Source organism: Cyprinus carpio, chromosome A3, assembly GCF_018340385.1.
Source record: "Cyprinus carpio isolate SPL01 chromosome A3, ASM1834038v1, whole genome shotgun sequence".
NCBI lineage: Eukaryota > Metazoa > Chordata > Actinopteri > Cypriniformes > Cyprinidae > Cyprinus > Cyprinus carpio.
This window is the reverse complement of record NC_056574.1, coordinates 18,325,825-18,432,528: the sequence shown is the minus strand read 5'-3', so window position 1 is coordinate 18,432,528 and position 106,704 is coordinate 18,325,825. Positions and strand designations below refer to the sequence as shown.

The following is a 106,704-nucleotide window of genomic DNA, read 5'->3' as shown; positions in this document are numbered from 1 at the left end:
TATTGCATTAGACAACAGTAAGTGGCTTTACTCATTTCTACAAAGAGTAATACCTTGTAATTACATCTCAGTGCAATTAGATACAAGTCTACAAATGGAAAATATCTGAAAATTGAAATATCAAAACCTTGAAAAACATCCAGATGTTTGTATTTCTAAATCTCTCAATAACATGCAACTGATTTTCCCTCTCCATCTTTTGAGGAGAATCATAAATGGAGAAATAAGCTATTTTAAATCTCACATGATACATTGTTGATGCTGGATATGTTGTGTGAGTTATATAATTTAAAGAGCAGGATTCGCAGGTCATCGTTTACCTGTGATTTGCCAAAAACATCATGGCTTGGTTTAACTATACATAAATCACATTGATCACTTCTAAAAAAAATTAGTTCAAAACAACTTTGTGTTCCTTTCATTAACAGTTATCTCATTGTTTCACAAGGGCACAAACAAGAGGTGCTGTTTCAAAGCAGAAAAGATAAAAAAAAAATAGATCAGACATTTACTGATATAAACTATCTTAAGCCTGGAATACACTACACGATTATTGCCCCGATTTTCCGCCGATTTACAGTCTGGAGAAGTTGACGCTAGTTGGCAAAAGTCAGAGCCAATCTGCAGATTTGAGTTGACAGATTTCATAGAAAATCTTAGATTTTTTAGCTTCAGTCTATGGCCCCCATTTACACTAGTGTGTTTTTAAGAAACAATCTCCATTTACACTACACAACCTAAAACTCATGTCACGTGACCATTCATGCAGCCATAGATATGTATAGGTAGATTCCCTATTATTTAGATCGCGGACGTGTCTACGTGTTTGGAGCGATCGAATGGGGAATCTACCTATACATCTATGGGTACAACAATGCGCATGATGTTATGTTTACACGGTCGTCAAGGATACGCAGAGCCATGCCATAGTTTTCAAAAGTCTTCGTTTTGGTCCGTTTGCACTGAAACACAACCCCAGAGTTTTCAAACTAAAACTGGGTCTGCAGTGTTTTCAAAAGTCTCAGTTTTCAAGGGGTCGAAAATGCCAGATTAATGTAAACGATAGCCGTAACCGTAGCAAAAGTTATGCGTTTTAAAAACGAAAATGCACTAGTGGAAACGGGGCCTATGATTTATCCAGTCGGAGGAGATAGAACATGTTTGATATTTTCAGCCGAGTTTAGAACACATGCATCTGTAAAGTGTTTCCTAGCAATAAGATGCACGTTTCTGCGTGAGTTTGTTGTGATCGGAAAACAACTTGAAAGTCATGTAGCAATTCATCATCATACATTTACCCTATTATGCACATTTTTTCTTTTCACTATTTAAGAAGTCGGTAAGTGTTTGATACCTACTGTTTTAAAAATCTGTTCAGATTTTAAAAGTCATGTAGTGTATTCCAGCCTTTAGTCTTTGACAGTTATAAAGTTTGAACATCAGGAGAAACAGAACAAGGTCACATTTACACTTGAATCACTCTGTCCTTCACATGCAACTTGTGCCACAGCCAAGGGCCATAAAATGTTAAAATAGGTTCTGTTGTGGTTAAATTAGGTTATAATGTAGAGTGTAGCAGAAATCTTAATATACATTTTGAGATGAACCTGAGTATGGTAAAGGGTTGTGTATGTGAGATGCACGTTACTGGCTATGCTTGTTTAAAAAGTGAGTAACCTAACTGGGTAAACTTACAGAAACATTTATAGTGTATTGCACTCGGGCTACAGATCATTTGTAGTTTGGTTCTCATTGGATCTATATAATACGACACACCCCATACTCCCAATAGAAAAATAAAAATCATCTCAATATCAGTAGGCCTAAACAGACTAGAATTGATCCCACAGCTATTTGATTAAAAAATGTACATTCACAAGAAGACAACAGAAGACAATTCATATTGATATGTGCAAAAACATTATAGATCTCTATAAAAAATATTGCATATGAATAGAGCTTGTTTCTCCACTAATACAATATGTTCTCTATTTACACATTACGAGTCAATAAAGTACAGTTCTTATTAGTTCTTTTAATCTGTATACTCTGTCTCTACAGAAAACATTACCAATGCTCATGACAAAGAGAGGAAAGACTGACAAATATGATACAGATGATACATAACACTACACATCCTGAACTCAAATCAATGTGATTGAGCACTGGGATTAAAATTAGAACCAGAGTTCCATTTGGAAACCTGAAATTGCATATCCCATGTTCAACACCTTGCCCGATCACAGTCTGATCAAATGCTGTTCCCTGCTAGGATCGGCTGCCATTCCTGGCTGGCTTTCATGATGATATTACATTTGAAAAGAAACAAAGAAAACTTTGGCTACATAAAGAGGTCGACGTCCCCCCTCAACTAGTTGCTCAACTAGTTGCCGCACACCCTTGAGTGTGGATGGTGAAATTTGGCTAAAGTCCCTCATTGGGCTGTCCTGTTTACAGAGCTGAAGTCCGTGGATTCTTCAAATCGGTTATCAAAAGGGGACGGCTGTGTGCTTTCACACAAAATGCCTGCCAGACCGCCCATTGGGGTGGGGTGAGGCAGGGACAGATACTCGGCACAGTGAGAGGGGTGCCGCTCTACTTTGATGAGCGGCTGGGTAGACAGCTGGTTCTCAAGCAAATCCAGAGAGTCCCGCTGCAGGGCCAGGTCATAGGATGGCGTCCTCCTCCGTAGTAACATGCTGCTCTCCGAAAGCTTTTTCATGGATGCAAGAGAAGCGGGAACCTCCGTTTCAAATGGGGGCTCGATGGAGATACAGGGAGGGCTCATCTTTTTCTTACGGGGAATGTGCAACGACTGTCCACGCATCGGAATATGCCTCTTCTCACTGAGTTCTTGACCAAACAGCCCATCATCTACTGAAGAGCAAATCTCAATCGAGTGCCTACGATGGTCATCGGTACGGCTTTTTTCCAGAAAACCTTCAGTGTCCACGCTGAAGCACTTCTTCGGGTCTTTGATGCTTAAGTTGGCAGCACTGCTGCAGTTCTTCACAGGGACGGGAAGCAGCATCCCTGAGGTGGTATAAGGAGACAGGGAGTGACTTCGGGATTCTACCTGAACCCCTACCCACAGCCGTGCTGTACTGTTGATGTGGCGGACCTCCTCATCCGTCAGATCAGCGGAATCAAACAAGGAGCCACTGGGGCTGGTACTTCTGCTGCTGCAGGCCAGGCTGGGAGGTCGAGAAAGGATACTGTGCTGGCTATGGGGCTGTTGGAAGGTGCAGACACTGGGGGTATGTCCATGTTGGGGCATCCGAGGAACATGCAGCTTGAAGCTGCCTGTTGTTATCCCTGCCTGTCTGTCGGGATTGTCTTTGGAGTCAAAACTTTGCAAGTTGATGGAGTCATTTTTAATTGCCTCCTGAAAGAATAAACATAGGACAATGTGAACATGTGGCCTGCAAGCACTGAACAACAGTGAAGCACTTAATATGGATGGGACGAGCGAGAGTATACCTGTCTGCGTAAAGTCCTGCCTATGCTGTGGGTTGGAGAGGGTATGGGAGGGGGAACCTTGGGGAGGTAGTTGAACTGGGAATGGGGAGGAAGACCGGGGACCTGGAGCAGGGAATGGCTTTCACATGGCTGGGAATGGACTGAGGTGATAGAGCCTACGGGAAAGGTTAATGAAGACTTTTCATAAGTTTTTTTCCCCCCCTTTTGAGATCAGTACTTATTAATATAGAAAGTCATGTACTCTGATTCTTTATACCTAATTCAAGATACCCTTGACTGGTTTCCACTTCTTCTAGTGGATAAGGAGCACTGGCTGGCCTCACAGGGCGAAACATGTAGCTGTCATTGGGCAAAGAGTGCATCCTTGACACTGACTTCCGTGGAGAGAGCAAATTCTCCTGTGTTCTTTGCATCCCCCTTATCCTGCGGAAGAGAAATGTATTCTTCTGCTTTTGTGCTTTTGCTCTCACACATAAATTCACAAACCTATAAACACCTAGAGCCAAGCTTGCCAGGTTTATTCAACAGCTCACTGCAGCTGACAAAGCAAATACACTCCTTGCCTGAGCAGCCCATGAGGGGTAACAAATGTTCCTGGCCTCCCCGCAGAGCCTCACTTCTCACTGTCCACATCCCCTCAGCATATTTTCTTTGTATTGTGACAACTCAGCGCCCAATAAAACACAAATGCAATTCTGTTGCCCTCAGCTAACTCAGGTTGCTCTTTATAGAGTTAATGGTGCTCAATAAGTACAAAACTAAACTGAGAACAAATTGTATAATGTTTCGTACACTATGACCAGTTCATAACACCACCTTCTGTTGTCAAGGACCCACAAATATGATGATCCCCTAATAAAAGAACTATAATATTTTCTTGTGTAAAGAAAAAATATTAAGTGTTACAGTATACCCTAGCACTCTGTTGCAGCCCCCTGGAGTTCCCCAAATCACAGTTTGAAAACCCTTCATTATTTTATTACCATAAATGCATGGCTTAACCAAAAACATTCTTTCTTTTCGACACTGTTTATTAATGACTTCTGAGATATACCTGTCCAGGTGAATCTGGGTGTGCTCCTACATAAGTTGCCCTTCCTTCTGGCCCTGAAGAGCTCCCTGCTGAAACGTTGGCTGTGTGACGCCGAGCCATTTCCATCTCCATCTCAATCTCAGCGTCCATTTCAGCATCTTCTTTAGCCTCCTTATTGCTCTCCTCCAGGTGTTTCATCAGTACGGCCACCACCACGTTAACCAGCACAAACTGAGCCATTAGCACAAAGGTGACAAAGTAGATGGGGGAGACCATGGGCAGATAAGTGAGGACAGTGCTTGTCTTCTGGAAGGCACTATCGCAGAGTGTCCTGCACATATGCAATGCATTAATGACTAAACTGCACCAATAATACACTCTAAATGCAATTAAGTAAAAGAACAATGAAAAAGTCTGCACTGTAGGTACCTTCATTATGCCATTCCAGTTGTCCCCCCGTCGATACTCTGAATAATGTTTAAAAGGCCATTCCAAAGTTCTCAAACGTAGCATGTCTGCTTAAGCCTTCGCAAGGGTTGTTGTCAGTGCATTCTAGATGAAAATATAGGTAGATAATAGTTTGACAACAGTCAAATACTTTTTATACACAAAAAAACGTAGCTAGACTACCACTGAATGTGTTGCTAAAAGTGGAGATAACCTGACAGAGTTCCTTGTATTACCATTAAAGGAGCAAATGAGCTGTTAGCCCAAGACACGTCTGACACAATAATTAGCACTGATTTTAAAGTTGAAGGCTAATGAAAGTAATTAGAGTGCTTGCCCTTTAAGAGAAAGCATAATCCTGTCATTTGTGTTCCAGAGGCCTCTCACAGGGATATAAGTAGCATAGAAATGTCTTTTTGAGCCTAGAGGCTATCCTACAAAAATGCTGCCATTGCAAGAGCAAGCTTCACGAAGCGTTTGGGGACCAAATTTAAGCATTTCTGACCCAAAAATGAGAGTGGCAGCAAGGGTAGAGCAAAGCCGCTAGAACTGTGAAATGGAGCGCTCAGTATGAACACTGAGCAGGATTGCAGCACTGACCTAGTTTCCCAAAAAGCTCCACACCAAGTGCAGCATAAATGAAGAAGAGGAGCATAAACAGCAAGCCCAGAGATTTCCCACCTAAAGAGAGGAAGTGCATTATCACAGTATGTTATTAAACAATCAATCATGGGGAGAAGAATTGTGTTATAGATACTTTATCTCCAACTTTTTCTCTTTCCTCCCCCATGTCTTACATATCCACACAAAGGCAAAAACAAATGCAACTGTGCAGTACATCTATATCTCTTTAAAGCAAAATAACACATACACAGCATACTGAATACACTGTAGAAATGTTTTGTCAGATAATGTTTTGTCTCTAATATACTGTACAGTATATATTAGAGTTACTTTAGCTGTTATAATATTATTCTCTGTAACACTTAAGTTTAGGGACTAAATTCTCCTTATTAACGAGTTGCTTATTTGCATGCATATCACTAGCATATTATAGCTGTTTATTAGTACTTATTAAGCACATATTCTGCAAAAGCATATTCTACATCCTTAATCCTACCCAATACTTAACAACTACCCGTACTAACTCTTAAAACCCTTAACCTGTGACCATTATTTGTCATGTTCATTAGAATTAATATTTCTAATGTACGACTTAACTTAAAACCCTTAAAAGTTTGATCTAAATATTTGTATAAAAATATATATTTATTATTAAATAAATGCATAAATGAATGAATGTAAAAACACAACATTAGTTACCTGTGGTAAAGCTTGCATAACTGTGTCTAGCAGGGCTCTCATGCCTGTAGCCATCTTCAAAAGCTTCAGTACTGTGGGCAAAAGCACAAAGAGGCACAAATCAAATCCCAGGCTATTTGTAATAGAACATGCAAATAACTTTTTTGTTAACTAGCTAGAAAACTAAAGTACCTCTGGCTATTCTCAGCACCCTCATAATGCGGATGATGGTGGGGTTGATTGGCAGCGCTGCATTCATCTTGATCTCCTCCAGAGTGATACCCATGATAGAGAGCAGGACTATGGCTAGATCCAGCTGATTCCATCTGCCAGCACATTACAACATTATACAGGTAAAATACAGCATCCAGCAACGAGCGTCGTTTAGCTAATCGACATTTTTGAACATTAGGGAAGCTGAGCAAATAAACCATACACAGATTTATGAGCATATTGCAAACAGAACAACATACTTACTATTGATTGCACCTGTACATGTGCTAATGTGGGATTAATGATAAACAACAGGGATCATGCCGTCCTTTAAATTTAGCTGCATTCATTGAACTGAACAATGATTCATCCTGTTCCCTACGCATGACATGACACCAGATGCCACATATTAAAACATGACTTAATCACACTGTCACGCTTAATTACAAAAGTGTTTTACAATGTGTTGGAGAGGTTAGTGAAATTGCCCTGCAATAATATATATAATCCATTTAAGGATTCAAATGCTTGATTACGTCCTAAACAAATGCAATGCAATAAGATTCAAGTGACAAGCAATTTTTCTGTCCACACCAGATGAAACCTGGCTATGTGATTCAACAAAATCATTCAATCAATCACTGCCAATCAGAAGAGCATTATATTTATAATATTGAACAAAAGAACAAATAGAAGTTAAGCATAAGAGTAAGTTAGATTTACATAATCCTCCTTTTAAACACTCACACCCTCTTTTATCCCTTACGTGTACATATTTTTGATGTACATTCTTCTTTAATTAGTGCAAATGATTTTTCAGTCTGATCTAAGTAACAGCCAGTCACGCTTTGATCTCATGTCTTTGTTGGCTGGCTTGAATAATCAATATAATCAGTGCACACCATCTCTGAATGAAGATAAAAAATATATTTTGCTGTACACAAAGCTGATGGGGTCTTTAATTAACTTTATCGGGTTAAGCACTTGCAAATTACCGCAAGACTACAGATATCTAAGAACACAAGTCACTGAGGGGTTGGAGACCGACAAGACTCCCCACAGACCTTCTTAGAGAGACTTTAGTATCAGGATTAGAACTAGAATAAGAAGGCTAATTTAAAAATAAATTGGTAATGAGAATTGTAATGAGAACTGTTTTGCAAGAGAATATGTAATCTCATATCAATATAAAATGGATTTTATTTCCAGAAACTTCTTCAGTGCTGTATAGGTTTGCATAAATATACTGTTAATCTTATTTACAGTGTATTTACATTTACATTATACATAGCCATAGTCCCAATACCTGTCTTTGAAGAATCTCCGAAAACCAAATGCCACAAGCTTGAGTAAAGCCTCAATTATGAAGATGATGGTAAAGACATAGTTGCAGTATTTCAGTGACTCTTCAAGGTACTGTGTGAGATAGAAACAATGATTTCATCAGTTTCAATGCTGTACAATTTATAGTAAAGTAGTATTTTGACAATTACAGTTAATCACATTAAATAATGCATGAATGTCTTTCATTATATTAAAATATCAAACTATGGGCCAGATTCATTAAAATCTTAAAAAAAGGTTTGTAAGGTAATGTAACATTGGTTTTGGATGTTGGTTTATGTTCATGGTTTCATGTCTTTTAATTATTTTTTTCCCCATAGTCATGGTTCCTGTCATGTCATGTGTTTCCCTTGCCCTCATGTGATCTTGCTATTGTTTCCTTTGTTCTATGTGTTTTTAACTTTATTCTGAAGAGTTTTATTCTTAAGAATGTTTTGTGAATCCGGCCCCAGGTGTCATTTATTTTGAAGAAAGAGCATAAACAATTTTCAAGTTGAATGTTTCACAAAAAAAGTTTGTTACTGTAGGTTTCAAATGATGAAATGCAACTTTATGCAACTGTAGGCCACTAGATCAAACAAAACAAGATTCAAAGGGTTCATAGACTCACGGGAGGCTGATTGAAATGCTCAATAGACATAGTGACCACATTGATGCCAATGATGCAGGTGATGAAGAGATCCAGGTAGTGGTTGGTACACAGTGTGTGGATGTAGAGCCGGGCTGGAGAGTAATCTGCATAGTACGGTCTCTGCTGGGCCTCTGTTGATACAGTCATACAGACAGACAGCACAGAAGAGTCAGTGCAGGGTAAACACAGATAAGCCAAACACTGATGCAGAGGAAAAAGGCACTGGGTGTGAAGGGACGACTGCTGCAGAGAGGACCAGTACTTTATCTCACCAGCATTGTAATATTATTATTGCAACACTATTCATTCAAAGTCCTCTCATGCAGCACCTGGGCCTTCATGGGTTTCAAGCATGCTGCTTTGGTGAACATGCTGTTGTAAACATGGCAGTATGTGGGAGAACATATGAAAGGACTTCTGTGAGTAGCACAAGTTACAGGGACGTATTATTGAGTGTTTCTCAAGGAGAGATTAGAGGTGACTGTTCACTGATTAGTTGTACTGTGTGTGATATATTGGACATGACACCAACCATAAAATTTATTTGAGTTTGAATCCATCTTTCTGAGTCTGCCATAAAAGCATGTTTACAGGTAAATACCATATGCCAAGAGAGAAGCCTTTGAGCTACTGAATATCTGAGCATGCAGGTACAGCATAACCATTTAATAGAACATCTCTCCCCTAGCAGACACCACACTCATGGCCAGCATAAAAGTCTTATACAGTTGCACACAGAAACAGTCTATCTTTCAATATGATGGGATAACGGCAGGCCCAGATGAAATCTATTGACGTTTTCAACATTTTCTGATCTGAATTTGGGGAAAATCTGAAGAATTCTGCAGGATCTAAAAAGAGTTAATTTGTATCATAGTGACAGTTGAAAGCTTTATTAGCAAAAAAGTCCAAATATTTCATAAATGAGCTCAAGAGTAGAGCATGTTTAAAACTTGGATCATTTTCATTTTGAGGAAATCTGCTGAGCTATCTGTGCAGATTCCATGTGGGTCTGAATAATGAACAGATCCACAGATCGGTGTATATAGAAATGTTTCTTCAACTTCAGATACCTTTGTGTTCAAAGGTGTTTATGTTTCTTTATGTCCCAACTAAGATCAATCTAATCAAATGTGAAATTAACAATTGTGATATTTATTGCGTAAAAATTATTTATTAATTGATTCATTTTTGTTTTAAAATGATGTCCCTCAGTTATGGTGTCATTTTCACCACACCAAACATTTATGTTAATTGAGTGATGTTTGAAGAAAAATTAAGGTAAATCTCTGTTGTAAGCATAATAATTTTCATCACAATTTTGACTAATTGTGCAAAAAATTTAAAAATATTCATTGTACGTAGGATGCATAAAATGCAAGCCATTAAATTAGCCTGAATAAATCCATTTTATTTCAACCATAAAGGTGTCTTTTCCATCATAGAATACTATTGAACACAATACACAATCTGAAATGTCATGTGAATTTTCATAACAATTCTCCTTTGATGTACGATAAATGTGTTCTACGAGACTATTTTCTTAAAGTCCACATGGCCACAGTTGAAGAAATATCTATTTATACGCCTCCTTTTTTTCCCCTGTCCTGCTAAATGCACTCTGTGTTGAGGACTGTTTTGTAAGACGTCCCTCGATCTATCCCAGATGAATGCATTGAGGGGCTCTTTGAATAGATCCAGGGAAATAAAACTCAACTGCTATGGACTCAGTTATGAGTACTATAAGTCACAGTCACATACACGATTAATCCCTTGACTGCAGTTAAGGCTGGAGGAGTCAAGTGTGGCAAACGCAGATAAAACTGTCAGCTTTTATGCTAAAGATCATTTATCAGAAAGATTTGCCCTGGCAAGGCGTGGTGCTTAAACAAAGAACAAACTTCTTCACATTATTCATTTAGTCACGTAAAATCATGGCTGGCATTCTTAGATTCCTTAATGCTCAAAACCAGACAACCCTAATAGTGCAGTGTACTAAACTGATTTAGACAGACAGCCAGACCACAGGCAACTAATATTCAGTCTCTCAAATGGATAATATGATGTAACTGCACTCTGAATTAATATCATACACACATCCCCCCAACCCATCTTAAAAACTGTCACAGAGCAACTCTGCCTCCTCTCACGTCATTGTTCTCCAGCATCGTGAGGACACCACACACTCTTTGAATTTCTTACTACCTATTTGGATGTACAGTAGGTATAGAAAACATTCACCCACTTTTAAAATAATCACATTTTGTTGCTTTGCAGCCTGAAATGAAGACAGACACAGTTTTTTTTTATCCAGCTGTATTTACTTCAGAAAAAAAAAACAGAATCATTGAGTTGGAAAAAGAATCACCCCCTCCTAAAAATGACTTGTAAACTCAATCAAGTGTAGCTAATCACCTTCTCAATGGCTGACAAAGCCATTTGACTTTCACCTGTGATCAGCTGTGGTCATGTTGATCAGCTCAGCATGAAAAGAGCTTTTCTGGAGCATTTCAGTCCTTGGTAGTGCAGCTGAAGCAAACAATCAACTATGAGTGGCAAGGCACTGTCAAAAGATCTATGGGATAGATCCAATAGAAGTTGTGGACAGGCACAAGTCAGAAAAAAAAAAAGATTCAAAGGATTTACTAGTGCCTAGAAGCACATGAAGTCTATTATTAAGAAGTGGAAGGTATTTGGTACACAGACCCTCCCTGGATCAGGATGTCGCTCCAAACTGGATGAAAGAGCAGGAGGAAACTGGTCAGAGAGGCGACCAAGAGGCCTACAGCAACTCTGAACCAATCACAAAAAGCGGTCATTGTGTGTGTGTGTGTGTGTGACAACAATATCACAAATTCTCCACAAATGTGGCTTGTATGGGAGGGTTGCAAAAAAAGCCACTGAACAAAGGCCACATGCAGTCATGACTGAGCTTTGCCAAAACACACCTTGAAGATTCTGAAGCAGATGAGACTAAAAATTAATTATTTGGCCTCAACTGGCGGAAATCCAATACAGCTCGTCATCCAGATAACAGCATTCCTACAGTAAAGCTTGTAGGTGGTAATATCCTGTTATGAGCTGTTTCTCTGCAGCAGGGACTGGAGCACTTGTCAGGATAGAAGGAGAAATGGATGGGGCAAAAATACCGTCAAGTTCTTGAGGAAAATCTGCTGCCCTCTGCCAGAAAGATGTCAATGGGAAGAAGGTTTACCTTCCAATATTATAATGACCCAAAGCACACAGCAAAACAACTGAGCACACAGTGGTTGAAGAAGAAAAAGCTGAATGTCCTTGCATGGTCTAGTCAGAGCCCAGACTTAAATCCCACTGAAAATCTGTGGAATGACTTGAAGACTGTAGTCCACAAACAGTCACTATCAAATTTATCTGAACTTGAACAGTTCTGCAAAGAAAAGTGGGCAAATATTTCAAAGTCTTGATGTGCAATGTTAGTAGAGACAGAGACGTATCCCAACAGACTAAAGACTAAAGCAAAAGGTGGTTCAAAAAATACCGACACAAGGGGGTGATCCTTTTTCCAACTCAGTGATTCTGGTTTACATTTTTTTAAATTTATATTTATATTTATAATAATATTTTTATGACATGTTGGTGTCATATGTTTCACTTGGATGTTATAAGTTACACTGAGTAAATACAGCTTCATAAAACAAAAACTGTGTTTGTATCCATTTCAGGCTGCAAAGCAACAAAATGTGATTATTTTAAAGGGGGGTGATTCTTTTCTATATGCACTTTATGACTACTGGGGTTTTCAATTGATTAAAATTGCAATGTAATAATTTAAATTATGTGAGATGAACTAAATGCATTTAGTGATATTTGCTTAGCAAATCCCCAAATGAAGAAAAATTAAAGACATGATGTGATTGTGACAGAGTGAATCCTTCAATATAAAAAGTGTCTTTAAAAGTCAGTACATTATTGATTTCATTTCAGTGCCACTGATCATAAGCCTATCACTGGCCCGTGGTCCACAGCAATCCATTTTGAATGGATTTGTATCTGGGTTTGTATCTAAAGAAACTTTATACATTTATTCCCCAAGGATGCATTAAAGTGAACAAGTCACAGTAAAAACATTAATGCTACAAAAGACTCCTGTTTCAAATACATGCTGCCCTTTTTAACTTTGTATTCACCAAGAAATGAGGAGAAAATAATTTATCATTCCACAAAAATATTGACAATAAGAAATATTCCTTAAGTAGCAAATCGGCATATTGTGCCATGATCATAACATATTAAAATCAACTTTTCAAGTTTAAAAGTCTTTGAAAACCATTTTTACTTGCAAGGATGAGCTTTTTGCTGCCTGTTATCAGTAAATGTGTTTGGTTAGGTGTGTTGACTCTACTGACTCTTCTCAAGCTTGGTACTTCAACCTTGAATTGCTAAGATGGTAGAAAAACACATTAAATAACCAGTCCTAATTAGTACTAATTCAAACTTCTTTTAACGGACCACCCTATACACAGTATTCATTGCAGGATGCTCTGCTGCTTTGGCCATGATGCTGACCCAATATATGTACTGTGCAAACTTCCCCTATTGGCTTGTCATGCAGGACTTTGTTGCGGGGATCTCATGCAGGAACATGCTGCAGTCCATCACAATCCAAGGCTGACATCAGATCGGTGCCAAATTGTGCATGGTTTTTGAATCTCTTCAGCCTTTTGACTGCTTCTGTCTTTTTAAAAATCTTTCTCTAGCTTTCTCTCTCAGGCTCTGGAAGCAGGCAGTGCTCAGAAAAATAGACTACCGACCAGACCCGCAATTCGCCTTACTCCTGCGCTTTTTCTCCAGCAGTCTCTGCCTCTTCTCCTCACGCAGACGTGCCTCCTCTTCCTCCTGGTCCTGACGACACTTGTGGAAGTTCTCCACCACCACTCCCACAAACATGTTCAGCACAAAGAAGCTGACGATCAACAGGAAAGAGATGAAGTAGAGGAGCATCCAGGGGTTGTGATTGCGCTCAGGCTGTGGGGGTGAAGGACAGGAAGATAGAGGACACATCCATCATATGACAAATTAGGAAAGTCATGTGCCAGAATGAGCAAAGCAGATCCAAACCTGCATGTCCACCCCGACAGCGTCCAACCCGTCATACATTATATTGACCCATCCGTCCTTACAGGAAAGCACGAACAGCGACATGAGAGCCTGCAGAAGAGAGACACATGCCGGCAAAACCATCATTCATTCAGTGCAGTTACAGGGCTCTTATTGACAATCTGGGAATCATTTCAACCATATTACAGCAGAAAATGGATTCTTGAAGTCTTATAAAAATGAAAAGGCAACATGACCTTACTTTTTCACTCAAACGATCGCTTTATAATGCTTCAGTGTGTCCAATTCAGTGAATAATGTCAAGTGAATAACACTTACCTGTCCCAAGTTGTCAAAGTTGTACTTTCTCCGAATCCATTTGTAGTTTGCTTGAATACAATCAAGCTTATTGGTGATGTTTTTGGTGTCGCCACCTTCACAATGGTAAAACTTTCCTTTGAAGAGCTGCAATTCATAAAATCGCTACTGCGTTATCTGAAAATCCCTCACATTTCTGTTAAAAAAAACTTGTAAAATCTGAAGCAATTACCTGAACTCCAAGAATGCCAAAAACAATAAAGAAGGCACAGCAGATAAGCACAATGTTCCCTATGGGCCTCAGGGATGTTATTAGCGTTTCCACCACCAGTTTCAGTCCAGGAGCGCGACTAATTACTCTATTTATGTGAAAAATAAAACAAAGACACAACCTATTTCAACCTGTTTGGATTCCAGGAGCATATATGTAATGGTACAATTGTCTGAGTGACATTTAAGAAAATAATTCAAGGATAACACTTCATTTCGCAAAGCTTTAGTTTAGTACGTGTAGACTTGGGAGATTATGCAACCACATAATTAACCTTCAGTTTATTCCTTAACTGGAGCAATGACCATGTAGCAGATTTCATTGATTGCCTGAGCCTCAGACAGGCACGTTGTGACCATTCGCTGGCTCACCTCAGCGGCCGCAGAGTTCTCAGCAGACGAAGAACCCTCAGGATGCCAAGGATTCGGTTTCCACCGGTGGAGGCCAGGGAGACCAGAATATCAATGAGAGAGACAGAGACCAGCACCCCATCCAGAACATTCCAGGTGCTCTGCAGATAACTGTGCTTCCCGGCACAGAAGCCGAGGGCCACCACCTTTAACACAAGCCATATCGTGTGTGTGAGAGGGTTTTGTGGAAAGAATATTCCTTATATAGAGAGAAAAAGCCTAAATCATACCTTCACAGTCATTTCAGCAACAAAAATCACAGTGAAAACATAATTGGAGATACTGAGGAACATTCGCTCCTGAAAAAAAACAAAAACATGAAAGGATATGCTGTATCGTACATCCAGTAAGCATGGCATCAGCAAATATTAGATGCAAATGGCCTTGATTACACTTAAGCAAACTTACAGACGGCTGAATAGTGGGTCTTTCCAGAGCAATGGTAATGCAGTTTAGGAAGATGAATACCAAGACTATATGATCAAACATCTTGTGAGAAATTAACCTCTGACACATCATCCGAAACCTAGGACAGAATTGAATAACAAAATTGCAGTACAAAAGTGAATGTGAAACTTAAAAAAAGGAAAGGAGTAATTGGTCAATAGTAAGAGCAAATACTTACCTGTTCTGAGGAGAGAACAGATAAAGGGACCAGTCTTCATGATCTTTACACCACTTAGGTTTATATGCTTCAAACGTCCTCTTGAGACGGAAACAGAAGCTCTATAACACACAAGAGAGAGGAAATACAGATAATTACTACAGCACTAAACACTAACTACAGCATCGTCAGGAGTTTAAAGTGTTTAGGGTAGATAAGATCCTCTGCTTATAAACATCACGCTAATGCTTTCGATTCAGTATATCAATAAAAAAGGATTTGAATGGATGCTTGTTTAAATTTGATGAATTACCATTTTGTAAACCTAACAGCTTATTTTGCAAATGTGTTTTCTGCAATATATATTTTGCACAATTTGAAATCCTTTAGTCTAAATGTCTAATTGATTTGCCAGGTACTTGGTTAGAAAGATGGATTAACATGAAGAAATAACACCATGAAGCAGAGCTGTAATTATGTGGATGGTAATACACTTGTGGGAAATCATTATAAAAAAACATGTTAATATGAAGCACTGACACTTTTTATGCAGCTTCTATGGACATTTTTATGTACTCTATGCAGTTTCAGTTAACACCATGCAGCACCTTTCAAACAACTGAAAGTTTTTTTTTTGTTTTTTTTTAACAGCTCAGTAGTGACTCCATGATGCATGTCCTCAAATTTCCTTTGCAAAAAATATAATATTAATAATAATAATTTATTTTTGATTTTCTTTTTCATTTAGCAGATGCTTTATGTAGCGACTAATTGTTCATAAGTTTGGAGTTGTTAAGAATTTTTATGTTTTTAAAATAAGTCTCTCATGCTCTCACCAAGGATGTATTTATTTGATCGAAAATCAAACAGTAAAAACAGTAATATTGTGAAATATTATTACAATTTAAAATAAAAAATCTATTTTCTATATTACTTTTCTATTTTAATATATTTTAAAATTTTTTTTTTTTCTTGTGATGTATAGCTGACTTTCTAAAGCAGCCATTACTATGCATTTTTTATTATCAAAGTTGAAAAAATTTGTAAAAACCATGATAAATTATTTTTCAGGATTCTTTGATGAAAGATCAAAAGTTTTTTTTGTTTTTGTCTTTCAAAAAAAAAAAAAAATCATATGTTTTGAAGTTTACTATTTTCTAAAATGAGTTACAAAAATAATAATAAAGACTGAGTGGTTGTGCATGTCCAGATGTAGGTTGTGTATGTTGTTTGTATGTAGGCCTGTACTGTAGCCCTGTTGTTTCTGTTTAACAGCATTTGAAACTCAATTTCAAGACAAGGCCTCTTGAGTGAGCAGATATCATCACACTGACACCAATAAAGGTCACTTTTCACCCACCAAGAAAAACAATTACTGTGCTGAATCAATTACAGCATGACAATTAGTATCCTCACAAGACAAACCCCTGGGAAGACATGTTTGAAAAACGAACAACACAGCATTGAGCCATGACTTACATCATCCATGTCCTCCTCTGCAATGGAGTCTTGTTTGCTGAGGTTGGTGGACAGGTCAGTGGGCAGGTGCAGGCTTCTTCCATTGCAGTCGTGGTAGTCTCCCAGTGAGCTGAAGCTGGGGGTTTGGGGCAGTTCAGGGATATCTAGAGAGCTGGGATGCTGTAGTGAGCCCCCACTGATACTGGCCAGCTTCTCACCCTCCAAGTCCTCGCCCTCAAAGCTGCCCCTGCCCTCCCCAGACAGCAGAGACTCCCTCTCCCCAGACGTGTCCTTCCTTTTCAAACTCGGCGCCCTTCCTAAGCTGTTCCAGCTTGACCTGCGGCTGCCCCAGTTACTTCCTGAGCTACGGGGGTGGCATGGAGATCTTCTTGGGCTAGTCTGGGATAGTAAAGAAAAATAAATCATCCTAGTAAGATGTTGCAGTGTCTAGGTTACACATATTGCTTGTTACTGCAACTAAGTACTACAGTCAGGGGCATTTCTAGCCTTTCATTAGTACTGGGGCACAACGAAAAGTGTCCCTATTATTTTCATAATGTTTAGCATATAAAGGTACAGAGTTGTTTACAAGCTGAACAAAAAAAGCTGCTTTGTCACTGACAAACAATATTAGACATTTGCAAGTTTTGTTTACTATAGAGGATTTTAATCCACTTCATCCATTTTTTTGTCTTATAAAGTAATCCCTTACTATTTTGGAGAAAGAAACCACTGCCCACTGTGTCTAGCGATGCCCCTGACTACAGTTAAATAAATAGCAAATGAACACTAAAAGAATACAAAATGACACTGATGCATTTTCATTCATGCATTTCACAGACACTTTTAAAAAGACATTAAATTCAAGGTTGGAGTCAGTGACAAACAAGAGTGCCATGTTTGCAAAAATGTCTTCTTTGTATTTATGCTGGTTTCATATTGCTTTGAAAAAGCATACCACTTTCAGGAAAGGTTTACATTTAATGAATATAAAAATATAATGTGGTGCAACTATCAAGCAGAAAGTGATATCATGTTGTCTTTACACCTTGAATATGTTGTATTAAGTGTACACAATAATCATGTTTTAAAATATGTTTAAAATATATTCTATAAGACTTTGTCGAGGTAAAAATATTGTAGAAAGTAAAATATCATGAATTTTTAATGAATAAATATCGTACAACATGACATTTCACAACCTGGGCTAACCTTGAAATGACAAAAGATGACTTCACTTCCTGTTTTATGTTTTTTTTTTCAACTACTGTAAGCTCAAGCAATCTATAATACTCTGACAGCTTATTTTTTTTCTTACCAGGGATTTTTGATCAAAAGCATTTGGATCTATTGAGATCCCACTGCCTCGCCTGGACTCGGTCAAACCAAACACTGACTCGGGGCTGAGCGAGCTCTTCGGAGTGGGCATGGGGGTGGCAGCAGTGCGCATGATGATTGGAGGGGGCAAAGTGCCTCGAGGATCCACATGCCCATTCGCTGACATCATCAGAGAGTACATCTTCAACTCTGTTGGTGGAAGTAAAAGTGGTTATTCAAAGAAAGTCATCACCATCCAGTAAATAAAATAAAAATGATTACCCATGAATGACAAAGTAGTAAATGTTAATTGAAGAAGGACACATAAAAAGGGCATTTTTCCCAGTAGATTCATATATGTGAAATGGATTCGGGATGACTATAATGTGGCTCTAGAGGACCACTGCCCTCTTTAATGGGGTCTGCAATGAACTTAACTATATGCCTGAATGAACGGGCTAAGAATAGGAGAAATCTATATAGTGTAAAAAGTGTGCATGAAAGTCATTTTACGTACATGTTACCTGGCAATAACATTTTATGTGTTAAAGGAAGTAACCTGTAGCTCGTAATTCCCCCATCTTCTCCTCCTCTTCCAAGTTCACCGACCGCTTTTCCTCATCTGCATCTGACTTGTTAGCATCTCCCTGCAAAACACAAGAGCTATCTGTGGACAGTGCACAGTATTTCAGTAACCGCTCAGCACACTAAAGTGTTATTCAGGGTGCAGTGAAGTCAAACAGGAGCAGTTCTCTGAGGACATCGGCCTCTGGCATCAACCTCACTCAGTCACAGCCTGCAGTGCATACAGACAGCTGTGGTGCTCTTATCAGTACTCTGCTACCCTGTTAGACCTCGACTGCGGTTAAAGTTGGTGTTTGTTTTAGTCTTTGCAGGTTTACACCTACTAATAACAAGTTCACAATTCACAGAGTTCCCAGCATGACAGATGGGCCAAACACTGCAGCACTGTATCAGCAATGTTTCCTCTATCTGGAGGAAACAGTTACTTTGTTTATGCACAAACCTGCATCCTTAATTAGTCAAAATCTTTAAATGCCTGTAGCACAAGTTCCACTTGTGTAGCACAGGGTTACCCTCTTCAAGGGTGACTGATTTACATATTACATACTACAGATTTAGATTTTGAATTAAAATATAATTTACTGTATGTTAGATTGAATTCTTATTCAGTATTTATTAAATTTCTATTTTGTACATAATATAAAGTTGTGAGGGCTGTGAAAAAATGGCACAAGCTTATTTGTTGCCTGTTAAGCTAAATTTGAAGTAATAAACACTAAGACTTTCGATTGTAAAATAAATCTTAATTTTTAGCTGTAGATTTAGGCATGGAGTTGATTTATTAGTTCATAAGATATACATGTTATTTTATTAAAACAATTGAATTTTATTATTAGATGATTTTTAAAACTTTTTTTTAAGCGATTATTAATTGCAGTGCATTCTTTATTATTATTATTTTTTATTTATTTTTTACATTTGAAAGCTTTATTATTAATTTATTTAAAGTGTTCCAATATTTTAACACTCATTTTGATAATATTTTGGATATTTGGATATACATCGGCACCTGCAGTGCTGTATGTGCAATAAAAACGGTCACAAACAAACAATAGAAGTTGTTTCCTACAGTGGATTTAAGCAATAAAGTTTAACTCCCCAGACTATCTGGAGAAAGCAACTACTTTGTGCACAGATCTTTAGAAAATAAACAGCTGAAATAGAAGTTTTTTTTTTGTTACCTCTGCCTGAAATCCCTCCACTAAGATGGCCACCAGTAGGTTAAAGAGCACATAATTTCCAAAAGTCATCAGAGCCACAAAGTAAAGAGCAGCCCATGGGGTAGTGGAAGCCATTCCATTATAGAGAACCACGTTCCAGTCTTCCTGAGTCAGAATCTGAAATATAAACACAAGCAGAAGAGGACAGAGAATGACTGAGTAGAGAAAAATCTATTAATGTGTTATAAATAATGTACTAATGAAATGTGCAACAGAGTATTGTTTTGTGCATGTATTTTCCAGCATCTGAATTACATAGTAGGGAAACGAATACAGAATTTAATGCCAGAGGTCCAGTTTGAGTGGTGTTTTGTGATGATGCTGTAAAACTATTCAAAGCTCTAGTTCTTACTGAAGTGAAAGTAATTATGTGTCCCAGTTTAGCAATTAAGTCTTTTTTTTTTAAACCCCAAAATAATGTTGTGATAATCTAGTGAGAATAGCTGCAGTACAGCATACAGATAAAGTGTAGGTTCAGCAACTCAGCTTTATCACAGGAAATTGTGATAATGCAAAAAATAATGCAGAAATAAGGCTTTCCATCACAATGAGCTTCACAGTAGCTCATACTATTTAATTCAGTGTGTTCAGAAATTTACAAACAATTTCTTAGTGAAAATTGTTTCTACACCATTTTTTTCTTTTTTTTCAGTGTATGCAGTCTCTGTTCTGACCTGAAACACAGTGACAATGGCCCACAGCAGAGAATCAAAGTTTTTCCTGTCTGGAATGGTGTCTCCATTCTCCATTTTCAGGCTGAATTTGCATCCAAAGAGATGCATTCCAAGAATGCTGTATTGAGGGTAAAAGAAAAATTAAATGTTTAAACATTTAAGTGCATAACTATAGAATTATGTTGATGATAAGGCAACACATTTTCAGCACATTACTACTCACAAACTAGAATTAATGTTGCACAGTGTTTTCTAGAGTCAAGATTACAGTCTTGGTGACACTGTGCATGGTTTTAATTGGTTGAATGAGTTTTAGGTGTGAACTACACCTGAATGTGAAGATGAAAAGCATTAGCAGCATGCAGAATGTTGCCACGTTGTCCATGGTCTTCATCAGGACCACAAGCTGTCTGCGCAGTGCAGGGAGGAACCGCACCAGTTTGAGCACACGCAGGAGACGAAACGTCCGCAGCACTGAAAGACCCCCATCTGCCTGTCCAATGATCTCCCACACACTGTCACAGAAACACATGGTTATAATGTATTAATGTATTTTTATATTTAACAGTTCACATAAAAATCACTACCTCAAAATAGCTAATAATATTTTATTATAATAATATATCATTAATATATTTTATATTCACTTAAAGCCAATATGTATTTTAAAAAGAAGCCCTGCTAATGGTATAATAATATTTAAAAATATTACTGTTTTTACTCTATTATTAACCAAATAAATGGAGCTTTGGTTAGCACAACAGATTTCTTTCAAACACATTTTGAAATGCATTTAGTAAATTTAGTATTTTAATAAGTATTATATAAGATATAGGTCTATAGACACACATAGATAAATAACAGATCTCACCTTATAACTACAATAATCCCATCAAAGATGTTGTAGGGGTTCTTGATATAGCCGAAGATGCCAAAGGCCAGCAGTTTGAAGAGCATTTCGAGGACAAACATGCTAGTGAAGACGATGTTGCTAATCTCCAGAATGTTTGTCAGCTCCTCAGGCTGTGAGAGGAAACAGAGCCACACCTCATTACCTTCTGCAGGCCAAAGTCATGCCAAGATACTGCTGAGAATACAACAACATGAGTGACCTTAATCACTGACCCTCATAATGGCACCTTCACACCCCTTTACTCTCACAACGTCACATGAAACACCTGAGGGTGGGAGTCAGACTACTATATATAAATACAGAGAATTGCGAAACTCTAGACCAAATACTAAAGATATTTTTGAAGCAATTATAATTGTTCATTTTTCACACAAACAGCTCCAGAGCTGAGATTAAACAAGCAAAATAAAACCCGAAGCATTATAAGCTCTTTTATTGAGAGCAAAGCAATGCAGATCAATCAGACGGACAGTATGTTACCACTAAAATCTGTCCATCTTATGCAGTTTCAGGGCCAGATTTGCTGACGCAGACTATACCAGCTGAAGAACTTAAGAATTACTACTGCACTCTTCCGTTCTTTAGCACAATGCAAATCAATAAACACATTCTATAGGAAGCATAAATGATATGAGCCTCTTGGTTCTGCTGGCCATTATAAGATCAGCCACACTCACCTGGATACTGCTCACAATTATTTCAATTCGCCAAACTGTTAGACAATCACCATAAGGGCAAGCTTAAAGTCACTGTTAAACATTTCCATTTAGAAAGATAAAGCCTGCGTACATTTGAGCCTATAGGGTTTCACTGCTTGTGATATCACTCTCTTATTTCTTAAAGACACATAAAACTGCATTAATGCATTAGATATCATTAAGTAACTTGAACAATTCTTTTACAGCATTTATTAATGTAATTTAGTAATTTCTAAATATACTAAGTTGTATAAATTAACATTAATGTATTTTTAACAAACATGAAGAACGTTTTACCAATTAAATATGTTTATATTAAAATAGAGGTTATCTGTAATTATCTCATAATTGAAATAAACCTTGCAAGTTTAAACCCATATCCAACAGACTGCGCTGACAGGTCACCACCAGGGGGCTCCACAGCCTCTGCTGCCTGCATTGATCTACATACATTAATCAATATACTTCATGAATATTCATATGCCACTTCCCCAGACTGCTTGTTACACAGGAACAACAGATTAGTAATGGATTAGTAAAAGAATAATGAAAACCCTTCATTATACCCTCTTCGACTGCAATGTTAGATTAGACAAGCATTTTCAGCATTACAGGCATCAGTCTTCGGTTCTAAACAATTTTAGCATCATCAATTTAGTAGGCTATTTGTACACTGATATTGAAGGAAACAAAAATAAACTAAACCAGAAAAACATGCCAGCAGTGTCAACATAAAACAGATGGTAATCACATTTTCAGTGGGCAAACTTCCTTATAAAGCTTACAATTTATGCAACATATATACATAAACAGATGTGCTTGTGTGTCGAGTCCAACAGGTTGCTTTGTGAATCATTATTCCAGAAGCGAACACCACCTCAAGTGCCAAGATAGCTAAAGTATGAACTCTAATATGGTTTGAAATAAAAATATGATGCTAATTTGCCAAAACAACTCTGAAGCAACAGACCATGGGGCAAAAACATTGTTTAAGTGTAATTTTCTTCATAAAGTGAGAGGCATGCCATTATGCAGTGCCATAGCCTGAGCTCAGTCATGATGAGTTCTAAATGCAGTCTTCCATCCTGTGCATAATCTTTTCCAACAAAATGGTGTATTTTTCTCCAGTGACAGAGAAGATCAGTGCATTTCTGTTTTAAAATATTATAGAATTACAGAATGTTATGTCTATGATACATCCGAACCAGACCCTCTAGCTTATCCCCTCTCCAACAAACCATATAGGGAGAGTTCACAAACTAACACACACACACACACACACACACACACACACACACACACACACACACACACACACACACACACACACACACACACACACACACACACAAATAATTATTCCCTTCAAAAGCTAAATCTGAACACTGTTCTGACCACTCTTCAATACACTGTTAAAAATAATGGTTCTTAACTGGCATTGATGGTTTCATGAGGAACCTTTGACTTTCATGAAACCTTTCCATTCCACAAAAGCTTCATACTGGAAAAAGTTTTTTTTTGATTATTTAAATATTTTCACGCTAAGAAATTTTTTTTTTTGTTTGTTTCTTATTAGAGCTTTTCACTGAAATTTTCTTTGGGGAACACCTACATGAGGAAATGATCAGTAAATATGTAAATATCTATATGTTTCCAACATAAATTGAGTACAGAAGAGTTGGAATATAGTGTATGGACTATTTTTTTTATCACACATTTATGGTGCTTTAGTTTTTTTTAAACACTTTTCATGTCCTTTCAACAAGAGGGTGAGTAAACAATGACATTTTTTTTTTTTTATCTTCAGCTGAGCCATTTACATTATACACAAATCGAATATCCATCCCAACTTTCCTGAGCATGGTCTGTCTGAGTGCAAAGCTACAGATTCCCACTGCTGCTGCATCGAGCACTTTTGCTGGACAGAGCAATGGAAAAGCAACGACAGTGAAAATGCATGTTGGGACACTGGGCTTTTAGTGGCTGAAACAGGGCAGACTAAAGGAGAGTGATGTTAGCAGAGGACAGACACACTTCTCCAGAGGGAGTCGGCCACTGCTCCTCTTATTGCCCCCTTCCTCCATCATATCCCATGATCCCCCCACATCTTTATGAACCTCTGAAGGCAGAACAGAATGATAAAAAGGAATGACAAACAACAACCCTCTGTGACTTTTCCAGGATATTTGAGATAATGCTTATCATTTTACAGCTCTAATCCATTCAATGACAATCTGAAGATAAACACAGCATGATGTGTTTGATTGATACACGTATGATTTTGATGAGAATCTGGGTGAAGATAAGATGCAGAAGTGCTTTGTAAATGTGTATTTGGTGTATAACATATAAATGTCTATCTTACATCCTGTAATCAGTCAACACTTTTTTACAGCGTTTAATTTTTAGTGCCTCTATAGTGACATCAAGTTCATCAATTGCAATTTGTTTGAGTAGCCCGACTGGTCTGGAATCAAGTCAAGATATAGTGCTTCATACAATATACATGGTTTCAAACTAGCTTCACCGTAATAAACAGGAAAATAACAGTGTTGATGCAAAATTAGTCAATTATGAAACAAACTTAATTTCAACTTTAAAGCAGCGCTACAGAAAACATTATTCAGCTGAATTCCGTTTATTATTCAGCTAAATTCATTAGACATAATAAGACTTGCTCAACCAATAGTCTAAGTACTGGGCGGGGCTAAGGGTTTAGCCAACCAATGAAAAGTGGGGAGAGCTTCTGGAAGCTTTTTGTTGATACACACATTTTTGCTGACACTAATTTTCTGTACTGTGTGAAATTAAATTTTAAATGCATAAATATTTTGTGAAGTCTTTCAATTAATACAATAATATAATGGTTGTATGCAAACAGGAAATACCAAAAACTCTGCCATTGGTCGCAGAAACTGATAGCCCCGCCCGAAAGTCATGCGATTGGTTGAGCCACTGTTACTATGTTGTTGTGCTAGTCAGGATGTTCAAACAAACAGAGGAATGTTTTGATAAACCCACGGAGTCACTGTGTTTACACTTTCTGGAGAATGGAAATGGCTTTAAAATACTTTCTGAAGGAGAACAGCACATCACACAGACTCAGAGGTAATGAACATGTCTATCATTTATCAAAGTGAAATAAGTATGTGCAGTGGAGACATGCGTGATGGGGTGAACAGTGGCATAGGCTCTGTGAAGTGACTTTGACTGATGCAGAAATGAAGACTGTCAGTGGCCCCATGTAAATCCAATTAGGTGGCTTATTGACTCAAGAGTTGCTGATCTTTCTTCTGCTAAGCTAAGAGCATTCAGTACATAGATCAATGCAGCCAGCCTTATCTCATCACTGTAATCCTCCCTCAATAACTACTATGGCGACAATGTATTCCAATAGCTGGCAGTACTGAACAAACACCTATATAGATAAGCCTTGAACCATTTGATTTTAAGTAAATAGCAATTACTCTGTAAACAACCTTTCTATCACATTGTGCAGAGTATTAACTGCAGTCAACCTCTTGCAGTTACATTTTTTTGATTTATGCCATATGGCTTGTTTCCACCGAGCAGTACGGTTTAGTTCAGTAAGATATGTTATGCAGTCATTTCTGTTTCCATTGTTAGAATTTGTGAAACACAAAAAAATATAACACTGTATTTTATAATTTTATATTTTCACACACATGCACACATACAATGTAACTTTCCGGGATACACCACACCTATAAAGTACGGATACTATTGGCAGTAGGATCAGGGTGTACTGTCCCGAAATGTACCGTGCTGTACTGTACTGAAACGTAGCACTTGGTGGAAACCGGCCATTAGCATGTGGACATTGAAAGCCTGTCTCCACCTCAGAGGAAACAATGAAAAAAGTAACTGTGAGAAACAAAGTCACAAAACTTAAATTAATATTGTGAGATATAAAGTCACATTTTGAGAAAAGTTATATTGTGAGATATAAAGCTATACTGGGATTTTTTTTTTTTTTGCAATAACAAGAAATAAAGTAAAAATGAGAATAAATAAAGTTTCAGTTGTGATATATAAAGTTGCAATATCCTTTTTGTTTTACTCTGAAATGGACACAGCTTTCCATAAAGGACCGTATTTGTGACATGCTGACAACAGTTTCAAATGGGAAACACATTTACAGTAAATAAACATATAACGAAACACTCGCCAACAAGCAAGCAACATCATGAGTAGATGCTTAAAACCATCAGACATGCTTAAAAGTATAACCATAACTCAAAAACACTGTTTACAGGAGTTCTGCAAACCTCACCCACAGAACTGACAGTGCTAACACAATCACAAGCTCTTCCACCTAGAAAAGTAATTTCACCTCAAAAGGCACTGCAAAGAGGTCTCCAAATCCCAAAATCACCATAACAAATGTCTGCTAGCTATTTTCACCGCTTCTGCTTCTGAAATAAGGATTAAAAGATCCCTATTATGTGTCTTGGCTTAATTAGACAACGTGAACTGCTCTTTAAAGTAACATGACGATTAAAGATTTTACTTCAGAAGCAGATGTGCTATCTAGGCCCCACATTGGTATTCAACAAGCTATGCTTTAGTCAAAGAGCAACCAATCAATCATATATAATAGCATAATTACATGTAGGATAAAATGTCTAGTGTAATTTAACTTGAGTCAACTGGCTGAAACCCTGGAAGTAAGCCATCGGGCCATTCTTACTATTAATCCAAGAATGAGTATTTATTATACAACAATGTCAGTACATGTTTAATTTCCCCTCATAAAAGGTATTCAGTTTATACACAAGACTCAGTTCTTTAATATTATCCTCTACATAATACCAGCTGTAACCACTTGATATGATATCAAACAAACACACACACACACACACACACACACACAAACACACACACACACACACACACACACACACACACACACACACACACACACAAACACACACACACACACAAACACAAACACACACACACACCCACACACACATACATTCCTTACAGTGAGACCTCAATCAGATTGGCTAAATGTCAAACCATAGGATTAGGTTATGAAACCAAGAGTGGTAACATCGCAACATAAAACAACACGGCCATGAGAGATGGAAGTGCAGTCCGAGGCACTGTAGCACATCACAGTTATATAACCAGGAGATCTGTTCGCCAAAAAATGCTATGAATTCTCATCACTGTTTATGAATGAAAAAGAAATAGCAAGCTAATCCCAGCGCATGCCACCAATGAAATTCTAATGAGGAATATGTTATAATATAGTCAGTTTTATTGCCAGTGAGCTTTGTTTCCTTACAAACAGTGATTATAACAACCATCCTTTTGTTTTTCCTGACCACCAATCAATATTAAAGTAACTGAAGTCTTGTCTGACAGTAGCAGATGAAAAACACATGGATTGTTTTGAAAAAATCAGGCTATTCATGCACTCACCTGCTCATGGTATTCAATCCCCATACTCAAGGTGTTGATGAGGATGGCAATCATAATTCCTCGATTAAAGTATTTGCTATCCACTATGCGTATCAATCTGTCCCGGAAGTCATCCCAGCACTGAGCCAGGCGGTTACGCTCCTCCAGGATTTTATTATGGGATGCACGGCAGGGTTTGAACTCTGCTCCATGGGAGAATTCATACACCACGTCCCCTTCTGATCTGGAGTAGTCTGAATCACCATGCTCCATATCCATGGTCTCCAGGGCCCTTGCACAATTTGGGCAGTTCAGGAGCTCAAGAAGCAACGGACTGGGCACCACACCAGCCATCTGCAGCAGCACACGACTGTGGCCTACATGGGAAAAGCGCAGTCAGTCAATAATTGCATTTAATGTTTTTCAATGCATTTAGGAAACACAAATGAAGTATTGCATTCGTTTTAAGTAAATAAGATGAACAAGGGTCATATCTTACACTGATTGATTTTTAATCAAAATGTTAATGAAGCATTTTCCAAATGGTACTTTTGTATAAAAAAGTAACAATGTAACATAATTAGTAATCATTTTGCTTTTAAAAGTAACATTCTCCAACAATGATCACTGATCTGCCTGTTTCTCTTGCACACTGCTTCCTTCTGGATTGAGGACATCTCTCTGAATGATGTGTAAATCATTCACGTGATTTATTCTACCTAGCGTCTAACTCAAACATCAGTAGACCCCACAATCAACTTAATGTTTATTTGAATTATTACACACCTAATTAGTTCAATTTTATCATTCAAGCCAATAAAACCAGCTACTTCGATAGTTTATTAGTCTATTATTTTAATTCTCTAGCCATGGTCATGAAAAATAGGCAGAGCTCTATGTATTCTGTTCAAGTGCTTCGCCCTCTCTAGGTCTTATGATCTCACAATCTTAAATAAAACTAATCGGTCTAATCAGAGGACGTCTGGGGCTGTACTCTTATACTAATGTGTTGCCTGAGGACGTAATCATACACAGTGGCCCACTTTAGCCTGTGGTAATGTGCTGAAGTGGAGGTGACTCAAGCTGCAATCAAAAATTACTGTTGGCAGAGGCAGTGAATTTGAAGTAAACATGCAGTACATATTCTTGTTGACAGAAATCCACAAATAGTCATTCTGCAACAGACTGATATAGAAATGAAAATTGGCTTGAATATGTAAGAGATGCCTTGGTTATCTGGGGCTGAACAAACAATATAACGCAAAACCAAATGTACTAAATTTTACTCATTCATTCCAAACAAATACAGTACTGGGACACTGCAGTAAATTTGTCACTGTAACTTCTTGAAGTGTTACACATTTAAAGGGATAATTCACCAAAAATGAATATTCTATCATCTATCTTTCATGACTTCTGAAGCCTTTATGTGAAGAACAGGCCATAATTTAAAGAGATAGTTTAAATTCTCTCATCATTTACTCACCATGTCATTCTAAACCTTTATGACTTTTGTTCTTTTGCAAAACACAAAAGAAGAGATTTTGAATTATACTGGAAACTAAATGGTTACCACTGACTTATTTTTTTTTTTCTTTTTACAAAATATCTAATTTTATGTCCCACAGAAGAAAGTAAGTCATATAGACTTTGAACATGAGGGTGAGTAATTGAATAGAATTTTTTTCTGTGTAAACCATCCTTTAAATCATTATTGAATGAAAATCTACACTTCTGCATTCTAAATTTGTCACGTCACAATTAGTTACAAAATGCACAAGCACCAGTTGCTGTGTCTACATCCAAATCTTAAGCATTTTAAAAGTGTATTTCTAAAAATTTGCTTGGAGAATGAGTAAAACAGCTCACATAATGAATGCCACCAGCTGCCATATAACTTCTGATCTTCTTTCTTGGAGTAATAAGAAAACGGACAACTCCTCATTGGTCCATGCCCACCATCTTGCCTCCTATTCTGTGCCCAAATTGTCAAAACCCACCATTTTTTATACAAAAAATTAAATAAATATAAATAAATAAATAAATAAATAAACACCTTTAATGTGCATTTTGACTTGCTTTAGTCTCAAGAAAATTCAGTCTAATGCAAAACATTATATTTACATTCAAGTTTTCAAACTTAACATTTTAACTTTAAATAGTTGTACAGATATCCAGCAAGTGAATTTTGGTATCACTGATGTCCTACGACTGCATAACTGAATGTATGTGAATGTGAATTAAAAGAGAGCTGTGGTAAAAATGAAGTTAAATAGGTTTAGAAAGAGTATTCTTATATTTGGTTTACTGGTTACTGCTTAACTAGAAACCCCAGCAGACTAAATCACTGAAAACCAACCGGTCTTTTCCCTCTCATGGCTTACCGCCTATCCGTCCGACAAGAGGAATCAACTGTTGGCATAACATTTCAAAGGTCTTGATAGCCACAGTTGCTAGTGGAGTGCTGGCAGTCACCTCACTCCTTTAAAAGTTGTGTTAATGACTTTAACATTTGAAGTATTGATTTTCTGTCACATTGGTAAGGGGCTGCCTAACAATCCCTTCTCAGAACACTTTTCATTATCCTAAAACAGGCTATGTGAGGTGACTACAACTGGACCTGATTCAAAATGGAAACAATGGCTATGAAAAACTCACTATGTTCTCCCATGAGCTGGTGCAGCTTCTCAAAGGGATCAATCGCATCACATCCTGTATTTGCATCAGACTCTCTTCTTCCTTTTCCTGCAGAACAGCTGCCTGTATAGCTGCAAATAAGGGAGGGCAAGATGGTCGGATAATTCATCCCCCCGTTTAGTCGCCCAAGTGCTGGCACGGCCACCGCAGTGCTTGTTCGCCCTTGCGGGGCCTCCTGAAAGTCACCTTGATAAATGCTGTGCACTGACTGAGTCCTGGAAGAAAGATTGTGCATGGCGGTTGGCTGTGAGGACACGGTCAGTTGTGACCCCGTTGCGATGGACCTCATTTCCAGAGCCTCGCCGGGCCCCGTAGCGGTCACAGGACTGGGGCTGCCATTGCTAAGGTGACAGTGCTGTCGTTGGTGCTGCTGGATGAGGCTGTGGATGGACCGAAGCCAGTGTCCGCCACCCCTGTGCCTGCTGTGACCATTGACCCCCCCGCCGCAGCATCCTCCTCCCCCCCCACTCAGCCCGCTGTTGGGGTTCACCTTCTTTCTGCGTTTGCTCTGCCAGCCGGTGTATATGCGGGAAGCGCGGCGCTTCACCTTGCGGTACAGGTGGCTGATGTACCTGAGCATCTCCTCGTAGCAGCTCCCCGGCTCAGAGTAGCTGGCGAGGGTGCTGTCGGTGGAGAGGTAACGTGCTCGCTGCTCCTGCATCAGCTGGTTCTCCCGCTGCTTTGTTTCTGAGAACTGGGTTGCTATTACAACCAGGCACAGGTTGATCATGAAGAAGGAACCCACCTGAGATACACAAAATTCACATTAGTTTACCATCATGAGAAGTCTTTGAAGAATATCTTTAATGCCTGTTTTACACCGAACATGTAAGTGACACATACTGTATACAGTACACTACCGTTTAAATGTTGGGGTCACTAAGATATATATATAAGTCTCTTATGTTCACCAGGGCTGCATACAAATACAACAAAAACAGTAATACTGTTTAACATTATTACAATATTAATTTTCTATTTTAATACATTTTAAAATGTTATTTATTCCTGTGATGAAAAAAAAGCAGAATTTTCAGCATCATTACTCCAGTATTCATTGTCACATGATCCTTGAGAAATCACTCTTAATTTGCTGATTTGCTGCTCAAGAAACATTTCTTATTATCATCAATGGTAAAAACTGCTGTTCTGCTTAATATTTTTGTGAAAACCATGTGTTTTTCATGATTCTTTAATGAATAGAAGGTTCAAAAGAACAGCATTAATTTATTCTTTTGCAGCAATTTAAATGTCTTTACTGTCAGTTTTAATCAATTTAATACATCCTTGTTGAATAAAATATTAATTAAAAAACATACCTACCCTAAACTTTCAGTTTTTAATTCTTGTAGTGTATATTTTGATATATTCTGCTCAATTCAAATTCAGAAACCGAATTGTAATTTAAAAGGCATTCTCAATTTAAATTACTGAATTTTATATAATATGGCACACTGACATACAAACCTATTTGTAATGTCACCTACATACATTTGTACTTCATTTATACTTCTTTATATTTTACAAATGTAAAATAACATTTAATTTCCTTGAATGCCACAACTGTCTGAATTGTAATTCAGTAAATTCCTCTTCCTGTAATTCCAATTTAAATTCAGCTTCCTGAGGGATGTAGCACTTCATTTCAAACTCATGAACTGAATTAAATAGGGAATTATGCCTAAACCTGAAAGCCTGCAGTTGCCTGCTGTTACAGTTATGCTGCTGCTTTGCTCTACTCATGTATGTGGTGTGGTTTCAATTAAGAGTATACTTACTATAATAAGCAATATAAAATATATAAAATTGTAAAAGGAGTGGGCATCCATAACGTAATACATGATGTCCACCCATCCTTCCAAAGTAATAACCTGCAAAAACAGAAGAGAAATTGAGATCAAATGAAGATGAAATGTCTGGGGAATGAAACACCTCACAAGTTTAGCCTATTGTTTTTCTGCATGTTTTTGAATAATAAATGATAAATGAGTTAAACACATTCAAATGTAGTGCACTGCTAATTCACCCTGACCTGAGATAAAGTTTCAATGAATTACCTTAGTTTAGACACTCAGGTCAAAGACGTCTCTAATTTTTATCTTGAATAAAAAGTGTTAGACACTAAAGCTCTTGTAACTGTACTGCTTCTTCCCATCATCTAGGGATTCATTTCGAATTGTTTTTTGGAGATAAAGACTCTCCCGTGAACACAAAGTACTAAGGACATGTAAATTAGACAGAAATACAGCAAAGTCTTACAGTTCATGGCACAGAGTAATGCCAGAGGTCTGATTGTTAGTTTGATCGCAGTAAAAGTAGTAGTGCAGGGTTAAGTCTATTAGCATGGAGTCATTTGTTTTGGAAGTTCTGCGCCTGCAGCAATGCATTTCATTTTCATCCAGCTGTATCATTTAGAACTTTTTAAGACCTTATGTTTAAACCCTAGTTCTTTCTATGCTGTCTACTAGATTCATTGTCTGGTTCTAGAAAAATGGACATTTTGGTATTAAAAGAGACACATTTCAGTTGTTCACATAAAAACAAAAACATGAATCTTCTTTTTTGATCTCCACAGTGCATCCAAACAGTTGGCTTTAAAACAGCTGATTCAAAGCTTAGCCACATTTACATTATGTAAATGCAACTACTTCTAGACACACATTTATACATAATTTATTATGGACTCATTTTACATAGTGTATACAGCCATACCAAGCATAATTTTAAAATATTCCATAAGAGTCCAGTTGGGTTCAGTTTTTAATGGATGTCAGACTAACAAAGACTTGTGAGCTGGAATGTTTTCAGCTGGTTACAGCACTAATATTCTTGAATATGTCCTTATTTGGGTGTTTCTTCAACTACTAGCACTTTTGGAATTTTAGAAAGCTCTCTTAAAACATTTTTCACACTCTCACTAGTTTAACTCATCCACTAACAATGTCCAACAAACCAGCATCACTGGAGAATTCTGTCATTTTTGTCATGTTTTCTGAAAGTCATGAACATGCCCATCACAGTGCCATTTCCACCACACCTCAATTAATGCATTACAGTATGTTTAATATTATTCTATGATGGAAATGACAATTTTAACATTTTGAGAACAACCAGTTCCTGGCTAAGGTTAATGTCATAGCTTGCACTTCATGCATCTGAAATACACACAATTACCTAAAAATTTTAAAACTTTTAACAATTAAAAAAAATTACCTAGTCTGAAATGATTCACAAAAATATTCTGCTTAGAATTTACCTTGATTTTACTATCTTTTCTAAACATGCAATGTCTCATATTTCATTTCAAACATGCTTCTCACCAAGTACATTAACTTTACCAGTTGCGCAATGCTAATAATTTGTGTAGAAAGTAATTTTTCAGTTTTCACACAATAATTGTATAATTATTAAAGACTCAAATATTAGTATTTGTTTTCAAATTTAAAGGCTATATTTTTTGTAATGGATTTTCATTTTTTAAGACAGAAAGTCTGGATCTGGAACAACTTTAAAACAAATATACCAAAGGTATATTTAAAAAGGAATTAAAAATAATGATGGCATTGTATAAAGTTTCCATTTTATAGTATAGTATACCACTATATTAAAAAAAATGTTTATCAGGCCACAAAAGTGCCAATAGGTGAAGAAACCTGTTCCCAGAGGTGTCATCTTATGAGTACAATCCAGCTCCTATTAAGATCTTATGTTGACACAGGTGAAAACCCTTCAGGCCCTCTTTTATAAATGCATATCCTGTACTGTCATTATAGCCCAGCCAAAAGGGACACCACGTGACTGACCCACTTGTAACGATCGGACAAATGAGACCGACATTCATTTCAAGTAGAATGGAGCACAGGTCTCATTGTGTGTCTGTATGATGGGCCCAATGCGCCCCTTCAACAAGGACATGACTGCACACATTAAAAACTCTTAAACAGGGTCTGTGCCGCCAGTCCGTCTGTGGTGATTCAACTCTGCTGATGAGGATGGATTGAAAGTTAATATGCGACGGGAAGCTTTTTCTTTTCTGTTTTTTTAATTTCCACAGGCTGAGATATAAGATATCACATTCCCATCGAAAAATCTCATCACTTTCCCCGACCAAGCGGCAGAAATGACTAAAACAGACATTTGCTCAGAGGAGATTCATTATTTGGTGTGGTTGGAGCGTGCTTAACAAGACTTTTCCTTTCAAGATGAAAATAGAGTAATAAAAGTTGTAAAAAGCCTCATGTATCTTTGGAATAACTAGGGTCTTTGACTTTAGGGAAAAGAACAATGACGCTTACTAGTGCATTTCCATTCTCACAGCACTCAACAAAAACACCATTAGTGATGTGGAAATGATCTGGATTACAAAACACCATTCCAAGAGGAATTTACCTGGAATATTGCAATCCAGGCATATCCAATATTATCGAAGTTCACTGCCCCTTTGTGAGGGTTGAGCTCCCCGGGCTCACACACATTGTAATACTGGTTCCAGTTTACACAGCTGTTGTTGCCTGTCCCATCCAGGCCAGAGTAGGCATGTCCTGGTGGAGATGCACTTAAAGTGCACTCGACACCCTCCTTGAGGGGGGGCACCTGACTACAGCGCAGCATGCCATTCTCCTTATTGGTGGAGCAGATGAAGGGGTTGTCCTCACCTTCTTCATTCATGTAGTACGGACTCATGTGTGACAGATTATAAAGGCTGTGGAAACACATGGAAAACAATGTGGAATATATGACATTTACTTACTAAAACACAATATAAATGACACATTATATGCTCAGAGGCCACATAGCAGCTTCCTTTTCTTAACATTTGTACATGTACATACCCCTTGTAACTGTGTGTCAAGGTCAGTCAATTCTCTTAAAAAATCAGATAAATTCACCTTTTAATGACAAGGCAAGGTTGGTGCAGGTTGTAAAATGTCAAGTGGTGCCACTCCATTGACACTGAATTAATAATTAATTATATTTGTAATATCTTTTTATATTTGTATATCTTTTTTTTTTTAATTATGTTGTAAACACTCACATGTACTCAAGACAGTTTATTACGGTTACACCACATGACATTTTTTGAGTCATTCAATTTAAACTTAAAAATGGTATAAACATTTTTCAAAACCATGAAACCAACAGGAATATAAATAGTGCATTTCTTCAAGCTTGGCAAATATGTTTTAAACTAGTTTGCAAAAGTTTCTTTTTCTTTATCATGGAAACTCTTACCCATCATTGAACCATATGTTTAACAGGTTAGAATCAGGTCAGAGTAATGTTTTAAAGGAGGGTTAAACATTTTTTTAAAACAACCAAAAACTCTGAAGCCACAAAAAGTTTGGGAATAAAGTCACAAATGGTACTGCTAAGTGACACAAAAAATAAAATCTACTGTATGTATGTAAAGGCTCATGTTTCTAAATAAGAACTGGCAAGTGAAAATGTTGTTGCTTTAGCATGTTTGAATCACATTCACATGCATTTAGAGAGTAGTAATTTGTCCCATTACATCAAAATATATGACTTATAATTCAACTCATCATGAAGAATGCAGTCTGTAATCATCAAAGCCTCTCCAGACTTTTAATATTCTTTTACCCATATACCTTTGTTGGAGGTGTGTGTACCTTCAGTGCTCGGGGACTGATGCTCAGCACTGATTTTACGCCAGGGTGCAATGTTCAGTTTACAAGACTGTCAGCGGCTGAAATGCCATTGCTTCTGGCAACAGTTGGCTGCTACTTTGGATCGTATCGGTAGTGCTGACAGAAGAAAGCTGGTGGTTAGATAAGAGCAGGACTGTACTTACGCTTTCACGTTATCTGGCATGAAACACCGATTCCTAAGAAGTCCAGCCCACAGCTGCACCCCGACAATGCCGAATATAAAGAAGACGAAAAAGCACAGCAGGAGGACGTTGCCTAACATAGGCAGAGTATCAAGAAGCAGAGTCACCAGTATCCTCATACCTGGAATACAGAAACGAAAGAGAAACAGAGGCAACACTAATTGTTTAATTGTTGTGTGCTTATTCGATATAGCTTTTACATTGGTTTTACAGGTTTGCATAACATGCTTAATTTTTTGCCAGTATAAATAGCTGACAGACCAGTATATGAATTAATGAGACAATATTTTGAGATTATCAACCTCAACTGATCATTGTTGACCAATAACAGTCTTGTATTTGTTTCATAATCTACCAACTGCCATAACATAGACATTTTTTCATAATATTTTTGAAGGAATTTTCAGTAAATGTTGTGAAAAATAAATGCGCATTTGATTTAATCAATTTTTTAATTAAATTATATCTTATTGCCATATGAACACATTTATGTTTTTATAACTAAAGGAGCACTAAACTACATTATTAAAAAAACAACTACATATTTTCCAGTTATGTGAGACGAATACAGAAATGTGAATTACTTATAACTACATTAAAAAACATATTAGATCAACAGAATTCCCCAAACTAGTCAAACATAGAAATAATATCAAACTGATCAATACTGCTGAAATGTTAAGTGTTTGCAAGTTCCCAGCATGCACTGCAGCATAAATAATGTTGTTGCTGGTTATTTATTATTATTATTATTATTATTTTTAAGTTTTGTCATTTTTTGTCATTATTTTTAGTTATTTGTTGTGTTGTGAAGAGCTCATCTTTTTACATTTGTTGATTGTCATTGTGATTGAGGTTTGTGTTGAGGTCTAAATTACAGTATATCTCCTTCTAAAACTATATCTCAGATATTTTGCTTTGTAAGGTGATTATGCCTTCCTAAACAAAGAAAGCATAGTTCACTTCACATATTAAGTGTCCTGTGGCTACCAAAACTAAATATACATTTATTTTGTTCCTAAATGAAAATTTGTTAAACAAAAATCTGTAATTGCCTTGATGAATTTATTGTCTGAAAGAGTCATTTTGCATTTAGCGAATGAACTAATTAAAATTGACAAAACAAACAAACATTACTTAGGACAATTTTTAAGACAATAGATGAGAAAACCCCAAAAATCTGAATGCATCAGATTGTATTGAGTCTTTATGTTTTCTTAATAATTCCTTTTTACAATGTATATGGGGGAATGGCAAACCTTAGGTTGTAGAACGACACCTTTAACCCAAAATTGGTCCCACTTGTAATAATGCTTGACAGAGTACAGAAATTGCATTTTTTAAATGGACTGCTGAGGGACCACAGGAACTGACTGAGTCAGAATTTAATGGAAAATTAAGACTTAAACCACTGAACAAATACCCATTCCATTATCTCTCACTGCAGGTGAGCTAACCACCACTCAGAACTCCACAGCAACCATACAGCAAGATCCTATCAACCACAAAAAAAAAAAAAAAAAAAAAAAAATCAATCCCTGGCAACACCCTACAGTAGCATTGTGGTGGTGCGTTTTGCACAAGAAACCCTCACATTTTGAGTGGATGCAGAATTCTAGTTGTAGCTCTGAGAACTACCATAACAGGAAAAAGCTTAAGAAATGTATTTCACATGCTAATATAAACTCACATCAGAACTTTTAGGCAGTTAAAAATGATACTGTTCTATAGAACACAAACAAGGCTGTCAAAGATATCACATTAATGAATGCAATTCAGTGAATTTGTCTAATGCTGTTAATTTTTTTTAACACAGTTAACACATTAAATGCTTTATCCTTTTCTGTGGGGTTGCTAAAACAACAGGGGTGTTTAACAAAACTATCTGCACTCTTTTATGTTGGAATTGATTAACATTGATTTAAAAATTATTATCATGAATTGATATGAACTGATATCATTTATACTTATTTTTATGTGTATTGATGTATGTGAAAAATATTCCCGGCTGTAGAAGTGAAATGTCATTTGGACAAACATTAATGAGATGGCCATCAGACGCAACTCAGGCTCACTGCAAAAACATGCCTGTGGCAACATTTGTGCAAAATGATATTTCATTGCTTCTTGGATGTTTTTCGAAACTCAAAGTAAAACGTCTAGTCAGCACTGGTAAAGCACACTGAGTTTTATCTGAAAGAGATGAACATCAATAAGGCAATGTTGTTTGTTGTACATATCATGGCAATTTAGAAAGGTAATGTCCAGTGAGTGGCGCTAAAAGGTTAATGCTTTATCAGGTTTGAATATAACTTAATAATGTACACTAAACCTACCCTAAACCAGTAGTGTTTACAAAATCAAAAGTGAGATAAAACCACATTTGCTGAGGCAACCATGACATTTAAGCTTTCTTCAACAAGTCTTTGAGCTCTTTTATCAAGTGTCTTGACTCGTGTTTCACAGGACTTGTACCTGAATGCACCACACTGCAAGTGCAATGCTGTACCAGGTGGGCTACTGAGCAAGTTTACATCAGCAATGCCACTATTTAAATTCTGGGTTTTATATTTGCTGCTTATTTTGAATCAATTTGAGGAAAACAGAATCTGTTATAGAATCGCTATGCAGTCAGATTACATGAAATGAATTACAAAAATATTTGAATCAATAAACAGCCCCCCCCCCCCCCCCAAAAAAAAAAAAAACAAATAGCAAAAGATCAGTCGTGGATGCATATGTGAATCAGCTGTGTCACTGTCATATGGCCCATTGATCAAGACTGACCAGTGTGAACTGTGTTCAATGACACACTCAGAATGGATAAGCCCGAGAGCATCAGCATTCAGGATATCTCAAGCAGAATGAATGCCCTATTACCTACAGATACTCATACTTATTTCAGATGAATCAGTATGTCTATCACTCTACTTTCTTGAGACAACAAAACAATGGTGAAAAGCAGCAAAAAGACACTCAGTGCAAAAGCATGAAAACATCAGCAAACATCATTGTGAGAAGTGCCCCTGGAAAGGAGTGATGCATCCGGTGGATCCGAGTGACTAATATGCTTGAGGTGGGTGTGTGCAGCTGATGTAATTTAAGTGTATGATATGGGAAGGAGAGGGCCTTAAATGGGCTTGTCTGAGTATATGTATATCCTCTTGATGGCCTGTATCCCTCCCACCAAAGACAGCGTGGAGCCACAGTGTCGCTCGGACACTTTAATGAGCCCCCTAAAGATACGTGTGATCACATAGTGGAAGAGGATGAACATGCTAACTCACTCTTATGTAAACAGATAGATGAGAGATAGAGAATTGCTCTGCCAAATGCCAAATGTCTAGCTTGGTATTTGAATTACAGCTTTAGGTGTGAAATGGCACGTCGGCACTAACAAAATAATATGGACGCACACATGCACTCCAACTAACATCCACAATTCACTCCAGAGAATCATAATATCTTTCCATACTAAAAGCACTTCTGCTGGCGGCAACACTCTACCGAGACAAATAAATCACGGTATCTCGTCCTCCATCTGGGCAACAGCAGAGTCATTAAAGCTGATGTGGTAGAGCAGACTTACTCATAGTTTAAATCTACAGCTCACTCCAGGGTTGTGTCTCAATCCATCTCCTAGTTTAGTAGTAAGTCCACTGCCCAGGGAATCTGCCATTTCTATGGCTGTCAAAATTCAAGTGCACTAAAATGTAACGCAAATGTAAAAAATAAAGGGGAAATTCACTACATACATGTCTATATACACTACCTACATACATCTACAAGTCTATATACATATGTTTTCAAGAAATTAGTATTTTGATTCAGCAAAGATTCATTAATTTGAACATACAGTAAGTGACAGTAAAGACATTTCTAATGTTATAAAACATTTATATTTTAAATATCAGGGAATTCTTTTCTTTTGAAGTTTCTATTCAATGTAAATGTATTATGGTTTCCACAAAAATATTAAGCAGCACAAATGTTTACACATTGATACTAATAAGAAATGTTTCTTGATGAGCAAATCAGTATGATTTGATTCGAATGATTTCTGAAGGATCATGTGACACTGAAGACTGAAGTAATGGCCATCACAGGAATAAATTAATATTTAAAATATATTGCAATATATATATATATTATTTTTAATTGTAATATTTTACAATATTATTGTATTGTTAATCAAATAAATGCAGAATTAGTGAGTGCAAAATTCAAAATTTGTGTTCTGTAAGATGTCATTCCTGCATACCGGCTCATCACGTGATTAGCTGAGATGATCTCTGCTTCACAAGTCATAGATCAGGCAGCTGTTTTCTCCTTTCATCACAGATGAAAGGACACATAACAATGCCTTTGAGTTTTTGACCGGGAAGTATGACTTTGTTCCACTTTGCACAAGATAAAAGCATTTGGTAACACTTTAGCATGGGGACCAATTCTTACTATTAACTAGTTGCTTATGCTTATTCTTATTAGCATTCCTATTATTAAAATATTGGCTGTTTATTAATACTTATAAAGCCCATATTCTGCATGACCATATTCTACATCCCTAATCCTACCCAATACCTAGTAAAAAAGTAAAAAAAAACTTGGACCTTAAAGGGATAGTTCACCCAAAAATGAAAATTAGCCCATGATTTACTCACCCTCAGGGCATTTTAGGCATAACTGACATTCCCCTTTCAGACGAATCCAATCAGAGTTATATTAAAAATTGTCTTGGCTCTTCCAAGCTGTATAATGGCAGTGAAAAAAACCCCATCCATCCAACATAAAAAAACTCAACAAGGCCACGGGGATACAACAAAAAAAACCTAGTTGTGAACACGCCTGCTTGAGCGACGGGAAGCTGGAGATTACAGTTTAAACATTTTTAAAAATCTATATTTTTCTTACACTAACGCATCGTTTCGCTTCAGAAGGCCTTTATTAACACCCTTGAGCCATGTGGAGTAGTTTTATGATGTATGGACAAACTTTTTTTGGCTTAAAAAACAGGGGAACCATTCACTGCCATTATACAACTTGGAAGTGCCAGGACATTTTTAAATATAACTGTGATTGTGTTCGTCTGAAAGAGGAATGTCAGATACGCCTAGGATGCACTGAGGGTGAGTAAATCATAGGCTAATTTTCATTTTTGAAATAAAGTGTGACCAAGCATTTAAAAAATGTACTTCCTATTCAAAGAGGACACTAGTGTGATAAACAGTGCATTTTTTTCAAATTATATTGAATATTGACAAAAATATACAAAAATAACACTTTTAATCACCTTAAATACCCCCATTTTATCTGATTTTCCAGCATGACAGACACTTACTAGGCACTCTGTTGATGGCTCGGAGGGGCCTGAGCACTCGCACAGTCCGGATGGCTGACAGGCTCCCATTATGACCGTCCAGTGAATACTCCATCATCCTGAAGAAAGCAGAGCAGAGGGAACATACCGCAAGCGTCAGACAGTAAAGGTCAATATCTATAACCTTTCTTTCTGTCGATCTTACATGAGGACAATGAAAGAAAAGAGGTTTTAAAAGAGAAGTCTTGATGCGTTCATCACTCTTGTCAATTTAAAGGTCACTTTAAATAACAAGGGGATCAGAGCACTGGGAAATCTCTATTTCCCAATTGACGGCCTGTAAATCGAGTGGCAAGTCCCTTTTGACCAGCTTTACCATGGTGATAATGGTTCAATGCATGAGTGACAAGTGAGAAAAAAGGCGGGATTACTCACCCTGCCATGACAATGAAGAAGTCCAGGCGATTCCATGTGTCGCCAAGGTAACACTTTGATCCAAAAATCCCCAGGGCTATCATTTTGATGACCATCTCCACAGCAAAGAAGGCGAAGATGCAGTCATCAAATGCCTGTGGACACAGATCACATTCATTTCTATTATACAGAATGACAAAACATGTTTTCTTACAAAAGTATTGTATCCCCCTCAAGAAACTTTGGGGTTACACTTTAGTTTAGGGACCAAGTCTCATTATTAACTAGTTGCTTATCAGCATGCATATTACTAGCTTATTGGCTGTATATTAGTACTTAGTACAGAACAAAGCACATATTAATGCCTTATTCTGCACTCTGCAGGACCATATTTTAGATCCTTAATCCTGGCCCATACCTAAACTTAACAACTACCTTACTAACTATTAATAAGCAGCAAATTAGGAGTTTATTGAGGCAAAATATAGAGAATGCAACAGCACTGAAGCATAATTTTTCCTCCCATCTAATTTTTTCCCATCACTATAACCTTTTATGGTCTCTGTACAGATTCCTGTTTCTGTCGCTGGAAAAATGAAAAATGGACATAGAACTTTAAATTTGGGCACCATTTGAGTGGTTTACAGGGAGAGAGTGAGAAGATCAGCTGTGATTCATTTTGTGTAGTATTTTCAGCTCTGGCCTCAGCTGACCTGATCTCCTAAATCATGCTGATGCTGATGTCAGGCTATTCTGGACATAAAAATTTCCCACAGTACCATATATTAAACCCAGGTTGCTTTGGTGGGAGCGTGGGCAGGATTACACAGAATTACAAACTACAGAAATAAATGCCTGAGTCTCTGATATCTGGCAAAGGTTCCAGTGACCCCTAAACCTCTGTGTGCCACAAAACATGGCGAAGTGCCATCTGTGTGGAGACGGTGCTAAAAACAGACATTGAACACAAAAATAATAAAATAAACAAATAAAATAAAGGTTAAGATATTATTTTAGGACCAATGGAGATTGTGTGAATTCTGATGTACAGTGGGCCCAGAAAGCACTTTAAGATTTAATCCACACCAGTTTTATTTTATTATTACTGAGATACTATTAGAGTTTTTATTAATATTTTTAATTCATTTTGAATAATTTTTTATTTAAAAATGTAATCAATTACTTTTATATTTTCCATTTATATCTTATTTTTTTTTATTTTTCATCTGTATAGCTTTTGTCCCCCAAATTAATTTTAGTACATTTACTTTTCAGTAAACATTTAATTCATTTCAATTAACAAAAATGTTTTACTTAACTATAACAACCTTGATCCACTCAAGTGATGTTAATCCTGTGATAAGGTCTAGCAACATTTGGTGGTTTTATGTTATTTAATGCAATGAAATACCTACAGTTTTTAGTGTTCAAATGCTTTTATGGAATACTTTATCTTAATGTGATGTTTGAAGGAACTTTATCATATTACAAGCTTTCTCTCACTGCATAATGGAACGAGACTTACCTGTAGGACGATACACCACTCAGACTGGCACTTGAGGTCCTCACATGGCTGGAACATGCCCAGAGTCACACAGTTCAACAGAATCACCAGCATGCTCACATGCTCAAACCATGTGCACAAGAGTCAAGGGAATATCACAGAGATCATAAAGTCATGGCAAAGCACTGTTACTCCACAAAACATAATGGTACATAGATAATAAATACAAATATTGATTTTGCTGATCCCTTACTTAGCTTAGAGCAAATGAGTTTAACAACTGGAGCAAACAACACTATGGATTTGCAAAAAATAATAAATAAATAAATAATCAAGGACATTATTTGCAAAACGTTCCTTCCTTCTGACTGAATTCTAATTAAACTTTTAAAGCATGATTAAGAAGTGCAAAGCCTATTATTCACAATAAATAAATCAATAAATGAAATAAATTAAGTTTAAAATTTTCTCTTTTCATTTTAGTTGTTTGGTTTCCTCAAGGTCAAAATAAGTAAAAAAAAAAAAAATTGTTAAAAAAAATAAATAAATAAAAATAGTTCTTAAACGTTTCACAAACCACAGCACGGGTAAAAGCTAAGACATGTTTCAAGAAAACAAACAAAAAAAATGCTTATTTTGAAAATTTTGGAGTCTGTAAGATTTTTTAAAGTTTTTGAAAGAAGATTCTCATGCTCACCAAGGCTGAATTTATTTGATCAAAAAAATCATTAAAATATTAATATTGTGAAATATTATTACAATCTTATTTAAAAACAGTTTTCTATTTTAATACTTACTTCTTTTAAATCATTTATAAAATGAGTAATTTATGAAGTAATTTATTCCTGTGATGGTAAAGCTGATTTGCTGCTCATTATCAATATTAAAAAGTTTTGCTGCTTAATATTCATGTGAAACCTGTGGTGCATTTTTTCAGAATTCTTTAATAAATAGAAAGTTTAATAACAGCAATTATAACATTATAAATATCTTTACTGATATAATAAATTCAATGCATCCTTGCTAAATTAAAGCATAAATTAAAGTATATAAGGGGCTCATCTGCAAATAGTAACAGTAAAAATTTTCCATCGTTTTATCACCAGTGGAAGACTAATGCTTAAGACATCAATAAACTATACGGCCATAGCAGCCATGTCAAGCATCTAAGCAGGCATAAAATGCTCTTCTCACTGCTTAACTGCTGAAATATTTAGAGAGTACAACAGGAACAGGGTTATGTGTGTATAAGCAGCACAACTATTGGTTCCACTGCTGTCTGAGATGTCAGATGGCATAAGAGCTGTCGGCAACGAGGCCGAAACCAGCCGCTGCTGCTGTTGCTGTCACTAAGCATGACCTATTAGCACCTCCATTGTCACTGTCCGTTATACTGAAGATCACGACCAATGTGTCCATCATGACCAGTGCCTGTCACACATCACGCATACCACAAATCAGCACCAACAACACCCACAAGCCCTTATGGATGCCATGTTCTCGAGATCATCTCTAATCATCTGGCACAACTTGTACACAATCTTTAAAACATCTGAGCTTAAACCCTCCAAGGCCCCAAAAGATTTCTTAGGGTTCAAATGACAGCCTTGTTACACCAAGGGCTTCGAAACTCATGTTTTATGCAGGTCTGCTCATCTAAATGGGGCAAATGACGGGCACTTTCTATGCTACACACAAATGAGAAATCTGAATAACTCTCATTTCCATAAACCATCACAGAGCTTCGGACTGTGGGCGTCGTAATGTTGTGTTCCCTCACAATGGAGAGGTGACTGAAATCAGGTGCTGATGATGAACCCTGAGGATTTTTAAGTCATTGTGCCTCTGTCACGGTTTTACAAACAACAGAAAAGGTGGAAAGAAGAAAGAACGGAAGGAAAAAAAACTATTTTTTTTAGAGTGTTAAGGATTTCTATTCAACTAGCACACAATGGAGAAAATTAGGCTTGGGCATGATTTCCCAAGATGGACAATGTCCACCCAGGGGTCCATGGTAAATCAAGATTTGGAATGCTTTGATCAGTGTTTTTTTAGATGCTGGACCATAGATCAAGTCTCAGCAGTGCTTCCAAGCAGATCCGGGTCCCAAATCCCATTTCGTAGGCTTTTCTGAGTTGCTCAAAGATGGTTACGCTCTCCACAGAAAGGCGAGAAATGGAGTGGACTTTAATAAGTTATCCCAGAGGTTAAGAGACCTGAAGGGCACCCAGAGCAGTTAGGGTAACTCATGGTGAAAGACACGCCACAGTTCCCACTTACGGTCAACAGTCTGAGCGGCTTAAATTGATAATCTGTCACTTTATAAAAAATGGTCTATTCATGAAAGGAACTGGCCAGTTTTCCGGTTCCATGGTCTATCCATCCCCTTAAAAGGTAAATGGAAATGCATTACTACTAAAATAAGATTTTTTCCAACCACCAGTCGAGCCAACTCAAGGGAGGGGGCAAAATGTCATGGAAACCCAACCATTGTAAAGGCTGAAACGATTGTTTTCCTTCCATCAGTCTACTCCTTCAATATTCTTCAAAAATCTTTTCTGCTACATTCTTAAGTCTTCCAAAATCAAGCCCCGACAAGATGCTACAGTGAATACATTGCTTCAAAATACTGTGCACTTGATGTGTGAAATTTGAGATGAGTTTTTAAACTAGCTCATAGACATAGGATTGTAAAAACATAGCAAACTGATTTTTTTTGAAAGAAGTCTGTTGTGCTCACCAATGCTGAATTTGAAAAAAAAAAAAAAAAACACACACACACATGTGGTGGGGTGCACTATGATGTATTTGTCTCCCTGAAATATTCCAGGAAAGGGCACCAAACTCTCAGAAAGAGATTATGCTTCTGTCTCATTGCAAATCTGATCTTTTCCATTTTAAGAGCATGTTAAAAGTAAAAAACCCATTGGTGATAAGTAGAGGGAGAATGAGTCGCCCAGCCAATAAAGTCGCCAAAGCTACACTATCAGCCTGCAGTGTGGTCAGCTTGACAGATTCTGGTAAAACACCAAATACTATTGTTAAGGGGTTAGGGTTCATTGTTAAAGAAAATATATCAGAGAAACACCTAAACACACTCCCCCAGAACCCAGACAGTTTTGGACACAACCAAAAAGAGTGTAGTAAAGTTGCCGGTTCAGTTGCGCAACGAAGGTAGGTTGGGTCTAAATCAGGAAATATTTTGTTAAGCTATTTCTGGACCAATGAGTTCTGTGCACTACCTTGAACTGAATGTGGGTATGCCTAGCATTAACTGATGATGAGTGTATCACTTTTGATCAATTTAAAATGTCCTTGCTGATTAAAATATGCATTTTTTTTAATTTACAAAAAAGTTAAGTTTAAAGGTAAAGGTTAATTTTAGAAATTTACATAATGTTATTTTTGAGTGATTACACTCTTCTATATAATTGGTATCTGCCCACATACAGCAATAAGATGTAATTGTCTGTATTCTAATTAAATTTGATTCATTTATTGATAATCATTCATCTTGTTCATGATATGATGCATTACTCACTGCCATATACTGTACAAACACTTTTCCTGAATTGTAGCAGCAAGAACTGATTCCTTGTCAAAACTGAGCTTATTTTTTACCATCAACGGATCTCCTACTTCCAAAAGCTATGGGTATTAGGTCATCCAGAAGCATGAACGCCTACTAGTGACCAACAATACAGCGACCTGGTGACCTGCAGTGATAAAATGCTATCGCTGTGAACGGGGCATTACATAATTTTTTACTCATTCTCTATACAGCAACAACACAGAAAACTTGGCTTGTCTGAGTGTTTTTTCACCCGAAGCCTCCAGTTATTGTTTTCAGATCAACTCTAGTAGTGGAGCTTATGGCAGTAATTTACTGAGGATTCTGTAACATCACAGAAAAGTTGCACGACTTTGATGGCTAGATGGAATGGTGTTTGTGAAAGAGATTGTCTGTCCTTGAAGTACTCATCCTGCAAACTAAGTGGGACACAGTCACGGCAGACTGGCACTTTTATCATGTTCTCTTGTGAACATCTGCCATATGGCTGATGTGTCTGTGTGTTAGAACAGACCTTCAGCATCGCTTTTCTGTGGAAGCTGCAGCTACTGCCCTGATTGAAACCCACTAACATGCAAATGCATGACTCACTGGAAAACTATTGAGTTTGGAAATCACAGTTTGAGCATGAATCTTTGTTATTCTAGCAGTTGGCATCGTGTCACTGAATAAATAAGGCATTTAGTTGGCAATTAAAGCAATAGTAATAAGACATAATTAACAGAGGTGTCCATTTACACATTCTAGGTGCTAATGTGGGTTTTTGGCACTGCTGTTCAGATTATTAGCAGCAGTTCCTTTATTTCTTTTCTCTGATAGCTGCTGAAATTATAGCATGACAGTTTGGTAAAAATAAAGAAAAGATTGTTCTGGGTTTTTAAAAGCTGAAGTGTGTAATGTTTGCTTCACTTTTGATTTCTCCAAGTGAATCAAATCTTCTGAATTGGTTCTGATTCATTCACTGATTCATTCCATGAACTTTTTCTGCATATTACATCATTGCACCAATAGGTGGCAAGAAGCAAGACTCAAGAATCTGAATACATTACTTTCAATATACAGTGGGTATAGAAAGAATCACCCCCTTTAAATACGTTCACGTTTTGTTGCTTTGCAGCCTGAAATGAAGACGGACACAGTTTTTGTTTTATGCAGCTGTATTTACTCAACTTATAACATCCAAGTGAAAGATATAACACCAACATTCATCTTTTTCTCCTTCAACCACGGAGTGCTCAGTTTTGCTGTGTGCTTTGGGTCATTGTAATATTGGAAGGCAAACCTTCTTCCCATTGACAACTTTCTGGCAGAGGGCAGCAGATTTTCCTCAAGAATTTGAAGGTATTTTGCCCCATCCATTTCTCCTTCTATCCTGACAAGTGCTCCAGTCCCTGCTGCAGAGAAACAGCTCATAACAGGATATTACCACCTACAAGCTTTACTGTAGGAATGCTGTTATCTGGATGGTGAGCTGTATTGGATTTTCGCCAGTTGAGGCCAAATAATTCAATTTTAGTCTCATCTGCATCAGAATCTTCAAGGTGTGTTTTGGGAAAGCTCAGTCGTGACTGCATGTGGCTTTTTTCTTGCTCCCCCTCCCATACAAGCCACATTTTTGATATTGTGATATTGTTTTGAATTTGTGATATTGTTGTCATTTGGTTGCCTCTCTGACCAGTTTCCTCCTGCTCTTTCATTCAGTTTAGAGCGACATCCTGATCCAGAGAGGGTCTGTGTTGTACCAAATACCAAATTCCACTTCTTAATAATTGACTTCAATAGGAAAATCATAAAGCCTTTGAAATGTTTTTTTATCCATCTCCTGACATGTGCCTGTCCATAACTTTATCCCGGAGATCTTTTGACATTGCCTTGCCACTCATAGTTGATTGTTTGCTTCAGCTGCATTATCAAGGACTGAAATGCTCCAGAAAAGCTCTTTTCATGCTGAGCTGATCAACATGACCACAACTAATCATAAGTGAAAGTCAAATGGCTTTCTCTGCCATTGAGGAGGTGATAAGCTACACCTGATTGAGTTTACAAGTCATTTTCAGGAGGGGGTGATCCTTTTTCCAAGGTTTTTTTTTTTTTTTTTTTTTTTTTTTTTTCTGACATGTTGGTGTTATATCTTTCACTTGGATGCTATAAGTTGCACTGACTAAATACAGCTGGATAAAACAAAAACTGTGTCCATCATCGTTTCAGGCTGAAAAGCAACAAAATGTGATTATTTTAAAGGGGGCAATTTTTTTCTATACCCACTGTACAAAGAATGATAGTATTCTAAATCAGTCTTTTTGTTGCGCATGTTTCAAAAGTGACGGTTTAAGTAACATGTTTAAGTATATGTTTGAATATTTGGTTTGTTAATTTTGTCAAGTAAAATTAGATACATTTTCAGTCAATTTAAAATTGACAAATGAATATGAAAACTGAAAAACCTTTGTCTCAAACAAAAAGATTAATGCTTTCATAATGCCACAGTAGAAAGAAATCAACCAATGCAGAAAAACTTCCCTTTTTATTAATACAAATATCCTGTTATGTTAAAACTTGAAGTGAGGTTTCCTTTTTCTGTGAAACCCTTCAAAATGACAAATGGACATCCTCTGGGCGCTGCTTTCACCTTTACTTGGCAGCATCATGACAAAGTCAAAAAAAAAAAAAAAGGACTCTGAGCAACAAAAACTGGAAGTCTCCCTATTGACTGTCACTGCTAACAATTGGATTATTTGCTTGTTGCTAGCTTAGGAGAAAAGGATTAATGAAGCCATCACACTGATTAAGCCAAGAGGACCGTCACAGCCTGCCAGCTAGACTAATGGGCCCCACTGACACAAGGTTGACCGGGTTCTTCTGATTCAGCCAACTCATCACAATGCAAGTGGAGACGCAGCTCCCCCCTCTGCTGTGCGTTCATTAGCAGAGAGCAAATTCAATCAAGGCAGTCTGTAATAACATTCCCCAGTAGGGTCTGAGGGTCTAAACCCCAGAGACAGTCATGCACAATATTGTTGCATTCTTACTGTTATGCAGTACCTTTTGAACTATGTCACTTACAATATATGAATACAAAGACTATGCTTGTGTTGTAATTCTGAGAAGCATATTTATAAAAAAATGTACCAGACTTACCAGACAGAATTATACTCTGATCAAACTCAGGCACTTAAGGCTTATTAATTATTGAGTATAACTTGATTTACACAATGGCAAAAACATTGACAGTGTGCCAAACAGGATGTAAATAATGACCTGAAGTTAAAGAGACAGAGTTACAGTAACTCACATTAGGGTGACAATTTGAAATTAATGTTGATATTTTTGAACCATTTTTGTAATATTTTTTGTCTAAAAGGATTACCACAAACATACCGCAGAATACATTACAATCCATTGCTAAATATTTACTCATGTATGAGCTGTTGTTTTTCCACTAAACAAGGTAATTTCCTGCAATGATGTCATTATGATCCTGGATTTTTAAGTCATTACAAAGGACAGGATGGAATATATATGTCTATTACCTTTTACCTACCAATAGCTACCAATAGGGGTGTAACAGTACACATATTCAGGTCTTTCGGTTTGGTACACATGGGTACTAAACAAATACAGTGTTGGTTTAACCACTACACCAGAGGAACTTCAATGGAAACTTCCAGTCTTATACATTGTTACTTCTGTTAAGAAACAAAGTCTCATCTTTTAAATTATGTACTTTTTTTTAGGAAATTCAAACAATAAATGCAACAAAAAAAAAAGGGTTTTGACACCCTTTGATGTGGTGTTACCGATCGCTATATTAGCGTAATCTTCCCTTCCTGTTTACTACTAGTTTTAATGTGAAATAAACATGAATGAACATCTCATGCCTCATGTAATCACTCAATCAGTGTTTCAATGTCTATAAAACAACTTACGTACTCATTATATTTTACTTTAACTGTTAGAATGTCTTAATTATTTAATGTTTGTTTAATTAATCTGTTACGATACAAGTTGCCAATGTAAATTATTCCATTTCAACAACAAATGGACATTTTATAATTAGATTTATAAGTTAATTTAAAAACTGCATTATGTGAAATTTTCATGTTTGCATACTTTTTTTTTTATTTGAGAACTGATTTATATTCAAAAATACATACTAATTTAATTTAAAGGGTTAGTTCGCCCAAAAATAAAAATTAGCCCATAAATTACTCACCCTCAAGTCATCCTAGGTGTATATGAGTTATATTAAAAACTGTATTTGATCTTTCAAGCTGTTTAATGCCGGGTGTTGCATGCATCAGTCCAAAAGAAGTTAAATAAAAAGCGCCCATCTTTAATAAAAAACTCCGGGGAGGTGAACAAAGGCCTTCTGTAGTGAATCAATGCATTTTTGTAAGTAAAATATCCATATTCAAAAAGTAATAATCACTTTAATGTAACTTGCACACACTGTTGTACACGGAAGCAGTTCCGGGCAGATGACGTATGAGGTCGGCTTTGTGCATGCGCAGCTCAGAAGTGACTAACGCGGAAGAGCAGCTGAGAAATCAAAACAAAACAACAGTCACTAATTAGAAGTAAAAAATGAGGATTTGTAAAGAAGAATGTCGGAGGATTTCGATATAATCCAAGAGGAGACTGGTTTTCCTTTGCTAAAGTAAGGAAACTTTGCTGCCTTTAACAAACGCTGGTTTTCATGAGACTCACCGGCGCTTGCGCAACTCTGACCTCGTACGTCATCCGCCTGGAGCTACTTCTGTGTACAACTGCTGGTGCAACCTACATTAAAGTGATTATTACGTTTTGATTATGGATATTTTTCTTACAAAAATGCATTGATTCACCACAGGAGGCCTTTGTTCACCCCCCGGAGCCATGTGAGATTTTTTGATTCACCACAGGAGGCCTTTGTTCACCCCCCGGAGCCATGTGAGATTTTTTTTATGCATGGGCACTTTTTATTTAACTTCTTTTGGACTGATGCATGCAACACCATTTGGCATTAAACAGCTTGAAAGATCAAAGAAAATTTTTAATATAACTCTGACTGGATTCATCTGAAAGAAGAAACACCTATCATATACACCTAGGATGACTTGAGGGTGAGTAATTTATGGGCTAATTTTCATTTTTGGGTGAACTAACCCTTTAAGTTTGGGCCCTGTTGTTCATTGTAACCATAGTAATGTAAAAGGGCTCGAGAGCATAAGCTGAGGTAGATTTTTATTCATACATTTTTTTTAACTATAAATTTATTTAAAGAAAGAATAATTTGTTCAGTAAACCACTGTTTAATTAAAAAAATTTATATATGTTTATTTTTTCCCCCCTGCTTTACCGAAACCATACTGAACCGTGACGTCAAAACCAAGGTACTATACGTACCGAACCGTCATGTTTGTGTACCGTTAAACCATTCATAAACTATGACACTATGACGGACTCATTCTCATTCTCATTCTCATTCTCATTCCCTGTGCTCTCCATTCACCAACACTTAACGTCATTAATCCTTTACATTAAATACTGCTGAATGTCTGACCTCTCTTATTATCCATTTCCCCAGCGGTGGAATTAGCCAACTGCCAGATGTCAGCAGTAGCCAGTAAAAGCCATCACAAACCAGCATAAACTAGAACAGAAACTACCTCTAAGCTGGCCCTTTCAGCAAAGAATGATAAAGTACTAGATTGCACAAGCTGAGTGGTTTTTAATGATCATAGACCTGGATAAGTAAAAGGTTTACAGAATGCAGTTGCAAGAGAAGAGGAATTTATCATTGTCAGGTGGCTGAATTCCCACGACAGATCCAGCAGATCTGAGAACAGCACCAGACCAGCTGTACTGCATGAAAACCTGCTGATAAAATCCAAACCATCATCACTCCTCTTAGTCTCCACAACATGTTGCTAAATACTTTCATTCACAGGTCATTTTGTACATAAGGTGAAATGGTCCCGGGAGCAAAGACAAACTCAAATTATCAGTCACTGCTGAACCAGAATCTGTGAATGCTTTTGTGGGCATAAAATAGAGGTCACTGTGTTTGATTGAAAGGCAAAGTCACTCCTAATATAGTAAAGTGACACAAAAACTCAAGTTTCTTAACAAATTGCACTGAAACAGCTTGTATAGTACAGCATGCGCTAAGGGCATTACGTCAGTTCATGCAATATTCCAAGTGCTTGCCATTTTTTCAAGTCTGCTTGTTTTACACTTTAAAAAATAGATTTATTAGCAACAAATTGATTATTGTGTGGTAAAAACAAAATATCTCCTAAATGAGGACACATGAGCTTTGCATTTCCATGCAGAGATCTTTAAAACCTTTATAGGAACCACTGCAAATTTTAGCCAGTGCTACATCTGTCCACAGGGTTTATAAATGACAAAACCTGGCAACTCTTTTGAAAACGTCTTCAACTAAATAAGATTCTTTGCTATAAGGACAAAAACAGATCAATTACCACAGTGCCCATGATTCTTGGAATAACATTTTCAGCCTTTAAAAATAAATTATCGTGGCTCCTATCCAGCATAACAATATCAGATTACAAAAATCATGTTATACTCAAAGGTTGCGCAAAAAGGTCCAGACCATCATTCCCTGAAGGAAGTGCTTTTATTCGACCAAGGAGGACAATTAGCACCTTGTTGTTTCCCAGGAGAAGGATGACATTTCTTTTAGCTCAAACATTTATCTCATAGCAGATGACGAGCGCTCACATCTTTCATGGTAAAACGTTCAGCTGAATGCAGCGTACATCTGAGAATCAGGGAATATTATTCACAAAAGGTTCACATTTCTAAGTTTTCCAATACAGAACTGAAATCGTTATGTGCAGTGCTGAAGCTATCATGATATTCCCTTTGGGCATGTGCTGCTCTACACCTATATACATCATGTGTAGATTCACATCAGTGAGAATGATCTAGAGACGAGGCCAAGGTGAAAGTCAGAGCATTCAATGCACATGTGTGACGTGTGCGAGAACCCTGGGCTATCCAGGAATAGTGCAGCATTTGGAATTACAGCAGACCCCGAGTCGAACGCTGTCTTCACTACCAGACGTCCTCTCTGCTAAAGCAAAAGTCTGTTTACAGATGACATACAGCAGCAATTAAACAAGTCCTGTGTACCACCCCACCAACTTCCAGCTATGTGCCTAGTAATCTGGATTATTACTAACCATCACAACAACTGACAACAAACAGACAAAAAATCTACATTAAATAAAACCCAATACAAATGGGAGAAGAAACAGACACAACGGTGACGTTAAATAAAAGGTTATTGAGTTTTTCCAATGTTCAAACTTGATAGAGACTGCAAGTGGACAGTAGCTGGTATTTAGCACACAAGTACACTTCTAAGATAAGAAATCAAGTACACAGTGTGGCAAAATACTTGCATATCCAATTTCTAAAAATATATATTTTTTAATCTTTAATATTGTATTAAATTATATAAAACAAACTTGTATATACGCTACTAGTCATAAGTTTAGATTTTTTATTTTATTTTAAGTTTTTGTGAGAAGTTTCTTATGCTTACCAAGGCTGCATATTTAAAAATACAGTAAAAACAGTAATATTGTGAAATATTATTACAATTTAAAACAACTGTTCTATTTTAATATATTTTAAAATGCAATTTATTCCTGTGGTGGCAAAGCTGAATTTTCAACATTTCTCCAGTCTTCAGCGTCACATGATCCTTCAAAAATCATTCTAATATGCTGCTTTGCTGCTCAAGAAACATTTCTTCTTATTATCAATGTTGAAAACAGTTGAGCTGCCTAATATTTTTTTGTGGGAACAGTGATACATTTTTTTTAGGATTCTTTGAATCTAAAGAAAGAATAACATTTACCTAAAATAGTCTTTTTTTTTTCATTGTTTTATGTAAAAGTCTTTACATATTTCAAAATGTAAAATATATACAAAATGTAAAATATATACAAAAACCCCCCGACATATATTTTACTAACATGTACACACACACACACACACACACACACACACAATAACTCATTAAAAAAAGATTTCACACACACACACACACACACAAACCCTTTTCACACTAAATAAAATGTGTATCACTATATTGTGTATTACACTTCTGTAAATCAGTACTAAAGGTTTTTTCTCATTTGGACATGACTTATCTTCAGGACTACTGCTGAATTAAATTAAAAGGCCATCAGGAACAGAGACAACAGAGAGAGCCAACATACTTCGTGTTGATTGCACTTATTACATTGCTTATGAAAAACGCTCTCCGATGACACCGTTTTATAGTTTTCTGGTTGCTTGGTAACAGCAGAAACAGCCGTTGACTGGGACAGGCCATCTGCGGTGTGACATACCAGCAGAGAAATGATTTATACAGGAACAGATAGTGGAATCACAGACTGACACTTTATCATTAAAGTCCTAGATTGGCATCTGAGATCCAGCCCACCGAGACTACTACCACTAGAGAGATCGAGAAGCTGCAATGCTGTTGTTTTATGTCTTCTGCACAATATGACTTTATTGCATAAATGAATACCACTGACACTGACTGACAAGAGATATATGAAATAAAAACTCTAAGCAGTAAGCAGCAGATGGGTGTGAGGCACAAAAAACTACTAGCACTATTAACATTTTAAAACAAGGAAATCCCAGGAAATTCTTAATTATTATTTTTTGTTTAAATTAATGTACTGTAAGTACTGTAGAGTTGAATTAACATATATCCTATACCAAGGACGTATTTATAACATTCCTATTAAGTTATGAAAACATTATTTCTGAATGTTCTTTGAACGTTCAAAATATCAATTTTAAAAACATTTTTGTTGGTTATACAATTATTATGTGAACAATCTCAATCTAACTATTTTGCAAGAATTGTGGGAATGTTACTTTTGAATGTTTTCTGAATGTTTTGAAGCAGTCACATTTCAAAACAATACATTTTAAATCACATTAAAATTTTTGTGCTAAAGTTGTGCTAAATGAGAACATTATTATAGACAATCATTCTATTACTGTTACTGTTACTGGAGGAAGATTTTTTGATAACGTTGAGAGAACCGTTCTGAGAATGTTCCCTGTTAGCTGGGATTTTGGCAATGGCAGGGTTAAATATCAAGATTAGTTCAGTAATTACACCATCGTTAGTGAACTTTTTGAAAAAGATCATCTTTGTTCAAAACTATAAAACAGCAAATTTAAAGGGTTCATGAACTGAGAAATCAAAATTCCCTTGATCGTTTGACATATAAGAGGTCACTGTACTATAAAAAATATCTTGTAAGTTTCAGAACTCAAAACTTCCTCGTAAGTCTAAAAACAAATTATATTGAAGCCAGTCAACCAAAACGACAGGTTGTGGAATGTGACACTTTATGACATAATACTGTGGCTAAACACTTCCGCCGCAGCAGAAGATCAACCCCTGCTTCTACATCACTGCCTGTTCAGCCCCGTCCACCGATTCCTGCACGTAGTGTAAATAACAAGAGAGGCAAACACAGGTCTACGCAGAAATCACAGGACACCTTTAACAGGACAGAATATAGCTTAATACTTCTAAAATGATAAAGATGGCTCAGAAGAAAACAAGATGCTGTACAGTGCCAATTTGTGGCAAAAAAAGAAAAAGAAAATTGCATTGCCTTCCTCCTGATGCCAGCCTTAGGAAAGAGTGGATGAACTTTATTTCTTTATTTAGAACTTGGTCATTTGTTCACTTCATTTTAACCACAGATTTGTTTACAAACAAGGCAGAATTCGATGCAGGATTTTCAGAAAGATTTAAACTAAACGACGATGCAGTGCCAAGTCGACTATATTGCATCCGACAGTAATGTTGCATCACACAACTGTTAGTAACTGAGTAACTGGTCACTATTGCTTTGTCTGTTATTATAGATAGTTTGATATGTACTGAGTATTTATGTGTTTTAACCTAAATCACTGCAGCGTAAAGAAGGCTGTGGGCTGTCAAACATAAACAACTGTTAGCCAATCATAGCAGTGGGGCGTTTACTTCCCAAGTCTACAATCCGCCACATTGGGGTCAGAGTATTGCTTCTAAATTGGGCGTCAAAACAGGAAAGAAAATAGCCTATTACTTCTAAAATTGTTATGTTAATAGGGCCTTTCACACCGCTTTAGTTCCAGAACTAAGTGTACAGTACTAAAGTACTGGGACCATTTTGCGCAAACTATTTCCCAGTACCATTTAAAGTACTGCATTCGCAATGACAGTGTGTACTAGGAAGTGACGTAAGCCAGTCGACAGCAACGTCATTTGTGCGCGGCGTTCAACAATGTTAACAAAGAAGAACAATGTAAACAACAGGTGGATGGAGGACACCGTGATCAGAGCTGTGTTTTTGTTGTGTCTTTTCTTGTGAGTTGTTCCACAATTAGTTCTGGTACAATGAAAAGGTTTCTGCGGTGCAAAAGGCCCTTATGTTATGATAACATTATAAGTGGACCCTCAGAGAAAAGTACAAAAATACACTGAAACAAAAATTATAACTGCAACACTTTTGTTTTTTTGCCACCATTTTTTCATGAGCTGAACTCAAAGATCTAAGACTTTTTTCTATGCACACAAAAGGCCTATTTCTTTCAAATATTGACAACAAAATTTCATAAATCTGTGTTAGTGAGCACTTCTCCTTTGCCGAGATAATCCATCCACCTCACTGGTGTGGCATATCAAGATGCTGATTAGACAGCATGATTATTCCACAGGTGTGCCTTAGGCTGGCCACAATAAAAGGTCACTCTAAGTTTTATCACACAGCACAATGCCACAGATGTTGCAAGTTTTGAGGGAGCGTGGAATTGACATGCTGCCTGCAGGAATGTCCACCAGAGCTGTTGCCCATGAATTGAATTTTCATGTCTCTACCATAAGCCGTCTCTAAAGGCGTTTCAGAGAATTTGGCAGTACATCCAACCAGCCACACAACAGCAGACCACGTGTAACCACACCAGCCCAGGACCTCCACATCCAGCATCTTCACCCAAGATCATCAAGATCATCTGAGACCAGCACCCGACAGCTGCTGCAACAATCGGTTTTGCATAACCAAAGAATCTCTGCACAAACTGTCAGAAATCGTCTAAGGGAAGCTCATCTACATGCCTCCTCGTCCTCATCGGGTCGTTCGACCTGACCTGCAGCTCATCGTCATAACCGACTTGAGTGGACACATGCTCATAGTTCGATGGCGTCTGGCACTTTGGAGCGGGGTTCTCTTCATGGATGAATCCCCGGTTTTCACTATTTTCACCTGAGGCCCATTGTTCTGCCATTCATCCACGACCATCACCTAATGTTGCAGCATGATAATGCACCACGGCCCCATGTTGCACGGATCTGTACACAATTCCTGGAAGCTGAAAACAACACATCCCAGTTCTTGCATGGCCAGCATACTCTACGGACATGTCACCCTTGAGCATGTTTGGGAATGCTCTGGATCGCGTATACGACAGCCTGTTCCAGTTCCTGCCAATATTCCAGCAACTTCACACCGCCCATGGAAGAGGAGTGGACCAACATTCCACAGGCCACAAACAACAAACCTGATCAACTCTATGCAAAGGAGATGTGTTGCACTGCGTCAGGGCAAATGGTGGTCACACCAGATAATGAACACCTTTCCAACAACCAAGCTGTCTAATCAGCATCTTGATATGCCACATCTGTGAGGTGGATGTCCTAAGGCACACCTGTGCAATAATCATGCTGTCTAATCAGCATCTTGATATGCCACATCTTGTGAGGTGGATGGATGTATCTTTGGCAAAGGACGAAGTAGCCGCTGCTCACTAACACAGATTTAGACAGATTTGTGGACAATATTTGAGAGAAATCGGCCTTTTGTGTAACAGAGGAAAAAGACTTAGCTCTTTGTAGTTCAGCACTGGTGCCAAATAGCGGGCAAAACCCAAAGTATTGGGTTCTTTATTTGTTTGTTCCGTTTGGGTTCAGTGATTAAAAATGGCAGTTATTTTAACCCAGTTTCAACATTAAAACTCTGCTATTTGCAGCTAAATTTTTAACATATATCGATACAAATCAATTTAAAAAATAAAAGCTGTAAAACGTTGTTCCAGTAATCACAGCTCGTCAGGATTCATAAGACGGTGGTTTTAATGAATGTCCACACAAACCACACGACCTCTTATCTTACATATCTGCAGTGACTTATCTGCACTTTTGAAACTGTTGGCGCTTAAACACTTCCGCCGCAGCAGAAGATCAACCCCTGCTTCTACATCACTGCCTGTTTAGCTACACCCACCGATTCCTGCACGTAGTGTAAATAACAAGAGAGGCAAACACAGGTCTACGCAGAAATCACAGGACACCTTTAACAGACAGATAGAGCTTAATACTTCTAAAATGATAAAGATGGCTCAGAAGAAAACAAGATGCTGTACAGTGCCAATTTGTGGCAAAAAAAAGAAAAAGAAAATTGCATTTGCCTTCCTCCTGATGCCAGCCTAGGAAAGAGTGGATTTGAACTTTATTTCTTTATTTAGAACTTGGTCATTTGTTCACTTCATTTTAACCACAGATTTGTTTACAAACAAGGCAGAATTCGATGCAGGATTTTCAGAAAGATTTAAACTAAACGACGATGCAGTGCCAAGTCGACTATATTGCATCCGACAGTAATGTTGCATCACACAACTGTTAGTAACTGAGTAACTGGTCACTATTGCTTTGTCTGTTATTATAGATAGTTTGATATGTACTGAGTATTTATGTGTTTTAACCTAAATCACTGCAGCGTAAAGAAGGCTGTGGGCTGTCAAACATAAACAACTGTTAGCCAATCATAGCAGTGGGTGTTTACTTCCAAGTCTACAATCCGCCACACCTATTTAAACAGAGCATTCCAATGAGGGGCGTCAAAACAGGAAAGGAAATAGCCTATTACTTCTAAATAGTTATGTTAATAGGGCCTTTCACACCGCTTTAGTTCCAGAACTAAGTGTACAGTACTAAAGTACTGGGACCATTTTGCGCAAACTATTTCCCAGTACCATTTAAAGTACTGCAGCAATGACAGTGTGTACTAGGAAGTGACGTAAGCCAGTCGACAGCAACGTCATTTGTGCGGCGCGGCGTTTCAACAATGTTAACAAAGAAGAACAATGTAAACAACATGTGGATGGAGGACACCGTGATCAGAGCTGTGTTTTTGTTGTGTCTTTTCTTGTGAGTTGTTCCACAATTAGTTCTGGTACAATGAAAAGGTTTCTGCGGTGCAAAAGGCCCTTATGTTATGATAACATTATAAGTGGACCTCAGAGAAAAGTACAAAATACACTGAACAAAATTATAAATGCAACACTTTTGTTTTTGCCACCATTTTTCATGAGCTGAACTCAAAGATCTAAGACTTTTTCTATGCACACAAAAGGCCTATTTTCTTTCAAATATTGTTCCACAAATTTGTCTAAATCTGTGTTAGTGAGCACTTCTTCCTTTGCCGAGATAATCCATCCACCTCACAGGTGTGGCATATCAAGATGCTGATTAGACAGCATGATTATTCCACAGGTGTGCCTTAGGCTGGCCACAATAAAAGGCCACTCTAAAATTTGCAGTTATATCACACAGCACAATGCCACAGATGTCGCAAGTTTAGAGGGAGCATGCAGTTGGCATGCTGACTGCAGGAATGTCCACCAGAGCTGTTGCCCATGAATTGAATTTTCATGTCTCTACCATAAGCCGTCTCTAAAGGCGTTTCAGAGAATTTGGCAGTACATCCAACCAGCCACACAAAAGCAGACCACGTGTAACCACACCAGCCCAGGACCATCTTCACCTCCAAGATCATCTGAGACCAGCCACCCCGACAGCTGCTGCAACAATCGGTTTGCATAACCAAAGAATCTCTGCACAAACTGTCAGAAATCTTCTCAGGGAAGCTCATCTGCATGCTCATCGTCCTCATCGGGTCTCGACCTGACTGCAGCTCATCGTCATAACCGACTTGAGTGGACAAATGCTCACATTCGATGGCGTCTGGCACTTTGGAGAGGTGTTCTCTTCATGGATGAATCCCAGTTTTCACTGTTTTCACCTGAGGCCCATTGTTTTGCCATTCATCCACGACCATCACCTAATGTTGCAGTATGATAATGCACGGCCTCATGTTGCAAGGATCTGTACACAATTCCTGGAAGCTGAAAACATCCCAGTTCTTGCATGGCCAGCATACTCTCCGGACATGTCACACATTGAGCATGTTTGGGATGCTCTGGATCCACGTATACGACAGCCTGTTCCAGTTACTGCCAATATTCAGCAACTTCACACAGCCATAGAAGAGGAGTGGACCAACATTCCACAGGCCACAAACAACAACCTGATCAACTCTATGCAAAGGAGATGTGTTGCACTGCGTCAGGGCAAATGGTGGTCACACCAGATACTGACTGGTTTCGGACCCCCCAATACAGTAAAACTGCACATTTTAGAGTGGCCTTTTATTGTGGCCACCCTAAGGCACACCTGTGCAATAATCATGCTGTCTAATCAGCATCTTGATATGCCACATCTGTGAGGTGGATGGATTATCTTGGCAAAGGAGAAGTGCTCACTAACACAGATTTAGACAGATTTGTGAACAATATTTGAGAGAAATAGGCCTTTTGTGTACACAGAAAAAGACTTAGATCTTTGAGTTCAGCACATGAAAAATAGGGGCAAAAACAAAAGTATTGGGTTTATATTTTGTTCAGTGTAATTAAAAAAGGCAGTTATTTTAACCCAGTTCAACATTTAAAATCTGCTATTTCAGCTAAATTTTACATATATCAATACAAATCAATTTAAAAAATAAAAGCTGTAAACGTTGTTAAGTAATCACAGCTGTCAGGATTATAATGAAGTGGTTTTAATGATGTCCACACAAACAGACCGTCTTATCTTACATATCTGCAGTGACTTATCTGCACTTTTGAACGCTGCCTCAGATCCAGTAATCTCAAGTGTTTTGCAGCAAGGAAAAGAACATGGCTGAAATTACCCCCTGTTCATACAAGAGAAGTAAAGGAGGAGACACAGAGAGGGTGGACAGAGAAAAATAATTACATCTGTTTCCTCTTTGGTTGTCTCCACAGGAACACTTGTCTGCCTCAAGGATGATGCATAAGTGTTCAGCTGCTTCCCTTCCTACAAACCTATGCTGTTTAATTTAGATTAAGAGTCTAGACTGACAAAAAAAAAAACACCTTAAAGATTTATTACAATGCTCTTGTCTTTAATGTGTCTATCTTCTAGTACTCCATTATCATATCTATTGCACACACATAATTACAAACAGTGTATAAGTGCAGTGTGGTTTGTTGCATCCTCCATTACTGGCATCTCATCCCTGCTGGCAGTATTCAATAAGTTCATTGCTGATTTTTCTGTTATTATATACAGACACGGCAGTTCGCTTGAATTAATAATTAAATTGACAAATTATATCTATACAGCGAAGACAATAGCATCTGATATCTCCAACACTGTAATTTCATATAACCTAGCATAGCCTATAATCCATCGCTTTCCTGTCTAATGTCCTTCATACTGTTCATCTGTCAGTGCTTTATTTAAAAACACAATAAAGGCAGAGATAAGAACCTCCAAGACTGAATAATGGTGCAAGCATGGACGTCACCTTTTAAAAACTGGTGGGGTGGTTCGGCCCAACATTTTAAGGGGTAGTTTACACAAAATCATTTACACACTTTCATGTTACAAACCTGTATGACTTTCTTGTCTTCAGTGGAAAACTCTGAAAACCATACAGGTCGCTCTTCTAGAGCTTTCAAATTCAAAAAGGACACAGAAGCACCATAAAAGTGATATTTCAAATCCTCTAAAGCTATACAATAGCATTGTTTGATAAGTAGACTGACATTTAAGTTGTTAATCACTAATATCTTCCAGTGAGCTGTTAACCTCTGCAACCGGATCACTGAATCACTTGAACCAGGAACCAGATCATAATTTGTGAACAATCATTCAAACCATGTTAAGGTATCACCTAAGACTTGGAATTTAAGTCACATGGATTAATTTTTTGATATTTTTATGGAATTTATTAATATTTTTAAGCCAGTCACCCCTAGTCTTTATTTACTTTAATTATATAGAAAAGCATGGCTAGAAAATTATTTAATGAGCTATTCTGCTGTTTAAAAAAAATGAATAATCTATGTGATATTTAATAATTAAACAATTTTAATAGCGCACAAAGTGACCTTTTCATTGTAAAATAGTTCATAATTCTTATCTACATCTGCAATGGCCTGTCTAGGGATTTTAAAGTGAGTGTGTAGATTCACAGATTAACAATAAAATCCAGAGTTGATAAATTGGCATATGTGAATGATGCTAATGGCAAGTGATCAGATTGTTTTGCACACAATGATTTTCTCTGCATAGCAACTTCTGTGACTATAATGTAACCCCTCTGAAAGAGAAAGTGGGATCCATTTTGCACGGCAGATTGAATTTTAGCCAGACAAAAGATTTGTCACATTGTGCACTTCAGGGTCTTTTAAAAGTGGGACAGGCACAACAGTGGTGTAGAAAGTCTGTGGGAGATGAAAGCGCTCTCTATATTTTGTCCCACATCTGTTGAAGATGAACAATATTTCCATATGTCCCTTGCCTGATTTGTGTGTGGAAATTAGCAACTTATTTAACATAATTATTACAAATGGTTCAGAGATAGAAAGGACAGCCTAATAAGTGTGCACCATTAATTCAAGCATTTCAGAAGCATACAGTATGACACTATAACGAAAGTGAAAAAAGTGAAAGTGACATGAAATACAGCCAAGTATGGTGACCCATGCTCAGAATTTGTGCTCTGCATTTAACCCATCCAAAGTGCACACACACAGCAGTGAACACACACACACCGTGAACACACACCCGGAGCAGTGGGCAGCAATTTATGCCGCGGTGCCCGGGGAGCAGTTGGGGGTTCAGTGCCTTGCTCAAGGGCACTTCAGTCGTGGTATTGCCGGCCCGAGACTCGAACCCACAACCTTAGGGTTAGGAGTCAAACTCTCTAACCACTAGGCCATGACTTCCCCACAATCATACAGTATAATACAGTATAATACAGTATGACACTATAAATGATGAAAAAAGAAGCAGGTGCAAATATCAATCACAAATATTAGAGCCCAAGTACACTAGTAACCTCACATCCAAGGTTTCAATAAACAAGCAACATTTAAAGAAAACAGCACCCAGGGTACCAAAAGCAGGAACTAATGCACTCTTCCAGTGGAGTTGGTATATTCATAACTACAAATTCTGAGCTGACCAAATGAAGACATATTTTCAAGTGGGAAACTCTGAATTCTAGATAATACACGAGTTGCCAATGTGTGTCGTGGAAGAAGCGTGTCGATTTGAAACATGGCAGAAAAACTGATCTATAATATAGATTAATAAAATGTATCTATGACATATATGGAGATCAGTAAACATAAATCGAGTCTAGTGAATTATAACAAATGATTTTGCAAGTTATTTGTAATCTAATATACTGTATTTTAAGCGTGTTAATGGTTCATCTAGAAATGCTTGAAATGTTTAAGGTGTGGATGATTTTGTTTCTTAATCAGAAAAGATTTGGAAATATTTAGCATTACATGACTTGCACACCAATGGATCCTCTGCAGTGAATGGGTGCCGTCCAAAAGAGAGTCCAAACAGCTGATAAAAGCATCACAATGATCCACAAGTAATCTACACGACTCCAGTCCATCAATCAACATCTTGTGAAGCAAAAAGCTGCATGTTTAAGAAACAAATCCACCAAGACATTTTAAACTTCTTCCAGCTAACATCTATAATCCATAATATTATTCCCTTCGGTAAAAATGTTGTTTCGTCTTCATTAGGAGAGAAATATTCACAGATCAAGCACTTTTGTTCTTTTGTTTTGTTTAGGCTACTTCTGCTTATGCTTCCGACTTGAATGAATTACATCAACACTCCTCCATTACTTTCCATGTGCTTTACTTAAAGCTAAAGGTCATATAAATAACACATGCATTAATTTTTAAAACTAAGTGCCACAACAGCTTCTTCAACTTGATCCCAAGTTTTACTCAGTAAATAAATATTTAAACAGACATACTCGGTCAATAACAGCACATCTTCAGCTCTGAATCGGATTGGTCCGAGGCTACATTTGTGCAGTAACTTCTAGCACTAGCGCAGTGGATGGGAATCACATAGACACGCAATTAGCACGACTCCTGGTTGCCATGGAGATATGTGACTGTGCATCTGCTTGAATGAGAAATTCCGTTTCCACAGTCCGTTAAAACACCCACGTATCTTTTGAGCTGTTCGAAAGCTCCCCTGCGCATTTTAGCACCCTGACAGATCTACAAAGCCTGTGTCGATGCGACACAGTCTAACTCCTGCATTTTCACAACTGCAGAACTTTTTTTTTTGGGCCATTTAGTCACATATACCTCGAGGAATAAGAGGATAATGGTTTGCGGCAGCTCAGACTACATTAATCATGAAGCATGGCTTGGGGTCTCTCTTCCAGTGAATGCACACATGCGTCGATTGCACAGGAGAGACGTTTGGCAGGTGCTGTCACGTCTCACCCTCCTCCATACTCTCCAAAATGGTATTCAGTTCTACGACTGTACTCGTACAGATAATAAAACCAAGGCTATGAGGTCCGCCAAAACTTTCTCCTTCATTTTTCCTTCGTTTTACAGCTTTAAGAGTGTAATTTGCGATGATTTGCTTTCCTTAATGTACTGCCCCAACCTCTGACTTAGCAGTGATACATCTCTTTCTAGCAACCTAGATCTACTTAAGCCAACAAATCCCCTCTCTCCGCAGGGAGCTTACACACATGAAAACACATACACGCGTGCATACGGCAGAAAATAAGGAAGTAAAACACTGAATTTTTTCATGACTTTGTCTTTTTGTTACACAGCTGACTCTTTAAATACTGTTCTGCCTTGATGTCCCAGGCAAGATCTCATCCTTTTATGCCTGTTGGGATGAATAGGTTTCCATGGTCAATCCCAGCTGTAAGCCACACCAGAGGAAGAGAGGACAGATGAAACCGGCGTGGGCTTTCAAATAAAGGCATCATCCCCCTGCGTGCTACCCTTTCAGGCTCTGGAGACTGCTGAGGGGGAACGGTGCCCGCAGTGGGTTGACTTTCAAGCTGGATTGATAAAAAAAGACACCCCACTTGGGCAGAAGTGTCATGATCATGCCGACTGAGAAGGTACTTGCCCACTCCAATTTCTGAGTGAATTTTGAATGCAGCCTCTGAAAAACAAAAAATTGTATCTTTGATAATTAAGCTGCCATGTTATAGTAAGAAGTGGTTCTCTAAATCACTGTGGTTTAAATCAACCATTCACATGTCTAAATTCGATCTAATTCAGTCACATCTTTTCCTATGGAACACAAAGGTAGTTATCAAAAATGTTAAAGCTACTGTTTTGCACACAATGACAATAGGACAATGACATGAAAAAAATATTCATTCATTTGGGTTTGAAAAACTCAATAATTAATCTTAAAATGTTGTCATATAACCTGGAAAAAAAGTAATTTATATTTTTTTCAAAAAGCCTTTACTTTGTGTGTATATATATATATATATACATATATACATATATATATATACATATATACATATATATATATATATATATATGTGATATTTTATATATATATATATATATATACATATATATATGTATATATATATACATATATATATGTATATATATATACATATATATATGTATATATATATACATATATATATATATATATATATATATATATATATATATATATATATATATATATATATATATATATATATATATATATATATATATATATAATAAAACAAAAAAAATATGTGTTGGGAATATAATAAAATGCACAAAACTCTCAGGTCTCTTTCTGTGGGTGGACTATCTGCCGTCTCTACAGTCAATCTACTGCAGCACAGCTCTGCTGTAATGAGCCTCAGAATTATGTGGGTTCCAAGGCGCCACGAAACAAGGTTAATAAATAACTTACAGCCTTTATCAAATATTTGTGCTCAAACAGCCTCCAGCACATCATAGATGTGTTTTATCTCCATCTCTTTGCCCAGCTACTTTATCTCAGATTATTAGTTCATTGCACCAAAGCAGCAATATGATGTGCTAATATGAAAATATGGAATCTGTGTGCAAGTAAAACGAGAATATGATACCTCCCTGTGACTACTGCACAAAGCTTTTACTTTTCTCATGGCTCTAGACTGACAAATTACATGCTGGTCACAAATGTGTCATGACTGGAAGATGCTGTCGGACTGTGCGCAATTGTGTCTTTTTTTCCTGATGGTGGCACAGAACTTTTCAGTTCAGGACACTCCATTAGAACCTGATTACATAATTTGTCACGATGTTAAAAAGACACTTTAAGCTGTCTCAAAAAACAAAGAGAAGGACTAACTGAAAAAATGCTGATATTATTAACTCTGTCAGAAAAGCTGATGGGGTAAAGACTTAAAAGGCAGAGCAGACGAAATCCATGTTCATGCTGAGTTTGTCAGCACAGACACATCTCTGTTTTTTACTTTGATGCTTGCAATAAAATTTTAAACTTGTTTCATCACTGCGTTCAAGTGCTAAAATTGTTTATGATTAGTTGAAAGGCTCCCTCAGCAATTTTTTATTTATGATTTTGCTGGTCGATACGGTAGTCATATTACACCTAGTAGAGTGGATGCATCATTACGAGCACGAATGTTTTTAGTAATCGATTCCATTGTTATATCTATTCACTGTTAAACATGATTCTTTTTTTTTCTGTGTATGAAAGTGACCAATTACAAGAAGATACAGAGTGATATTCATGTCATGTGATCTTAACATGCTGACCACATGAGACGACCCGCTCCACATAAAATTAAGTTCTGCACCTTTTATTTGGCTACTGGTGGGACTAAATACTTATCAATATGATTTAGGCTATATGACATTACATGATTTTAAACATAATTTTCAAGGGTACTGTTACATTTTGGAAAAAAATGAGAATTAAAAAAAAACACTGAGTGCAATCTTTTATAATTAAGTGAAATAATTCTATTAAAAAAAGGGCTGTCAAATCAATTAATTGCACTTAATCGCATAAAAAAAAAAAAACACATATAAAAAAATTTAAGAAATATATATATATATATGTATTGTGTATACAGTACACAGATACATGTATATATTTAAGAAATATTTATGTGTGTGTTTGTGTGTGTTTATATATACATATGGTACCATTCATATTTATATATGATTTATATTATATATTTATATTATATATAAATATAAATATATATTACATATATATATATATATATATATATATATATATATATATATATATATATATATATATATATATATAAAACACAAAATTTTATAACTTTTTATAGAGAAAATTTATATTAAATTTCTTTAGATTTATATTGTTTTAGGACAATTTTTTACTGTGATACACATTATTAAACACTAGGTAGTAACATAGCAGTATATACTATATATATATATATATATATATATATATATATCATATATATCTATATATATATATATATATATATATATATATATATATATATATATATATATATATATATATATATAGTATACACTGCTATGTTACTACCTATTTCATAGAAATAGCAATATTGCTGCTACACATTTGCTGGGCAACTTTAATTGACACTAATTACATTTTACAAACTGAATTTGCCCAGCTGATAATTGATAATATTGTTTGTTATCCTTTATTTGACAGCAACGGGCAAGATTATGAATTGATTTCCCCTTTAGGCACAGATGAAGTAAAGCATTAGCTCTAACTATGTGGTGTGTTCAATGGTCTGTGTTTTGTCACATTCTTTCTTATGACAGAGGCCAAGACACATGGGTGTCATATCCTGCAGCTCAAAGCAAAGACAGACACTGTCACACATTCAAATAGACAGGGTTTCCCCTGACTCTATTTTTCTGATTACTTTACTGACAGGACTCTAAGAGTACGTCACTGCAGATTGTCTAGCCCCACTTGATGGACCAACCCACGTATGTGTGAGGCTAAAGCCACTTTTCCAGCACCACACAGGATCTTAAAACTCATTATAGTCGTCACAAAGCAAGCTTGCAAAACACCCTACAAGAGGTGCTCAAGGATTACCATTAACATATTCCTGCGGTCTGAATCACAGAGTTTGAGTTTTCATTTGCATTTTAGCAGCAGGAGTCCTCCAGTGTGTAAAACCTTTAAGGTAGAGAGATAAACTCACATAGAGCAGATCAAAATTCATCTAGTACAATTGGTTTCTGTACAACAGTTTATAATACACAAAATCCTGCAAGCTTCCTCTAAGGCTTATGCGAATTTATGACAGTATGAAAACAATATAGGTGATAAAGTGATACAGCTCACCACTTGACGCTCTGTAATCTTGAATTCTGTAGCGACTGCACTGTGGCAGACATTATGCAATGTAGCACTATGATTTCTGCAGCCAATTAGGAACTTCCTGTAAGATGGTGTAACAAAACCTTGTTTTTTCCCCTAGACATTGTATCCAATAAAACCCACACAAAATAGTATGGGTGGTCAATTTGGTCATGCAGTTTGCATGTCTAATTATGGGTGTGTGGCAGAGCAACGGTGCTAATGCCACCTCCACACTCAGCGGCATCATGTTCAGGACCTGAGATCCAGAGAGGATCACCTGTGGAGATCTGGCGCACGGTTAGATAATGCCGCTCTGACACAGAGAAGCTCAGTCTGGGCAGAGAGAAGTGTGTGAATGTGCTGTGTACAGTATATCGGTGCTAACACTGTTAATCTCTTTTGCTCTTTGACTTTCTTGTTCTAAAGCTGGCACTGCCTTTTCAGTACTGTCTGCCTCATACTCAATAAATTTTTATCAAGGTGACCTGATTTCTGAAATGAAAACTGAAGAAATTTTTGTATATATCTTTTTTTCTAGTTTTAATTTCTATTACCTAAAAAATTTTAATAACCAATTCACAACATAAACTATTTGCTTATTAGCATGCATATTACTATCATACCTACATAATAATACCATTTGGGGCCAGCAAGATATTTTTTTTTTTTTTTTAAGCATACCGGCTGTATTATATGTATATATTACTACCATTTGGGGCCAGCAAGAAATTTTTTTTTTTTTTTTATGTTTCTGAAAGAAGTCTCTGATGCTCACAAAAACTACATTTATTTTATTAAAATACAGTAAACCAGTAATAATGTGTAATATTATCACAAGTTAAAATAAACATTTTCTATTTCAACATAATTTTCAAATGTCTTTGGTCACATGATCTTTCAGAAATAATTCTAATATGCTGATTTGGTGCTCAAGAAACATTTCTTATTATTAATGTTGAAAACTGTTTTGCTGCTTTTTGTTGAAAAAAACTGATATATTTTTGTTAGGAATAGAGGGTTCAAAAGAAAAGCAATTATTTGAATTAGAAATATTTTTTTAACATTATAAATATCTTTACTTTCATTTTAAAGACAGCACCTTTGCTGCATAAAAGTATACATTTCTTAAAAAAAAAACAATTAATAATATTTTTTTAAATATATTAATTATGCATGTGTGATACATCTGTTTCGGAGAGGTACTGTAGCAAGCTGTATTGTTCACTGTGCTGGAATAGTCATGGTCATTGCATAATGTGTAGCATCACTGAGCACTAATGTTCTGAGAACAGGTGCGGTGTGTCGTGAGATACTCAGATGATGTGTAAGTGTTCTCGATGGCATGTGCTATAACAGGCCAGTTCTCACAAGTACTCTCAGGTACGCAAGCATGTGCAGTGTGTAAAAAAAGCCTAGACAGCCCACTCCTCTCCCATTTCAGCTGTCACACACGGACCACATCAGTCTTGTCAACATTTACGTTTTCTCTTTTCAACCCCACCCATCTCCAACCCGCCAGCAAATGGACTCCCTGCGGCACAAAATATCAGTGTAGTACACTGAAAGGTCAGTCCTGTCAGATCGCCCCAAACAGCTTGTGATTAATCAAAGCAGACACATCTCTGTGCACCCCCCCCCACCCACCAAAAAGAAGAAAAGAGAAATAAATAATTAAAAAAAACATCAGTCCTTTAAAATATGAAAAGCTTCTCCGCAGGCCAAGCATTGCATAATAATTTAAATGTCAAATTAACCTGCTAATTTAGAGTGATTAATCATAAAAAAAATGATGAAAAACAAAATGTTTCATGCTCCCTGACCTGTATGTGATTTCCGAAATAATGAATTTTACTACCACAGGAGCAATTCAAGATTGAAGTACCTGCTAAAAGGGTTAATTTACTGCTGACAAGTTGGGATTTTAGTAAAACTTGGCTGTCTATGCAGTAGAAAGCCAAAAACAACAACAACAACAAAAACAGTGCTACATGAATAGAGAAAACAGAGCTGTGGTGTTCCATTCTGTCAAAAACTTGCATAATTCACTTTTGCTTTTGGCGTCACCCTGCTGTTGACCTGACTATTCGTAAATTCGTAACAGATGATGCAAAGCGACACATCTGTATCATCAACAAAACCCCTACTGACAAAAAAAATCACATTTTATGTCATCGAGTGAACTTTTTCGGGGTATCTGGGTCTAGATAACATGGAAAAAGAGCACACATTGTTCATTTATTTTACTAAAGTGGTTCTCATCATATTTACAGGGGAAAACCTTTGAGGTTGAAATAGGCAGCTCTATTTCCTCCTCTCATCTCATCGCTTTTGGGGTTCCTCAAGGTTCGTGTCTCGGCCCTGTTTTGTTTTCCTTAAATATGCTCCCTCTGGGATTAATCTGTCAAAAGCATGTTGTGCCATCCCACTCTTTTTTATTTTCCTTTGAAATCTAATGACAACTCGAAATGGTCAGTTTTGCTTGATTGCTTGGACAAAATAAAGCTGTGGATGGCATCAAGTTTCCTTTAGCTAAACAAGTCTGAAGTGGTGGTTTTTGGCCCACTGAAACTAGCAAAACAGCTGCCACTTGATCTGGGCCCTTTAACCTCTAATGTCAATACTCAGGTCAAGAACCTTGATGTGATTTTCGATTCTGAATTGAAATTCGATAAACAAATAAACACTGTGGAAAAGGGTAGCTTTTTTCAGTTGAGGGGCATTGCCAAATTGAAAGGCTTCCTGTCTTTTAAAGATATAAACTGTGATCCATGCATTTATTTTGTCCATACAGGATTATTGTAATTCTCTTTTGGGTCTACAAATTTTATACCATTTGACTCCAAAAAAAAATTAACAGCATTTTTATTTTTGCCATATATTATGAAAATGTATTGCAAGCAACATACAAATTATAAATATTCAATTTTATTAAAGTAGACATTTTACCAATGTCCATCTATTTTGGAGGGTTTTCAAAGTGTAAAATAGACTTACATTATTCCATCTTCTACTGCTTTTCATGCCACATAGCTCAGCATTGTTACTAATGAAGAGTTTTTTATTGATGCAATCAGCCAATCATTGTTTTCATGACATCATTTGCCCATGGCCCCAGAATTCTTTGCTTCCAAAGGGGCTACAACTGCCATTGAGATGACTAGAAATGCTGTCTCTAAGCATTTTACACCTTGTTCAGCACCAATAAATATGTATCAACTTATTTTTCTTTTTCAGGCAACAGTGTACACCATAATACTTGAAGTGCAAGACGTGTACTGCTGCATTCATTACTCATCAGCTTTTAGCTAGTCCAATCATTTCCACTTGACTGCATTTGTTTGCTGTTCCCTTTAGTGCCTTACTGAAAATATAAAAGCATAAAAATATAATTCAATACGAGTGAAAAAAAACCCCAAAACAGAATGCTGCCAGCTTGATTTTATGCCACTTTTATCGAATAACACAGGAAAAGCTTGCAACATGAACCACTATTAAAATTATATGATGGCCTGTGATTTTTTTTTTTTTCACATTACATGCTATGAAGTGCTGTAAAAAAATACTGTCTCAAAGATTGAAACGGGCCACCATTGATTGCTGCGTGTTCATGGTCATGATCTTTCACACAACCACGGGGTCACTTTCAAGGGCAAAACGCATCTTGAAGGAACTGCAGAAAGCTTCATTCTCAGATTCATCTCATCTCTGAGCTGAGGACTGCCATAGGCTTGCAGGGTGTTAATAGTTTTCTGCTGGATCCATTCACAGAGGTGCTGCAAATATATCTCCCTCTGTCAACCAGATTTAACTTGCCGGTGAAGCATTTCAGAGCAGCCCCCGTACTTCTCAGAAAGTGATATTTTCTCACTTCCTGTACTCACACTGTCCTCCAAGTAAGGACACAGACAGATTGAGGAGGATACAGTGAGGAGCACACAAGGCCTCCTCATCCGAAGCTCATCCCTAAAATAGCACTTGAGAAGTTGTTTATGCATATTTCATCTGAGCATGAGCACATCCAGAACAATTAGAGACAGGCAGGCCTCTTGGCTGAGATCTGACGCTTTTTCCCCCTTTATTAGAGGTAAAAGAAAACGTGGTTGATCTTGAGTCTATGATCCACTGTGAGTTGACTCATTACAGGCCTTTCTCTGGCATTCATCCATAGCAGATGTGGCGACACACGCTAATGTATTGCGAGAAGCTCTCGACGGTCTGACTAATCATGCACAAGCCCAGGTGAACTGCAGAAAAGGCCTGCAGCTAAAGCAGAACTAGTTACTATCATGGCTGAAGCCGACTCTGTGTATGTGAGAGCTCCACTGCTAACTTTTATCCCAACGTTGCCTTGGTTACGAGCCCGGCAGACTGCGGCCGTGGTGCCGGATTCAGTGCGTTTGAATCAGGGCAGATCTGGCTACTCTTGCCTAGGGTCCAATTAAGTCAGCTTTCTTTGAGGTTCCAGGGGAGAGGAGAATTCCCCCGTCACCGTTAGAGCTGCTGGTGTCCGTAGCCTGACAAGCCTGTCAAAGAGTAGCACAGAGCAGCAGCTGGAAGACACACAGCCCTCCCGCGCTGCACGGATAAGGGACTAAGAGTGTTGCAGCTACGATTCAACACACACACACATGTATGTTCATTACTACACACTATTACTGCATTTTTCAAAGCTGACATACTGTACCACGGACAACAGGATTTTCCCTGCTCTTTAGAAATAAAAGATGCATGCCATAGACATACACTAAAATTAACTTAAATTAGCTTTTATTACAGTCATTAACTTCAAAACCATGAGAACATATGGCTATCCATATTTATATAACAGCTATAATCACATATTTAGTGTGCATAAACCAGTGAAAAAATAAGTTATCTAAAAATAAGTTTTATGCAAGGTTGCTCTGTGGAAATTTCAAGTAAATTTTAATCTTGTTTTATGGATGACAATTTTTTTTACTGCAAGAATACAGCCCAAAAGTAAGATGAAGAACAGGATTTGTGTAGTGTAATAAATTCCTTTTAAACAATTTTGTGGTTTTATTCTAGTGCCTAAATATGGGCTTGAGCAGAATGTTCTTAGGATGTGACTGTTCATAAACTCTTCAACTTTAATGTCCTTAGAGAGTAAAGACTCAAATTATGAGCTGCCTGTGATTTCACTCCACTCCACGCATCAACAGACAACAAAAATGAGAGTAAAACGATAAATGAGAATCCCTATAGAGTACTTCTCTCAAGCCCTTTAAAGCACAGCAGGAAGTAGTGAGCAGAAGGGCCCTCTGACATTGTGTTGAGTAGCACACATAACTAAATGACTTTCATGCTATATTTCATAAAAAATATCCATGTAGGCATTCTAAGTGTTCTCACAGAGTCTTCTAACCCATTGTAACATGTAATGATGCATACATTACCAAAGTCAAACTACCCTCTGAGCAGGGAAGTAACAAAAAACTTGTGTACTTCATTTAACTTATTGTGTCCTCTGGATAATTACAATGACATAAACATAAACAACACCTCCCAAACAGCGCCAAGAGTGGAAATGATGTGATGTGTTCATTACCCAACTGGCCCTAACCACCAGAAAACAAATGCTTTGACTACCTGAGCATGAAATATGAGCTGTGAGTGTGTGAAAAGCCATGGCAGCAGAGTCTGGCCTCTTAATTACATTTCCTTGACAGGAGAAATGGTTCTGCTCTGACGTTCCACTGCACTGCATATTATTATATTAAATGAGGAGTATCTAGGGGGTTCCAGCCATTCCTTTGTTCATTTTGGTGCTCCGTAAGTGCATCTATCTTGCTACCCCCAACAACACTTCCATAACCATTACTGGTCAACAATGTGTAAGTCAACATAAAGGCACAGAAATGCAGCCACGATAAAACATAGTCATCTGAGGATGACACAAGTGACAGCCGCACTGAGTTGACACACTTACAGCTTTGTTTTTGACAGGTGTTTAAATCTTATCATAACTGAGGCTGCAATTAAAGACGCAGCGTTTGAGATATGTGAGCTGACACAGAGCAGAGTGCTACACATGCTTGGGACGGAAGCTTTCTGCTACGTCTCCATAGGGAATTTCCATTATCACCAATCCCAAGGTTGTATTTTGAGCATTTTGGAAAGCCGTTTCTGAGTTCCATTACATAGCGAACCTTTTATGGCAGGATTGGGATCTCAATAATGGCAGCATTTTTTTAATACCTGGAAGAACAGGAAGTGCTGTCTGCTGCTGTCTGTGGAGAAGCGGCTCATTGCTCTGCGTCTAGAGGCACAGGTCATCCCAGAATAGACTAGATTCTTCTTCAGTGCACTCTTTGGGTATTTTAAGATAAAAGCGGCAGCATCACCAAAACAAAGCATCTTTGTTGGAGAAACATCCTAGCAAGTGTAACACGCTTGAGTCCAGGTTTTGACATTTTTTGATTCTGTTCCCTCTCGACTCAACATTGTTTCATATCCTCAGTTTATTAGATATCTGACATCTCTACAGGGTCTACCATTCAATAGTTTTTTTTAATTGATACTATTCAGCAAGAAGGCATTAAATTGATCAAAAGTGACAGTAAAGACATTTATAATGTTATAAAAAATTACATTTTAAATTTTAATGCTGTTCTTTTGAACTTTTTAAAACATTCCATTTTAAAACATGGTGAAATTTTAAACTGAAGAAGTTATTTTAAATTGTAGTAAGAATATTTCACCAAATTACCTTTTTACTGTATTTTTGATTAAATAAATGCAGCCTTGATGAGTATAAGAGACTTTTTCAAAACAAGACCAAGATGATTATGAATGTAAAACTGTATTTTGCATTATATTTATCATATATACGTATAGTCCTTAATATGACCATGTCTCAATCTTTCAGTGAAATGTACTTGTTACCCTTTTCTACAATTAATAAACACTGTATTTTGCCCTACAACTGGTGAGTTAGTTGCTAAAACCAAGTTAGTTACTAAAACCAATTTTAAAACATTGCAAGAGCTAATTTTTGACCCTGATCAAATAAAATGGCAGAAGAGCAACAAAACTACAAAAAAGTCCAAGTAGATCTTGCTCTATGCATATGTTTAAAACAACCGTAATCAAGATTTTTACATACAACTTGACTTTTTTTTTACCACACAGAGAAAGTCTGTACCTGATAAACATGTGTTTTCACAAAGACTGACCTGCTAAATCCTTCTGCACATGCCTCTAACACTCTTTTCCCCTTCACCTTGAAAAGAGTGTCTGCTGCCGAGATTCCTTTAATGACAGGAGTATCAGGAAGAATTCATAAAGAGCTGGTTCAGAGCAATCCAGGACTATCAGGGGCACGTCTGGGCTACATTCCAGCTGTTACTGCAACTATGAACAATCATTCAAGCTTCTCATTATTTTTAAAGGATTCAATTACAAGGTAATCAAACCGTGGAGAACGGCTACTCAAAATTATGTAAAGATAAATCTTAGTCCTAATTGTCACTTTTCACAAAACCTCCCAGCACACAATGCAATCCATCAATGCCTTTTTCACATTCGTCCAAGTAAAACAATACAAATACATAAAGATTTGACCCTAACAGAGAGATTCTTCACAGCGAGGATTAACAAGCTGTACTTCACAGGATATAAACACAGTGGGAATGTTCCTCTGTCTTCTCTCATGGAGTTTCATAAGTTTCGAGCGCTAGCCCTCAGCTGACTCCTCTCAATTATGTAAGTCTAAACTGAGCATGGCATACACTCTAAACTTGAGAGAGCTCTTGAAAGGTAAGTGAATAAGGTGGGCTTAAATTGACAATCATGAACAACACAAGAGGGCATGTCATTTTTCAGCAGCTGTGTGAAAGTCGCACGTATGCAGAGCTTCATGGAAACCCTTCATCCTTCCTTCCTGGCGCAGGTCTGCCGGCGCAGGCGGTTGTATTTGGACAGTCTGCCAGAGCGCTTGGGGGAGGAATGCTTACAAACAGTAACACTCTATACTCAGCACAGACAAAGGAATGTGGCGTTTAGAATAAGGGAAGATTTATTTTCTGATACCTTGGCATTTTACATTTATAACACACTAATAGACTCTGATAATTTACCTAATTAGGAACTGAATCCTGACCGTCATGCAAACATCCAGCTGCGCCGAATGAAAAACAACAAACACACGTGTGTAAATACAGCCCTGATGCCGAGCAACTGCAAAACAAGCAGCCTGAGCCGTTTGTCTGTGTTTTCTGAAGCCCCCCGGGTGGTCTCTTTGTAAACCCAGTGAGTTACACTAATAAGGGTGCCAACTAAGGACCGTCCACCTGTGTGGCCTCTCAGAGACTTGATTTTAAAGTCAACCTCCATAAATCAGTGTGCCGGAGTCCCTCTAAAGTATCTCCCATTCGTCATTAACCTGTGATTATGAATAGGCCAAGTGTGAGCTATTTATACATAATGTTAAAGTCATACGCTCTGATTTGGCTGTGTGAGGTGCAGAAGACTCAAATAGAGATAGTTCTGCTAATAACAAGGTAAAGCACAGGGAGGCCCAGCAAGCACATCGTTAAATATGAGCAAATATGACAGCTGTATTAAAATAGCTCTCACTGCCATAGGACATTTCTGTTACTCGCACCACTAAGATGAATTATGACATGGCTTCACAGGGTATTTCTTTTCTGCCCTCATAATCGTGTTAACAAACGTCCACTGCTGTGGTGCCACATGTGACTGATATAAATTAGCGACTCTACCCCGTAAAACATGAGTCTCAGATACCATATATAATGTAAAAATATATATTTATTTTAGTTTTTGGTTTTAGTAAGTGTTCTAACACACAACATTCAAAAGACTTTCATCTCAATCATCAAAGAGCTCCTCTACTAAAATTTTAATGTAACTTCTATTAAAATTCTAAACATGAGATGAAACACATAATACTGAACAATTTAAAACTAAATTAAAGAAACAATTTGCTAAGGCCTTTAAATTGGCACAATTGGAATTATTTAATCTTAAAAGTTAATTGTTATAATTATGGAAGATTTTAAGTCATCATAACTTTTTACATTTTAAGACATCTACTAAAAATGATTAAGTAAATGCTCAAAAAAGTATGGAAGCCCATTTCCACCACATAATATAAAAAATATTTTAAAAAATAATAATTTTATTTGAAAATATATAAAAAGTTATAACATATAAAGTCAAAATGATGAGATACAAAGTCATACTTATATAAAAAGTTAAAACTGACATAAAAACTCATAATTATGAGAACATTTAACTTATGCAATAATTACAACTTTCAAGTGCAGGTTTGAATTGTTGTCTCATTATTGACTTAGTATGTCATCATTTCGACTTTTTTGTCATAATTCTGACTTTTTATCTAAATTTCGTCTTGTCATAATTATGATTTACCAAAGCATGTTTTTTTTGTGTGTGTGGCAGAAATGGGTTTCCATAAAAAAGCCATGCAAATAGTTGCCTTTAATTTTTAAGTTCCATGAACACCTTTTTTAAACACTGTACTCTAAAATACAATGTGGTAATCTCCTTGAGGTGTTGTAGTGATATCTTTAGAGCATAACAAGCAGAGACACATTGCCAGGAGGGGCAGACACAAATAGTGAAGTTTTTCTTGTTGCATATAATGACGGATCAACTTTGGTCGTCTTGCTGTGCTAAACAATGAGATGGGCGGCACATGGTCAGGACTGGACTGACTTCAGGGTGATAGAACAACAGAGATGGAACAAACAAGACCAGGGCATAAGTGTAGGCGTCCTGTCAGATAAGCTAATATATGCTCTGTGGCATGTAGCTGTACCTCATGGCTACCCGAACCATTAGCAGAGCACAGAGCGCTTCCACAGATAAGACGACTGCATCTGCCTTTTCAAACATATCGCTATCAGCAACTTAGAAGCCACTTCAACTAATACAAGCCATTTATTGTACAGTCGCTGGTTGTTTTTGGGCCATTTCAAAAGGATTTTTATCATATACAAGTGGATCATGGTAGACCGAGCTGACAAATGTGAGCTTTTATACAGTAATAATAAAGCTCCATCTGGCCTATAGTGGGAAGGCTAATGAGTATCAACATCTTTTTCATTACATAATTGACATTAGCTAATGTGTTTTTAAATGGCAATTTTAAGACCACTGAGTTACCACAAAATGCCAACCATTACAAGGCTCTGTGGGGCTGCCTACCCCGCATAAGTGCTGCCTTATATTTTATATCTGGCGAGCCAAACTACAACGATTTCAGGCTAAATGCTGGATTTGCTTCACTGAAGCAGCATACTAATTTACAAGTTTTAAAGGAGTTACATGTTGCACTAAAACAACACTTTGGATTGAACTTAAAAAGTTTTCAAGATGTAGTCAAGTAATGTAGAGACTTCCTCCCTGGAGTCCCCTTAATTTGGTCAAGTGCCTTGCTCAAGGTCAAAATAGATTTTCTAGCTCAATGACTACTTCATTTGTGGTTTAAACCTGCATCTTGGTTATTAACACAGATTTTGTAAGCTTCTTTATCTATAAGTTCTGAGCCATCAAAATGATGTCAGACCGCTGAAGGTCTGACTGTAGAGTGAAACAGTCAAGTTCAACATAAAACATTTTAACAATCTTTTCCACTTTTTGTGGGATAGAAAGGTTTCAATGATGTAAAGGTTCTTCATGGAACCACAGAAGACAATAAAAAAAGAGTGAAGAGAAAACGTTTTTTTAATGACAGTGTATAAACCTTTCAAGACAGCCCTACCATGAGCTCAGAGATTAAGTGAAGATATATGCATCTTTAAATCTCATAAGTCAGGGTGAACTAAAAAAAAAAAAAAAAAAAAAAATCACATTAATAGCAAACTTAACAATTTTTGCTCCAATTCAACATAGTTGAACCAGTTGATTTGATTCATGACTTAAACTCTTTATTAAGAAATTAAATGGAATCCCTCTGGAGAAAACGAATGGGAAAAATATCTCGGGTATCAAGGCTGCTGAAAAGGTGGGAAGTCTAATTTCTGAAAACTAGTGTTTAGAGTAAAACACCTGATAGCACACCATCACATCAAAGATTAAACAGGTTCAGAACACTACTCTAGAGACCTTTTTTGAGCCCTTAAGACTTTAAATCTGAAGGATCTACCACAGTTTATTGTTTGCTTGGCCGACACAAATGAACACGGCAGGTTAAAAATTGTTTCAAATGGAATTTCATTCTCCATCTTTTCCTCTCCCACCCCAATTCCCCTTTGCCCCCTCTCCACACCATCTCATAAACTAGGTCATTAATAATGTATAATATTGACTCAGCAAAGCCCATGCTTTCGGGATGAAGGGGTGCTGTACTTTCTCTTGATGTGTGAGGCATGAGCTCGTCTGTTGCCTGGCAACCAGGTAGTTCCTAGTAAGTGCTTCTCCTCAGAGAAATCCCCTCATACTATAATGCAGTGAAAGCCCAAAGTGCCGCCCACAGGCCCCTCCTCACTTACCTTTTATGAAACTATCTAATGCTTCATTTCCAGTACACACCAATCCAAATACTGCATGTAAGCACTATCTCAAAGTTTTAGCTGTAATGGAATGCCCTGAATTTCACGTATCAATGTGTCATCGCATAAAAGCTCTATTTTAAAATAGATCTAAATACAGAATTGTCATACAGCAAAATATGCTGCTGTTCTGAGAACATGCCTCATAAGCCCCATATAAACTATGGTCCACATTGCCATGACAACCTCAGTGAGGCGTACAAAGACCTTGCCGTTAGCACCAGTTTTTGCAATGCAGTTTATTTATTTATTCATCAGTTTCTTCTTTCATTGCACACAGAGAATGCAGTGCACAAACTCACATGATTGACAGGTAAGCAGGAAGTGTAGCTTACATGAAAGACTGGTTGAGGCAGGTGTGAAGATGTGGGGAATGGTGCCCAACAAAGAATATTATTCATGGTTTCTATCTGACTACGAAATCACTGGGCCTTTTCTTATACAAGCAAGAAAATGCACTTCTTTTAAAAACCTATGACTTATTTTAAAGGGATTTTTCACCCAAAAATGAACATTCTGTCATCATTTGCTCACCCTCATGTTGTTCTAAACGTATATATTTTGAGAAATGTTTAAATTGTTTTCATCCATACAATGAAAGTCAATGGGGTCCAAAACGACAATGGATTTTTTTGACTTTCACTGACTGAGACATTTGATTTGAAGTTATTTGAACGAGACCAATATGTTGCACACCCAAGCAAATCATTCATTCCCATATAAGCAGTGCGGTAATCGTTAATAATTAAATTTCTGGATAAGGCCAAATGAAATGATTTCAGATGCACAGATATGCCATCACAACAGAAAAGATCAGCATGGACTACTTTCAATCCAGTCTGAACTCTGATATCTCTGGCAGTAGATTTAATGATGCACAAAGCGACTCCAAAACACAGAGAGCCATCTTTAAAAATTCATATTATTTCCATAAGCTTGACAGCATACGACTGTATATTTAGAAGTCAAGTCTTTTAAAGAGATTTCTTGCATAAATTATCCACACAGAAATCCCAAGACAAACAAAAGAAGAAGGATGAAAAACTCAAATTCAAAATCTAAATTTACTCTCCAGTGAATTAAACATCTGCTGAACCAGAAACATAAAACAATGCTTTATTGTCATCTCCTATTGACTGAGCCTTGCCCTCCTTGTGTCCAATTGTCACTCTCAATGTACATTTCAAACTCGCATCAACATCTGATCCGCATCTTTTAACACACTGTCATTTGTGTGTGGTCTACATTCAAAGTGTGAGATGGCAGCTGAATCAACACAATAATGAAACATTTGTCAAAGAGGAGCCCGGCTCGACAGCATGCTGGGATTTGGGAATGAATGCTTCAGAAGTGGCTCCTGTCACAACTGGCTTTATAAGTGAGACTTATAGAAACTCCAATACAGACATAATTGAGTCAAATAACAAAAAGTAGGAGTGCTATTGAGACTCACTTGTCGTTTTCACAGATGGGAAATTTTTCCATGCCAATGTTGGCTTGTTCAAGAGGCTAGAATATATCCGTCCCCCTCAAATGGAGCGGGTCCCAGCTGGCCGCAGCTCTCCAGGGAGGTCCATTGCGACCTAAACAGCCACCTCCCACCAGCCACTCAAATATCATCCTTTCAGTTCTCACCTCATATAAACACTTCACAGAGCCAGGTGGATTTGAGGTTCACCAGAGGGACCCGGCTATGGCAGCCTTCAAAATCGATTGCCACTTAGTTTTTCAATTATGCCCTTTGCTTTTCTGCCTTTTGTTTATAACCGTCTGTTGAGAATAAATCACACGAGTCTATTGCACTACACCTTACATGACCAAATCAATAACCGCTGAGACCAACAACACCTTGGAGACTGTGACATAAAGGATATACACTGGCTGTCATTGAGTGAGTGAGTAGAGGATTTTGTCTTGTTGTGGGACTTGTTGGACTGAGTGATTGCTAAAAGCTCACTCATAAATATGTTAATAAATATGCAACAGGCTATTAAATACTCAAACGTTTTTTCCTAGTCAGGATTTGCATATTTTTAATTAAGAGGATATATTCAAATCTATAAGCTTGGTTCATAAATATTAATTATGTGATGTGACATGCATCTTGATTTGCTAAAAAGCAGGTAAGTAGATGCTAGTCATAGTAGGGATTTATCTACTTTAGAAAAGTTACTTAGACAAATTAGAAATTACATGGGCATTTACAATGAAGCGAATGCACAGGTGGACTTCAGGCTTTTAAATACATAAATGTGTTTTCATAGTCAACTGCATATTTAACCAGCAGCGGAGGAACAAAACGGGGTGGGCGTGATGGGGGGTATACTGCAAAACAAAAACATATATGCTTTGCTAATGAATATTTGATTATGTGATAGGTGCCATGATTTACTGGAAAGCAGGTAAAGCAGGGATTGGTTTACTTTGAATGAGTGGCAGAAATGAATGGCAGTCTTGCTAGCTGGTTATTTATTTCACTCAAATGCATAATATACACCATGTTTATATGAAGTATAGAAATCATTATATAAAATATCTACAACATAAACATAATATCAAAACATTGGCATATGAAAGGAAGCAAATTAACAGCTGAACTTTAGGCTAATAAATCTTTCATTGTAAACAGGATTTTCATATTTAATCATGGGCGGAGGAACAAAATGTTAAGGGGCATATTATAAAACTATCAAATTAATTATGTAATGTAATAGCACACTGATTTGCTGAAAAGCAGGTAAGTGGGTGCTTGTCATGTTAGCATAAACGCTAACATCTTTGTTGATGAACTCAGCTGGCAAAGGCTGTGACTCCATTTGGTTCACTGTCTGTCCAAATTAAGTTGTAATATTATGGTAACAGGATGTGTTTGAGTGTGCTAACCAGCTAGCAAAGCAATTCAGTTTACCAATTCTTAACTAAAGCAGATTAATTCCCAACATACTATGATTTGAATTATTTCTTTATACATTTTTCATTCTTAACTGCTAATGCATTGTTAATATCTCATGTTTCTCATCAACAAAGTTTAATTAAAATCTTTAATTATTATCATATATCGTTGTCTTTGTTGATGAAATTGTCAAGCACTGATTAGCACTCGTTACAGCAGTTTTACATTTTACTTTGATTAAAATTCTGCACACATATCAATACAGAAAACTGTTGCTAAGATACACATTTTCTTACATACTCTGTCTCTGTTTTTAAATAAAGAATCTTTAAATCACTTGAGAGACTGATGTTCCAGCAACAGCATTTTGACAGCAGTCTGAAGCCCAACATGTGAAACCTGGCCAAATTGCTTTTGGGGAACAGGCTGCCACCTGCTGTATCATTTGTAATCTTAGAGGCAAGTCTAAACTACACATCCAGATCGTTGACCCTCAGTGACTTTGGCACCAATAGATGTTATTCTGTCATTGTTAAGCCTGAGACCCATTATCATTATCTAGATGCATCATAAAAATGCCATCCAAAGCTTTTACCACCCCTGAGGATCAGTATGAAAGTTTAAACATACATCAGTATTTACAGTCGTGACCTGACCCATTGAGCACGCATGTGTGCTGCAGATCCAAAACAGTTCATAATTTTGCGTCATGTTTACAGGCTGTCCTTTAAAGGCACAGACGTCCATGCCTTTATCGCTTCTGTACATTTGAATTCATAAAACAGAGAGAAGACGTTGACGGCAGATTTGTACAGGCCTTGTTAGTGCCACGCCATTGCTCTAAACACCCTGCGAGCCGCAGGCCTAAGGATATACAGAAATCCAGCTTAACTGATATTAATCCTCACACACTCCTCTAATCAGCATGCTTTGGCTGTGACTGATTCCTCTTCTCCAAATGCCCTAGACCAGTAAATCATTCAGCTTCCTGTCCCATACTTGCATTCAATGACTAGAGGTTACACAAACACAGATTCAACAACAGCATTAGATCTCCAAACGTCCATTCTATTTTCATCCTTTAAACACAATGCAGATATTATATGACCATCCTAAATCAGAATGGACTGTAGGCTTTTGACTTGAGTGCATTTGTTCCTGTCTGTTTTGTGCCCTGAGTGGGGTTTCAAAAACCAGAACATGCTGAGAGACTGCAGTCTCTCTCTGTTTTCTCTGTCTCTCACCCTTTCTCTGCTAGCACAGACTTACTTTGCTTCTTTGTGATGCACAACCCATGACCTAACCCAGAGTGCCAAACTTCACCGTCAAACCGAATGATCCACACCATGAACACATGCTTCCATTTAATGGTGAGAAGTTGCTCTAAGCAGAAAAAGATAAAACCTGCAGCAAGACAAGCTGGCTTTGTGCAAGTGTACAGGTAAACTATTCCTGATAATTTAGGAAATCAAACCAATAGCCATCGCTGTTGTTTCTTGGCTAATTTGCAACTTGTACGATGCTGAACAAAATCTGGGATTATTTAAATTACAGCTTTTGATGATATTTGTTTCCTCATGAACACGGAAGCTCATGAAATTAATCCAGTTTTAATCCAATTGCACCCAGTTGAACTGTCTCTCTCAATTTGCACATCTTTTCTTAAAGAGAAAGTTCACTGTCACCCTCAACTCACCCTCATGTTGTTTTAAACCTGTATGACTTTCTTTTTTCGAACACAAAAGGTAGATATTCTGAAAAACATCTAAGTGTTTTTCTGTCTGTCCAATAAAAATAAAAGAGGTATTGTTTTGGACCCCATTGACTTTCACTGTATTAAAAAAATATTTATAGCATTCCTTTGTGTTCCACAAAAGGAAAGAAAAATGTGTCCGATGTCACAGTATTCATAAAACAGTAGGAGAAAAGAATCTGTATTTAACTTGCTACTTCCTGTAAGATTCTGATGGACACTTTAATATCCCAGTGAAGCGACACGAATGGCGCTGGTAGATCACATGACTGATGTATTATGTCTGGACTGCATTCATGCTATACATATTCATACTATACAGAACATACTTTCAGAAATTTGAAAGAAGTACCTACTTCTTACGCAAAGAAAATACACTTCCTAATATATGAATGATCAATATATTAAATGATATAACGGTATATTAGAAAATATACATAAAAATATGTTGTGTAAATATAATACAATATGCTGAACAATACATAAGGAATTGCTGCTTTCATACAATGATAAATATTTGACAATATATTTACTCATATATCACAATGTATGCAATTTTATATTCAGTAATACACTTTATAATATATAGATATAGATATACATGTGATAAGATATGGAACATACATTTACTCATGTAGTATATACATTACACACCTATACGGAAATATGCTTTTCTCATGTTTAACAATTATTTACAATCTACATGTTTCATATTTTAAAATATAGCTAGATTACAGTAACATAAGCACATCTTCTCATATTAAAGGACTTAGTGAACAGACTATCACTGTATCTCCTTTAACAATCTTAAGCAAAGCATGCTGGGAACTAGAAATCTGCTGTAACTCATTCCGTGAATGTGCGTGTATACGTGCGTACATACATTCACATTTATATGGGAACATGTATGTGCAATATATACTCAATAAAGGATCAAACTTTATAAATATTAGATGTATTTTTGTCTTCATTTCTAAATATTGTATGTATAAATATAAAGCCTTACATTGTCAATGCATATATTGCTGTATATTGAAAAATAGAACCACTAGTTTCCCATTTATGGGAATGTATTATGTAATATATCACATTATATTTTGCAGTATATTCCTGTATATTTTTGTTACGTAAGGGTATGTGACTTTGGATGCAGCCATGCACACGCACATGGCATCGTGCCTGCTCTCAACAGACTGAACGTTGTCATTGTGGTCCAGGTGTATGTCTCAACAGGATACTCGCATGGCAACATGGACATTCCACACATGATCTATATCTGAATTCACAAAAACACATTGATACCTTCCTTCCGAACAGGATTGCAAATTCAATTGTGTGTTTTGAGAGCAGTTCTTTTGAACAGTTCAGGCTGACATTTTACAAAAAAAAAAAAAAAAAACTAGCCAATAATGATAATATAAATAAGTGGAGTCATGTTTAATTAATGCAATATTCCAAACCAATTTTTTGGAGGAGAGCTGGCAGCTATTTAAAAAAACGACACACACACACACACACACACACACAGTCCCAGTTCTGCCATTGATATCTACAATATGTCAGAATACGGATTAATCATCACCTCAGTAAATAAGTGTTATGGCCTCGCAACACGTGCCTGAGGACGGGAAAGCTCATGTATGACTAATCAAAATAAAAATGATACATACTTCATTCTGCACTGCTACACTGACGCTGGCATACAGAACTGACCCAAAACCAGCACACAAGAAACACACTTTTTTGGTTAGAAGCAGAAGAGAGATCGAAAGGTGGAAGAATATAAATGACCCAAACTTATGAATAATAAAACTAATAACCAGTCCAGCAGTTTTAAAAATTCTAATTTCCCTTTGTGCCTTGATGGGGTGTGACAAATGGCTGATGCTAAATACATTTAGATTTAAGTTGTTTAGTACATGTCTATATAATCCGCAGAATGATGCAGTGAAGGATATTGCCATTTCTCTAGTGTTGCACACAGAACTGCATGCTTGGTGCATAGATCCTGATGGTGATTATAATAATCCAACAGACATTTGAACAACGGAAGCTGCCCCACCATTAAAAATGTAAACAACTCACATAAAGAAGGAAAATGCATTTGCACATGACACTAAGTACTCCGGAAAACAATCATGGAAATAAAACAAATTGCAGTGAGGTTTTCCACATCCTCCAAATATCCCTCCAAATGCTTTCTATAGCAGAACCACAAGACAGCAAATCCATTAAGTGTATCTACACTAATCATGGGTCTAACTGCTCACTTTACAGCTGTCAGTCAAAAAGTGATGAAATATATAATGCACTCCAAACCACAATGTGGCCATCAAAAATGTAATATGAAAACAATTACAACACAAAAGTAATTTGCTTTATGGCTAAGCAACAAAAAGCAAACCACAAAATGGAGGGAAGTGCAGTGCATAAAGATTGCCAGCAAGTCCAATTCATCTTTAAAAACAAGAAATCATAGCTCTGTATTTAATCTAGATCATAAAGCAATATCTACAAAGTGTCAGGCTGCATTTTGTGCATCACTTCTGAAGAGACTCAGCAGAGAGCTTGAGCCGCCCCTACAGCTAATGAAGCTATTTATAAAATAGTGCTCTTAATTGCAACACTGCCAAAAGGACGCATCTTTGGGAAGCCAACACCGATGGGAGAACGAGAGCTCTTATTTGAAGTTTCCTGTCAAAATACATGCAGGGAGCTGCAAGCTGCCACGGCAACCAGCCAGCCATTCAGCATACACCTACAGATCTTAATTGATACCCAAGTCCTGTCAGGTCCAAGAGAAACGAAATAGGAACTGATCCATTAATGTGTATGATTAATGCCACAGTCTTCGGCGTTCTCTTTAAAAACCACAAACTTAACTTCTAAATACTAGTTTTCAGATGGAAACATTAGTTAAAGGATATGGGTTGCAAACCATCCTTAGACACCAGCTCCGTGGACGAGTCGTCTGTTTGATGCAGAAGAAGACCACGGGCGCGAGCGCTGGGTAGGGGGGCTGCTCCTCCTCATCGGAGACCAAATCTGGAGTGGGGTCCCGGGCCCCCGACCCCTGTGCCTGAGAGCTCTCATGGACGGGGATCCATGTGCTGCTCTTTTCCTCGTCATCACCGATCTCCTCACTGGGACCGGGCGCCTGGTACAGGGCTGAAATGGGAACTCTTACCTCTCCTCTCTCCAAGTAATGAAAGTGTTCTCTCCCCTCGCCATCAGTCATGATAAAGCGTCTGACAATGGTATCCTACAGTTAACAGAACAAATATGCCCAATGAACAATGACTGTATGGCAAGCTGATTTAACAACAATTCCTTTATAGAAACTGGCATCTGTTTTTCTGTTACCAGTATTTACTCATTACTAGTAATAATCTAACAGTTATCTTCTTCAACTTCAGTAGTAACTATTCATATATATGGGTACTTATTACAGCAGTGGCTATTAGATATTCAGTTAAAAACTAGTACTTATTCATTTGATAGTAGTAACTATCTCAACAGTAATAAGTAAATATTTCACTGTAAATGGTAACAAATAACAGATTTTCCACTGAATTCTACAGAGCTCTAGAGTTATAAACATCTATAAATAGCTATAAATAACTATTTATGACTAGTATGTATATCTGTTGTTGCTGGTACAGTTTTACTTCTTACTATTAGGTACTAGTACATATTTGTAGTCATTAGTAATAAAGGAGTTTGTTCCATAAATGTCACTAGTAACATTTCTTATCTTACTAGTTGCTTTTATTGTTTTATGTAATGACTGGTCAGATGGTTATGTTACAGTTCAATTAAAAAGGTTACAGTAGAACTATACATAGTAAACAATTGAACAAACAGTAGTCACTATTTAAATAACTATCTAATGAACAAGTACAACATCAAATGAATAATTACTAGTGAGATAGTGACTAGTTAAAATAAATCAAAATAGCAATTAAAAAACTAATACATTTAATTAGGTTTATTAATTATTTTTTATAATTTATTTAATTTAGTTTATTAGTGTAGGGAGTTGAATGTTACATCGGCTTGCCATAGGATGAATTACATGTAGGATAGTTGATTGTCACGGTTTGTACTGTGAAGAGATAAGCGCTTGTCATATTCATCAAATAGATCAATATCAAGCTTCATCACAATTTCCTAGTTTTACATACGTAAAAAATAAAATAAAAGGAATCATGAATCGATATATAGTCATTAAGTTGCTTAAAAAACGTTTTGAAAATTATTTGTACCTCAACAAATCAGCGAACAGCTGCCATGGAAAATAATGCTCTTAAGAATTGTTATATCTGCCTACAGTATTTCTGTTTTTTTTTCTACACAAAAACATACTATGAAATTGATTTTAAGCACAACTTTCAAAACAAAACAAATAAGTTACCTTATAGATAAGGAATTGAAGGTTCCCATAAGCATCTCCTTTACTTTCAGTGTTCCGCAGAAAAATCCGTTCTGATAAGAGACTGAGACTCGCTGAGATCCATTTGTCTCTTTCAAATGCAGTTTCTGCCTTTTAACGATGAGTAAGTCCTTCGATTTTCTTTAAAATGAACAAATCTTGAGTGATTTATCCCAAAACATGTCAGAGTATCTCAGATGTGAAGCAAGAAAAGCCATTATCCAAAGACAAAACTGCGATAGGGTTTGGCGCATCTATGTTGGTCGGGATTCTCCCTTGATGTGACACGCCAAACTTCTAGTGAGCAGAGCGCGCGCGCACGTGACGCTTCATTTGGCTTTAAACACATTATATTTCACACCTGAGAAACTCTGTTATCTTTCTTTTTAACACTGGATATTTTTAGACATGCTGAAACCATGCTCATAGGGGAATTAAATCTTGTCCTCTTAAATTACATTGATAATAATTGTAGTCTATCACCCTGAATAGTTAGGTAAAATCTGACTGCAGTTAACCTATTAATAATAACCAATAAAAGTCCATTCATGAAGAAATAATTCGGATAAATATGTTCAACGTGTTCAGTGATACTCACCTTTGTTTGGGTGCAAGCCTCTGCTGTTCATAAAATGCACGTTTTTCCCTCGCCAGTCACTAACACTGTCAGATACCAAAGCATGGTGTCAAATATTTATCCAAAATCTAGCATTTACACCAATAAAATCCCTGAGAAACACGTTTTAAAGTCTACAGTATCACTGTTTCCATATCTAGACTCCCAGCTAATTAACTGTCATTTTGAAGAAAATCTCCTCCAATAGATCAATTATTTCACACAGATAATCAATACCCTGCAGCTCTGGGGAGAATGACCTCTTAAGCTCGGGGTAAGCATGTGCTCCTCAATGATAACAGCACTGGGGTTTTACTGGATTTAGACTGCACATGTGCTGTGCAACAGCAGTGAAATATATATGGATTGAATGCATTATTGAGAGGCAGTGGACGAGTCTACATGCTTTCCTTCCACACTCACATTATCTTGTAAATGAGTACTGCAAAACATAATTTGAAAAAAAAAAATGCTTTTAATGAATGTCACATGAGCCCAGCAACTGCAGAAATTCACAATATATTAACATCAAACAGCAGAAATAAAGCCTTTTTTGAGCTATTACAGTAATAATATTTGTATATACATACATATCTATAAAAAATTAAATTACACTACATTTACACTACATTATATATTATGAATATTATATATTCTGGGACACTCTTGATGTTTTACAAAATAATGTTTGTGTATATCTTTCATAGTGCATTCTCATTATTACTTATCTCATGCTTGTAATAAGGAACAGTTCATTGCTTGTCATTAATGACTTACTAAGCTGTGTCAACTCTACACCATCACTTCTTTAATTGTGGAAGATAAAGACCATAGATCTATTGACAAGTGTGGAAACAGCTGTGCATCTTAAATTACACTGAAATGGATTTGATGATTGCTGGGGCCATGGGGTTTGCACAGTTTGGTGAGCGTCCAACAGTTGTGCTGTGTCAACTAAAGCTACTCCAATATCTGTGGTGAGAGAATCTGACGCGTGCTCACAGACGGGGGGATGCGAGCAGCACTACCGACCTGTCAATCATCCCTTGGGTGGTTAATCCTGTCCCACTCCCATTTGCTCCTCCATTCCTTCCCTTTCATCATTGCATGCCATTTGAAAGGATTCTACAATTTTAAGGATGCTATTCCTTTTTACTTGTTCTAGCACAGTCAATATTTGCAAGCGTTATCTGGTACCATAACAGATCTATTTGTACCAGATCTCAGAGATGAGATTCAGCTTGATTTGAACTGCATATTTCAAGGACCTTCTTCTTTCTACCTCACATTATGCACCCATCCAGGAGGTACTCAAATATTGCTCTTATCCCAATGTTATATCAGGTGTTCGTCACACTCGGCTCCTTCAGGCACTCAAACGTGTCACGTCACTGGTGTCTTCTGAATAGCAGCTGTACATTCCAATCTGTAAAGCTGCTTTAACCCGCTAGTTTCATTTCTCCAGCCTCCGCATCTGATTATCCTGGTGGCTGAGGAGCCATCTGGACACGGTCACCACTTTCTGCTGTTGTGCTTACAAATACAGGGAGTTCAACTTAACTCATCCTTACAAGACGGTAGATATTTCATTAACGCCATTGATAGGACAGAAATAAGTAATCCAATGGGCATCAATTCCTTATATATAACAGGTTCTGGTTTTCTAATCTGCGGGGGTTCTCCAAGAGTGCTGATATTTAGTATAACAGCCCGTTTTCGTCTTCCTTAAATGAGAAATTGAGCTGGTGCTGCTTGTTTTCTTTATTTCTTTTCTTCTTTTCTTTACTGTGACAATCTGAAACTGGCTTGGGAGTCCAGAGCCGGTTTAACACAAATAATAATACTAAGTTATAGTGTAAAGAAAAAAATAAACTAGCAGAATCAAACAAGAGAGTTCTTGACACAGACATCATGCAGATTTTCTTTTGTTTTGATCATGTTTTAATTCACCAGTATAGAAAGATATAACCGATCTGCCAGACTGACATATAAACAATAAAGATGCAACGCCACCATCTGTGGACGGAGTGATTATGTTCAGTCTTTTGAGGATGAAATGGCAGAAACATTTCAGGCATCCGTAGGTAGAAAAATGGTGGTAGTGAGAATGGCCTTCACTGATTCACTAACAAGCTGCGGCTGGAATAATACACTGGAATAATAAGAGAAGACAAAAATCAAGCCGATATTTATCCACCGCCTCCAGTCAGCATTGTGTAGTCACAAAACACATAGCCAGTAGTTCTCTAGACTATAGTATTTATTTATTTATTTTTATTTTTATTTTTTGCTTCATGAGCCAGATTTTACACTGAACATCAAGTGACAACCAACCCATGTTTAATCTAGTCTAGTTTTGTTGAATGTTTGTGGATGAGGGAGGGTATGTCACACAACCTGTTCATGCTGGCATCTGATTTGGCAACTTAGCAAGTGACATAAATTTGCACCAGAACACTGCAGAGATCGATTGAACGCTTGACTTTTGACGTAACTTTCAGTCTATAAAATCCAGATAACCATATAATCACACACAGCAAAATAAAGTATAACCCCATATTACTTATCTATATTATATTAAATGTACTAATATAGGTCCACCATTTTTAAATCTCTGCTCTAAATTATTTTTGATTTTAGATAAAATACAATGATCTTCCATGAGTTTTTAAGTGGGTTTAAACAAGAAATTATTAATATTCTAATGATTCATTAGACTCTGATATAGTTTGTGAATTCTTGAAGTTGCAATAAAATGGAAGATCCTTTCTTCCATATTTATGACATACTAAGACTAAATGTAAGGTGGAGACTTGGTTCTATCCACTGGTTGTTGGCTGGATTTTGAGATGTTGTTGTTGCACTCAAAAATGTATGTGAGTATGCAGTGGATTCTGGAGTGGAAGGGTTTAAGTATAAAACGATGGAGAAGTCCAGCATATGTCATCCGAGAGAGGTCTGAGGTTTTCACCAAAAGATTGAGTTATGACATTTATATTAAAGGGGTCATATGACGTTGCCAAAAGAACATTATTTGGTGTATTTGGTGTAATTCAATGTGTTTATGCGGTTAAAGGTAAAAAAAAAAAACATTTTCTACATACTGTACATTACTGTTGCTCAGGGGTGTTGCCATCATTTCAGAAGTAAGGGGGCAGAAATGTTATATATATATATAATTATAGTAAAACATTTCTGTAATCTATATACCAGTCAACAGTTTTTGAACAGTAAGATATTTAATATTTTATAAAGAAGTCTCTTCTGCTCACCAAGCCTGTATTTATTTGATCCAAAGTACAGCAAAAGTAGTAATGTTGTGAAATATTTTTACTATTTAAAATAACTGCTTTCTATTTAAATATATTTTAAAATATAATGGATTGCTATCATCAAAGCTGAATTTTCAGCATCATTACTCCAGTCTTCAGTATCACATCCTTCAGAAAACTTTCTAATATGCTGATATTCTGCTCAATAAACCTTTTTAAATTATTATTATTATTATTTAAAATAGTTGAGTACATTTTTTTTTCAGGATTCTTTGGTGAATTTAAAGATCCAAAGATCAGCATTTATGTGAAATAAAAAGCTTTTGTAACATAATAGGCCTACACTGTACCATTCAAAAGCTTAGAGTCAATATATTTTTATTTTTTGGAAAGGAAATTATAGAAATTAATACTTTCATTTAGCAAGGATGTTTTAAATTGATCAAAAGTGATGATAAAGACATTTATAATGATGCTAAAAAAGTAGCTTTGAAATCACAATAAATGACATTTTAAAATATATTTCAAATAGAAAACAGTTTTTCTAAATTGTGGGGAAGTCATGGCCTAGTGGTTGGAGAGTTTGATTCCTAATCCTACGGTTGTGGGTTCGAGTTTCAGGCTGGCAATACCACTACTGAGGTGCCCTTGAGCAAGGCACCGAACCCCCAACTGCTCCCCGGGCGCCGCAGCAAAAATGGCTGCACACTGCTCCGTTTGTGCCTCCACCTTGAGTCTAAGCACATTTTATGGGCCAAATGCAGAGCACGAATTCTGAGTATGGGTCACCATACTTGGCTGTATGTCACGTCACTTAAACATCACTTCAACTTTCATATACTAACAAAATCAATGTCAATTAGCACTGCATTGTTCATATACTTTATTTATCACCTGCTGGAGATGACGTGAAAAACACAAATAAACCATATATTGTTGCAATCGTATTTTTAATGTCTTCATGTTTCCAAACGTTTCCGTTTTTCTGTGAAAACAACTGTTTTCATACAGCAATAGCTGGACACTTTTGTCCATTTCCTGGTTTAACTTTCTGCACGAGAGCGCCCTCCGGCTTCGAGTATGAATGAAACACACACTACATGAGTGTTTAGCGCTCGTTGATGTTCATCTCGCCTTGCAGACTATTCTGTCTCTTTGAGTTTAAATCTATATTTATTCACACCAGCTCTTGAAAACCTCTATGCGAACACACTTGCCCGAAAAAGTGCGGGGGACAAATTTACGTGATATTAAAAGTTGGGGGGACACGTCCCCACGTAATCTACGCCCCTGCTGTTTCTCCTCTATGCCCCGCCTTTCTAAAATGCATCCATTTTTATTGTTATGAAAAGCAAGGTGTACGCTGATTGGCCAGCTATCCAGTGCATTGTGATTGGCTGAATTCCTCAAGCATGTGATGGAAATGTTTCGTCCCTTACCATACTGTCATGTCGTCTCCCAGCACAACGATACAAAACCAATAAAACCCATTACAAACGAGGCATTTGTTGCATTCAGTGGGGACATAATTACTGATTATAATGACTTATACTGTGTTTTTACACATTGCGTATTGTGCCACGTAAACATAAAACCCATAACTGCATTTCTGATCTGAGAAATGACAAACAAGCGCTACTCTACACCGCTTAAAACTTGCATTTGAATCATCAATGGCAAATTCTTTAAATATGAAAACGTACTTACAAGCTGTGAGTCAGAAGTGCCAGACTGTCCTAGTAAAGTTGGAACTGCCCCACTTTATAGAAACAGACACTGGTATTGTAGGCTACTCTTCCAGGAAACAGTCCTCGTCCTCTGTAAAATGCGCTGCACACATCTGAATATTTGAGCTGAACTGTTCTGGAACAGTGGCTGCGTTTACGCTTGGCATTAACATGCGACCTGTATCCGGATGTTGTCCACATACACATTGAAAAGACAAGGGTAATCGCACTTCTGATCGGAATGTTATCTGATCAGCGTGTCCTGGTCCAGAGGTAGTCGTGGACGCATTGTGATCTGATCTCAGTGTAAGGTAAACGCAATCCAGCCATCGTGTCTGCATTTGCAGGTCGACATCACACAAAACGCTGCCCTCTCTCTTGCAAACTGTCAGAAAAAAAGATAAAAAATCACCCGTGTGGAGAGACTACAACACTTATCTTTGAGTTGTAAAATGTCCCGCGACTGAAAATGTTTTTCAAAAAAAACCCCACCACTTCAGGTTGACTTTGCACCGGGCCATTCTCTGCAATCTTATTTAAATATTGCGCGGGAAAGACAGATCAGATCGGTTATCCAGATAGAAAAGTCAGTTGATGTTGCCAAGTGTAAACGCTCTGTGTTCTGATTGACTGATGATCCGATCTGCTTGATCAGATCACGGTGATCACATGTTAATGCCAAGTGTAAACGCAGCCAGTGTTGTAGATACAACTTAACCACTGATTTCTAGTTGTGTCTTCTTTTGGAAGGCCAAACAAAGTAGTTTGTTTTCACAACAAAACACACAGCGTCTCCATGACATGGTGGCGGCAACAGCGAGAATAAAAGTTACACCTTCTTTCTTTGTGTGAACATTTGGGGGATGTTATGCAAATCTTTCCACATCGTGACATAGACATGTGGGGGTGTGTTAGAACGAACTGTTTTTAGGGGGGCATGGTTGAATCTTAACTTTTATAAAGAATATCTCTTTGGATTTTAGACTTTAGCCTTTGTAACTTTACAGATCTTCTTTATTCACCAAGAGCTCGTGACACTCCAAAGAGAAAGGAAAAATTGAAATTGCATCATATGACCCGTTTAAAAACTCAAAGATAAAAAATGAAACAAATGCATTGACGAATTGTTCACAATAAGATCTATAACATGCATTTATGAAACGATGCCGACTTGAGTGTTTTTTCCATTTAAAACCGACTCTTAATATTGCATCATTCCTAAATCATCTCAAAATCTTTCAAATATTATTTCCTTTCTTCTTTTTGTTGCAGATAAAGCTGGAGGCTCAGCTGGCACTAATTTGTACAGGGTGCTTTTCTTTCAGCTAGAATAGTTAGACATGATGTAATCTGCATATTAGATCCCAGCTCTTGATCTTTGACATCAGCACCTAATTTCCCCAATTTTTGTGGGGAAGTTGTGGCCTAATGGTTCGAGAGTTTGACTCCTAACCCTAAGATTGTGGGTTTGAGTCTCAGACAGGCAACACCATGGCTGAGGTGTCCTTGAGCAAGGCAATGAACCCCCAACTGCTCCCTGGGTGCTGCAGCATAAATGGCTTCCCACTGCTCCGGGTGTGTGTTTACGGTGTGTGTGTGTGTTCACTGCTGTGCGTGTGCACTTTGCATGGGTTAAATGCAGAGCACAAATTCTGAGTATGGGTCAACATACTTGGTTGTATCTCACGTCACTTTCAAAGTACAGGAGGGGCACAGGCTAAACATTCCACAGCAGAGACATATTTATACACTTCATAAAGCCTATTTCAGATTCTTTTTGGCACTATGAGAGCTACAGTATCATGAATCTTTGCACAGGGCTCTGGGGAAGCTGTTGGAAACTAATAAGGAGCCGAGGAGCTGTGTAATACACAAGAGATCACCCACTCTTATGATGGAACTAAATCATGAACTGTCATGTAGTAGTTGTAGGACCTGGAATGAGTTCTCCTGGTTTGGGGTGGTCCACTATACTTCTGGCCTTGAGGAGAACTCCATCAAATATACTACATCACTGTTCCCTCGTAATCTAATGTCCAAGCAGGAAGGGTTCACCCACAAGTTTGCTCTTTAGACTGTCAGTAAGAGGTACAGGAAGAGTGCAGTGTTTATCCATGAGCTTCTGGACCCTTAATACCACTGTGAATCTGATTACTGTGCTGTTTATTAGTGATGGAACCGACAATTATTATATTGACAAAAGCGATACAAAGTGATATGAGCTTGCATTGGCAATATGACCCATGAATTAAATATATATTTATTCTACTGCTTAAATGTTTGTGGTCAGCATGATTTTACTTTTCTTTTAACCATTGATAATAATAATAATAATAATAATAATAATAATAATAATAAAATTCAAGTCACTGTCTGTATGATTTTTAGTTTAAATAACTTACTAAATCCAGAAAAAAAAAAAAAAAAGGTTGCACAATTTCTGTGCAAGTACAGCTAAATCTATTTAAATACAATATTATGGACAAAATCTCCCCAGCATTTCGCTTGCTTAATCATTGTAACTAATCTGTCAGAAGACACATGAGTCACCTCTTCCCTCTGTCACAGCAGTTCACACTGCCAGGGTTGGACAGCATTTGTAAATCAGTCACTGTGCTGAGCAGTAATCCAAGGCTTTGAGATCTCCAGTGGGGTTTTCTTTGTGAAAACATGCTCATTAAATTTGTGTCAGACTGGCCTGTCTGCGTTTTACTGAGTTGTTTGCTAAACACAATGTAAAAGGCACCATGCCGTCTCCATGAATCAAACCCCAGAGATCATTCTCTCACATCAGTCCCCGGTAATTGCAACCAACTCATTCTTATATTGTATGAAAGACTTTTCATTGTATGAAAAAAAAAAAAACCTGGGACATTTTTTAAATTAAAAAAAATACATTTTGGTATGACATGATGGCAAGAAAATTATAGTTTTCTTTTTTCTTTTTTCCTTTTTTTTTTCAATATCAGAACTATTTTACAGTCTCATTTTCACCAGCCAATGACATATTGTATGACAACATTGAATTGCATGACACCTGACACCATGATGTGAAAAATGGCATGTTATATGTCCAGGCTGACCAAGATCTGGAGCCACTCTTGTCCTAGTTAAGAGGAATCCATAAAGCATCTATTCATCTCAACTGAATAATACGCACAAAAGCCTGTCAGCAGACACTGTCTGCCAAGAGTGAGTGATGGCTGTTTCCTGGAATGGGCACGAGTCTAGTGTCTGTGTAATGAGAAAGGACAGCACTATACTTTCTTTAAACCCTTTACAAGATAATTTTACACCTGGCTCATATCCTGACAAGGAGACGCAGTGATTTATGACGCAGACTTCCAGCTCCATGTAACACACACTCGACAGCAGCTTCCAGTGCATGTCTGTAATATGCACCACAGATCAAAAGGGTTTCCCAGACACCTGGCAGGATCCCGTGTCAGCTTGTTAAAATCCATGGAAAAGGCATTACTCCAAATGCACTTTTTGTCCTTTAATGGAGCCTCTGTGAAGCTGCATGTATTACCAGAAAACCAGTGACATGCAGAAATTGACACATGTGTACATGTATGTCAAAATGCCAGGCCCTGATGTCCAGTGCAGGACTTAGTGATAATGACTCCTGCAGTGGGGATCTCAGTAAGAGTGACAATTTGAGAATTTGAGAGAGGCAAATTTACTGAACAGTTGCATATAGCAGCACAAAAATCTACAAGAAGCTGCTATCCAGATTAACCAGATGCTAAATGCGCTGAAATAGCATTGAGTTGTGAGCATTTCAATTAATGCATTGCCATTTCCTTTCATGCAAATTATGTTCATTATAAATTGCACCTCATTTACAAAAATCAAATGCCACAATTTACAATGTGCTAACAAAGGTGTTTGTGTACATTTCCTAGTGATCATGGGAACAGTTATTTAAACCCGGCATATATCTAGACAGAGAATCCAGCCAATCACATTTAAGAATTTTAACATAGGCGATTCAGGAGTTTGACAAAAGTATTAAAAATCCACAGTGTCATTTCAGTCACTTTTGTGTGATGGAAATGACATTTAAAATATTTTAGAATAAAACAATCCTCCGTTTTGAAAGAAATAATTTTATTCAGAAAGGATGCATTAACAATGGTTGACACTAAAGCAATTTATAATGTTACAAACATTCAGATTTAAATAAATGCTTTTCTTTTGAACTTTTTATTGATCAAAGAATTTTGAAAAATGTGTACAGAAATTTTTTGTAGCTGGTTTTAACACTGACAATAATAAAATATATATATATTTTTTTAGAATATCATATCAGCATATTAGAATGATTTGTAAAGGATCATGCAAAAACTTGAGTAATGGCTGCTGAAAATTCAGCTTTACCAACACTTTAAAAAGAATTATAAGTACATATTAATATAGAAAAAAAAGTTATTTTAAATTCTGATAATATTTCACAATTTCTTAAAATATTTAATGTATTATTAATTAAAATAATATTCAAAACTGTATTTACTGTATTTTTGATCAAATAAGGTGAGCATAAGAGACTTCCTTTAAACACATTGAAAATATTACTGATATTTATTAGTTGAATAAATTTATCTTTCTTTAAAAGTCTGTGAATTGAAAAAAAAATCATCAGCTTAAGTCACTGAAACTGATTAAACACCCAATTTTCTAAGAGAACTGCCTTCTAAAACAACGCAGACTATATGTCCACATAAACGACTCTATCAGATGCAATACAGGTCATTTGTAGAGGTGTTGAACCCTATTCGACCTGCTTGAGCCGTGACCACTAGAGACACAAAACACTGCGGTCAGCAAAGTAACCCAGGGCTTGGACCTACTTCCAGCAGCAGGGCTTTCTAATGGATTTCTTCATGACGTAAAGACCTCAAGAGATCTGTAAACCTTCTTATTTCTGTTTCTGCTCTCGGTGTTGAAAGCATCACACAAGGTATAAGTTTCACACGAAAACTACTAGAGTGATGCAATACATTTGCAATGGTGACACACATTTACTCTGAAACAATTAGATGGTGGATGAGTGGAAACTGTATGTATGAGGCTACAGCACAACATGATGGGTAGAACCATGTAGACACTGAAACATTTATTAGTATTTATCAGTTTGTTTATGGTTGTGTGTTACTCATACATTTAATTAATTAATTTTTTTTTTTTACTTTTTTTTCAATAGATGTAAATGCATGTAATATATTAATACTTCCTATATTTAGTGTTGTATATTTATGAATATAGATGCTTGTTACTCATACTCACAATATATAGAGAGTTGATATGCTCGAGGGCACCCAAGGTTTGCAGTCCCAATCCCAAAATACTTATAATATATTAATATATAATATATTTATAATATATTTTCCCAAATATTTAATATATTTTGTGTTGTTACTGTTTTTTTTTAAGTGTAGCACTTTGGGATTTAGTTGAAATATAAAGTGCGTTATAAATTAAATCATTATATGTTGTGCTCGTGGGTACCCAGGTTCGAGTCTGGGCAGGTCATGTTGCAACCCCATTCCTCACAATTAAATACATCAAATAAACCTTTAAAAATGAAGCCAGAATTAGAGTAGTCCATCTAAAATGTATTCATCCAGCTAAAGTTTTTCTTTTGAGGGCCGTTCTGTAGCGCCACGTTCACTGCGAGGCAGCGACAATGATCATATGTACTAAATGCATCTGTTATGTTGGCACAGTTAAGCAGGCATCTGGTCTTGCGGTTGGTGTATCAGCTGTTGACTCAGTGGACTGCCCCTGTTTGTGGGCCACTTGCCCAAGAGCGTCCAACAATCGTCATTACAGAGAGATCAAGCATGGCCAATTTGAGCCTCCTCGGAGGATGATCACCAAGGTTACCGAGGCGTACAGCAGCCAAGAGATCTCTCGTCTCTCTATCGCGTAATAAAACCTGTGGTTTCCTGTTTGTGCATGTGCGCCATGTCCACTCCAGGTGATTTGAGCGAAGTCTGATCTGCTTTGCCTTCCTGAGCTGTCAGGGCTTAGAGATTTCACAGACTGTGAGATGTCTGCACAAAGAGATCGGTGAGAAAAACACACATTTCTTTATGTAAACATGCCGTTTGGCTTGAGCTTGTGGAGGAGGGGAGTATTCAAGCTGTTCTTTGAGTGACAGCTTTTATCTTACTGCATTATCTGCAAGAACAGTTTTGACAGGTTCAACAAATGGGTCGCTTATGATACGCTATTGAAATCTTTGATAAAGCATAATACTGTCAAAACAATATCATCAGCATTTCTGTTCATGCACTATCCAGAGCTCAGATGAGGTATGCAAGTACCAGTGCTGGGTAGTAACTGATTATGTGTAATCTGGATCACATAATTAGATTCCAAAAATACTTGTAATTAGATTATATACTTGTAATCAGACTACAGCTGCTTTTTTATTGATTACATACTATTCACATGGTCACATGACATACAGATAAACAGGACCTCCCATAACACGCTATCATTGGAAAAGCAAGAGGTCAGCCCTCAATAACACACACAGAAAGGTAACCAGTCTCTTTAAAGGACAGTTCGGAGAACTTCATGACCCTGAATGCAATTAGCAACCGTAGTTTATATGCCTGTCGATAATGTGGTCATCAGTATGCCGTTGCCATGAGTAGCTGCCTGTCACTGCACCACAACTGAAGTGAAATATTCTTCATTTTGCTTTAATTAGTATTCACTGATGTACACGTCTGCATCTCCACCGAGCATCATGGGAATACTCCATCACCATAGTGACTATAAAGCCGATGCTTTGTGTTCAAAAGTGGCCAATCAAATCTAGCTATTTTATATAAACTATCCAGCTTTAAAGTATAGACTCGAGTTGGAAGTGTGTTCTTGACAGAGTGCCGTCTGATCTGCTGTGGACACGAGTGAGCGTGGAGTGGTGTGGAGAATGCCGCTCTAATGTCGTTGAGAGTTTAACAGCAGTGAGCTACAGTTACGGGAGAAAAGGTGCAATAATACTCAGCCTGGGTGCTGCCTGTGACTGCGCTATAGTGAACCAGGACAGGTGAAAGCAAAGTTGCTTAGCAACCTTTGTCCTAGATATATCTTTCCTTTTTGCCTGTATTATTATGTTTTGAATATATATGAAAGGATATATCCTTTCATAAATGGTGTGATGTGTGTTTACAGGGGCTCCATGCAATAGATGAGTGTGTCAGATAGGCATGTTAGATATAGCTGACAAAGGAAACCAATGTTTATCAGGATTGCTGTGTACAGGATACAAACAAACTGTCAAAGTGCTACGACAACATGAGCTTGGGTGTAATTTTATTCCACACCATAAACCCCCTACAACTCAGAACACGGAGGACACTGCTGGCAAAATTTCTTCTCAAACTTTGCATTGTATATGTAATATTGTATGTTTACATTGAGGATTAATACCAAATTGATTTAATATTTAAATATGAAATAATAAAGTTTAAATATAAATACCCCAAATTAGATGTGAAATAAATATGATGATTAAAATTTGAAATATATTTATATTTAACATCTAATTTTGATATTTTTATTTAAATACTAATAACAATATATATATATATATATATATATATATATATATATATATATATATATATATATATATATATATATATATATATATATATGTATATATATATATATGATTTAATTAGTTCAAATTAAATAAATATAAATATTCAAAACATTAGATGTTAAATATATTTAATATATTTATAAAATATTTGTATGTTTTTATTGAATATATTTTAACATATTAAATATTAATATATTTAATATTTTGCATATTGTTATATATTTAAAGTTAAAGTTGCAAATTGCATTTATGTTGTGCAACAAATAGTCTGCATGTGATAAAGAAAAATCAATACAGAACATCAGTTGAGCAGGTTACAATTGCAACTGTCGTCTTTTCTTTAAATTTGTACGTAGATATGTGACATGGGAAATATCGAGAAATGTCACAGGCAATATAAAGACCATCAGTCACCAAGCCACCTACACATTTAAACACGTGATATCTGCTACTAACCTTCCTTTAGTGTACAGCTATTGCGCAAACAAAAATCCAAAATGGGAGATGCTATGATGCCATCAAATGCTGCATTCTTGTTGCACCAGCAGAAAAAAAGTTAGAGATTAAATATTTCATCAGATTGTGATGACACAGTGCACGAGAGACAGCAATAAGCATGAGTTTGCGCATTTCCACAGGATATTATTCCTTTCCTCCGTGCACAATGCTGCCCCTGACTTTTTTGTTTTACACCAGTCAGACTCAATATGGGTCAGGCAGCCCCCTCCTCACTCATTCCCACCCCTGCAGTTCCAGCGGCACGTGAGTGCAGCATTTACTGGAATGCTTAAAGGCTCTCCCTTCCTTGACGATTGCCATGTGATTCATCTTTTATTTAAACTCCAACCGAGAATGAATATGTGAATACATTTAGCCTACACGCTCATCATTACTGCAACTATTTACATAAGCACTGGAAAAAAGACATATTCCTCTGCATGAACCGCATGCTTTAATAAGAATGTCTGGAAATGTACATGAAAACAGATTGATTCCTGATTTTATGGAGACCAATAAATGGCTCTGTTTATTTACAATGTTTCCAAAGTTTGTGCTTGCAGCAGGAGACAGCGACGGAGAAGGATTCTTATCACAATGAGAGAAGCCATTGCACGTCAGATATGAGAAGACAGTGTGTGGGTGTGCTGGGGTTAGAGGCTTGTGAAGCACAGGGCCCTGTTAACACCATCTCTCCCTCCCTTCATGTGTGCCACACTGGAGGATCTCTGCTGTTACAAAAGCTCACCCAATGAAGCTCACAGGAACAGATGGTGTTCAAAAGACCTTAATGAGATATCAGATGATAAGAGTTGACAGACGCATTGTCATCGGGTTCCCTATGGAACATTACATTGGTAACATGTTGGCAATCTCTTTAGATAGGAAATATCAGTATCATTCCATCTCCAGTAACTACTTTCTATATAACTTAACTGGATGCTGATATCAGTGGTACAGAAAATTTAATGCCAAATAAATAAATAAATAATTAATCCTTTGTCTGTTGTCAATAGTATAGGGCTGAACAAAGCACAGTTAACACAGAAGTCACTTTCAAACCAGCAGCTTTCTGATGGTGAACACTACAAATTTGTGTGACTAATTTGAACGCATTGCAAAATCTCAGAAGGATTCCAGACGGAACTCCAGACTGTGCAGATTTCTATTTAAATGAGAGCCAAAATTTATAATAATTCAATGAGAATTCTCTTCTTGCGTGAGCTGTGTACTGCAGCGACTAGATTTTGAGGCAGTGAGTTTAACTCAACAACCAGTTCAGACGACTCATTGACAAATCAGTGTTGTGTTGTCATTATTAACTAAATCTAAAATGACTAAAAATGTTTTTTTATTAAGTAAAGCCAAAATAACATAAAATAAAATATTAGATGAAAAACTTGAAAATGAAAATTCTAAAGATCTAAAATTACAAAAACTGAAATAATTACAGCTGAATAGATGACAAAAGCACATTTACTAAAATTGAAAAAATAAAAATAAAAGCTAATTTAAAATACAAATAAATACTATAATAGTAAAGTATATATAGAGTATTTCACAGAAGTGAGTACACCCCTCACATTTTTGTAAATATTTTATTATATCTTTTCATGTGACAACACTGAAGAAATGTCATCAAAATTATTCTTATGTGTTTCACAAAAAAAAAATGCTTGGAACAACATGAGTAAATAATAAAAGACTTTTCATTTTTGAAAAATTGATAAATGGATATCCCTTCACACGCTCCCCCAAATAAACATCACCACAGAAGATAACAGTTCACAGACACATCTTCATCCATTTCCCTATGCAACGTTACATCAGTAACATGATGTCAATCTCTTGAGAGACCAAACGTCAATATTACTTCATTTCCATTAACTAGATAAATCAATGACCGGAACAGGTGCTGTGCTGATATTAAAGGTCCAGAGAGGGCGGTCTGAGGATTTTCTGCTTTTTACAGTGTTTGTTAAGGTCACATACGAACCCTGGGTTAGAACCCCAACAACAAACCGTCTTTTATTTATGAGCTTGTACATGCACTCAAGGTGAAACTGCCTCTCTGAGGATGTTTAAGTAGCTGTTGGTGTTGCATAAATCATTCTTATAGATGGATGGCACTTGGATGGAATTGAAATTTTATTTACTTACAGACGTGTTAAAAAGCCAACCGTACAATGATTACATGTGGGAGCCAGTGTCACTGCATTTTCTGCTCTATGCTGTGACCTTACATAATATGACACGCACAGTCAGTGGTGCTTGGAACTAGCTAAAGGCTGGAAGCCAGACGGTGAGGATCCTGGGCACAGCACTCTGAAACTAGAGGCGCTGTTGGAGTGGTAGTACACTGTTATCACACGTCTCACTTATTCTGAAATAAATAATGCAAATGAATGGAATCACATGCACAAAATATATTACACAACACCACTTCCATCTGGATTACAGATCATTTAACTGACAAGGAAGAAGGAAATGACAACACCTGCATATTTATACCCAAGCATTAAGAATAACTGATAGTGTGAGAGGATCAGATTCACTGGCACTGCGATGTACTTGTCATGCTCAGTTAAAGCTGTGCTGTGGAGGATGTGTGTACCGGAGGAGGAGGAAATGTCCATTTCTGCTCTGAGGTGTGACCTTGTGCTGAGTTCACCATAATCAAGTCTATTACCAATCAGTCTTTGTCCAAAACTAGCACTCAAGCCATACACAGACCTAATGCTGTACTAATTACTAATTTATCATTCAGCTCAAGCTTTTATTGTGGCACTACAAAGACTGAGTGCACGTTGTTTCTTAGTATTTCACTACTGTAGGGCTGTACAGCAACAGTGCACCACACACCTCTACTGCATTATGAACACTTTTAAAAATAAAGGTGCTTCACGATGCCATAGAAGAACCTTTTTGTCTAAATGGTTCCATAAAGAACCTTTAACATCTGAAAAACCTTTCTGTTTCA

At 37.0% G+C, this 106,704-nt stretch overlaps 1 pseudogene; it reads right to left on the bottom strand.

Moving 5' to 3' along the window:
• Nucleotides 1-2,383: 2,383 nt before the first annotated feature.
• LOC109108776 lies at nucleotides 2,384-90,290 on the bottom strand (annotated as a pseudogene).
• Nucleotides 90,291-106,704: the final 16,414 nt, after the last annotated feature.